The sequence below is a fragment of the Aulonocara sp. 'chitande type north' Nkhata Bay genome, linkage group LG4 (assembly GCF_057382095.1).
Source record: "Aulonocara sp. 'chitande type north' Nkhata Bay isolate Kocher_YH1m ecotype deep benthic linkage group LG4, A_spYH_male_GT1.1, whole genome shotgun sequence".
NCBI lineage: Eukaryota > Metazoa > Chordata > Actinopteri > Cichliformes > Cichlidae > Aulonocara > Aulonocara sp. 'chitande type north' Nkhata Bay.
Genome location: NC_141347.1, coordinates 37066184 through 37187375, shown reverse-complemented (window position 1 = coordinate 37187375; position 121192 = coordinate 37066184). Strand labels below are relative to the sequence as shown.

The 121192-nt window shown below is 45.5% G+C and overlaps 9 protein-coding genes across 21 annotated transcripts in view; 2 read left to right on the top strand and 7 right to left on the bottom strand.

Annotated features, from left to right (window-relative positions):
• Positions 1 to 3274: 3274 nt before the first annotated feature.
• Positions 3275 to 27723, bottom strand: LOC147333268 (zinc finger protein 646). Its single transcript, XM_086290349.1, has 5 exons — positions 27549 to 27723; positions 16556 to 19350; positions 14915 to 16024; positions 13061 to 13923; positions 3275 to 7341 (listed from the first exon to the last, which is right to left on the bottom strand). Exons 2-5 carry the CDS (start codon positions 19129 to 19131, stop codon positions 6917 to 6919), a joined length of 4974 nt encoding a protein of 1657 aa, XP_086146475.1. The 5' UTR covers positions 19132 to 19350; positions 27549 to 27723; the 3' UTR covers positions 3275 to 6916.
• A 4851-nt stretch (positions 27724 to 32574) lies between these two features.
• On the top strand, positions 32575 to 39758 carry thoc6 (THO complex 6). Of its 4 annotated transcripts, none has more exons than XM_086290347.1 (13): positions 32575 to 32649; positions 35976 to 36067; positions 36141 to 36205; positions 36760 to 36863; positions 36944 to 36981; positions 37172 to 37220; positions 37591 to 37662; positions 37928 to 38030; positions 38362 to 38411; positions 38499 to 38561; positions 38896 to 39006; positions 39089 to 39217; positions 39550 to 39758. In XM_086290347.1, the coding sequence occupies exons 2-13, from the start codon at positions 35985 to 35987 to the stop codon at positions 39628 to 39630; spliced, it is 948 nt and encodes a 315-aa protein (XP_086146473.1). In that variant the 5' UTR covers positions 32575 to 32649; positions 35976 to 35984; the 3' UTR covers positions 39631 to 39758. The 4 variants fall into 4 exon arrangements, with proteins under 4 accessions (XP_086146473.1, XP_086146472.1, XP_086146470.1 ...); XM_086290346.1 differs by lacking the exon at positions 32575 to 32649 and adding an exon at positions 35350 to 35507; XM_086290344.1 differs by lacking the exon at positions 32575 to 32649 and adding an exon at positions 35552 to 35842.
• A 366-nt stretch (positions 39759 to 40124) lies between these two features.
• On the bottom strand, positions 40125 to 49328 carry med15 (mediator complex subunit 15). 10 transcript variants are annotated; one of them, XM_086290334.1, is made up of 18 exons: positions 49160 to 49326; positions 47256 to 47349; positions 46770 to 46821; positions 46203 to 46226; positions 45871 to 46035; positions 45381 to 45664; positions 44228 to 44521; positions 43776 to 43889; positions 43337 to 43459; positions 43041 to 43141; positions 42721 to 42848; positions 42376 to 42510; positions 41808 to 41871; positions 41470 to 41536; positions 41228 to 41385; positions 40988 to 41154; positions 40798 to 40896; positions 40125 to 40451 (listed from the first exon to the last, which is right to left on the bottom strand). In XM_086290334.1, the coding sequence occupies exons 1-18, from the start codon at positions 49225 to 49227 to the stop codon at positions 40315 to 40317; spliced, it is 2274 nt and encodes a 757-aa protein (XP_086146460.1). In that variant the 5' UTR covers positions 49228 to 49326; the 3' UTR covers positions 40125 to 40314. The 10 variants fall into 10 exon arrangements, with proteins under 10 accessions (XP_086146460.1, XP_086146458.1, XP_086146462.1 ...); XM_086290332.1 differs by having other exon boundaries at positions 41228 to 41536; positions 49160 to 49327; XM_086290336.1 differs by lacking the exon at positions 43776 to 43889 and having other exon boundaries at positions 41228 to 41536; positions 49160 to 49328.
• A 1687-nt stretch (positions 49329 to 51015) lies between these two features.
• casc3 (casc3 exon junction complex subunit) lies at positions 51016 to 58378 on the bottom strand. The gene is made up of 12 exons (XM_086290343.1): positions 58166 to 58378; positions 56798 to 56822; positions 56656 to 56711; positions 56333 to 56563; positions 56067 to 56215; positions 55686 to 55859; positions 54659 to 55539; positions 54274 to 54447; positions 54022 to 54120; positions 53741 to 53907; positions 53386 to 53593; positions 51016 to 52841 (listed from the first exon to the last, which is right to left on the bottom strand). Exons 1-11 carry the CDS (start codon positions 58349 to 58351, stop codon positions 53447 to 53449), a joined length of 2289 nt encoding a protein of 762 aa, XP_086146469.1. The 5' UTR covers positions 58352 to 58378; the 3' UTR covers positions 51016 to 52841; positions 53386 to 53446.
• Positions 58379 to 70499: 12121 nt separating this feature from the next.
• LOC147333264 (uncharacterized) lies at positions 70500 to 75589 on the bottom strand. The gene is made up of 5 exons (XM_086290331.1): positions 75515 to 75589; positions 74239 to 74431; positions 73643 to 73999; positions 71913 to 72021; positions 70500 to 70803 (listed from the first exon to the last, which is right to left on the bottom strand). The coding sequence occupies exons 2-5, from the start codon at positions 74309 to 74311 to the stop codon at positions 70791 to 70793; spliced, it is 552 nt and encodes a 183-aa protein (XP_086146457.1). The 5' UTR covers positions 74312 to 74431; positions 75515 to 75589; the 3' UTR covers positions 70500 to 70790.
• Positions 75590 to 87996: 12407 nt separating this feature from the next.
• LOC147333263 (GTPase IMAP family member 4-like) lies at positions 87997 to 91759 on the top strand. The gene is made up of 2 exons (XM_086290764.1): positions 87997 to 88063; positions 90945 to 91759. Exons 1-2 carry the CDS (start codon positions 87997 to 87999, stop codon positions 91757 to 91759), a joined length of 882 nt encoding a protein of 293 aa, XP_086146890.1.
• Positions 91760 to 97432: 5673 nt separating this feature from the next.
• Positions 97433 to 100986, bottom strand: LOC147333262 (GTPase IMAP family member 5-like). The gene is made up of 2 exons (XM_086290330.1): positions 100854 to 100986; positions 97433 to 99900 (listed from the first exon to the last, which is right to left on the bottom strand). Exons 1-2 carry the CDS (start codon positions 100912 to 100914, stop codon positions 99035 to 99037), a joined length of 927 nt encoding a protein of 308 aa, XP_086146456.1. The 5' UTR covers positions 100915 to 100986; the 3' UTR covers positions 97433 to 99034.
• A 2366-nt stretch (positions 100987 to 103352) lies between these two features.
• On the bottom strand, positions 103353 to 106057 carry LOC147333261 (GTPase IMAP family member 4-like). The gene is made up of 3 exons (XM_086290763.1): positions 105939 to 106057; positions 105187 to 105210; positions 103353 to 104681 (listed from the first exon to the last, which is right to left on the bottom strand). Exons 1-3 carry the CDS (start codon positions 105943 to 105945, stop codon positions 103903 to 103905), a joined length of 810 nt encoding a protein of 269 aa, XP_086146889.1. The 5' UTR covers positions 105946 to 106057; the 3' UTR covers positions 103353 to 103902.
• A 14020-nt stretch (positions 106058 to 120077) lies between these two features.
• LOC147333260 (uncharacterized) overlaps positions 120078 to 121192 on the bottom strand; it is an 8044-nt gene continuing 6929 nt past the window's right edge. The window contains exon 3 of the mRNA XM_086290762.1: positions 120078 to 121028. Within this exon, the coding sequence (XP_086146888.1) occupies positions 120611 to 121028 (418 nt within the window). The 3' untranslated portion in view covers positions 120078 to 120610. The remainder of the gene's footprint in view (positions 121029 to 121192) is intronic.

Here is a 121192-nt window from a genome sequence, read left to right as displayed (position 1 = left end):
ACCCTCAATCAATGTGCAGAAGAGCATCTCTGAGCCTTCAAGCAGCAGAAGACCACACCAGTGTCACACTGTCATTAAGAACAGGACACTGAGGCTACATGGGTCAGTACTACAGGTAGAAACATGGGGGGCACCATCAAGAAGGCCCTGAGTAAATGTGGTTATTCCAGCTGGACATTTGTCAAGTGCAGGAGGATTACCAGGATTTATACATCAGGGAAACCAAACAACCTCTGGCTACAACACAGCAGAGCCACCTCGTCAGGCCAGGACTCTGCAGTCTGTTCACACCTACAGGCCAGTGGACTCTCTTTCAATGATGAGGATGTAACATCCTGGACAGGGAGGAACGCTGGTTTGAGGGCGGAGTCAAGGAGGCCATTTACGTGAAAAGGGAAAGACCATCTCTGAATCGAGGAGGGGCCTAAGGGTACATCTGTCACCATCTTACATGCTGTGATTGCAGCCATTCCCCAACTCTGTGAATGGGACTCATGGTTATTGATCAGTGGTCATGAGAATTTGCATATTAATGATCATAAACTGACCTCACAGCCCATTGTTCCTTCAGTGGGCTGGTTTCAGTCATTGTGCAAATGTCCTGTTTATAAGATTGAAACCTGCGGTCAGCTGAGACTGAAGACGTCACCTGATGATGACGATGTTTCTCCCTCTGAAAACGTCCAGATGAACAGAATCAGCTTTCTGGGATTCCCTGTTTCAAAGCTCAGATCATCTCAGAGTGATTTCATGAAAATGACGATGAGTTCATTGCACTCAGTCACAGATCAGTCCGACAGAGCAGGTATGGGATGTGGAGGATCAGGAGATTGTCACCATGGATGCAGCAGCTGTGTGATGATTTCACGATGATGTCACATCAACATGGAGCCAAATCTCAGCAGCTGAATCTGAGCATAAAGATTAATTCTTCATGTTGTTTAGACTCCACTGAAAGAACAGCGGAGTCCAATCTGGTACTAGCACAGTGCAGCTAATGAAATGACGCGTTTGATATGTGCGTTCTTGATCCGCAGTCATCAGCAGAGAACTGAATCTACAGATTTCCACTGCAGAGAAGCTGAAATGGAGGAAACATCTTTGGCTTGGTTGGTTTGGGGCATAGCTGGACTGGCCATCGGGCATACCGGGCATTTGCCCGGTGGGCCGCTGGCGATTTTTTGTTTTTATGGGCCGATCGATTTTTTTTTTTTTTTGATTTTTTTTTTGGAAGGGTATAAATAATGAAAGGTGTTGGATTGGCCAATTGGTCATGATCGACTCTGGGCTGGACCAATTACAGCCAAGGAGGTCGGATGCACCCTCCCCCTTGTTTAGCAATCTTATAGACGAACTAAAGAAAATGGAGAACAAAAAATGGAAAGGAGGTGCAGAAAAAATTAGGGCCAAAAGGAAACAAGCCCTTCAGGCAGACGCTGCCAAATGTGTAAAAATAACTGAATTGTTTGGCGGTAGCTATGGCATAGCTTCCACAGATTTAGCAACATCAGCAAGTGGTGGAGGCCAGCAGGTGGATAAGGGAAAGGGGAGGCAAGAGGAGGAGAGACCCGAGGCGGCCGCCGGTCATAGTGGCAGAGGAACTGAACTTCAGGTAAGAAGTTATGACCTGCTGTCTATCTGTGTCAGATATAAACCAGGTTTAGTTGGAGTTTGTTTTTGTTGTGCTGACTTTTTACAGGTGCTTAGAATAACTGGTACTGCTACTAGCTAGCATGACGGAGTTTATATACTGCTGGGCGGGTGCTATGAAGTTACTGATAGTAAATTTTATTTTATGCTTAAGGTTAGTTTCTCAAACTCCTCAAAATCTTAACAAATTGTGCCAATCCTTACATGTTGCACCAGGCTGATTTATCATCTAAAGTGGAGAAGTCTGTGACAGAGGAGACAGAAGAGTAGCAGAGAGAGATGGAGCAAGAGAGAGAAATAAAAGAGCTGGAGATGGAGATGGAGAGATGACTTTATGTCATCCATGAGGGATGCATTTGACATATGTTTCACATATTATAGCCCAGCAAGTTACTTATAGCAATTTAAATACGAGCAATCAGTTTTTGGCAAATACCGGAAATCAGTTTCTGGCAGACAATCGCTTTTTGGCACAACACCGGCTATTGCAGTTAATAATACAACAGCTTCTTGCCATTTTTTTGTGTTTCTTTTTATCACTGTGTAACTGAGTTCAATTGAAAGCCTGCATGCGCTAGTACCTCTTGCCACAAGTTCCCAGAATCCTTTGCGGTTTTACCCCTGAATGACGTCACATTTTTGGTGGGCCGGTCTCTAGTCAAAATGCCCGGGCCGATTTTTTGTCCCAGTCCAGCCCTGGTTTGGGGGACAGCTGATCTTGAGCTCTCGTGTATAGGTTTTATAACATCAGTTGTTCGTAAATAATTTAGTTTTATATAAAAGTCCGGCTTTAAACATGCAGCTCAATGTTTTACATTTTAGTTCACGTTTTTATGCGTCTGCCAGGGGCGGATCTACAGGGGTGGCATGTGCCACCCTAAAATAATCTCTTGCCACCCTTTGTGCTTTGCTTATCACAATTAAGTTTATTAACATAAGCTAGCATTAACACTTTGAGCTTAGCTACAGTTAGCACTGAATATAAATTCTAAAACTGAATATATTACAACACCACTAAAAAATGGTTCAGCCCATACCTTTATTTCTTGTTGTCAGTAGCAACCGATGCCTGTGATTGTCCCAGAGCACATTTTGAATCAACACTGTGGGCATTTGCAGATTTCTAGTTGTTACACTGTGGAAATGAAATGAAGGTGAGTGTTATTAACCCTCTGGGGTCAAACAACATGCCACACCTCCAAATCACGTACCACCTTTTCTTACTAGTGGAAAAGTGTAAACATGTCGACCAATAAAAATGATACGGAACAATGTGGGATTTAATTATTTGGTAGGAACAGAGAAACGTTTTGGGAATGATGGCGCTGAGAGCGAGTTTTGTGATGTGTAGCGTGTTTGGAGTGTGTAGTTAGTGTGTAGTTTTTGTTTTGTTGTGTGTGTCAGAACAACACTATCACAGTTGCTGCCAAAAAGCCACCAAAGACGGATTGCAGCATAAACGCTGAGTGATGCACCTCCTGCTGTCAGGCCTGTGGTGCTCTCCTCTGTGGACTAACTTGAATAATTTGAGTATCATCTTAACTGTGACACCTGATTGTTCTCTCGTTTTAGTTTAAAATGGTTATATAAATGATAGGGTGGCTGCAAATCAGGGTAAATAGTTTCGTATAACTTTATTGTTTACAACATGTGTGCATAAGTTAATAAAATTTACAGTTTATATTTGCATTTAAAGTTATGAAAGTGATTCACTAAACAGGTAAAAAATAGAACTTTTTCCCTACTTGGTTTTTATTTTTTTTACAATGTGTCAATGAAAGAATAACTGTAAATTCAGACATGTGAGGCAAAAATATTGTTAAAGGTAAAATCAAACTGTAGTAAATAATGAGCAGTTATACCCTGGAGCCCGGAGGGTTAACCTCATACATCATGAAAAAATAGGTTTACAGTTCTGGTGAAAAATGTTTCATGATGCTGTAGATTTCTGACATTTTGTGTAAATTTAAGCAACAATGTAGCTTTCTATATGTTCTGCATGCTTAATTTATGATACAGGCTATGTTTGTGAAGGTTCTCAGTCATCCATCCAGGTCATTGTAGCCTAAGGAGCATGGAAAGAAAAGTCTGGACGTCCCACCTCTCATTCGAGAAGCTTCTTCAGTCATGGACCCCCCCATTAGGTAGAGGACCAATAGGGGATCCATGACCCTCTTGCGGACACTCCCATAGGGCTTAAAATCTGGGACTCTCCACCAATTGCGCTTAAAACTGAAAAAGCTTCTTTAATGAAACGTCTTCAAGAAAACTTAAAAAAAGAAGCCCAGATGCTTTTTTTCTTTCAAGCTTTCTTTCCAAGCTGCTTAGACCATCCAGGCTAAACACAGAATCAAAATTCACATTTTATGTAACTGAAATGGTTAATTATGTGGGGTAAGAAAAAGTTAGAGTATATTTATACGAAACGTGTGTATACTTACTGCATTTGATGTTTTATAACAGTGTATAATTCATATTAAAGGATGTAACACCTGCAAGTGTGTAAAATAACGGCTTTGATTTTGCCACCCTAAGAAATGTCTCTAGATCCACCCCTGACGTCTGGGACAACAGGGCATCCCCAAAACATATACATATGACAGGGGTACAGCCCCTCGGCAGGCTTCCAGACGCTGACCAACCCGCTTTATCAAATGGGTGGAAGTGGCAACAACAGAAAAGTCTAAATCTAAACAAGTAATTAATCACACTAATACTTGGGTTGAACCAACCTGATCTCGCGTGTTCTCACGGCTCTCTGAGGTTACAGCAGCACGTTATTTCATGTCTCTCGAACATTAGAAAACGGGAGTTCCACAAGGTTCGGTTTTGGGTCCACTATGCTTTAATTAGACATGAACGAGTTACCAGACAGCTGTAAAGACGCAGAGGGTCAACTGTGAATGTAAAACTGTAAAAACCGTGAATAACACAGCGCTAACGGGAGGAAATAGACACAGAGATACAGAGATGAGCAGGAAGTCCCTAAAGAATCAGCTACAAACGCATCACATCAGTACCGTCAGTGTTCTCCATCTTAGTTTGTGTCTGACAGTCACAGGCTTGTGGTCCAAACTCCAGTTAGTCTGACTGAAGTCGAGGGTGCACTGTTGTCTCTGCTTGTCTGTTTTTTCACTGATTTTCCTCAGAGACAAAACTGCGTGGCTCCTGACACCAGCTTCGTCCACAGAGGAAACCCACAGTGGCGTCCAACCTCTGATGGACGCGTGCAGGGAAGCATTTCTGCGTTTCATCCGTTTCTCTCAGATTTATCACAGAAAAAAACCTCAAAATCCAGACGAGGAGATAAATGAACCGATATAATCTCACAAATTACTCTCCAGATTATCACACAGTATGACGTCATTTATTTCTCTAATAGTAATCACCTAAGTACCTATCAGAGCTTTAGTTTACACACCAGAGCTCGTCTACAAACATCTAAACCTAAACAGTTACTTGATGTTATAATTACAAAGAAAAAAATAGAAAACTTCACATCATTATAAGAAAAAAATTATTATTATTACGAGATCAATTTTCTCCTTTGAAGTGACAGCACTGGGCCTCCATATTTAACTGGATTTTATTTTGGGGACCAGGTGAGGAGGAAGGTGAACAGAGGCCTCCAGAAAGTTCACAAACCACACGTCAGATTTCAGCCTCCCCTCGGGGGTACAGCAACAGCTGAGGAAGATGATGAGTTTTCATCCTTAGCAATAATCAGAAACACTGAGAAAAATTTTTAAAAAGACCCACAATCCCCCTGGTGTCTGCTGCCGAGGAGCCAGAACATGCCAACCGTCAGAGAGGTCTGTCTGAGGCGGGGTCAAAGACCTGAGCACCGTTAGTATCGCCGGGGAGGAACTCGAGTTCCCACCAGGAGCAAAAGTCCGGAGAGGTCCTCGTCACACAGCAAACCTGAACACCAGCTGTGAGGGTTTCAGTTTCCTCTGACTTGCTTAAATCTGCTGCAGTTGGTGGACATGATGAAATATTCTATCAAAGAAACGCTGGAAATGCTAAACATTTAGTTTTACACTTCCTGGGCAACGCAGGCGACCTGCACTTTCTCTAACATCCACTAGAGACAACTAAACAGCTGCATGGCTCCAGTTTTATGTGGTCTGCTATGTATGGGGGCGTGGCCTCTTTGACTGACAGATGGATGGTGACACAGGCGGCTGTGGCTGCTAGCTGTCTGTGAGGCTTCAGACCAATAATACGTCTGCTGCTAAGAGACGGTCTGAGGAGGCGGGGCAAGAGTTTAGGCGCACAGTGAAATCTGAGATTGTTCATTGGATGTTACTGAGCACTGGTTAGCAGGTAACTCCGTCTGTGCGACACTCCCCAAACAGTCTGTGATAACAACCCAGCTGTTATTCAAATATGGCCACTTCAAACCCAACACGGCGCCAACAACGAGGTTTCAAACATTCAGAAACCAACGGACGACATCCATCAGTTATACACTGGCTAACAAAGATCATCAGGTTGCCTGATAACTACACAAACTACAGGCCGCTGCTTCAACTCAGCCACTTCAAATGTCAGCAGGTTGTTAAAAGATCATTATAAGTCATCGTGTGTGAATGTGTGTGAATGGGTGAATGACTGAATGTGTAAAGCGCTTTGAGGTCCTTAGGGACTAGTAAAGCGCTATACAAACACAGGCCATTTACCATCGTCACCACCATATTTACGGCTTGGCCGAGCCACGTCGTCCATCCACCACAGGACATCTGTGTCTAGCTAATCTAAGCTGAACCTCAGCCTCATCAGGTTTTGGTGCCCTAATCTCACCAGACAGGAACTGAAAAAATCGAAACCAGATGTAAACCAAAAGTCTGACACGGTTAGTCCAGCCAATCAATGAGCACCAAGCTCTCCGTTAGTTTAATGTAAGGATAACAGCCGAGGCAGCTAACAGGTACGTGAGGATCTCTGCTGATTCGCCCTCTGAACTGTGACATCACAAAATGATTTGGGGAAACTTTCCTGAATGTGGATCTTAGTTCAGATTTCAGCCGGAAGGATTAAATTGAGGTTGAATTATACGGTCATATTGTTTGTTACGCCCCTAGCAAGCCCCTAATCTCCTCAATGTGCTCAGATGGTGCTAATTGGCCACACCTAGTCCGGTGTGGTATTCGTCGCCTTTTTTATGTTGCGGCTTTTGAGCAGGGTCGTAACATGTTGGAGGAGACGATGCTGTCCGGGTCTGTCAGACTGGACGAGCTCAGAGGAGAACTGCGAGGCCGGATGGTCAGAAAGGTCTGGAGGAGACGGCAAGGAAGGCCGAAGACCGGCTTCTGGACAGCAGCGGGCTCTTCCAGTGCACCTTCATGTGGTGCCTCAGGTTGGACTTGGAGGAGAAGCGCTTGTCGCACTGCTGGCAGGAGAACGGCTTCTCCTTGGTGTGGATGCGGCGGTGACAGATGAGTGCTGTGGAAACCCTGAAGGACTTCCCGCAGTCAGGGCACTGGTAGCGTTTGGGCTCAGTGTGGATGCGCCGGTGGTTCTTCAGGGACATCAGGTTGGGGAACTCCTTCTGGCACGAGCTGCAGAAGTAGGTCCCGGTCTTGTGGCTGTTCTTGTGGTTGAGCAGGGAGCTGGCGTGGCGGTACGAGCGACCGCATTGGCCGCAGACGAAGCTCCTGGAGCTGCTGCTCGAAACCACCGGCCTCAGATCTGGGAGGAGAGAAACACGAAGGTTTCAGTTCAGGGTAACCCACAAAGGGTCTGTCGGCTCTGAAGCTCACTGTCAGATCAGCCAATCACAGAGTCGGAATATTATGTTGTCACTCCAATTTTCCAACCAGGAAAAGCTGGAAAACACCCCCAAAGCCTCCAAACTTCTCTTTGGAATTTTGAAACGAGCGGCTCGAGTGTGACATTTATCAAGTCAGTGACGAGAACGACCGGCCGAATACGAAGCAAAGCCGGAGGGTTTATTTTAGGGAGTGTGCTGTGCAACCATCTCGAGCTTCCTTCAGGTAACACTGATGGGAAATATCTGAACAGTAACACCTGTGTTACGCCTGTCACGCACTGCCTGCAGCTCCTGTGATTGGCTGCTTCCGTACCTCTTATCTTGTCTCCTCAGCTGTCAAAGCCCTGCACAGGTGTGAGCCACGTGAACACATACATGGGTTATATATGCAGGACCATAATGAACGGCATCACGTTTCTGACGCTCGTGAGATTTTTCTAAAAAAGGAATTAAAGTCACAGGATGTGAAGAGTTTCATTATAAACTGATAAACTACAAACGTGTCACACGACTACATGTCCGATAAACGCTAAAACACTTTAATTACGTGATTATGTTTTTTAGTGTGAATTAAAGATCAGATTGTCATCATCAACATTAGACTGCAGAAAATAAACACATGAATTAAATCCTCAGATAAACATCAGAAAATTACAAAATCATTTCATTTAACAAACATAATTACTGGTGCCTTAAATCAGGGGTGTCCAACTCCAGGCCTCGAGGGTCGATGTGCTCAGGTTTTAAACGTGTCCTCGATCCACACAGATGATTTACATGTGTTCTCCAGAGGCCTGTTAATGAACTCATTTAATTCAGGGTGATATCTGAAACCTGCAGGACACCGGCCCTGGAGTTCCCCACCCCTGCCTTAAAACAAAAAACCCATTTATACATCAGCGACTCGATCGTCTTTTAACCGACAAAGCTGTATGTTTGCTCTTATTATGAACTAATGATAACTTAATGATAACACCTTCGGCTGTTTCCTGGGGGAGAAGTGTCCAAAGATCCAAAATCATCAGTGATGACACAGAAAAACCTTAAAGTTTCTGTCACACATTTCATAACTCTGTGCTGTCAGCTTTTACATTAACAACATAGTGATGCTGAATTATCATTGTGACTCAGAGTAACTTATTAATAGTAATTAAACACATCTAATAATGAGCAAACATCATTTATGGGATAAAAACTGCAGTTTTTCCTTCAGTGAGTGAAACCTGGATTTTTATTACCGTACTATCTGCACTATAAGGCGCACTTAAAATCCTTTATTTTCTCAAAAATTGACAGTGTGCCTTATGTATGAATTCTGGTTGTGCTTACTGACCTTGAACCGATTTTATGTGCTACACGGCGCTCAAAAATCTGTCAAAAAAATGTTTTAGTACGACTTTGGTAGCTACGAAGCCGCACTGCTTGATGGATTGTTGGAGCCTCACGGAGGAATCTGGGTCCTGGGTCCTTGGGCTAGCTGGTATATAATGATGTGCTACATGATCGCTAGTGAAACAGCTATGTTAGCATAAACACAGTGAAGCTGGAGGATGAACGCTAACTTCTTTCCACTCGATAAAAGTTAATGTGAGGGTTCCTGATGGTTAGAGACAAATGCAATCACATGGCAGGATGCTGTAAACGGACCAAACTTCAGTCAGAACAACTGAGATTATTCATCCACAATACGAGGTTAGTCATTAATTTACTGCAACAACACGGGAACAGAGCTGCTGTGATAGAATACAGCATTAATGAATCAATGGTACAGAAGTGGAGGAAGCAAGAAGAATGAGTCGGTTTTGTTTCGCTTAATGCGCCATATAATCCGGTGCGCCTTAAGGTCCAAAAAATAAATAAATAAATAAAAAATACGGTAATAGCAGCTGTGTGTGTCACAAACATTAGACTCATAGTCGTGTGAAAACAACTTTACTTCACTGACGCTGTAAAAACCTTCAGACCGTCTGCACTCTGATACTAAAAGCTGGAGATGCATTCAGCAGGTTCTGCACCAACTTCCTGCCAACACCAGTGAAGGTGCCGGGAGAGACGTCGATGTGGACGGAGTGAAAACACCGAGTGTCACTGTGTTTTTCAGCTATTTATTTTCAGTACTCAGCAGTAGGGTTATAGTTTATGGACAAGATCTTCTGTTACGAAATGAATTATCAAAACATAGTTTATAAAAGTGTATAGTAAGCATTACATATATATGCATGGAAACCAAAAGTTAGAACTCAAACAAAAGAAAAAAAAGGGGGTGGGGGTTGGGGGGGCGGGGAGTAGTAGTTGTGCCAAACCAGTCCTCTTCTTCTTCTCTACAAACTAGTTGAAATGCAGGCGGAAAGTGTGACACAGAGAAGAGCAGGCATGGCGAGGACAACCAGACGGAGGATGGACATTTATTACTTCTGTGTTCTAGATCACACGGACTCCTACAGCACTTGACGGTCACTGCACGGCTTCACTTTTAACTTTTCTTTTTAAACTAGCACCAGTGCTGAAAACACGCACACACACACGCTTCCCAAACAATTAAATAAAAAGGAACAAAACACCAATAAATACAGGAGGTTACCATAAAGAGGAACAGAAAGGTCGGCGAGCACACCGAGGCGTCCCTTTCAGTCTGATTTGATGAAGAGGAGGAGGAGATAAATATGGAAGAAGAGAGGGATGAAGGAGCGTCACATCATCACTCGTGAAAGAAGGCAAGAAGAGCGTCTCCGGCGTGTTTCAGGTCCTCAGTGGAGTCCACAGAGAGGGGCATTGTGGGTAAAAGGAGGGCGGGGTGTTTACATCAACACAGCTCTAAACTCACATCCTAAACACTAGCGCTGTCCATTACAAGTGTTAATAATAATGATAATATAAATAAATGAATTACTACATGATCTGTCATCTTTTTTCCTTCTTGCAGAAACGTCGAGTTCGTACAGCCGCTCGCCTCCCGCCGCTCAGGCCTCGCCTTTTTGTTTTATCATACTTACTGGGGCTGGAGAGAGGAGGGGAGGGGTCACTTCCTGTTCATACGTGTGGACGTAAAGCGCGAGAACGGACAGTTCAAGGTGGAGCTGTTGGTTTCCGGAAAGCTTTTTACGCTGCAGTTACACCTACTGAACACCGGGGGCAGGGGAGGGTCGTTTTCACTGCAAACAGCAAAGAGGTCTGAGTGTTGTCATGGAGATCGATCACAGGGGATTGTTTTCCCTCGTGTTTTTTTAATGAAAGTTGAAGGATTTTTATTGGTTTTTGCTGAGATTTCCACTTCCTGTGACCCGCAGGAATAAAAGCTGCTCGTAGCTTCTGAGTTTAAAAAGATGCCTTAAAACTGCGCTCTACATGATGACCACCAGGAGGCGACACCTGCAGACACCAATAAAACGTTCTTCTTTCCTTATTAAACACCTTCGGTTCAGATGGAGGCGAGGCAGCAAGAAAATGGGTGACATCACACCGGCTACGTTTGCTTCTGGCTCGTGGCGCTGTGACATCACACTCACAAAAATGTGTCTTACTAAAAGAACTGTAAAAATGGAAGTGAATCTACCGTCTCGAGGATTTCTGCCTAAAACCAGACGAGTGCTTTTCAGCTCCACAGTCTCATTTATTCTGGAAGAGCTCGAGAGCGCCCCTGTGAGACAGGAAGTCCATGGGTTTGTTGCGTTAATGCCATCTGTTAAAAACAAATCCTTCTGGGGTTGAAAGAGTGGATCTCGTGAACACGATTATTTAACACTAACTCGACATGTCTGTTTCCAAACAGCTGGATTCAGTTTCACTCTCTGACACGTTTATTTTAGCGTCCGTCGTGAGGTCGAAGGTCGTTTGGAAGCTCCGAGTCTTTTACTCACTTTGAACCATTTGACGCATTCAACCACCAAAACGGTTTTTTTCCCCCTGCACTGAAAATGAAACGACGCCTAAAACGAGAAATAAGGGAAGCAGCCGTCATTCCTGCTGAGGTTCCTGAGTGTTTCCTCCAACCTCCTCCTTCAGGAAGTCTCTGATCTATAAATCTGTAGGAGCTCGAGCAAAGGAAGCAAACGTTTTAAAATACTGACAGTTAATTAACCTTTAATATTTAACAGTGAAAGGATAATTAACGATGTGTAGTGATCGGCTGTGTGTAGACCAACGTTCTTACACAATGACACGGCGGCACCGTTAACCTTTGTTATATGATTTTTGTTAAACTACGCTAACTTTTTAACGGTTCGTGAGGCTGACGTGGAGGCAGACGAGACCCAAACTATAACCGAAACATAACGTATTACTCTCGACTTGGTGCAAATGTCTGAATACATTCAGTTAGTTTGGTGGACTTGGACTTCCTCCGTGTTGTTTTATACTTTGATCGGGTTGTTTCCTGTTAGTGTCATGCTGTCTGCTGATTGGTGAGGAAACGTAATGAAAGGAGGAGATTCTCTCTTTTCTTTTTTGTTGCTTCAAAGAGGTGAAATTAAATCAGGACACTTCGCTGCATGTACAGTTTCCTAAATGAAAGCTCGGACCAACCCACGAACATCCCCGTTTAAATAAAGTTTAAATAATATAAAAAACTGGATATAAAATCAGACTGAGGTATGAACTCTGCTGGTGTGATAAGACGGAGGCCTGAGGAAAAATATTTAAACGCCAATCAGCTGATGATCAGATTAAAAGGAGTCGTCTTGTGATTCTTCATCTTACACAGACGCCCTGTCGCTGCCCATTAGTGGGCGGTGAAATGGTCCACGACCACTCCAACAGTCATTTTCACATGAGAACGTTTGGTTTGAACATATGACACGTGTTCCGTTCACAGCATTAGCGTGTTCACAAACAGGACGCGCTACAGGAAGTCTGAAAACCCTCTTTTTAAAAACTGATCACGTCTTTAATCAAACTTCAGGCGCTACGGGAGAAGGGCCATTTTAAACCGCACGCAAGCCGCAGCGGTCTCTCAGCTCCGGGTCCACACGTGTGAACAAGAAGTCAGGAAGTGGTCACCGCTGCAACACACAAGAAGACACGCACACATACACACACACGTTTAAAGCAGTCCCTCTGAGTCCAAAGTGTCCATGTTCAGTCCTAAAAGTTCCCACAAGTCCTTGCTGCCTCCAGGCCAAAAGGATAAAGGTACAAAACACGAATCTGGCCTGCACGCTGTTGATCAAAACAGTCTCTCCAGACCAGATTAGAAACACTGTGACGAAGGCCACGGGAAGAAAACGTCCTGTAAACACCATCAGAAACAGGACCAATCAGACTCCCGCGCTCCATCTGGGTGCAGCTTGATGGCTGCGGCCTCGTGGTGCACCAGTCCGTGGCAGGGAAACATAACAAGGCAACATGCAGCAGGGGGTCAGTCCAGTCTGCCTGTCAGTCAGCGTGCGGGGCAGCATAGTGCTCTGTGAGGGTGTGTGTGTGTCTGTGTGTGCGTGCGTGTGTGTGGGGCGTCACGTCAGTCTGTCCTCCACACACACCACAGCCACACATGGTCAATGAGGAAGGCTACGCTACATTTTTGGCACCTCCACAATCTTCGGCATGTGACCCCCCCCTCCCCCAGCCCCACTAAGACCATCATCACCACCACCTCCCCCCCCCCTCACCCTGCAGCTTATATGAAGGGGCCGCCAGGCATACCCAGGAAGTTGGGCGCTCTCATGGACATGGGTGGAGGCGCCGATGAGCCGCTCCAGTGCACCTTCATGTGGTGCCTCAGGTTGGACTTGGAGGAGAAGCGCTTGTCGCACTGCTGGCAGGAGAACGGCTTCTCCTTGGTGTGGATGCGGCGGTGACAGATGAGCTGAGTGGACACCCTGAAGGACTTCCCGCAGTCAGGGCACTGGTAGCGTTTGGGCTCAGTGTGGATGCGCCGGTGGTTCTTCAGGGACATCAGGTTGGGGAACTCCTTCTGGCATGAGCTGCAGAAGTAGGTCCCGGTCTTGTGGCTGTTCTTGTGGTTGAGCAGGGAGCTGGCGTGGCGGTACGAGCGACCGCACTGGTCACAGACATGGGACTTGACGACCTCGCTGTTGCTCCCTTGGCCGCGGACTTTGGCGACGTTGCTGGGATTGAGTCCTTGCTCTTGCATCAGGGTGAGGTCCAGGCCTGACCCCCAGCCCAGGTCCTGGGAGCCCCCTGGGCGGGGCTGCTGGGTTCTGGGCTGGCGGGGCTGCGGTGTCTGGCCATGAGTGATCTCCATGTGGAGCCTGAAGCTAGCCTGCGTGGGAAAGGCTCGCTGGCAGGACCGGCAGGTCAGCTCCCGCTGCTTCTGGTGTACACGCCGGTGGTTGTAGAGCTGGGAGGAAACTCGAAAGGCCTTTCCGCAGTCGTGGCATCGGTGGCGCCGCGTCTCAGAGTGGATACGGCGATGGTTCTTCAGGGCAAGCAGGTTGGAGTAGGTCTTGAGGCACACGGCGCAGTGGTAGATGCCGACAGTATGGGTGTTCTTGTGGTTGAGGAGGGAGCTGGCATGGCGGTAGGAACGGCCGCACTGATCACATCTGTGCAGGGACAAACAAAGAAGAGGGGTGGAGGAGAGAGGAAGGAGATTAGCAACGGAACATGGATGTCCGATTTCAATGCTGTAGCCAAATTCATCTGGTTACCACTTTTTCTGGAGAAGTATTTCAAGTATTTTTACTAGTCATCATCTAGGATGTTGCACATACAGGTATATGATCTGAAATCCGGCTCAAAGCTTTCAAAGAAGTCTACAAAGTGGTGTACCATTAATGATTTCTACACAGGTCATAGGGGAGAGGACTGCTGGGTGGGTGAGGGAGGGAGGGACATGGGAGACACTATGGAGAAACAAGTGTAGGGAACTGGAAGGTATCTGCTGCTCCCTGCACTGCACAAATAAAACAACCTTCTGTCTCAGCCTTCTTTGGATACTGAATGTAGTGATGAGAAACCATCAAACATGCCCAAAGAACCACTACCATGCATCAAGACTCCTGTAGGTGTTAAGACTGGTGACCTGTGGACATGTGCAGTGCAGCTAGCTCCAAATACTTCCTAATCTTCCCTTTCAGAACATCAAAATGCAACAGCCCCATCACATAACTGCAGTTCCTAATCTATTAGCTAACCAGTGTCAGAATAAACACAAAGACTGCAATCAAAATCAGAACAGAAGCAAGGAACACACAACATCAACACTTCAATATGCTGCACACAAAATACTACTTAAAGAGTTCGAAAAAAACAAAGCATGTAAACAGTACATCTGAACATGACATGTTTGACTGAGGCTAGCCTAAAAATGTCTGATATATGCTAACTGTAAGCAAACGGGGTTGACTTATCTGGTCTCTCCACTAATTCAATTTGTCCAAACTTCAGAAAAATCCGAATTCCGGCACGCGTATGGTCCCAAGGAAGCCGGATTGGAGATCATATACCTGTAATAGACATGTAGAGACCTAAATTTATCTTCACTATTTGTTTGTTTCAACTTCGAAGAATCACAAACAACTGACGAGAACTCACGTGTACCGACACTCTTCGCCCTCTCCCGTGGGTGCAGTGGCCTTCCTCCTGACTTCCATGCCTACCTGGTTGTCCCCGCAGCGGTGCCTGGCCAGACCGGACCTCCCCTGGAAACTCTTCCCACAGGTGGGGCAGCCAAACGGGGTGGCGCCTTCCTCGTGGACTTTCTGGTGGTTGCGGAGGAACCGGGCCAGTCGGAAGGCTTTCCCACATGTGTGGCAGATGTGCTTCTTCCGCTGCGTGTGGATGCGCATGTGGTTGCGTAGAGCCATGTAGTTGGTATAGGGCTTGTCGCAGAAGTTGCACCTGAAGTTTCCGGTCTTGTGGGTGTGCTTGTGGTTCAACAGGGAGCTGGCGTGTTTGTAGGCGCAGCTGCATAGGTCGCAGGCATAGGGCCTCTCGTCAGAGTCCATGTCTACAGAGTTCTTCTCGGTACTGATGGTTGTCGAGGTGTTGGTGGAGGACGATGAAGGCAGGTGCTGGGCTGGACAGTCATGAGCCGCGAGCTCGTCAGCTGTGGCAAAGCCTTCGCAGCAGCCGTCGCACTCGAAATCCATCTGAGCGCCAGGGCCTTGTGGGCCTTTGCACAGGCCGGCTGTAGTGTGGGTAGCGAGCTGCCTTTGGGTGCGGAAGCCCTTGCCACACTCTTGGCAGTTGTGCTTCTTTTGGGCAAAATGGAGACGAAGGTGGTTTTTCATTGCAAGCCTGTTCGGATATGTAGAGTTGCAAACATTGCAGTGGTACTCTCCAATTTTGTGAAGGTTCTTGTGATTGGCCAGGCTGCCCGCATGGCGGTAAGTCTTTCCACATTCTTCACAGGCAAACGGCCGCCGTGCACTTTCGGCAGGATCAAACTTCTGGGGTCTGGAAGTACCGGCTGACGAGTAGGGCTTTTTGAACCCTTGGTGGCTGTATTTGACCCCCATCACCTGGCCCTTCGATGGCTCCCCTCTCATAGTCTGCATTTGAGATGGGTCAGGCTGCTGGAAGCGGGAACCGTTTGGGCCGGTCCGAACAAGGCCTTTGGCTCGGTGTTCTTCATGGAGACGGAGATGGTTGATCAATTGCTTTTGGATCTTGAAGGCTTTGCCACATTCTTCACACTTGTGCCTGTAGCAAAAATAGGCAAAGGTAAAGAAAAAAAAAACAAAAAACAGCAATATCTCTTTCAGTACATTTCAAAAGCAAAATGACACTTTGTAGGTATTTCTAGGGTGGCCTAAGTCAGATTCTTAATAAGGTTAGCAGTTCTCAGCAGTTTTACTAGCCTCAGACCCCTACCTACTTTGGCAACAATTCTCCTGTACTTCAAAGTTTAGATGAAAACCAATGAAAATGTTATCCATAAATCTTGCCAACTAAAGTCAAAAAACTCACTTTGACAGAATGAGATCTTTATTAGCCAAACAGTTTTAATTTGTCACATGCCTCAATTGGTGCTCAGTACCTATAACTGTAAAATAGCTACAAAATTTATATAAAAATAAACAAAACTTTATTAACGTCTTTACTTTATTTACAAAACAAGAGTAACATGATAATTTTGGATTTGACCTCCAGTAGGCACTACCATTAACTGTTTCTAATGTTAACTTTTTAAAGAATTTGTTGAGAGACATTCGAAACTGGCAGAAGACCTACCTCTTTAAGTCAAAGTGGGTCCTTTGGTGATTCTTGAGAGCCAGCAGGTTGTAGTAACGTTTTTGGCAGACAAGGCAACGGAAAACACCGGTCTTGTGGGACTTCTTGTGGTTAAGGAGAGAGCATGGGTGTCTGTATCCTCGCCCACATTGGTCACACTTGTGGGGCTTGTCACTCTGATCGACCATTGGCCTACGTCCATCTGCGCCAACGTCACAACTTCTTCCAGCGACACCACCGCCAACGCCCTCTCCTCCAGACATCCCTTTGGCTCCATTTAGGCCGGGCTTGTTCATCGAGTTACCTCGATTCTTCCCAGGGCACAGGTGGGTGATCAGATGGTGGCGATCGGCGAAAAACATGCCACAGTCAACACAAATGTGGCTCCGGCCATCCATCTTTTCGTTGCCGTTGGCTGAACTCCCTGCAATACCCTGTTGCTGACCATCTGGCCTTTGGGGCCCATGGATTAACTGATGATTCAGGAGATCCTGCTTTCTGGCAAAAGTCTGGCCACAGGTACAGCAGATCATCCTCCAGTCCTGCTGCAGGTTGGAGGGTCCTGGCCCTGTGGGGTTGTTGGCATGACTACGCAGGTGACTTCTGAGAGCTCTCAAACTAGCATAGTGGTTGCCACAAACTGAGCACTGATACACCTCTCCATCATCATCGTCATCTTTGTCATTGCTTCCCATTCTCTTGCCTCCACTTTGAGGATACTGTCGTTGACTGCCGCCTTCTTTCAGGCTGCTGGAGCTTCCAGCAGGCAGCGAGGTTCCACTGGAGCTATGGTAGTTCATATTCCCCATAAAACCATTGGACATATTGGCCTGCTGCTGCTGCTGGCCACGGCGGGGACACATGTGCGACTTGATGCCAGACACATCGCCATACATCTCACCACAGTCGGCACATACGTGTCGGTCGGCTTGCCGGTGAGCAGAGCTGCTCTGGGAGAGTGAGCTGCCATCAAAGCGATCATGGAACTCAAGAGAGTCTAGCCCACTGCTGTGGCCTCCATCTGGTACAAAGTGGGCAGCTTCGCCGAGATTTCCTGGCAGGGAGATTGGAGTGGTGGCACCACTACCTTCCTGGACGTAGCTCTGCTGCGAGTCCAGAGTCAGGGGCTCTGGGGATAGCCAGTCGTTGCTGTCATTGTTAATAGGCTGATTGGAAGGACGACCCTTGTGGCTTCGTAGGTGGCTATGTAGTGCTGCCAGGTGAGGGTACTGCTTACAGCAGATGGTGCACTGGTAGTGGCCCGTTTGGTGGCAGCGTTTGTGGTTGACCAGGCTTCCTGCATGCCGGTAACTTTTGCCACACTCCCCACACTTAAAGCGCCGCTCTTCATCATCTGGAGAATTAGCCTGGGGCACACGACCTCCTGACGGGGAGGCCACCGAGCTCTGGGATCCAGAACTTAGAGTCTCCGAGTTGAGGATGGAGCTGTCCTGACTATGGGAGGGAGGGTGGGGATCATGAGTTAGATAATGGACTTTCAGTGTCTCCAGATCTGGGTGTCCTGCGCCACAGTATGCACATGTATAGATGGGGTTGTTGACTGGAGGGCCCATAATGGGGTCATAGGGGCCCCTCTTCTCAGTCGGCACTGGTGGCAGAGGCAGAGGCAGAGGGTCCCCCAGCGCCGGCGTGTATGCCGGGGATCGAACAGCACTCAGATTATGAGGCATGATGCCTGGAAAACTCCGTGGCAGGCTGAGGGTAGGTGAAGCAGTGTTGTGCAGCAGAATGTGTTCTTGGAAATCTGCCTTATTTGGCAGCGCTACCTGGCAGAGGTGGCAGAAACAGGTGGTAGTGTCTTCACTTTGAGAGGACTGAGTGCCAGTGCTGCGCTCCGAGTCGTGGAGGCTGCTGCTGCTACTGCTGCTGCTCACCATTGAGGCCCCAGGGGTCTTGAACTTCGAGTGAGTTCTCTCGTGGCTGTTTAAGGCAGCCAGGTTGCCAAATAGTTTGAAACACACAGAGCACTTAAACGTTCCTTGTTGGTGACACTTCTTGTGGTTCACCAGGCTACCGTGGTGCCGGTAAGTTCTGTCACACTGATCACACTTGAAAGGTCTGTCCCAAGCGTCGTCAGATTCAGGGGAGCCTTTTTTTCCGTGTTCGTCTGTCTCGTGGCTTTGCAGGACACTATGTCCCATACCACTATTGTTCAAATGGGAGCGCCCAAACCCGTCCGAGAGGTCCTGGGTGAGACCGTAGTCCCTCTCGTCGTGGCCGGCTTCTTCGGGCACTTCCTCGCTTTCTTCCTCTGTGTGTGCACTACTAGGGGATAAAGTATGGATCCGTAAGTGATTTTTCAAAGCTACTGCGTTGGGCAGCGTACGTGTACAAACAGGACACTGGAATGATCCAACTTCGTGAGATTTTTTATGATTGGCTAGACTAGCTGCGTGTTTATAAATTCGTCCACACTGTTCACACTCAAAACGACCGGTCTCTTCTTGCTGATAATGTGCTTTCATATGTTCTAGAAGACTTGGAGTACTCGGGCAAACCATATCACATTCTTTACAGGGGAAACCCTTGGCACGACTCATATCATGCATTGCCATAGTACTCTAAAGCAAATCGTTTGGAGGGAATCACGGTTCACAACAGAGCAATGAACAGTGATGTTGAGGAGGTGGGGGAGGAAACTGTAGGGCTTAGCTCTTTAGCTGAGGGCAGCAGTGGAGGCCATTTTCTCCCTGGGAGCCGTCAGCGCAGGTCAATCAGGACCCACCCCGGGAGGTGGCAGGCCTGCGGGGGTCACACCGGCCAATGAGGTATCACTGTGGAGAAACAAAAGAAGAAGAAAAAGAAAACAGGTTACTCAAATACCTACTTATCTTTTGTTAAAATCTCGAAGTTCAGTCCAGGTCCCTCAGTTTAAGTTTCAGCTATTTGCTATTGATTATAACAGAATCTCAAAATGACTGGGATATTCAGGAAAGCCCTACAAAGATTATTTAATATAAATAGTTTGGTCCTAGGTTCTGTTATCATTTTAATTTTCTTTATTATGCTTTTGCATCACAAATTTTATAGCTGGATATAGAAATTGTGGATGGTGATCTTAAGGATCAGCAATAGTCCGAGTGATCACTAGCAGCTTGCTAACCACAACAATTAAGTAGCACAGTTGCACAAGCATCAGCTGTAGCTTTAATAAAGTGTCAGACCAAACATTTCAAATTAGTTTAACTGGAAGACTCTAGAAACAAAATATCATTTTTTTTATTATACCAATAAATGACCATTAAATGGATGTAACTTCTTTGTCAGAAAAAAAACAAGGCAGTGGGTAAGTGCTTTAAATCTTCATGTTATCTGAAGGCCATCAGACAGCGATACCTGTGGTTGCAAAAACATTTCCCATCTTATAGAAACTAATTTCTTAGCTTATCTCTAAAAATGTCTTGTAGTTCATGGTCTCAGTTGTTTTGGGTCATACTGTTCAAAAGTGACTTCTATCTTGCGAATTTTGGACAGGACGATCCGACTTGTGAATGGATCGGCCCACGGTCAGGTAAACCTGATCCAGTCCTAGTCGCCACAGCAGGGTGAGAGCAGAAAACCACCTGATCTGCACGATGATAACGGAGCAGCAGGCCAAACTTTAGGAAACACGTCAGGTGTAATTCAACCTCCCGATTTATTTGAATGTGACAACTTGTTAAAACTTGTGTAACCCCTCCAATGTGTGAGGCAACTCCATTTATATTTTAAGAGAAATATTCTGAAACTATTTTGATATTTAAAACATCAATTTCCAGTTTGAAAAATGTGCTGCTTTTCCGTGTCAGTAACGGTTGGATCACTTTTATGTTCTGAGAAGGGAAAAAATGTAAAAGTTTATTTTTCACTCATTAGACAACAGTTTGATTAAAATCTGCCTCGATCAAATAGTTTGTGTTTTCTGTTAGGACCCCAGTGGGATGCAGTCTAACCGATCAGAGACCGAACCTCTAAAGTCCAGATTAGTTGGACTTTACATGTATGACTGAAAAACCAGAATATCAGTGATGCAGGACCTGATCCGCCTCACTGTGCATTGCACTGCCTATAAAACTACAAACGGGACCTCTGCATTGAGCACAATGCGAGTAAATACCCACAAATATTCACTGTTGTTTGGATTAAATTCAGACCCATCATGCAGGAGGAGGAGTGGATTTTGTGAAATATGGATGGATGGCAGCATGGCACAAACTCAATGCTTCTTTGGCCAAGTGTGAGAAGAAAATGAGACACTTAAAGAGGACAGGCTCAGTCGGTTAAAGACAAGAAAGCAGTCCAAGCGGACGTGCTGATGCTGCTGATGAATCGGTCCTGTTTGGGTTTGCTGGGACTGAAAATGCTCCGGTTTATTGTATGGTTCCAGGAGCAGTTGCTGTGTTTCTGCTGGTTGTGGAGGCGTGAGATTCAGGTTTGTCCAGACATCGCGTGACAGTGAGCGCTGCACCTGTCAGCGAGTTTCACTGGGAAATAGAGAATTCCCTTATTTTCCAGATTAAAGAAGCACAAGTGGAGGAAATGTCGGTCAGCTTGGCCTTCAGGTGTCGCGTTTTGTTCCACCGACAGCTCACCGACAGCTCAAACGTCCTCACTCTACAAAAGCCACAGCTCCACTTCAGAAACGACTGAAATTTAACTACAGCTCGTTAAAATGTGCTCTCCAAAACCACAACTCGCAGAAATATACAAAAGTATATCTTAAAAAATAGTTTAAAATGCTTGTGATTATTTTTCTGAGTGAGACATTTGGTGGAAGTCTGACACAAACTGATCAGGAATCAGTTCAACAGATCCTTCAGTGGGATTAAAGTGTCTGCGTCCTTTTTAACAGGCTCATGTGTAATCTGTAATCTGTGGCAGATTACAGCAGCCGTTCGTGTTCATCTCATTACACACAGCTGGGTTCAAACACTGGCTCGAGGCCCGCTCAAAGACTTTCCAGGTTTCTCCTGATAACACAGATCCCTATAAAACTCCAACACGAGCTCATCTCTGCAGGTTCAAGCCTCGGCCAGTGTTTGGCTTAAACACCGTTCATAACGTCGGTGACGTCAATAACCGAGCATATGAACAAATCTGAACATCATGAATCACAGCAGAGACGCACAGATTTAGATTTTCTACAACTGACGCCTCAAAGAATTATTCTTTTTTAAGAGTGAAAATGTAAAATATTGTTTCTTACGTTTTCTGGGGGAGTTAAAGAACTGTCACTTGGCTGTCACTTAAAATCTATGGGCTCAAATTGTGGTCAAAATTCGTACTTGTAACTTGAAACTTGAGTGCAGAGTTTCACACGTATTTTTTGGCTAAGTCCACACACAAATCTTTTTTACACATACAAATCCTGATTTACAAGTACAAAATATTTATGACCACAATTTGAGCCCATAAAAATCATTTAAAATAAAGTCCTCCAAAGCCACAGTCCAAACATCGTCTCCGTGTGCAGGACTTTATGAAAAGGAAATATATACATAAACCTACACAGTTTGTGTATCAGGCTGTTAACATGGGGGTCAATGGGTACGGGCTCTCTGCTGCCTCTGCTGGATGTCAGAGGAACTGAAGCGTTTAGAACACAAAGGGTCTCATGGGCAGATTTTCTGATGGCATTACAACTGAACCAGCCTTTGCTTACGATGGTTTTATAGAACAACGTCTATAACGACTGATCTGAGATTTCAGCTTAATTTAAATGTGAGCAAACCGAGAGGCTGAAACCTCCTGTTAGACATAGTAATGGACCGCCGAGCTGGGTCCTACGTAAACATCACCACCTCAGCTTCAAACTGCCGACTGTGATGCAGCAGCAGACAGTATAAATCTTAAAGCTTAACTTTATGGACCACAGCTCAGGCGTTTCGTGAAGAAGGAAACACCCAGATTTGTGTTAAATAACATATCACAGTTATGTGTGTAGTCTCCACTGGAGAATCTCTATGAGCAGGAAAAGGCCCGGAATACAGATGTTGGCTAACGGGAAAAGAGCGTTGACAGGAAGGAGGATCAAACGGTTTACAAGCCGTCACGGGCGATAGCGTCAGCACTACGAGGACACCACCTGGTCATCAGGTGGGATTTAAGGTCTCGGGTTTGTGTTTATGTTCTCTTTGGCTGAACAGAGAGGAATTATGGGAATTCAGCTAAACAAACTTGCTCTAAAACCCAACAGCACCCAGTCAGCAGCGAATATATCAGCGGTGAGGCTAAACTACAGGACTGATCAACACAAATATACCCAATCAACCACGGATGTTTGATCAGTGCATGTCTCATTAAAGGTGAGCTACCTGTGAGAGGACAGAGGTCACCCGGGTCTCAAATGTGGTGCTGCAGGTTGGAGCTTTAAGTGATTTAGTCAACAAACATCCAACAACTTGTCAAATATAAAACATGAGCATGAAAACCTGAGCTGAGCAGCACAAATCGGTCCAGGAACTCAAAACGATTCAAGAGGAAGCAGAGACGGATTGTCTGCGCAAGAAAAACACGCCAATCTCCACACAAAAATATTTACCGTCGTACCGTTATCACCACAGTCGTTTCATTAATGAGCAATTAACAGATTCACCGGTAATGAGCGAGAAACAGAAGAACAAAGAAAGAAAGGAAGGAAGCAGGAAACGAGGTGAGACACGAGGGGAGGCGTGGGGGAGGGGAAGGAATGAAGGAAGGGGAAAAACAGAAAGAGGGGGAAAAGGAGGGGTTGGGGTGGGGGGCTGCAGTGGAAAATAAAGGTGTGGAGGAGGGTTTGATTGGCAGGAGAGGTAACCTGAGGAGGAGGAGGGGAGGCGCTGACGAGCTGCAGTCTGACAGGCAGGAAGGCAGCAAGGAAAATAAACAGCAGCAGGAGCGAGTGAAGGATGTGAGGGGAAACTTCCTCTACATCTCCCTGCAGAGCTTTTACCTGCAGAGCCCCCCACCTCAGCCCACAGGCGGCACGATGCCTTCACCAGCGGGGACACAAGAACCAGATCGGTGCCTTTTCCTGCACATAACCCAGCATCATCGCCTCAGAGCAGGCGAGTGCTGTGTTTATCAGAGCTGCGGTGCATCAACGTGTTCAGCTGACTTTGTTATCTTTATCATCCTTCTTGATCATTATGAAGCTTTTCGTTTGTGAACTCGGGCACTTTTCTGTTTTTTGCTTCTTGTTTTTTCTCCTTGCAGTTCCTCTGGGGTCCAGCAGAGGCAGTAGTGCCTCAGTCCCCATAGACTCCCATAGAAGTTAAAACTGTACAGCAGAACATAACATGTTTACTGCAGGATAAAGACGACAGCAGTAGCTGCTAATAAAGTTTGGCACATCTGTAAGGACCATTTACTGATGAGTCGTTACTCAAGAAAAAAAACAGCTGAAAAAAAGACGACTTTTTCAACGTATTTGTCAGACTCTCAGTAGGAAACGGAGCATCTGACACTGCATCGCTGACGACTTACTGTCCACTCTGTGTGAGGAAGTAAAACACATGACCGACATGTAAAGGAGAGATGGACTTGTTACCAGCCACGTGTTTAAAACCAGCCTGCCCATTACTTCCTGTCATGTGTCTCCTGCTCTACTGATGGATGTCCATTTTAAACACAGCCAAGTTAATAATGAGCCTACTGTATGTACAGTAATCCCTGAGAGCCCCAAGTTCAGGCTGCAGACTGATTGACACTCAGTTTATCAGTGTTTTCATGCCATTGCATCTCTACGAGGTCACAGAGCTGTCCAGCTGGGACAGCCAAACAGAAGATGTGGACGCATTTCTATTATTTATTTATTTTTTTAAACCTAATGAGGCAAAAATTTGCTTTCTAGAAATCGCTGAAAATTCCCCAGCTCATTTACATTAAGACTTTTCTCTTACAAATTTAATAAAATCTTTTATTCTAATATGGCAGCGAGACATTTTCTCTGCCTAAATATGTGCTGGTTAGGATGAACGCAGACACCTGAGCGTGTTCTGTTACTTTCATGTAAAGGAAACGATCGAGGAGAAGATAAGACATGAAAGCGTGAAGCCTCCCAGTGTGTTAAACAGGGACTCTGTGAATCGCGCTGCTGTAGCAGAGTCCAGGAATAAACGGAAACGAGCAGGTCGCCCTTAAATGCCAAGGTTATGTTCAGACCGCCACTGCGACGAGTTTTAATGATGGAGAGGAGGAGCGGGGGGAGTAAACAGGGAGGAGGTGCTGCATTCGGCCAGATGTTTGATGTGAGGACAAAGAAAGCCCACGGCAGTAGCAGAGGCGACAGGAGACGCCACCGGCGAGGGAAACAGGCCAGTCGTGATTTCATTACAGAGTAACCTGGCGTTCATTTCCTCGCTGTTCAGTCACACAGACTGCAGATTAAAGCGCTGCAAATTTATTTCTCCTTTACAAACAAGAACAAATCACACACTCCATTTAAATATCAGTGATTCGACTCTCCAACGCTCACAGAGTGCTCATGCTTTATTGGCTGCGGCTGAGTGTCGAGGCGAATCTGAAACACGAAGAGGGACCTGAAATTTAAACCGTCTTGTTAGCGCTCTGCCATCAGCCACAGGTAGGCGCAGCTCTACCTGTCGCTCGCATGAATCAAACAGCTGAAGTGTGTGCGGTCCACGGTGGATCTCAGATCCTCACTGAGCTTCAGTTTCTCTGACTAACTTAAAGGAGACGCTGGAATATTTCTGTAATACACTCAGATTACTTCAAACTGCGCATGATCGAGAATAAATTATTTCAGAATATCTGCATTTTATTTTTTAATGCATTCTGCACGTTTACCTCCGAGTGCTTCACAGAATAATCAGAGGACAAATTTACAGAGACTACACTGAAAATAATCACATTTAATCAAATTCCTGTAGAAAAAGTCAAATTCCCTCTCTGCTGCTTTTCCGTCTCATACATGATCAATAAAGTGAATATTTGGAGGCAAAGAAATTGATTTGAACACTTTCAGCTTTGAGGTTTTTTTTAATGAAGTAACAATGAACAACCTACCTAATGAGAATAACGGCTAATACAGCCCTCATGTTTGACCATGTGGCTTATCTTACAGTATTCAGATTTGCATATTATTAAATAACAGTTAAACACTGATTAGAGCTCAATTACTCAAAAGAAAAATCAGCAATTATTTTTACAATGCATCACTTCCTTTTTCAGACAAAAAGACTGTTTTTCTCTCGTATATGATCAATAAAGTGAATTTATGCAGGACCAAGTCAAGCAATCTGCTTCAAACCCTTTCAGTTCAACAAAATCCAATTAAAAGGAAGAAACTGTATAACAAAGAGAGAGAGAGTTATTTGAGATTTTAGTGTCCACATTTAATTTTCCTGCTTTTGCTTTGCGTCTCTGAACTTATAGTTGAACCAAAGATTTCACCTCCGTCCCACGAGCATCACAGCTTTAGAAACTTGTGTTTTCATGTTACAGCAAATCAAAAATATCTGATATCTTCAGGAAAACGAAACCTTTTCCCCGCCCGAGTGACTCTCAACATTTCAGATCCTATTCAGTTTTTTTCCCCTGTGTGAAAAGAACAAACTCATTTTCTTCATGTTGAAACAGAAAATATCTGAATAATGACACAAATGAAAGTTTAAAAATATACCTGACACTCAGGCTCATACAGTTTTTCTACACATGGATTCATATGATGTCACACAGAGTGGACAGAAGCTCCACCCAACTTTGTATCATATCTAAACGTTTGTGTAGTTACACACCTCTCCACTAAAAGTAAAATAAACAACTGAATTTTTGTGGGCCACCCCCCTCTCACCCAGTTTGTACAAATAAATAAATAAATAGATAAACTCAGCGCCCATCTGGTGTTTCACTCTTTAAGGATTACTCTGAACTGCAACACATTGTTAACACTTAACAGAGCCGCTTTGTGGCTGGGAGCCCACGTACGGACCCGAGGCTGCTCACAGAGACGTCCACGGCGATAATGTGGGTCAGGTTTTCCACACGAAGGGTCTCATTCACACTGGGATGTGATCGGGCCCGGGAGCGGCAGCCAATCAGCAGCCTGTCACTTTTTCCTTCCATCATGTAAACAAACCGCCCTGCTTCGTTAAACTACCGCAGGATCAAAAGAGCCACTGCGCTCGCTCCCGCCGCGGTGTTCCCCGCTCCTCTCTGCCCGGCGAAGGCAGGTCTGCCTCCAATGTGCGCAGCGGGGCTCCCTGACCTTGGCTTGTCTCCTCTCGGTCGGGATTTGCTGGGACAAAGCGGGGCATCTTCTCCTCGACACCCGGCCGACATTTCCTCCTCCAGACCGCAGCTTTCCGCCGCTGGAGGAGGACGGGGTGAGCGATGGGGGAGACGCCTGTGGCTGTTTTCCTATGTGATGCTCCCAACAGAGCCGGTAGATCACCGGCAGCCATCAGCCCACTTTCACTGAGACCCCATCTCACTCGGAAAATGGCTTTCGAGCAGCGAGCCATTTTCCCCCAGCTAACGGGGGTTAGCTCGCGTTTTAGCCCCGCAAACGGAGCCCGCTGGTGGTCTCCAGCTGCGGGCCGAGCGGGGCTCACAGAGCGAAACACGACGCAGATTGACGGCGGAGTGAGTCCCGACCGTCTCCGTCTTTGTATAAGACGCATTTTGTAGAGAAGAGGCGCTGAAAGCACGCGCACGCACACACGCACACACGGCCGAGCTAACGCTAGCGTTAGCACGCGGCTAGCCCGTTAGCAACCCCCCGCTATGACAGAAAGGGGGTATAACGGAAGTTCAACACAAGAAAAGCACAAACAGACACACAAAAACACCGTGGCTGGGCCGCACACGCCACCGAGAGCCCGCACTTTACTCACAAGCGAGGAGAAGCTGCAGGAACTCGCAGGGGTTAGCGTCCCAGCTAGCCTTAGCAACCCCAGGCTAGTCCGGAGCGACACAAAGATCTCGACAAACACACCGCGGCCCCCTTTGATGGAAAACCGCGTTTTCGAGGCGTTTCGCAGCGCACACTTACCCCTCAAATGGCCTCTGCGCCCGCAGGGTGAACGATGCACGGCGCGGAGATGCAAAATGAGCCACTTTCACGGATTAGGCATGATTATTTTTCCTCCCCTGCTCATCACCGACTTTTGGTTGTTGGCTCGGTCCCCCTGCCGCCGCTTCAGCAGCGTACTTCCTGCCGCTGCTAGCCGAGCGCAGCGCCGCTCGGTCGCACGCGCGTCATCACACGCACAGTGAAGTCCTCGCGCCGCTGTAGCGGCACGGCGCGCTGGCGGCGCCGGGCTCTCAGGGCTCGGACTCTGCGGTGTCCATTTTGGCGCAGACACACCGACCGCAGCCCGGCCCGTCAGGGAAAAACAGAACCGAGCCGAGGGACTCGTTCAGGCGCTCACACCTTGGGCCCTGCAGCCGCCTCTGTGTCGGTCCCTGTGCCCACTAATCAGCCGCCAATTATTATCCCACTCAGTGCGGCACCGATCACACAGGTGAAGGTGAGGCCGGTCTGCATGACGCACAGACTCGTGCTCAGGACTGGGAAGTCTGCAGTGTGACCATTAAATACTCACCTGTGCTGTTCTGTCCCCGCAGCAGGTTCACACACACCTGAAACATGCTACACTCTGCATCATAACGGTAACTTTGGGACTTTTACACACTGTAGTAAACCTTGCTCAACAAACCCAGGTGATATGATGTTATATATGGTGTATAATATGTGATACAGGTGTCACAGGTGTAATGGTTTCTGGAGATGTTGCTGCAGCACGTTCCTGCATTGCTGATTGTCTCCCAAAACAGGGATGGACAAAGAAGTCTAAACCAGCCTTCTCGGTACAGCACATCATTTTCAATCATTCATACATTGTAGCTGAGATGTTGTGTCTCTGGGGTATACAGATGGTTCTGAATCTCTGAGCTGACTCCCTTCAGTAAGAGCATGCTCACATTTCCCACAAACTGTGTTCGTCCTGCAGATCCTTCATAAAAACACAACATCAGACAGCACCGATGCTTTGGTGTCAAAGTTCTAACAAACAAACCAGTGTCGAGTCGTCATTTTAAGATGGAGCATTAATGCGATCCCGAGCCTGCTGTGAATGAAGTGGGCCAGCAGCTCTCCCCTCACAGACTCTGAGGAGGTCCTTCATTAAAGTTATACAACAGCTCCATGAAGCACCAATAAAACGTCATGAAATCAATAAACATATTGATCTGCAGAGCACGAGGATCAGACGAGTCCCTGCAGGAACAATCAGTGTGAATGCAAACCTCAGCTGGTCCATTCATCAGTCAGCTGACTGTCAGAAAAAACAAACTTATACCAGAATAAAAGAATATAAAGTAATCCCAAAAGTCCCATCAAGTAATACTTCACAATAAAAGTCTAATCAGATCTAATCGACATGTTTCAGTGTGAGATGGTGGAAAAACCAAAAAGTTTTAAACTGAAACAACATTTTATCAGCACTTTTTCCCTTTTTTGTACAAACTTTCCCGCATTATGAAGACTGAATACTGTTTATCTCCCTTTTGTTGTCTTATATTTATTATTTTCATAATATCACAATGTCTCTTAACTCAGCCACATGGGGACCACGAGCCAGTGTAGTCCTGGTTCAGATAAACTGGGAGGGTTTTATCAGGAAGTCCATCTGATGTCAGAGCAAACATGCACATCATAAAGATGAGATGGTCAGGTTAACGAGCACCTGTGCTCTGTGTGGAGCTGATGGATGAAGAGCAGGATGGAGGAAGTGAGGTCAGCCGAGGTTATCACAGCTAACTGAAGCCAAGTTTGAAAAATCCTTTTAATCAACTCAAGTAAAAATGGAATTATTTTTGTAAACTTGCAAAACAAAATAAAACAAAATAAAATAATAATAGAAGGAAAGTTTGGTGAAGAGGAAATGTTACTATGTAAATATTGCAATGAATTCTGTCCTGACTGGTTTCTCTCTACATCCAAAATCCTGTTTTATTTTACCTGCACTGACTCATGCCAATAATAATACTTAGAAAGACTAAAAGTAAGAAAAACTTGAACTGAATTGAAAGTCTTTATTGTCATTATACATAGTATAATGAGATGCACTTAATATAAATATAAATACACAGTACAGTACTTGATGACAGAGACCGACAGGCAGAGAATTGATGATATTTCAGTGCAGATTACTTGTGTGCAAGCGAGGGCGTAGATTTGGTTTTGGCGTTGGTGGAGACGGATGATTCAACCACCGACCCCTGCCCCGTTTCTTCTTTTTTCCTTTTTGTTTTTGCTTCTTGATAAAATAAAGGAGAAATATACTTCCCTGCATATGCTATTCTACGTGCTTTTAGACCATTTAAAATTACAATTCATAGTTTTATATGTGAATTATAACTATGACTAAATGACTAAGTATTTTAGGCTACGTCCACACGTACCCGGGTATTTTTGAAAACGCAGATGTTTCTATGCGTTTGCATCTTTCGTCCACGCGTAAACGGCGTTTTCGGTCACTGAAAATGGAGATTTTTAAAAACGCCTGCCAGGGTGGATATTTTTGAAAACTCAGTTTTTGCATTTATGTGTGAGCGTCAAAGATGTGCGCCTTTTTTGACGTCACACTGTGCCCATGTTATTGTTGGGGTGAAATAATTTCTACAATACTGTTACTGTTACCCTCTGCAGTGTTTAAATGCTCACATATACACACAGTTACTGTCCCTCCACACATATGACTCGGTTCTGCTTCTATGCCCCAGCTTTGTTTACTTTTTCCCACCGAGGCTTCTAGACTTCTGATTGGCCAACATTTCTGCACGGTTAGGAATCTAGCGCCACCTGCTGCTTTGGCATGTTCATAGCAGCGTTTTCCTTCGTTTCTGCCTTTATGTGTGGACGGGATTATTTTTTAAAACGAAAACGGAAAATCTCAGTTTTCAAAAATACCCGTGTACGTGTGGACGTAGCCAAAGACTAGTTTACTTCAGTCATATTCAATATAAATCAGGTGTCATACAAACATAAAAATAGAGTCATGACAATAAAAGAATATGACTTTAAGGACTTAACAACATTACTTCAGTTACACCAACATCTCTGACACATCAGCACTAAGGAAACACTGAATGACCTGCTGGGTTTTGTCCATAAAACTACTCATCTAAGATTACCACAAAAGATCTCTCAGCAAAATGATGCAACATTTTAGGCACTGTTGCCCCGATCAACTCAGTGAGCTGGGATTTTTTAATTCTAAACATGAACTACTGTTACAGCAACAGACATGGACTACATGTCCCACACAACAACTCAATGTTCACTATGTGAAGCAGCCAAACACAGGCCTGCTCCTCTCACTAACTGAGATAAACTGCTGGCATATTGGTTTTACATCTATACTGTCCAGTCTCTCCTGGTGGACAGAACAACAGTAAGACATTCCACATACATGCAGTCACACATGTGCTTCAAATACAGTCATGAACCAACAATTCAATTCAATTCAATTTTATTTATATAGCGCCAAATCACAACATAAGTCGCCTCAAGGCGCTTCATAGATACAGAGAAAAACCCAACAATCATATGACCCCCTATGAGCAGCACTTTGGCAACAGTGGGAAGGAAAAACTCCCTTTTAACAGGAAGAAACCTCCGGCAGAACCAGGCTCAGGGAGGGGCGGGGCCATCTGCTGTGATTGGTTGGTGTGAGAGAAGGAAGACAGGATAAAGACATGCTGTGGAAGAGAGACAGAGGTTAATAACAGATATGATTCAGTGCAGAGAGGTCTGTTAATACATAGTGAGTGAAGACGAAACACCCAGTGCATCATGGGAATCCCCGGCAGCCTACGTCTATTGCAGCATAACTAAGGGAGGATTCAGGGTCACCTGGTCCAGCCCTAACTATATGCTTTAGCAAAAAGGAAAGTTTGAAGCCTAATCTTGAAAGTAGAGATAGTGTCTGTCTCCTGAATCCAAACTGGAAGCTGGTTCCACAGAAGAGGGGCCTGAAAACTGAAGGCTCTGCCTCCCATTCTACTTTTAAATACTCTAGGAACAACAAGTAGGCCTGCAGAGCGAGAGCCAAGTGCTCTAATAGGGTGATATGGTACTACAAGGTCATTAAGATAAGATGGGGCCTGATCAAGTCATCATCCAATTCCACCTGTGATCTTCTGTCACCATTACTCTCTGAGCTCTGTGTTGGTTCTGTCACCTGACAAATAGGACATACATGACAATAAGAATAAAATGTGTTTCTGTCACTTTGTGCAGATCTTGACTCATCAGTAATATTTGTAGCGTGAGTGCATTTTTAAAACAATTTGTGCACACTGCACTACAAGGTGGAATATTTGCAAAATCAGGACTACCTCATGACATTTTGTCTCAAAAATTAACCCTATGAATATGTCAGAGCCATTAGGATAAAATTATTGTGTCACCAACATTTTAACGTTAGACATATAATTTTAACAGCCTCTGTAAACTAATATCCTGGCTCGCTCGAGGCTGCTGTTTTCTCTGACAGTTTCAATCAAAATTAGAAATGCTGCTCTGAGACTGAGAGAACTAATAGTGCTGCATGTTTCCAAAACACGTTATTCATGGTTACATACAGTTTCAGACTGATGTGGGCCAAAGCCTAGCACTTGGCTTTAAGTGATTTACAGTAGAGCAGGGCGATATGATCAAAAATATTTATCACGATATACATTTGAAAATTTGCGATAACTGACGATATAATTGTCACAAGAAAAAATACTTTACAACTCCACAACTTTATTAGTGCAAAACCCATCAATGTATTTTCACTTAAACAAGCAGCTGTTACTTGTGCAAACTCCTCGCTGACAGTTTAACCAAAAGGCATTTCCAGTGGAAACTGGCCGACACATCCTCAGCATAACCATGTATAACATCCACAAAACTTAAAGAGGTTATACACACACAACACTGTAATATTATGCTGAAGCACAGTACGTATCACTCCACGAGGCTCCGCCTACGACAGCCGTAACGCTCCGACAATCCATCAAGCGGTGCGGCTTCGTAGCTTAGCAAAGTCGTACTGAAACATCTGACAGATGTTCGAGCGCCGTGCACATAAAATCGTTTCGAGGTCAGTAAACACAACCAGAGTTCAGACATAAGGCACACGGGATTATAAGGAGCTCTGTCGACTTTCAGAAAAATCAAAGTATTGATTTTAAGTGCGCCGTATTTTCCAAACAACACGGTAATAACGACGGCCCGCTAGCATGCGCTACCAAAAATAGTGCTTTGTTGTGTATCTGACGGACGAAAGCTAAACCAGTTCCACACCAGTGAAGCTGCAGCATTTTTACAAACCAGTTCTGGTTCATCTGTTTCATTCAACGATCGGCTTTTGCTCTTCTCGTTCTCCGTCATACTTTTTCCGCCATGTGCGTATGAAAACAAAGGCACAGCGCATGCGTGTTTTATGGATTGCATTTATATAGCACTTTTCAAGGCCCTCAAAGCGCTTTACAATGCCACTATTCATTCACTCTCACATTCACACACTGGTGGAGGCAGCTACAGTTGTAGCCACAGCTGCCCTGGGGCAGACTGACAGAAGCGAGGCTGCCATATCGCGCCATCGGCCCCTCTGGCCAAGTAGGGTAAAGAGTCTTGCCCAAGGACACAACGACCAGGACAGAGAGCCCAGGGATCGAACCGGCGACCTTCCGGTTACAGATGCGATTCCCAACCCCCTGAGCCACGGTCGCCATACTTCATTTTCTTATCGTTGCCCAACATCATACCGGTATTACCGTGAACGGTATGATGTGGCCCAGCACTAACTTACAGGTTTCTTTGAAAAATACTTTCTTATATCCAGGTTCTTCCTCTTTGCTGCCATCCTCCTCGCAGCGCAGGTTTGCCGCTGCTAAAACTAAACAGAGCTCCCTGAAAGGCTCAGCCAATCATACTGGCCATATTTGTCACATGAGGTAGGACTCCAGTAGAGAACTAATTTCACTCTTTCTGCACCGCTGGGTGAATGAGACGTTGACAGATCTTTTTTTCCCTTTCTATCAGGTTTGATTTCTCTATTGGTGGGGACAATTCAATAATCTCTAAATCTACGCCCTTGTGTGCAAGTTTGAGTTGAGTATGGTGATAGCTTTGGGGAAGAAGCCTTCCCCGAGTCTGTTTGTTCTGGCCTGAATGGATTTGAAGCGCCTGCCAGAGGGCAGTAGGTTGAAAAGATGGTAGGCGGGGTGGGTAGTGTCCTTTGAGATGTTTCTGGCCCTGCTGAGACAACGGGAGTTGTAGACAGCAGACAAAGAGGGCAGGGGGCAGCCGATGATTTTTTGTGCTGTGGACTGAACCAAACCGAAACAAGAAAATGTGCTCTGGAAACTAAAGCGAATTAAAAACTCAAAATGAAATAAAAATAAAAAATCATTTGAGAGTATAAAACTATGATAACTTTGAGAGCAGCTAAGACGAGGGTGGAGAGTGGAAAGGCGACTGGTCCAGATGAGATCCACCGTTCTGCCATGAACTCCAGTGAATATGATGTCGGCCCACCGTGTGCAGCTGGACGTCTCCTGGAAGGATTTCCTCAGGTTCAGGAGTGTTTATGGGGAGTGTTGATCATTCTTCCAGAAGCACATGTGTGAGGTCACGCTGGTGTTGGAGGAGAAGGCCTGGCTCACAGTCTCCGCTCTGATTGGTCCCAAAGGTGTTGGATCAGGATGAGGTCAGGACTCTGTGCAGGCCGGTCCTCGTGATCGTGATCGGTCAGTCCGGCGAACATGCCGCAATTGTTCTAGAGTCCAGTAGTGGCGTGGTTTACACCACTGCATTAAACACTTGATGATGTAATGCTTGTATGCAGCTGGTCGCCATGGAAACCCATTCCAAAAAGCTCTCTGCGCACTGTTGTTGAGCTCAGCTGAAGGCCACGTGAGGTTTGGTGTCTGTGGTAACGTACTCCGCAGAGTCGGCGACCTCTGTGCACTCTGCGCCTCGCACCACGGTCGACCACTTCATAGCTGAGCTGCTGGCGTTCCCAGTTGTTTCCACTTTGTTATAATTCCACTAACAGCTGACTGTGGAATGTTAAGTTGTGAAGAAATTCCACAGCTGGACCTGTTGCACAGGAGGCATCCTATGGTAGCGCCACGAGGGAGTTCCCTGAGCTCCTGAGAGCGAGCCCTGCTTCCACACATTATTTCTGCATGCCTAGCTGCTGACTTTAAACACCTGCGGTCATGGAGGTCATGGAGGTGACTGGGACACCTGAATTCAATGATTTGGATGGGCGAGTGAATACTTTTGGCAGTACAGTGTACCTCTGTGGGTGTGGAGAAGTCTAGGAGAGAGGATGACGCTGGTGAGCCACACCACCAACATGTGGCTTTATGCTGAGGAAGAGCTGTGACGTTAGACCTGATGGAGAAATGTAGATGAGAAGGAGCTTCTGTGTGTTTGTGGATCAGAGGAAGCAGATGACTGACGGTACTGCACGAGGAACCATGAAGGAGTATGTGAGGGTGGTGCAGCATACGTATGAGGACAGCGCTGAGGTGGCTGAAGGTGGAGGTGGGAGTACAGCAGGGATCTGCTCTGAGCCCCTGCTTTTTTGCAGTACTGATCGACGGGATGGCTGATGAGGCCAGGCAGGCGACTCTGTGATCTGCAGGAGGAAGGAGGGAGGATGATGATTAATCTGATGGCAGGAAGAGAAGAGGAAGAGCTCAGAGAAACTTCGTGGATGCAGTGAAGGAGGACGAGCCGCTGAGGAAAAGAAGCGTCTTGCCGCTTCTACACTACATCTCCCAGAATCCTCTGGGCTGGTGTTGGTGACGTCACATTCCCTCGCCCCGGTCCGCTCTTTCCCTCCTCTGTTTAAGTTTTGGTTCCTTTGCTTCTGTTTGGGTGTTTGTGCCTGTTCGTTTTAAAGGAGCTCGGTGTGTTTGTGGGAGCGGCATGGGTCCCGTGGAGGTGAGGCTTGCTCCGTTTATCTCACCGGAAACAGGAAATAGAGAAACCGGCTGATGTTTGAGAGTAAAGCGAGCTTCGTGCTGAACGATAGAAACAAAGAAGTGAACGAGCTCGGATTAGTTCCAGGTTTTACCGGAAAACAAACTCCGTTAAAAATTCCACTGAATTTAAATTCGAGTCTTTAAAAAGTTTCAGGCTGAGGTGAATGTGATGTGCGATAGATTTACTGACCGGAAGTGATCAGTATTAATAACAACCTTTGTTCCGAGTCATCTGTTTATAGAGACATGCACGTTCATTCACAAACTGTTTATTTAAAGCTGATTTACACTCAGGTGAATAAAGGTGACGTCACATGACTGAATGTCCTACAGCACGTGGTAACTAAGTGTCCAGATGTCCCTGCACAGGTGTGGCTGCTCACCTGTGTTGTGGCGCTTGGACTAACGCACCTGTCTGTGTCTGCAGCTGCTGCACATGTCCGTGTTCTCTCAGAGTTTCTCTCCCTGCGGCCGCTTCCTGGCAGCTGGAAACAACTACGGCGAGATCGCAGTGTTCAGGTGAGTCAAACGCACCTGGTTCGACTCGGCTGCGAGGGCCACACCTCTTATTTGTCACTGCTGTTTTTTTCAGTTTGTCTGCAGCTCTGAGTCCAGACGCCACCGCGCTCAACCAGAAACCTGTTCTGACCTTCACGGGTGAGTGTTCGGGCCAAAGGTCGCCCTAAACCATCCGAGCCTCTGCAGTATGGCGAGGGCGTCACAGGTGTACCTGCTGGTGTTTTACACCTGCAGACTCGAACAGTGGCATAAAAAAATAACAACGTGATGAGAACCCAGGAAGTCTGAGCTCACTCACATGAAAACACACTCACCTTTCCAGCCTTTTGTTTGATAGATCCAGACATTTGTCTGTTTCCCGTCACACTGGACGCTCTTGTGAGGCGCTAAAGCGTCAGTGTGTTTGGTGACAAACATCTGCGTCATGCTGAAAACACGCTGGAAATAAAGAATCAGTGAAAACGTGAAGGTTCCAGCTGATTTTAAACCAAAACTCTGGATTTAGCCTGCAGGTGGAGTTCCAGGTGTGTTTGTGAGTCAATATTTTTGAGGCTCATTTTATTGTGATTTTTTATTTGCTGCCCTGTGACGAGTTCTGGTTTCATTGGGACTTTAGTGGCCGTTTATTGTGTCCGTGTTGATGTTGGACACACTGTCCTCACAGATTCCTTTTTGGTCTTTTTGTCCTGCAGCTCATGAGGGACCGGTCTTTTCCCTTCTGTCCACTGACTGCCACCTGCTGAGCGCGGGAAATGGCGAGATCAGCGCCTGGAGCTGGAGCGAGCTCACCAAGAAGGTAACCTGGAACGTCTTCAGGGACACATAGATGGAGAGGGAAAACGAGTTTGCCTGATTTTTGTGTCTCTGCTTCCTCAGAACGTCAAACCTCTGTGGACCCGAAGACCGAACTACAAGTGAGAACCAGTCTTCCACCCCTGCCTCCTGTCTGCCTCCTGTCTGCTTCCTGTCTGCCTCCTGTCTGCTTCCTGTCTGCCTCCTGTCTGCCTCCTGTCTGCTTCCTGTCTGCCTCCTGTCTGCTTCCTGTCTGCCTCCTGTCTGCTTCCTGTCTGCTTCCTCACTCACGCATCTGCTGTCTCCTTACAGATCCAGCCTGGAGATCCCAGAGATCAACTCCATGACCATCAACCCCAGAGTGAGTACAGCTCCACCTGTCTGCTCTGCTTCTCTTCATCGCGTTAAAGCTGGCCCGCCTCTACGAGCAGAAAACACTCGAACCTGAAATAAAACACAAACCTGTGACAGTATGAAGAATATTCTCCTCCTCATCATCCTCGTCGTCAGAGCCACCCTTTTACTAAACCTTTATTTGTTTTTGGATGTTTTATTGAGGTCCTTTTATTATTCTGACTTCTTTTCATTCTTTTTGAATGTTATTTAATTTTTTGCTTGTAGAAGGGATGCAGCTGCAGTCGGGGCCTTTTCTCCGATGATAATGAGGATAGTTGTCTTTCTGTCGGACGTGTCGCTCCGACGTGTAATGAGGAGTTGTGTTTGTGTGTCAGGATAACAGCCTGGTGGTTGGAGGAGGCGATAACAACATCCATGTCATGGACCTGGAAAACGGTGTGTTCAAGGTGAGTGGGGAACGTTGACTCCATGTTTTCTCCTTACAGCACGTCGCTGTCGTGTGTGTGTGTGTAAATGCTGACTTCTGCTGTTAACGTGTGAGTCTGTGGGGAACGACTCACTGCTGGAGCCTCTGCTGGATGTCAGAGGAACTGCAGGTTTTATGCCTGGACGTCCGTGTGTGCACTGAACTGTTTCAATCTGATTTTCATGGCAGCGTCTGTTGGGGGAGTTCTGTGTTTCCATGGTGACAGGTTTGTGTTTTGTCTTCAGACGGTGCTTCAGGGTCACTCGGACTACGTCCATTGCGTGACTGTAAGAGAGAGGGAGGCGGAGATCCTGTCGGGGGGAGAGGACGGAGCAGTGAGGCTGTGGGGTGAGTTCACAGGAAACATGGGGCTGTCGGGAGGATGATGATGGTGAAGATGGTGGCGAGGAGTAGGGGTGGGCGGTATAAACAATATACAGTAGAAACGATATGAATTTGGCCAACGTGGGGTTTTGACTATACCGCTCTACCGTGATGGCGCATGTTGATGATCTCATCAAGCTGCGCCTATATATCGTTACCGCACATGCTTCAAATTATACTGCAATATGGATTTTAGGCCTTATCGCTCAGCCCTAGTGAGGATGATGGTGATATTAGTGACGATGAGGATTTTGGTGATGGAGGTGATGATGAAGGTGATGTGTTGCTGTTGCAGACAGCAGGACGGGTCAGTGTGTTCACTGCATCGAGGTCTACAAGTACGAGGTGAGTGCCAGAAAGCGTCGCAGACTTCCTGTGATGATGTCACTTCCTCTTTATCTGAGGATAAACACAGGTGTGTGTGTGTTTCAGGTGTGTGCGCGTCCTCAGTACGGTAAATGGATCAGCTGCGTGACCACCGACTCCGACTGGATGGTGAGAAAACGTTTCCTCGCATCGCTGTGACTCCTCCCCCTCCTTCCATCAAAGTTCACTTTGATGAAAATGATGTCATCTTTGATCTTTGATCACAGCTTTAACCGTGAAAACCTCTAAAGATGAAAGTCTTATTTCTGAGTCAGACTGACTCTGTGAGGACTCGTGTTGTGTTAGAAACAGGTGATGGACTCCAGGTGAGTTCAGGTGACGTTAAACTGCGAGATGAAACGTTCTCCTTCGTTCTTGTTCTGAGGTTTGTTGTTTTTACAGATGTTTCCTTAGATTCCAGATGTGTAAGATTCTGAACATGTCTGACTTCCTGTTCTCACAGCTGTGCGGCGGCGGACCGTCTCTGTCTCTGTGGCACCTCCGCTCGCTGTCACCGACCTCCATCTTTAACCTGAGCGGGTGCCAACGACAGTCCACCTTCCATCAGGACTTGGTGAGGAAGACGCTTCAGTCAGTGTTTGTCCATCTGTGCTGGTGCTCGCTCTGGTTCACTTCCTGTGATGCATTTCCTGTAGATCCTAACGGTGGGTGAAGGTGCGTTCGTGTCGCACTGCCTGCTGGGCGGCGAGGTCAAAGCTCAGATTCCCTGCACGCCACAGAGCCTGAACACGCTGCAGCTCAACAACAACAGCACCGAGCACCGGGTGAGACCCTGAATGCAGCACGCACATCCTCACGCAAACACGGAGGTCACATGACACGACAGGTTCACGAGTGAAGTTTAACGCGTTTCACACTTCGCTATTTCAAAAGTCCACATATCACACCTGAGCCGTGACAAACTGAGCGTGTGCAAACACGGCGGGACAGTACAATGTGGCTCAGTGCTGATTGGTTGAAGCTGGAGAAGACAACCGGAACATCCTACACATTAAAAGTCAGCAAGGGGTGTGGCCAGAAGAGAGAGGATGTGAATGAAGACAGAGCGACGTCAGGTTTTTCCCCCCAGTGTTAGTGAACGTGTCGTGTGTTTCAGGTGCTGACGGTCGGCGGCAGCAGCGACCGTATCGACGTGTTCACCAACCTGTCCTACAGAGCGTTCTCCCTCAGATTCTGAACTCCGAACTTCATGAGACCCCACGCACGATAAACTGTCTGTTCATTTTCCATGTTTTTATTTGTTTTTGGGCGTTTTGTATCAGCTGTCTGTGAGCTTCTTTAAAGAATAAACATATGAAAATAAAAGCACACCACGCTTCACTCTTCTTCACCAGCTGAGCTCTGATTGGTTAAACCAACCACCGAAGAGCCCACCCTGTGATGAACAATTGAACTTTGATGTTCTGATCACAGGTGTGCGCTCATGAAAGTGTTCCCAACTGAAATCAGCGCTGTGACGCTCCTACGAAAGCTTTTAGATAAACTTTATTAACACAGCACACACGCACACTCTGCTGTCAGTTCACCGGTTTGTTTCTGATTAGTCACATGCTGGAAACTCCGCCTCTTTCACTGACACAGATGAACCTGTGAGTGAACAGGAAGTAAACGGCTGATTGACAGGTGTGTGTTCACACCTGCAGCAGGTAAACAGAAAACAGCTGATTGGACTGAAGTGAACACATTTTATTTAATACAAAAAGACGTCATACAAAACAGGGACTAAAACTTTATTTAAACTAACAGAAACAGACTCATGACGCATTCAAGGAGCAGCAGAGAAATCGGTAATGGGTTTCGGCTCTGATGACGCCCATCTGCAGGTCTTACCCAGCATGCACGGGGAGCAGTGGGCGGGGTCTCAGGCTGCAGACAGGCAGGCCTGCTGGACGCTGCGAGCCCAGGTGTTGAGCAGCTCGGTCACCGAGTGTTTGTCGGGCAGCTGCAGCAGTTTGGACGTCATGTTCCTGTGAACTGTCTGCAGGAAGCTGTTCGCACCTGAAACGCACGCAGTCGATGATGTCATCACCACACGTTCCCAGATTTAAGTTTGAAGACAAAAACACTTTAAATGTCCGACGGCCATCTGATAGAAACGTTTCTACTCTGACTCTATCCTCCCTCTTCAAGGCCACGCCTCTGTGTGGCATCCTGATTGGCTGCCCCTCACAAACGCTCTTATTTCCTGCTCTAATTTAGACTTTTGTGAATTTATGCTTTTAAGAGTGTTTTCACCTATTTATCTGCATTTTGTTTATTAATACTTTTATTGAGCCTGTGGACGTCTCTGTGGATGTGCGGCTCTATTGGGTGATGAAAGATGGCGGTGGTGGGCGTGTCTTACCGTATTGCTCTCCGTCATCGGCCCAGTGCGGACTCTGGTCGGGATAATCGGCGGGAACACTGAGCTGCAGCGGAGGAACGCTGGGAAGGTTTTTATCGTCTGAAAGAAAAATCAAACACCAATAAGGTTTCACTGTGTGATCTGAAGTGGGCGGAGCAGTGGGCGGAGCAGTGGGGGGCGGCGTTCTCACCCAGCTTGCAGATGAGGTGCACGGTGCCGTTGTTGCTGCAGTACGCGGGGTCGAGGTTGACGAGGAACTTGACGTCGAGGCGCGCCACCTCGCCCTGCAGGATGTTGGGGATCGTCTGCCGCTCGTCGTCCTCGTGCTTCCTCTTGCGCCCGGAGATGTTCGGCCCCCTGAGGAGGACGCGACGCTGTGAATATGACCTCTGACCTGTAAAGTGTAGCGCGACGTGTGTGTGGTACCTACATGATGGGTGGTCCGTGGATGGCACTCATGGCGGGGGCGAAGGATCGGTAGAGGGAGTGGTTGAAGACGGGCGAGCGGATGTTGGCCATGACGGCGTCCAGCAGCGGCTGACACAGGTACTGTTTGTTGGTGGCCACGGGCGGGGGAGGGGGCGTCGGCTGAAAGGACAGGAAACACAAACAGAGGCTCAGACTGGCGTCGACCCTCTGAAGATTAGAAATGAGAGGAGGCGCTCGCCTTACCACCGCCATGTCGTTCTTCAGCTTCTCCAAAGCGATCTCACATTTCTGCAGCGTCTTCAGGGGACACCTATAGGTCAAAGGTCAGGAAAAGGAGGTCAGGAAGTGTAGCGAGGAGCAGCAGCTTCAGCTGTGAGCTTGGAGGCGTGGCTGACATCACTTCCCATATCTACAGTGTTTGTGTTTTCCAGCTGTGATCACGCGACCACAGCTGGAAAACGCCGGACTCCTAGTGTCTGATGCGAAGACGTGGAGCAGGCTCTGGGTGGAGGCGGCTAACCACGTCAGCCGAGTTTGGATTGTTTCACGCACAAATCGAACCTGAAAGGAATGAATCCCACCTGGTGCTGGGGTCGGTCAGGATGTTCAGCAAGCTCTTCATCTTACTCAGGTCCTTCTTCCTGTCTGAAAACACAGAAGAAAGCAGCTGAACTTTAACCACGCGTGGATGCGTTCAGGACGGGCACCGGATCAAACCTAAACGATACGCATCCCTGTTCAGGAGCAGAAGTTTCCCTTCTTTCGAGCGATCTGCTGATTCTGTGACTTTGCAGTGGACTCGTGTTTGAACATCATCAACATGAACGACTCGATCATGTGTTTCTTCTTCTCCTCACTTCGTGTCACATGACTGCCCTTCTAATCATGAGCTCCTCGCTTCCCCTCCACTTCCTACCTCGACATCGTCTTCCTGTTCATGTTTCCTATCAGAACATTTTTCCTTTCCGACTCTTCCAGTCATGATCATCGTGCTTTCGTTTCTTTAGTAAGAGGAGGATTTATCCTTTAAATCTCCAAGTGTACCATTACCAAAGATGAACTCCACGAACCTCAGTTTGGGAACCCGTGCATGTGTGTGCTGTGGCGCCTCGGAAGGAGGTTGTGATGTCAGCGAGGCGAGCGGCTCACCTTCGTTTTTGTCGATCTTGTTGATCATGCGGCGCAGCGGCTCGATGTACTTGGAGAGCTGTTTGAGCTTCTCCATGTACTGCTGGTCCTCCAGAGACGTGGGCCCCGCCGGACTCATCACCGAGCTCGGGTTCACTGAAAGTTTCACAATAAAAGCCGGTGAAACTCTGAGGAGGGAAAACAGACGTGTGTTTCACCTTCTCTGACCTCAGTGTGTGTGTAGCTGTGATCGAGGTGCACACGACTGCGCCGCTCAGCGGCGTGGTCAGCGAGCGTGACGGAGCTGCTGCGTTCACGTTATTCTGAGCTCTGTGAAAAGTTCCTTCCAGATGTTTGTGGGGTTACCTGGAGTACTGAGTGGCCCGGGGGAGGGCACGCCGTAGTTCTGGGGGGTTCTGGAGTTGGCGGGGCTCGGCGACGGCTGAGGAGACGGGCTGGGCTGGAAACCCCCCGGAGACGGAGTGGGACCGGAGCTGTGGGAGGAGCCAGAAGGAGTTAGACTCGCTGACAGACATGTAACCTGCGCCGATTCTGTCCTGTGACACCGAGCGGGTCAGAGACCAGACGCAGACGTGAATCTGAACTCGCCTCAGCCAGAGGCTGACGACTGGCTGACCCACTGCTGTCCTGAAAGGTCAGCGGTGTGGTCTATTTACTGGACGTACCTGGCCGAGTTGGGCTGTGAGGTCGGGGGTTGGGGTGACGGCTGCGGAGGAGGCGGCATCGACTGAGGAGTCGGGACCTGCACCGGTGAGGGCGATGACATCTGCTCGAGGTGATTGGACAGACAAGGAAAGACAAACTAGCCAATCAGAGCACAGAGGGGAAGGCACGATGTTTGTGTGCGTGAAGCAGCTCCATGAGGTCGTTAGAAACTGTCTCCACCTCATGAAGCTGCTTCAGACTGAAGAAACATGAGGACGAGCAGGTGAAGGTCAGAGGTCACACTGGGGATAAATACCTGCGGTGTCATGGCCTGCACTCCCACCACGCCAGCTGCAGCGGTGGTGGCGTTTTGAGGAGGGATGGGGTTCAGAGGTGCTCGAGGTAGCCGGGCTGGAATCTGCATCCCAGGACGAACCAGCTTCAGAAGAAACAAAGCACAGGTGAGCAGAGAGGACAGGTGAGACCTCCGTCTTTCTACACCTGTGAGGACCAGCTCAGATGTTCCTGCAGGTTCAGCTTTGTGACTTGAGCAGTGAGAATATCAGGTGTGGACAGTTTAACCTACAGTTAACAGGAAGCGGTCGCCCCGGAGCAGGCGAACCTGTCATTTTGAGTTTCCTGTTTCTGCTGCCGTGAAGCGTACTCCCGACACCTGCTCTACAATCTCCTGCCGTTTGTCTGATCGTCTAAATAACTCAGAGCTGATGAACCTGAGTTTGTGGCGGCGTCCTCACCTGTCCCGGCATGGCGGCTGCAGCGGCGGCTGCGTTGAGCTGTGCTTGCGCTGCGGCCTGCTGAGCTTGCTGCGCTGCCTGCTGCTGCTGCTGCTGCTGCAAGGCTGCACGGGCCTGTTCTCACACACACACACATAGCAAAGCATGCAAGCAGAGGAAGGGAGCACTGAGAAAATTCAGACCACTGGAGCAGGAACTGCAGACTGATCACAGCCTCTGGTCGGATTTTCATTGCAGACTTCCTGTTTTACTTTGAAAATCTGATTCGCTGCTTTTTCAGGCGTCCAGTTTTTTAAATGACAGCACTGAGTGAAACTGTGCTAACTTATGTTATGAATTACAATCTTAAAAACAATTTCTCTGACTCGATTTGGACTTTGAACGCTGAGACACCGACTGTCTGGCTGTGATTCAGTCGGAGTTACAGAACCAAACCTGCAGTTCTGTCTCACCTGGAAGGCCTGCAGCCTCTGCTGCTGCTGGTTCAGAGAGACGTGCTGGGATGGCATCTGTCCGGCCAGAGACTGAGACACCATGCCCGACTGCTGCTGCTGCTGCTGGGAGTGAGGAGGCATCTGAACCGGCTGAGTCTGAGCCTGGACCTGCTGCTGCTGCACCATCTGCTGGATGGACTGGGCCTGGGCCTGAGCCTGGGCCTGAGCCTGGGCTTGGGCTTGAGCTTGGGCTTGAGCCTGGGCCTGAGCGTGCTGCTGGAGCTGCATAAGCTGCAGCCTGGACTGGTGCATCTGTAATCAGACAAACACAGCTGATGAGTAATGAGAGGAAAGCCACTCGTCTCCCCTCACAGCCACTAGCGATCAGAGCGGTGGTTTCAGGGTGGCCAGATCGCAGCTGTGAGCTCGGGGCACTAAACTTATCCTCTGTAAGGCAACTTAAGGCACCGCTGGAAGGTTAGCTTTAAGTTGATTTTGCAGAAACTGTTGATCACTAAAAGTCAGATTATTTCTTTATGTCTTTAAGACATTCCTGCAGTTTAACTCATTGGTGTGTGTTATCTGGCTTCATGGACAGATAGAGCTGGGTGTCATCTGCATAGCAGTGTAAATGTATGCTATGTCTTCTAATGATGCTGCCTAAGGGAAGCATGTATAATGTAAACAGAATTGGTCCTAGCACTGAACCCTGTGGAACTCCATAATTAGCCTCAGTGTGTGAAGAGGACTCTCCATTTACATGCACAAACTGGAGTCTATTAGATAGATATGATACAAACCACTGCAGTGCAGTACCTGTAATACCTACAGCATGTTCTAATCGCTCTAATAGGATATTATGGTCGACAGTATCGAACGCTGCACTGAGGTCTAGCAGGACAAGCACAGAGATGAGTCCACTGTCAGAGGCCATAAGAAGATCATTTGTAACCTTCACTAAAGCTGTTTCTGTGCTGTGATGAGCTCTGAAACCTGACTGAAACTCTTCAAATAAACCTCTGCAGATGATCTGTTAGCTGTTTATTTGCTCTCACAGTTTACAACTCATCCCGTCTCTGGATAGAGCTGATTTATGCAGAGAGGATCGGACTTTAATCCCGGCACCTACGCAGCATTTACTCCGCCTGCAGGGAGTATGACCTGGTCTCACCTGGTTCTGCTGCTGCTGGTTCTGGGCCTGCTGTTGCTGCTGCTGCTGCTGCTGTTGGAGCTGCTGCTGCATCTGCTGCTGCTGTGCCCTCAGCTGTTGCTGCACCTGGAACTGCTGCTGCTGCTGCTGGATGGCGTTCTGCTGCTGCTGCTGCTGTTGGATGGCGTTCTGCTGCTGCTGCATGGCGTTCTGCTGCTGTTGTTGGAACTGCTGGAACTGCATGGCGTTCTGCTGCTGCTGCTGCTGCTGCTGCACCAACTGCTGCATAGATCCCGGTCCGCCGACTGCAGGGGGAGAGAGAGGGGGAGATGAAGCAGCGGGCCAGCGTGCGAGGCCAGCTCTGGACTCTCAGACACACACCGTGCTAAAGCAGAGACTGAAAATCAGGCCGGCTCTGACGCCGAAACGTGGCATGTAGACGCAGCCAGCCTCCACCGAACACTCGGAAGATGTGCATTTACAGCAAACACCACATGGAGGAAACACTCACTGGCTTGTGGGTTTCCAGCCACCCCTGCCATGGCATGCTGGCCTATCTGCATCGGCCCCATGGCCCCCATGCCACCCACTGGAGCACCGGCAGGGCGAGGCCCCATGCCAATGGCGCCAGGACCCCCTCCAACCCCTGTCAGGGTATTCAGGGCATTCATGGGATCTAGCAGAAGGGTAGACAACAGACCATATTAAGCAGCTCCAACATGCACAGCAGAAATCATGAACGCCATGAGTCCGGTACAGACCGGTCCAGCAGAGGACAGAACACAGCAAAGAAAACAAATGGGGCGGGGGAGGGGAGACCAGAGAGACACGAAGCCCACCTACCTGAACCTCCATGAGCCTTCTTATCTGCAGAGAGGACACAGCCGTCAATAACTCTGATCAAGGATTCAGGGCTGAGCAGCAGATCCACTCAGCTAAATACACAAACAACTCCTCTATATGAATGTGGAGACAAGCTCCGCCCCTCTCTGAACAGCACAGGTGTGAATAAACAGCAGACATTTACAGGTTGCTGTATGAGCGATGTGAGTCAAAGTCACGTTTGCTGATTTGAAAAAGCGTTTGTACCCACAGGAACGAGACTTCCTGCTCACTCTGCTTTTGTGGATGGAGTCTGTAAAGACTCACTTCCTGCCCGCCGGCAGGTAAATCAGTGAGGGTGCGTTCTGCTCTCAGACCGACTGCTGAGCACATTGTCTTTCTAACATGAAATATAAAATTGTGTTTCTTGTTTTTCCTGAATTTGATGCTCAAATGAATCAAAAGCAACAAACGACCAGATTAGTGCGTGACTGTGACCTGCAGTCCAACGCCAGCTTCACCCATAAGATCGGCGACAGGTCATTGATCTGCGATCACTAAGGCACGATGCGCTCCTCGGATACTCACGGATGTCTCTGAAGTGAATGATCAGCCGGGCCACCAGAGATAAATACTCCTCCTGAGGAAAAACCAGACACATGGTGCAGAATTTACATTCACTGAACGACGTTCGAGGACATTTCAGGAGAACGGCGACATTCACGGCTTCATTTAAATACTTCAGTGTGCATTAAACCTGCTTCTGTTATTCTGCATTTTATCGTGATATAAAAAATGCAGCTCTCTAGCTTCAAACAACCTCTAAAACCAGTGATCTGCTTCCACAAATAAGGCTGATCAAATAACTCATAAACGGTCCCAGTTTGTAGTTTAATAACCAGTCTGCTGGTGCGATCTGGCTCTCCTGTGTTTGTTTTGTCCCCTCAAACCTGCCCAGCAGGTGGCGTTAACACTGATCAGTAACAACTTTCACTTCTTTTGTAAGCCAATCATTTTCAGAAAGCAGCGTCAGCAGTAACTAATCCAGACGCGGCGGCGGTGGGCGGGACTCACCCTGGATTTGGCTTTGACGTAGACGTGGTTCTCCATGTCCGTGCCCGACTTGTGCGTGGTGTTCGAGGTTCCTGCCTTCCTTATGGCCTCTTCGCTGCAGGAATCACACTCATCGTCACAAACACACCTTGATATCTTCATTGGTCTCTGCATTCACCCCCACCTCCCCAGTTACACTCATTCATTCACCGTGAGCATCACATGCATAATTTAAAACCACGACACTGCACATGAACCGGACCTGTGAGAAGACACCACAGAAACGACTCTAAGCAGCGAACACGTTAAGTTAACACGGCTCAAATCGCAACGCTGAACCAATCCTGGAACACCACAGTCTGCATGTGGATAAGGATCCTGACGGATAAAGACTGTACGGGGACGTCAGGATCGCTGAGCCGGGGAAACGTAGCTGAACGGGAAAGGTGTTTTACAGGAAGTTATTAATGTATTAAAATGTGTTTATTTTGTTACAACTGCGAGGGCAGGTTTTATATCTTCTTTATTGAAATAAAAGCACTTGTTATCCAAATCTTCTTCTACAACAGTTAAACTAGTCACACGTGCCAGCTGTTTGCTGTAATCTTTGTATATTACAGGTTCTGATACCTAATAATGAAAAAAAGTCTAAATCATGATGAAAAATAACGACGTAGCTTCTATAAATGACCTGTTTGCTGCTGCTGCTGTGGGACAGAGTGGTATATTTTGGTCCGACGTTACATGTTCGGATGCTTTCAGACCTCGCTAACTTTTTGATTATTGGCAGAAAGGACATGTCACGTCTTTCCTAAATGCAACAAAAGCTTTTGGATCTTTCCCACCGTCAACAATAATGTTCCCTGTTCTGCATAAAGGAAAAACGGCACAGGTGGAAAACAGCAGTGGACCTAAAGCAGAGCCTTGTGGTACACCGCGAGGAGCTGTTGTTTACATCGACATACAGATTTCTTTCCACTAGAAATGACACGAACGACCTCACAGACTCCACAGCACTGAGTTTGGATGAAGACTATGATCTGCTGCTCTGCTGAGCTCTATTGCTTCTGTTTTTACTCGGACAGTACATCAATGCACTGTATCAGAAGCCTTTGGAGGACAGTTCAAACAGTGTGCCCACTTTAAACCTAATCTGAACCCAGGATCAACAGAGTATCCTGACTCAAACTTTCATAACACCTCTTTCAGATTATTTAGATTCAGGTCTGCCTTTTTTCAGCGTCCCTTATAGGAGTGAATGGAACATTGTGACAGTGGATTTGAACCCATTCAGCCTGATGAGCAGCATTTCTCTCTATAAAGATGGGGACACTCTAATCTTTATTAAAAGGACCTCACTGCTGTAATCCGCTGCTTTCAGGAATTAATCCACACATGTTCACGACCCACCTGAAGAAATCCTCCGGTTTCGAACCGGCGACCTTTCCCGTGTTAAACCAAAGCAGCCCTGAGCTGCTTGTTTTTTACTTTCCTGACTGTGTACGAGCAGAAGAGCGGGAGCGTCACGTGATCTCACGCTGACTGTAGCCGCTTATTCACACTACACAGCCTGACTTTCAGTCATGCTGGTGAACGTTCTCACAGCGCAGATAACTGTAACTCATTAGCTTCAGCAGCTAATGGTGCTAACAATGAAAGTTGACAGAAATGATCTGTTAGCGTCATTTTGTCCATTTTCTCTTCGCCGAATAGAAGCCACCATCCGGACCTTTCGTCCTCTGTGTCCCGTCGTGTCATCAGATCCGAGCTCGCTTTGCTTTTTTACCGGTTTTTCTTAATTTAACGTTTTCTAAACGCCTGCTCAGACATGACGCATTTTCTAACAGCGCCGCCTTTAGCTTAGCCTGAGCGGCTAACACAAACCAAAACAGTGACATTAAACAGAACAACAGAGACTTTCTCACATCTGAGCCACGACTTTCTGTCGGAACTGTGGGCTCCTCCAGTCGCTGTCCGCTCCCGACATTTCCATGGCGCCGAGGAGGTTTTTCAGGAGAACTGTGGCAGAATTCCTGGATGCTTCCTCTCTGTTCTTCCTCCTTCTACTACGGGATAATGGCGGCTTGAGTCAATACGCGCTGCCGCCGCCTGCTGGACGGAATAGTTACTGCACCGAGGAAAACTGGGGCGGCCACGAGGACACAAAGGGCCCAACGAGACCCCCCAAACTCCCACTGAGGAGCCTGAACCCCAGACTGCAGAGGGACAGCTGTGATGTCCATTTTGATCATTTTTCACATTCACTTGCTTCTGTCTGAGATGTTTACCTCTTTACAGGTGCTGATTGACACCTGACTCACTGCATTGCTCTCATCATCACTGTTATTCATGGAAAACAAAAATCTAAATAAATGAAACAAAATATGTGAATGCTGGCTGCAGCAAACAAAAGACAAACACTGAGGCTTCAGAATAATTAGTGCAGAGTCAAACACTGACAGCACGCTGGCTACTTTTTATATAAGTCTGTGATTTTATGATTCTGCCTCATTGTGGCTCTGCCCATCAGCCGCTCTGTCCTGAACACCTCAGCGACACCTGATGACACCAGAGTGGACCGACAGGATGTGAGCAGACTGTTCTGGATCCACCGGGCTCGCCCAGGAGGCGTCCTGCTCAGATGCTGGATGATTGATTTGAATACATCTGAAGAGCTGCTGGTGTGAACCCAAATCCCTCCTGAAGCTTCTGCTGGATTTAAAATTATTTAAAAAATAAATAAATCTAAACAGTGAGCAGAAACATGTTTTAGGTTCTTTATTGACCCTCTGCGTGGACGACGACGTTCTCCACATAGAAACAGAACCAAATCAATGCAGTCATCATCATCACTGTAAAACAACTGCGGTCACAAGGTATGTCCCGATTCATAGGCCGATTACATCACAGCCAGGTGACAAAGGCTGTCCCGATTCGAAGACTCCTCCAAACGAGTCCTCCTTTTCCCCAGATTTGAAGGATGGATCGGGTGTGTCCTTCGTGGCCCACCTATCCCAGAATTCAGTGTGGCCCAGCCAATTCCAGTTTCCAACAATGGCGGCAGCCTTTAGCGTTAATGTTACTCTTATTAATCTTTCTGGGTCACAAAATAAACGTTTAACATATTTCCTGGTGAGAACGTAGCTGTGTAAACTTCAAATGTCTGCTCTGTTTATCAAGACACCACATATTTGCAAAAGTGCTGCGACGTTTTCAGGGATGTCTGTTACCCACCAGCTCGATCGCTGACCGGGAGCTCGAGGGTCACTGGAGCCGCCCAGACTCCCGGCACATCGCTTTCAAACCCCCCGCGGTCTTTTTTCTGCTCAGGTTAAACGTGATGTATGAGTCACTTAAACAACCTAAAAATGTTGTTTGTTTTTTTCAGTGTTTCATTTGTTTGTGAGTAAATCGGTGTGGCTGAGATTAAAGTTCTAGTTTTCACACAGCTGAATAAACGTCAAACGGAAAACTGATAAACAGAAGTGTGAGACGGTCGAGTTTCCTCCGGTGTCCTGTTATATTTTAGACAGCAAGGAGCAGACGGCGAGTTTATTAAACTCCACCCAGACAGCGGTGACGCTGATCTGAAGGTTCGACCGTCCCGTTTCACAGCCGCTCACTTCAGGCTTTCTCTGAAGGATGCAGCCTATGAATTGGGACATAGCTACAGTGAGCAGTGTGGGCGGCTCGGGTCAAAGGTCACAGCAGTCAGCCCAACTCCAGCTCTGCAGGATTTATTTGAGAGAAGAAAACAAAGAGAAAGACCCAGAGAACAGGAGACGTCTCTAAACTTTATTGAAACATCTGTGGACATTAACGGTTGGAGCTGAAGCTACCGTCACAGCCGAAGGCCTCCTCTTCCTCCTCCGATGAAGGTGAACGAAGATCAGAGCGGTGTCGTTTCTGATGCAAGCACCAAAACCCCGACTTCCTCCCACTGAATCCGAGCCCCGCCATCAGAGGAATCCCCCCAATCAAACATCAGCACGGGGATCAGGAACGATTAATGTTCCTGTTAAATTCAACCTGTTTTCTCCTGACGACCCTGCTAACGGGCTGAACGGCAGGCGTTTCTAACGGCAACTCGCTTCTGTCCTCACCCATCAGTCAAACAACTCCCCGAGTTTAACGAGAGGAGGAACGCTAACGTCCGACCACGAGCTCCCAGAACACGGAGCGCAAACAAACAGAAACATGACAGCCTGGCGTTCATCATCAAGTTTTAGCTCGAGCTTCCTGTGTGCAGAAAACAAAGAGACGAGGCGGCACGCACCCCCAACAACAACGATAATAAACCCAAAAAAACAGACGTGAGAACAGAGGAAACCAAACCCACACGGCCGCTCTCCATCATCCATCGATTCGCTCGAGGTCCCTGCCGAAGCTCCTCTAAGCCTATTAGAATGTTTCTACTCTGCAGCTTCTATTTACACGTACGCCTGCACAGCAACACGAACCGCCTCCACCTGCCCCAACTCCCCATCGCAACAGGAAGTGACACGTGTACGCTCAGGAGGGCAGACAGCCGCACGTTAAAGGGACGCGGCGCCGTTACAGGACTCGAGGCCTTCATAAAGGATGAAGGAAAGTTCAGCTTAATTCAACTTAAACTATCTGATGTTTAATCTGCTAATTATTCTCTTCATTTATCACAAAGTACATAACTCTTCTTTTAATGCTGGACCCTAAACCCCGCCCCCATCACAGGTCTGCAGTTTGAATCTTTACGATAAGGAAAAACGAGAAGCTGGAATTATTTTCCTGAAGCTCAAAAACACTCAGAAATGTCAAAACCATCCGTTTAAACAGAAACAAGTCGCTAAACTCAGTTTATTCACGAGTCTCACGCGTCTGCGTCGCACGTGTGAGACTGTTCTGATGGAACACAGCAAAATATCCGGATTATAAACATTCAGGAATGTTTGAGTGCGTTTAGCTGCAGTGATGCTGTCAGAGAGAAGCTCTGGATTTGATTCAAGCTGTTTTTGTTTCCTCCAGGTTTGAAGTCTCGTTTAAAGTTTGAACTGCAGTTTCACCGAACGCTGAAACACACGCGACGTCTCGCTAAACTACGGCCGTCCGAACACGGAGGAAGCGATCTTTGCTCTACCTGCACCTCTGAGCGCCCACGTGAGTTACCGCACCTCTATAAAGTGTTATTAACCGTTTATTACATGTTTATCTGCTGATTACACGTTAAAGTTAGAGGAATGAGCACTGAGCAGAAGCCAAAACAAGCCGAGCTGTCTTCAAACTCTGTAACTGCGACGGATGGACCACGACGCGTCCTCCTGCAGGAGGAGCGCCTGACGCAGAAATCCGTTTCCAAGATTCAACAGAAAACAAATAAAAATACTCTGAGAGCACCGACAGCGCCGAGGTCGACTCCTCGTCAACTTGTCAGTCCCATTTTGCTCAAAGATACAGCATCGAACCGCCGACCCGCCCGACTGCTACACGGGCTAAACAAAACAAAAAAAAGGGGAGAAAGTCTGAATCCACCAGTGATGCTGTGGGCGGAGCCTGTCTCCATCCCGCCCTCCCTCCTTTACCATGGTGGATGTTTTTGGACCGCAGCTCCTCACCGACCCGCCCACCTCGCTCCTGCGGACAGAGGGACACACGAACATCAAAGAAACAAGAATCATGTTTGTTTTTGTTTAAACGACTTGATTAGTTTAAAGCATGAAACTTTGATAACGAGTCCTGGATCAGTTCTGTGCCTGCGCATCGTTTCGCTCGTTTCTCCTCCGTCACAGTTCTTACTGAGGCTACGTCCACACGTACAGTTGGGGAAAAAAAAAAAAGGATCTGCGTCCACATCTAAACACAAAAAACGAAGTCAAACGCTGTGAAGAACACGCCACAGCAGCCGGTGGCGATATAATGCAAACCGTGTCAACACGTTGGCCAATCAGAAGTCTGTAAATTTGACCTGAATCAGTGGTGCACATGTTTGACGATGTGCGGCTAACCCTACGTTTTCCTCGTCAACACGTGAACCCAAAACGCTGTTTACGTGTGGACGTAGCCTGAGCCTACAAAGAATGACCTGTGCACTTCCTGCGCCCACCTGTAGGGGGCGGCGTTCCTCGTTCGCATTAGCCTCCTAAAAACACCCACTGCTCCCCCCTCAGGTGTTACTCACCTACAGTTTTTGGACCAGAGCGAGGCTGAGATGGAGTGGCAGGGAGGGGTGAGGGGCAGAGTCACTCTGAGGCAAAGGGCACCTCTGGAGGGGGGGGCTTGACGGTGACGGGCTGGGATGTGCGGCGGGGGGGCGAAGGCTTGGGCTGGGCCTGCTGCTGCACCGTGTCGTAGTACGTCACGCCTCCGTAGGTCACCTGGGTCTGACCCTGCAACCAATCAGAGAGCTCCTGGATCAAACTTTCACTCTATTGTTCCTGCACAGAACACGACACTGGCCACAAACTGAGGCTCAAAGACAGGAAGACAGCCAATCAGAGTGAATTCCACGCCACCTTTTAAACTGACATCAGTACCTGTGGGTTTGGGTACATGGTGGGGTAGGGGAAGGTCATGACCCCCGGTGGAGGGTAGAAAGGCGGTGGCAGCAGTTGCTGTGGTTGCCCTGGTGAAAGAGACACTGGTGGGCCTCCGTATAGGGCGGGGTTAGCGATGGGGCCTCCTGATTGGTGGGGATGGAGACCTTAACAGAGACGAAGACATGAGGTCACTGCGTGACAACATCCATTGACCTCCTAAGACCCGAACTCTTTCATGCATGTTTCATTTCTCTTTGCTATTTGCAAACTCCACCTACCGGGATGCGGGATGTGCATCTCAGGCTGCACCAGCATGCCCTGTGGCGGCATGGGGGCGGGGCTATCCCCGTGGGCATAGATTGGTCCCTGGTACGACACTGAGACAGAAAATGACAGCAGGTTAATCACAGCGAGGCGACGTTTTCTTCTCCAGCAGCTCGTTTTCATAAAAGGACGCTGCGGTGTTTCACAACAGCTGGAAACTGATGTGACGTAGCCATGTGGTGCTGGTCACGTGATCTTAGGCTTACTGGGCTCATAGTAGTGTCCCTCCATCACTCCCAGGTGCATGGGCGGCGCCGGCTCGGGCACGGCTCTCTGTCGCTGGGAGGAGTAGCGTTTGGCCCGGTTGTTGCCGACACCCATCTCCTCGATGCTGGAGAACTGCGGCGGGCCGCTGGGCATGTGCAGGGGGTTAGGAAGGCCTGCGGTCAGAGAGACTGGTTTAACGACAGACAACCACACACGCTCAGGGGGCGCCAAATAACAGGGCCCAACATGGAGCCACATTCATCATCAGACTGCTGTAGATATTTGTTTTGGCGCCGCCTCAGGTGAAGCTGTTCAGTCAACATTTAGCATGAACCACCTGACTCGTGAGCGCCACCTGTGAGGTGACGGTGTAAAAGCGCTCACCTCTCATCTCAGACCGCACGTACGAGGTCGGGCTCCAGCTCTGCCTGGCCAGATTGAGTCGAGCCACGTCCTGGTCCAGCTCCGTCACACCTCCTCCCGCCTGGCTCGGCGCGTCGCCTCCACCCGACCAGCTCTTTCCCCCCACGTTGCTGGGAGAAGAGGTGTTGCCCCCGGCAACGGACTCCTCCACAGACGCCTGTTTACTGCCCAGGTCTGCGGGACGCGAGCGAGTCCTGCGAGCCAGCGAGTAAGACTTGCGCTCCACTGGCCGCTCGGCGGGAGGGGAAGCTTCCCGATTGGTCGCTGCTGCCGACTGAAGGGAGGGGTCGGAGCCGGAAGAGGAAGCGGCCAATCCTGATGCAGATCTGTCCGTGCCGCCTCGCTGCTCCTGCTGGCGTCTCGGCGATGTGGACTGGTAACCGCCCGGCTGTGGCGACGCTGCCGGCGTTACGGCGCCAACGCTCAAGTCCTGCTCCGTGGCCCCTCCCTGACTGACTGTAATGTCCTCAATGACCACAGAGGGCGCCCTTCCTCCTCGCCCTCCTCTGACACCTCCCCTTTCCCCTGTAGGCTCCGCCTCAGCCCGAGGACCCGGCCGCTCTCGGTGGTGCACCAGGGGTGCGTTTGATTCATTGTTCCTGTAGTGAGACGAAGGTGGGGGGTGCAGGTTACTCTGGGGTGGTCTGCTACGGGAGGGAGGCGGTCTGGAGGGGACGCCGCTTCGCTGTGCAGAGGATGGCGACGAAGAGGAGGGGTGGACAGATGAAGGTGGAGGAGCTCCTCCTCGGTTCAGACCTCCTCCCCTGTTCTGCCAGGACCGGACGGGCCGCTCGCCGCCTCCATCTCGCCACCGTTTGTCTCTGCTGGGAGACAAAGTCGGTCTGCAGGAGACAGAGACGGAGGTGAAACATCAAACCAACAGCGGCTACGCTCGTTACAGGAAGTGTGATGACCTCACTCAAACCCGCGGACGTCCCAAAGCTCGCAGCTCTGGAGACGTTCAACGTTCAGCCGACACGCCGCTCACCTGGGCCTCCGCTGTCTGTACCCTCGGTCTCCGGGGCCGCCGCCGTTTCGGATGTCGTAACCATAGATTGCGATCAGCTCCTCGCGGCTCTTGGGCGCCTGCTCCTCCTCCCTGAACTTGTCGTGCTCCCAGCGGCCCTCGTCTTTCCACAACTTCCTGTTTCTGCCTTTCGGCCTGAAGACAGACGGAGAGGACATAAATGACATCACATCGATGAGGTAACAGCAGAGAGGCTTTAAAAACGAGCCCTAACCTGCGCAGAGTTACGACTGACCCGTGCAAGCAGTGACGCAAATCTGTGGGCGGAGCGTTCCAGCCCGTCTAACTCCTCCCTAAACTCTCAGCGCTTCAGTTTGTCAGCGTGCAGCACGTAGCTATTACCTCTCCTCCTCCTGAGCGTGCCCTCTGACGTCGTGTTCGAAGAACAGACCCTTCCTCGGGATGTACGCCGGGTTCTTCCTGTCCTCGTCGTCGTCCAGCTGCTGCCCCGGTTTGTCCCCCGCCTTCGTCTCCGGGTCGTCCGTCGACTCCTGTATGAAAGTTCAGATCAGACCAATCAGATGGCAGCAGGTACTGTCTTTAATCCCTCCCCTCGCTCTTGTTACCCTTCTGCCTGAGCAGAGGCTCACTTCCTGTTCCTGTCTCACCTGTCCGTCTCCGCTCTGTCGCTCTCCTGCTAGGTTTCCCTTCTCCTCTGCTTTGCTCTCCTCTTTGCTCCGCCCTCCAGCCTCTTCTTCCTCCTCAGCTTCTCCGCCCTCCTCCTCCTCTCCCTGCGCTCCCTCCACAGGCCCGTCTGTAGTGGGGGCCTGGGGCTCGCTGGCTGCTGCTGGAGCTTCCTCGTCGCTGTACTGCTCTGCTTCCTCTTCCTCCTCCACTCCCTGAGGAGGACACAGTTTTAGGAGAAACACTCCCTAAAGAGGCTAAAACGTGACGTCACAGCCGAGAGGAAGCGGCGAGTCGGCGGTCGTACCTCTGAATGCGAGCCGTTGTCCTCGGGGTCGGCGCTGTCGTAATCTGAGAGGACGGCTGAAAAACAAAGAGGAGTGAAATCACCCGACAGCGGCCTGATTTCCCAGATTGTGACTTCAGAGTGGTGCAAAGAAGCAGCTTACCTTCTCCAACGCCGTCTTCACTCTCCTGCAACGACAAACAAGAAAACCAACGTTAAGCTCCAAAGCGCCGAGGATCAGACGCGGCTTTGTGTCAGAGCTCTGCTGCGAGTGCGTCACAGAGCGCCGGGCACGTTATTCAGCCGTACAGACCACCAACAGCACAGCTCGGATTACTTCAGCAGAGTCTGAACGCAGCTCAAAGATCAAACGTCTCACAGAGTCAGTCTCTTCAAACCGGCGCTCGGTCTGATCTCACGCCAACAGCCAGATTCACTTTGTGTCTGTGCATCCGGATAAAAAACAGGATTTACCAGAGTGAAGAGGAAGGTTTATGAGAAGGTGGTGAGACCTGCTGTGATGTTTGATTTGTAGAAGGCAACTGAGCGTCAGAAATGAGCGACAGCTCGGAGTCAGAGAGCGTCTGAGCATGTGCAGAGGAGGGAGGGCGGATGATGAAAATGGAGCTGCCAGGCAGGAGGAGACGAGGTTCATGGATGTAGTTAAGGAGGACATGCAGAGGGGTGGAGTGACAGAGGAGGATGCTGGGAAAGGAGGAGGTGGAGGCAGAGCTGCCGTGGCGACCCGAAGGAGAGCAGAGATCAGATGAAGCAGAAGCCCAGAAACTGGGAACCAAAGTAACAGCGCTTAAACACAGCAAAGGTCTGAAATCACAGGCAGGACTCACATTTCACTTCAGCACACTCATCAACAAGCCTGCTGCTGATTGGTTCTTACTAATCTGCTGTTTGTTGTCATGTAAACATCCTGGAGCCAGTAAACCCGCCTCAGGCTGCACTGCGCTCGGACTGAATCGGTCATGTTTCCCCTCGCTGCGGGGACCAAAAACGGCAGCCAAACACCACCACAGGGGCCCGGGATGATCTCAGACAGACCCACGGCCACAAAATGGAGGCTCAGCCCAGAGCCTCTCTCAGACCTCGGGTCACGCGGAGGTGCGTGATGCAGCCAGCCCGGGGGTCCCGGACATCACTCTCACACCTTGGTGTTGTGTCACGTTTGGTGTCCGTGTTAGTTTGAGCCTTTCCGGTTCGGACACAAGCGCTAAAGCGAGCTACTCGGTCTGTTCCAGCCCGAACCGCCAGGCTGCCCGAGGTCATGGACCAGAACCGTCAGACGGAGCCGTTACCCGTTTCCTTCGAGCTAACGCCGAACAAACACCGAGCTGTCTGTGGGACTCGAACACGTCACCTGCTGTTTTATCCAGGGTTCATTTCCCACAGTGACCCGGGCCCGGAGCGGGTCTCTGGCCCGGAATAAATGCTCTAACGCCGGAAAGCTCGGCTCTGATCTCCCGCCCGGGACCGGGCGAGCCCTGGGAGCTAACATTAGCCGCTAGCTGGTACTCACACACTCGGACTCCACGTCGCTCTTCGCCGGGACCCGGCTCGCGGCCGGCTCCGCCGGGTCGGGCTCCCGTCCCCGGGGCTTCGAGGACGGGGACCCGGACCTCCCGCTGTCCGAACCCGACCCGGACTCGTCGTCATCCTCGCTGTCCTGGGACGCGCGCCTCCTCCTTCGCCGCCGGTCCGCCATCTTAGGACTCGAATGGTTGGAAACGGAAGAAGAAGAGGATTATGGGTATCCGAGTTCTTCTTCAGTGAGACGATTAAGAGCTTCTTTTTCTCTCTACCGCCATCTACTGTTTGTAAACTTTTACTAACACGCTTGAAAATGCGACAAATAAATAAATAGAAAATAAAACGTAACTTGTACAACAGAAACGAAACAAAGTGGGTAATAAAAATCTAAAGAAAAACAACAGAGTTCTGCGGGTCTGACTTTAGTAAAGTAAATGTATTCAGGTAAAAGCACTCAAAGTATTTAAAGTATCTGGATGTGCAGCTGATGGATGATGCAAAGCTTTAGCAGGATTTTTCTGCAGGCAGGCGGTGGTTCTGAAACGTGAGCGTCTCCCCTTTATTTTATTTTATTTTATTTTATTTTATTTTATTTTATTTTATTTTATTTTATTTTAACGTTTAGGTCACGCTTATATCATGTTTGGATTAAAGCTGAGCTGTGAGTTTCAGTGTTGTTGTACTGTAGTAAGATCTACATGTTTGTAGTTTGACACAGCAACAGGTGACAAGCAAAAGGTGATATTTTACAGGTATGTACCGGAACCTGAGGAACAGGTAAGACGTCAGAGTAGCGCGTTTCCGTCGGTCACCACTGGACGGCGCTGCTGGCTCAGAGCAGAATAACCTCTCCACAGTAAGTCCGAGGCCTCAGGGAGCCCAGCACTGCATCTGTGCTTTTTAAGGGCGTGCCTGTTCCAGACAGCAGGTTTAACCTTTAGTTTGACTTCCTGTGTGTCCGACCGTCTTCACCTGCGTGCTGTTCCCTGTCTATTTCCTATCCCCAGTTAGTTCCCACTGTTTACACAGACCTGAGTTCCCTTCGTCCCTGTCAGTGTGTCCTGTTGTACTCTCTGTTAACCCTGTGATGCACATTTCTCCACACGTAGGACACTTCTGCTGTTGTTTCTACAGTTGAGTTTATTAGGAGAGTAAATCATCGTGCTAATAAGCTGAAGGGAGACAACAGTTTCACAGCTTTAGCTCATCGATAACGTCCAACAGATAATCGAAGGCTGTTGTTTTGCAAAAGTGTAATGTTGAAGGATCCTGACCATTTCCTTTAGTTACCTTTCCCCCCTGTAACAGAACCTTTACTGTGAAAATTAGGAATTTCCTGACACTCTGTTCCTCGATTAAGAAAATAATTGGCCTTTCAGTGACCCCAGAATACATGCTGGTGTTTGTCAGCTGGAGTGACAGAAACACAGACACTGACAGACTCGTGGATGACTGGCTTTAAATGCGAGCGGGTTAACTTCAGTCTTATAATCATAATTAACCACACACGTATATTTTAACACAAAAGGAGTGAAATCACGAATCAGGTGAACTCCTGCACACTAGGTCGACCGGTAAATTGAGAGCTTCGCTTTTACACTCAGCTCCCTCTTCACCACGACGGACCGGTGCAGCGTCCGCATTACTGCAGCTGCAGCCCCAATCCGTCTGTCGATCTCCGGCTCCCTTCTCCCATCACTCGCGAACAAGACCCCGAGATACTTGAACTCCTCCACTTGGGGCAGGAACTCATCCCCGACCCGGAGTGGGCACTCCACCCTTATCCGGCTAATATTTTATACTCTCCTAAATATATATTCATTTAAACATTCTCGTGCTTATGTAAAGCACTACATGGATTACAGTGTAAAAAAGCCCAGCAGAATATTTCACTCTGCAATCAAATACATCAGCTTTCACGTGGCTCTGAACAAGAAAGCTGGAGGTTGTGATTCAGCTTAACAGTGAGGTCAAAGCTGTGAGTGACTGATGTGGTCACAGAGCGTGGAGCTGATGCGCTGTCCGTGGTGCTGAAATGATAACGCTTTATTCTGAATGCAATGAAACTTTCTGTTTTATGAGAATGTATTAAGACGAATGCACGATGAGAACAAAAGCAGCAGCACAGTTAGAGCAGAACATAAAATGTGCCTGACGTCCACGCCTGCGCTTCCACGGCCTGTGGCGTTCAGAGTGTTTCAGGCACCAAAGCTGTGGACTTGAAAATGTTTCTGTTTAACGAGACTTCCTGTTGAAATTCTTACTGATTATAACTTTCTTTCTTTTTACCTTCTGTTCTTTCATTCTTGTCTTGTGTGTTTAAGCTCAGTTTGTATTGCGATCAATTGCATTTTCATATATGATCGTTTGCTGTGATTATTCTGAGCTTTTATTTCTTTGCACGGTGCTTTGTTATGTCAAAGTGTAAAAATACTTTATAAAAACTTTACTTAGTAAATGTGCTGAAATTGTTCTAAATATAATATCAACAAACTTCTGTCGCGGACTCTCTGAAGCTCATCTTTGGAAACGTTGTGATGTAGTGCAGCAAAAACTATGATAACTATTAACCATAAAGATGAAAAACAAACCAGGTGATCGTGAAACAGGACTTTTACAGGTTTGATCCCCTGAACCCGAAGAACAGCAAAGACGTGACACTTAATTTTGGTGAAACCACCACTAGATGGCGCTGTGGCGGCGCTGCTGCTGTTTTAGACGAGAGCAGCAGAGTGTTAGGATGCCTGGGTCGTCGACCCAGGGTTTTTGAGTTTACGATATTATTTATACTGTCTAGTTTTTGGTTTCTTTAAGTTCTGTCTTATGGCTTAGGTCTGTCTTCTTTAGTTGCTCTGTCTCCCCTATCACCTGCATCCCCTTGTCTAGTTCGCGTCTATGTGTATCCTAAGTTCCTATATCCCCGTGTTCAGTCAGTGTTTGTGTCTGCCCTGTTCCCACGTCTCTGTTCCCTTTGTTGTAGTGCCTGCATGTGAGTCTGTGTCTTTGTTCAGTCTGTGTTATGTGTTTCCTGTTTTACTTTGAAAGTCCATGTCTGATGTTAAGGTGTCTGGTTTTGCTTCCTCTTGTCTCGTTTGGCCTGATTTCCCCCAGCTGTGTTTCCCTCCTGTTACCCATTCCCTGATTGCTCCCTCTGTGTATTTAAGCCCAGTGTTTCTCTGTGTTTGTGTCGCGATCTACCGTTTACCAAGCTGTGTGTTCTGTCTGTCCTCTGGTATTAGTTTATTTTTTTGATCGTTTCCAGTTATGTTATATTTGAGTTTAACATTAAAACGGTTTTTGAGTTTACATCTGTCTCTGGAGTCTGCACCTTGGGTCCTTTTCCTGTCTGCACACAGCCGCACCTAACACAGAGAAGCTGCAGACTCCAGACAAACAGCTCAGAGTTTTGCACTTTAGTGTAAAAGTCAGTTCGACATTTAACAGATTTTTTCTTGTAACTACGGATCAATTATTCTTTGTTCATTGCCCATTAAATCACCTGCTGAATAGAAAAGTGCAGTTCAACCACCGATATTAAACAAAAACTGTTTAACACTGAAATTATCCAATAATCTTTGCAACATCTATAAAAACGAACATTATGGTGCAACAGAGTCTCCTAACAAAATCCTCAACATTCAGGAAAATGAAGAAGTGCAGAAAAAAGGTTTGACAAACTCATCACAGTGTAACTTAAAGCACAGTGCTGCCTCTCACTGAGGTCAGTCAAGTCTGGGTGAAACGGGGTCCATGCAGCTCGTAAGCATGTATGCAAATGTTCATTACTCAGTTGTTTTTAATCATGCTAACAGTTGAGAAGACTGATTCACGACTGCATGTGGATCAAAACATGGTTAAGGCAACAGCAACTTTGGTAAGTCCTGGAAACGTAGTCTTTGGCACAGTCTGCATCCAGAAGGCAGCAGGATCAGACGCTGCACATTGCTCCTGTATATCAGCTTGGAAATACACAAGTCCCATTTGCAGAGAACCTACATCCACCCATTTACAGGCATTCCTGTAAGAATGCAGGGATATTCTTCAACAGAAAGGGATTCTTCATGAAAAGGTGGAGCTGAGCTTCCAAAGCGAAGCCATCAAAGTGATCCTTAAAGTTTTCCCTCAGTTTTTGTGCAAATGCAGCATGTGAGGTGATGTTAGCACCCTGGATTTCTTTCCCTGAGGGGAAACGTGCACCGTCCTGCTGAAGATGCTGTTTTAAAATGTCAAGTTTTCTCTGGACAGCTGTTATCACACACAGAGCTGTTCTTTCATGATAATCACAAATGGAAATCACTGAGGTGTGATGTCAGCAACAATGTTCGTCTGATCCTCCAGAAACTGCAGGAGCAGATGGCCTCGTGACTTTGTGGGCTTTACATGTTTTACCTCTTTAGTAAACTTCTGCAACCTTACGGGTTGTGTGAACACTGCGCCGTGTTTGATAAGCAGCAGTCGTTGAACCGGACCTTGTATGGTTGATGAGCGAAGGTGCAGTAAAGGATACGCTGTGGAGTTCCCGACAGCAGTGTGATCGTGCTTTCTTCCTGCTTGATTCAGTTTTATATGATGGATTATGCATAAAATAGATTTGGGCTGAAAGGTTTATTGCTTTATTACATATTCAGGTTGTGTACCATGGTTTTAAAAAGTAACTAAGTAACTAATTACTTTTGAAAAATAAGCAATCAGTAAATTAATGGGATTACTTTTTTTGGAGAAGTAATCAGTAATTACCAACTAATTACTTTTTTCATGTAACTTGACCACCACTGGACGTAGCCCCAGCACTTAGTTACCTGACATTGCTGTGTAGGAGTAAGTCGCTCACCTGTGCTAAAATACGAAGCAGGTGATGCTGATGAGATGAAGAAGCAGAGAAAGTTAAGTTGAGCGACGGTATTCATGGCCTCTCTGTATCCCTCAGAGTGAGGAGCATAGAACAGATAACACAGTGATGTGATAGCAGGTCCGGGTTGTCCTCTTTTAGTCGAGTAACTGCTCCTTTGACCCATCAGTGGAGACAACGTTTGTCAGATTGATCTCAGTTAACATTTCTTTTGTTGCTGAGTAAATGTCCTCTCCTCTGTGACGCATAAAACATCCTCCACAAAAGCAGTTGGTGTTGCATTACCGCCAACAGCTGGCTGGGAGAGTGGACCAGCATGATGCTAACCTGCACAGCTGCATGTGGCGCCAGTTCAAAGGTCACGGCACCTTTTTCTACGTGATTTAACCAAGTACAATAAACCATTTTAACCATGTCAAACCAACACATTTGGCATTTGGTGGTTTGATGTAATCAGATTACCTTGGATCAATGTAGTATACTTACATTGACTTGAAGTGATTTATTTAAGTATGTAGAGTGAAAGTTTTAATTCATTCAACACAAGTTAAAAGCTTCAGCAGAACTCAATGAAATCCTGTTGTTTGAACAACTACTTTGTTAATCAAGGCGATTAGTGCTAGTCTTGCTTAATGAACCAATGTGGGGGTTGATGATTTCATAGAGACAAACAACCATTTGCACTTACATTCATGGGTAACTTAGAATCACCAATAACTCTAATTACACACTGCAAACCAGCCAGACTGTGGATTTGAACCCAGGCCCATCTTGCTGTGAGGCACCAGCACCAACCATCACACCACCAAGCTGTCACGCCAGGCTTAACACAACCAGGAAAGCTGTGACTGATGCAGCATTTTCTGTATGTTTTTGTCCTTGACAGGTTAAACCACAATAAACAGCAAACACATGGTGTGGGTGTGAACTTGTCTGCGTCTTAAAACTCCAGCGATTTTCCTGCAGTTTGACATCTTATGGCGCCGGTGAGGTCGGCTGCCGTGCTGGATGCTCTGCCCTAACTTCTCCACTTTTTGCAGTTTTTCGTCACTTTTTGCTATATCTGCGATAATCTTGCATGGGCATCATGCAAAACACACAAATCCGCTACAGTAGAGACATTTTGGTTTCTATTGGTCTGCAGTACACGAACATTTCACCATGTTTAACTCCGGACCCAACCTGGCCAAAGGAGATCCTGAGAGAGAACAAAGGACGCGACCCTAAGCGACGGCCTCGAGGTAAAAGAGCCGGCATCAGGAACAGGCTACGGGCTCGCGCACACCGCGCACCCATGCCCAGTATCCTGCTAGCCAATGTTCAATCCATCGAGAACAAGCTTGATGACCTCAGAGCCAGAATCAAGTTCCAGAGAGACATTCGGGACTGCAACCTCCTCTGCTTCACCGAGACTTGGCTGAACCCAGCGATACCAGACCACGCCGTGCAGCCGACGGGGTTCTTTTCGGTTTACCGCATGGACAGGACAATGGAGTCGGGGAAGAAAAGAGGTGGTGGAGTGTGTTTGATGGTGAACAACAGATGGTGCGACAGCACAAACATCTCCCCACTCACACGCTCTTGCTCGCCCAATCTGGAGCTTTTGATCGTTAAGTGTCGCCCTTTCTATCTCCCTCGGGAATTCACTGCGGTCATTGCCTGAACTGTTTACATTCCGCCTCACGCGGACTCGGACACTGCCTTATGTGAGCTACATGAGGCTCTCACACATCAACAAACACTTCACCGAGATGCCGCACTCATTGTTATGGGAGATTTTAACAGAGTGAATCTCAAACGGACATTTCACAACCTTCACCAGCACATCAACTGCCCCACCCGGGGCACGAGGACATTAGACCACTGCTACACCCCGTTCAAGAACTGTTACAAGGCTCAACCCCTGCCGGCATTTGGAAAATCGGACCATTCCGCCATCTTCCTCATACCTGCTTACAAACAAAGGCTAAAGCAGCAACCACCAATCAGGAGGGAGGTCGCTCGCTGGACGGACCAATCGGTGGCCACGCTGCAGGACGCACTGGATGACGCAGACTGGGACATGTTTCGGCGCAGCTCTGATGACATCAACATGTTTACGGAAGCGGTTGTGGGATTTATCGGAAACTAGCGGACGACACAGCAGAAAGAACTATCATCCGAACGTTTCCCAACCAGAAGCCGTGGGTGGATAAAAACATCCGCGACGCTCTGAGATCACGCACCGCTGCCTACGATGAAGGGCTTGTCTCCGGTAATATGGACCTATACAAGGCTGCGTCCTACAACGTGCGCAGCGCGGTCCGAAAGGCAAAGCGGAGCTACGGGGAAAAACTAGAGTCACAGCTACGACAGTGCGACTCTAGGAGCCTGTGGAAAGGACTGCGGACTATAACGGACTATAAACGACCAGCTTCTTCAATGATGAATGCCGATGCTTCACTGGCTGATGAGCTGAACACGTTTTATGCTCGCTTCGACGCCGCAGCAATTAAAACAACAAACGGCTGCGCGCGCTCGGAGTGCACCAGTGAAGAAAATGCATTCGTCATCACAGAGCATGCCGTGAGGAACACCTTCAGGAGGGTGAACACCAGGAAGGCAGCAGGACCAGATGCAATCCCTGGCCGGGTCCTTAGAGCCTGCGCTGATCAACTAGCACCGGTGTTCACGGAGATCTTCAACCTCTCCCTGGCCCAAGCTGTGGTTCCCACGTGCTTCAAACGGTCCATTATTGTCCCTGTTCCAAAGAAACAACAGCCCGCTTGCCACAATGACTACCGTCCAGTAGCACTGACTTCAATTGTGATGAAGTGTTTTGAAAGACTGATGAGAGATCACATCACTTCTTCACTTCCTCCCACCATCGACTCACTTCAGTTTGCTTACCGGACTAATCGTTCCACAGACGATGCCATATCTCACCTGCTCCACACATCCCTGAGTCACCTGGACACTGGCAGAGGGAATTATGTTAGGATGCTGTTCGTGGACTACAGTTCAGCATTCAACACAATAATTCCCTCTAAGCTTTTCACCAAGTTGACGGATCTAGGACTCAGCTCATCACTGTGTCAGTGGATCCTCAACTTCCTCACAGACAGACCCCAATCAGTGAGGGTGGGAAACAAGTCTCCCCCTCCATCTCACTCAGCACTGGAGTGCCTCAGGGCTGTGTTTTAAGCCCCCTGCTGTACTCACTGTACACTTATGACTGTGTAGCCACATCCGACACCACCTCCATTGTCAAGTTTGCTGACGACACTGCTGTTGTGGGCCTGATCTCCGACAACATCGAGACGGCCTACCTGGAGGAGATTAGGAACCTGGAGACCTGGTGCCAGGAGAATAACCTCCTCCTAAACATCAGCAAGACTAAGGAGCTGATCGTGGACTTCACTACAAAGCAGGCGAGGAATTACAAACCCCTCATCATCAGTGGCACGCCAGTGGAGAGAGTGGACAGTTTCCGATACCTGGGTGTCCACATCACTCAGGACCTGTCATGGTCCTGTCACATCAACACCCTGGTTAAGAAAGCCCGTCAGCGTCTCTTCTTCCTCAGAAGACTTAGAGACTTCCATCTGCCACTGAAGGTGCTCAAGAACTTCTACTCCTGCACCATCGAGAGCGTCCTGACGGCAAACATCTGCACCTGGTTTGGGAACAGCACCAAGCAGGACAGACGAGATCTGCAAAGGGTGGTGCGCTCGGCAGAACGCATCATTCAATCAGAGCTCCCTGACCTGCTGCCCATCTACACCAAGCGGTGCAAGTCCAAAGCTAGGAAGATTATGATGGACCTCTCCCATCCCAACAATGGACTCTTCTCACTGTTGAGGTCTGGGAAGCGCTTCCGCTCCCTTAAGGCCAAAACAGAGAGAATGAAGAGGAGCTTCTTCCCCCAGGCTATTCGGGCCCTGAACCAGGTGTAGGACTGGACTCTCCCAAACACGTCACTATAAGACTGGACTCTCACACACGTCACCACACGCACCACCACACATTTCCTATAATCCTATAATTCCTATAATTTATAATCCTTATCTTTATAATCTCTTCTGCTATTTGCACATTCTTTACTGTAAATTTCTAAGTTAATTTGTAAATTTTTGTAGTAAATTGTAAATATTGTAAAACTTTTCTTCTGTCATTTAATGGTCGGGCATTGTACAGCTACAAGCATTTCACCCCCATGTCATACTGTGTATGGTTGTGTGTGTGTGACAAATAAAATTTGAATTTGAATTTGAATTCTTATGTGATCTTGTGAACTTTGTGAGTCCAGCAACGAACCACTCTGACTAGATTGTATCCTGTCATCTCAACAAGAACAAATGAAGTTGCTGAGTTTCATGCAGATGCTACATGATTTAATTATGTTCACCATAGAAACATGAAATTATTTAGTTCAAATTACAAGTTTGAATCTTGTACATGTAACAACCACCCAGTAGGCTGCTGGGGGACTCCCATGATGCACTGGGTGTTTCTTCTTCACTCACTATGTGTTAATACACGTGTTTAATCATTAGTTATTATTCATGTCCAGTGTTGGGACTAACGTGTTATTAAGTAACGCGTTACAGTAACTACGTTATCATTGTGGTAACGAGCACGGTAACTAGTTATTATGCCAAAATCAGGAACGCGTTAGTCGTTACTGGGATTTAGATAGGCTCGTTACTCGTTACTTCCTGTGGTGGCATCGCGGAGCTTCCACAGATTCAGTAACATTAGCAAGTGGTGGAGGCCAGCAGGAGGAGAGACCCGAGGCGGCCGCCGGTCCAAGTGTGAACTGAACTTCAGGTAAGAAGTTATGACCTGCAGTCTCTCTGGGTCAGATATGAACCAAGTGTAGGTGGAGTTTATTTTCGTTATGCTGACTTTTTTCGTACTGCTACTAGCTAGCATGACGGAGTTTCTATACAGCTGGGTGGTGCTATGTTACTGATGTTGAACTTTATTTTGTTCATAAGTTATTAGAGTTGCCAACCGTCCCGTCTGGTATTCAGAGAAAATATTACGCGTTTCTTATTGAGGTGAAAAGGAACAGTTTGTCCCGTAATTCAGTTACTGTCACGGTCTGGCTGGCAGACCGTCGGGATGTGGGGAAGGAGGACCCAGGCGCGGAGCTCAAAGTTCAAGCAGTGCGTTTATTTACAGAGGGTGATATCAAACAACAATAAATCCCCGTGTTTTTCCCCAGACTCCCGTGTCGTGTCCTCCAAGTGCTCTCTGCTCCCGTGTCTGCACTCCCGGTGCTCGCTGCTCCTTAAGCCTTCCACGCTCCTCCTGCGGGAAACAATAGCGGCAGCAGTCAGGACACTGAACAATGGCAGGCATACACTACACGACCAAAACCTAAACTGGGTAACTAACGTGGAGTCCCAAGCAATGATCCCGCGTCGGTGGGAGCTCCAAGACTCTCTTAAGTAGCTCCCCCGACGAGGCCTGATCAGCAGCAGGTGTGTGGCTTCGGGTGTGGCCAGTCCCCTTGCAGGGCCACACCCTCCAGGCCTGACGCCGCCTATAAACAAGTGCTCAGCCACCCACACACACACACACACATATACACAAGCACAGAGAAGGGGAAGCAACACCAAAATACACAACAATAACACAGGTCCATGACTGCCCAGGGGTCCTGGGTCGCCCAGTCCCAGGACCCTGACAGTTACAATGAAAAAGACACAAAGCTGGATTTATTCTGTCTTTGCTGCACAGCTGCCTCTTCTTCTCTCATTCTCCCCCCTCTCTCTCCTGTTTCTACTTCAATCATGAAACTGATCAGTGATCAGCTGATCGTCTCTCTCGTTTGTTTATCGCCCACTTTGCGCCAGAAAGAGGAAACCAGCGGATGTCGCGCTAAACAACAGCAGCACGTTAAAGCTTGATCAGCTGTTGTTAGAATTGATTTAATATTAATTTCAAGTATCAGCTGATGTTTGCTGGAGCCACAGCTGTAAAGCTGCTGGTCATGATATGGTTTGTATATCTGGTGAGAGGGAAACATGAAGATGAAACCAGGAGATGTCCTTACTGAATCATCAGAGCTGTGATGGAGAAACAGGTTTACCTTTTAGGTGACATGAATGAGTTGAAGTTTTGAACTGTTTCTGAGAGACAAATAACACCAGGATCCTTTTTAGGTAGCTGACAGCTGGTAACTGTGCAGGGGCGGGTCTAGCAAAGTGTTGCCAGGGGGGCAGGTAGGGCATTAACAGGGAGAGGGGGGCACAAAGAAATACTTTTCTTTCTTATTCTCATTTAAAATGTCTAGCTTTTAAAAAATAATTATCTGAGTCTTACAACAAACGATTGATAGATTGATGCATATATACCATCAGAACTGTGTACATCACTGTCACAACAGCGTTTGTTTTCATTCAAAGGCTTTATGAGTTTTCCTATAATGGTGGGCCGCTCTCTAGTCAAAGTGCCCGGGCCGATTTATTTGTCCCAGTCCAGCCCTGTATGCAGCTCATCTGCAGTCTGGTGTTTCCTACATCTTCCTATTCAGAAGGCAGAATTTCAGAGTTCTGAGTACAATCGAAAGCACCACGACTGCAGTTTTTGTGTTGGATGTAAAAGGCGCACATGACGCTGTGACGTAGGCTAGAATCATGGCAGCAGTCAATGACGGTCCAGGCGTGGGGTTTCTCTCGTGGAAATATGCACATTATCTTTTTCTTTCTATTGGTAGGTGGCACAGTGCACTGTGGCAAGTAAGCAAGCTAGAAGACTGGCAAAGTTATGGAAGCAACACATTAACAAGAGAATTCTGAGTAAAACCAAAGTTACTTTCCCTAAATAAATGGTAAATGGCTTGTATTTGTACAGTGCTTTACTCGTCCCTAAGGACCCCAAAGCGCTTTACACAACCAGTCATCCACCCATCCACACACTGGTGATGGCAGCTACATTGTAGCCACAGCCACCCTGGGGCGCACTGACAGAGGCGAGGCTGCCGTAACTAGTTACTTTGAAAGTAACGAGTAACTTGATGTAACTAAGTTACTATTTTAAAGTAACTTACCCAACACTGTTCATATCTGGCTCTTCCACAGCACGTCTTTGATGTCTTCTTTCTCTCAGCTGGTCACGTGGCTGCCCCTCCTTGAGCCTCGGCACATCCTGTGGCTGCAGAATTAGCAGCAGCTCAGGAAACAACACCTACAAAGTGTTTTCAGACCCACAGAGCTGCAGAGCATGATGGGACCTGGTGATGAACTGGAGCAAAGGTCATGCTAACATGTTTAACAGGGAGGACGGTAACAGAGGGAACGATCGGGACAGTGAGCTGCAGTCATCACAGAAACACTGTTTACACAGACCCACAACATTGTGTCAGTGTTGTGTAATCTGTTCAACACAGAACAGAGACGTGATAAGAAAACCTGATGAAACATGATGAATCCTCAAGTGTCAGTGAGAATAACAGAAAGGGAAAAGTGAGTCGTTGGTCATGAGAAGTGGGGCTCAGGAGGGAGCAGGTCACCTGACAACCGAAAGGTCGCTGGTCTGATCCCTGCTGCTCCAGCATCTGTGCTGGTCATGTTACTATGGTAACCCAGAGGAGTATTAATTTATTCATTAAATGAGACAATCAGTCAAAAGTCAATCAGTCATTTTTAATCAGCAGAGTTTTTGGGATCATCACATAAATTTAAAACCAAAAACGCTGAACAAGTTTCTACAGTGTTTCCACTTTTCCTCTCTCACTTCTTCTTCTTCTTGGTCTCCTCTCTGGGCAGACATGCTTTCACTTCCAGCAGCTGAAACATGAAACACGAGTTACACTTTGCATGTTCACAGCGATGCACGCGTTTGTAATTTTACAAGATTATAACTGATGATGCTGTGACAACATGTTCTGTTGAAATAACTTCACCACAGCTGACACAGAACAATACAAACACATATTTTAAAGCCCCCGTGCGTCACTTCCTTCTATAGACTCTTCATATTAGTTCATCCATCCTCTGCTGTGTTTCCTCCTTTCCACAGTCCAGTCGTGACTGTTTACTCCTGCTCTTTGTGTCCTGCTGCTTCCTGTTTTACTTTGGTGAGCTCGTGCTCCTTGTGCAGTGTCTTAAATTTGACTTCCTTTGTCTCTTAATCGGTTCAGCTGTGTTCCCGTGTGTCTCCACTTCCCTGATCACCCTTCAGTATACTGGCTGTGTTTCTCTCTGTCCCTCATCAGAGCATTGGTGCAGCTGTCCTTGTGTCTCAGTGTTTTTTCTTCGGTATTTTGTGTTTTTGCACTTTTGCATCCATCTAAATAAATCACTCGTTTTCTGTTAAGGTCTTTTCCTGCTGCTGTCTGCATCACTCTGCACATCCCTGAGTCTGCACATCACTCCTGACACAGTGCAGCTTTTTTCTGTTTTTTTTACATTAGCGTTAATCATTTTAAACCAAATAAATTTTTCACCACAGAGCGTATAAAAGATGGACACGGTGCTTTCTGTATTGTAAGGTAAAGACCCTGCAGTGATACAACATATGACTGTTAGCCACCTTAAGCTAGCCTGTTACCTTGGTAACATCTGTCTTGTCTTTAGTAATTAGCTTTAAACATGATAAAGTTTGATGGTACCTTCAAGACATTTAGTCAAACATTTCTCTATGAAGAAACGTTTCAGACGATCTCATTGGGAACATAATCCGTAGCTATCAGTAGTAAAAGTTGTAGTCGTCACTAAACCCCCAAACCTCAGGGACGGGGTTATCCTCTGAGGAGCATGAATATAAAATCCCATCGTTGGTACTTCAGTCTGGACCAAAGCGACGCGCCAACAAACACCAACTCACACCGACAAACTACAAGAAGCACAAAACACATGAAGTGTAACAGAGTCTGGTTCAGATGTGTTGTAGTGACCTGTGACGCTGTGACGTGGTCCACTTGTTTCTAAAGCAGCAGAAGATCAGAACAAGGAGAATGAAGGGCAGACTCCTCAGGACGAAGATGACAGGCGATGATGAAGGAGCTGAAATTCACACAAAACAAAGTTCAGCTCTTCATTCGTTGCCCTGCAGCAACCAGAATTATTGTCTGAAGGCCAAGAAAACGCCTAAAAGATTCCAGTTCCTAAGTGGATCATTTGCTATACTGGACTTCTTGACTGTCATTTTTTATTCGATCTTTATTGTTATTATTGTGATTTATTTTTATTTTGGTTTTTTCTAGTTGAGTTATTACAATGAGAATGGACAGCACCGGGCACAGGAACGAAAGAGAGGTTGGGCGTTACCAGCAGTTTGTTTGATCACCTGCACAGAAAGACAACAAGCAAAAAAGAAAACAGCACAGCGACGACCAACACAGACCAACTGACGTAACAGTAAATAATAAATACTGAATGTTACTGAGCAGCACGCAGGACTGATAGAGCACAGGTGTCAATCTCTGGCCCGCAGGCCAAATTTGGCCCGCAGCCTAATTACATTTGGCCTGCGAAGCCATACCAAATTACTATCAGAGCTGGCCTACTGGTATCATACAGCTAATGTATATATTGTTTAGTATTAAGCTTTGCTTGTTCCATATTCAGTTTTTCAGCAAAACCTGTTTGAGTCCATAAGAAAAGATTCATTCTTATATCTGGAGGAAGATTTTTTTTCATATAAATGTTAGCCCGCGACTTTGTTCCAGTTTTGAATTTTGGCCCACTGTGTATTTGAGTTTGACACCACTGGTTTAGAGGCTCAGCCAACCAAGACAGAGTGTCTGTGACCTGTGTGTGTGAGCGCGCTTATGTTCGTAAGATTCCTCCATGTAGGTGTCTAATAGTCCCCGCCCCCCAGGTCATGAAGCAGGCACGGAGGAGACCTGGCCCCCAGAGAACGACAGCCCAAGAAGAACCACCTAGAAAGGAGCTGAGGAGAGCTCTGGATGGGAGTCACCGAGCAACCATGATGCAGAAGCTGCATCGATGAGCCTGCGGTCTCTGCTGGCAGCCAGTTATGCTAGAGTGACCTGAGCCCTCGGGCCCAGAGACCTGAGGTCCGAGGTCCCTCCACGCCCCAGAAGGTGCCCTACCGAGCCATGTAGCCAGCAAACCTCTGCCAGATAACAGCTGGAGTCAGCACGGCCCGTTCACAACCCTCGATGTCGACATGTATTTAAAATTGAGATGTGGGCACCGGCGCCAGAGATGACAGATGTCTGCCCACCCCCAAGGCACAGTCGCAACTGAAGTTAATGTGATGTCACAAGTGTGCACCACTGCCCTCTGTGGAGTGTGGGAGACGCTCCACAGAAGGCAGTGTCCATGCTCACACTGAGACGGACCTCATGTCTTTACCTCCCTAACTCAGAGTAATGTTATGGCTCGACTCATGTATGATAAGACAGCAGCCGAGCTTTGTAACGTTGGTGAAGAGTGTGTTCATTAAAGGATGAGCACTGTGGAGTTTCCAGTACCAGTGTGGTCGTGAGTGCGTCGCCTCCTCTCAACCACTGAGTCTAACCCACGTTACAGTGTGTCAGCTCTTCCTTCGTTCTTTATCATCACCGTAGTTTCACTACAACAAATGTGTGACAGCGTTTAACCTGTAAAAGACGACATTCACATATTTTGGAGGCGCGCTGGTCACCTGTTCACTTACTGGAGTCTGTGTGGTTGTTGTTGTTCATCGTCTTCTCTCCGACTGTGATGATGGTCCCATTTCCTGTAGCCTCAGTTAAAGATGGAATCTCCACAGTCACTTTACAGATGTACGTTCCTGAATCCTCTGTTCTGATGTTTGAAATGTTCAAAGGTGAGCAGGTCTTTGCCTCCTTTTTCAGAGACCCATGAGATTGATTTAATTTGGCCTCTCTCTTAATGACTGTTTGATTTTTCAGCCAGTTCACTCTGAATCTTTCAAACGTTCCTGCCCAGCAGCAGGTGATGTTTACTGTCTCTCCCTCCATGACAGAAACATCTGGACTCTGGGTCACAACAAACATGCCAGATGAAACAGCTGCAAGAGACACAAACCTGTGAGTTATTATCATAAATAAAGGCGCCATGGTCAGGTTCTCTTTTACACAGATCATTTCACCACATGAAAAACATCACACCCAGACTTACAGACATTAAGTCATCACTCACGACCAAAGAAATCGATGAGAAAGAAATTTCAGAAACAACTTAGCTTTGGAGTTTTCAGTGTAATGAGATAAATACGATATTAAATCAATAAGCTGTGTTTCTACTCACGCCAACATGAGGTGCAGACAGAGGTGAAAAGCAGGCTTCTTAGTAAGAGCTTGATGTTCTCACACCTTTTCATCACCGTTGCTTCATCTCTCACAGCTCCTCTGTGGAGACCCACAGCTTCTGTTCCTCCCTCAGACAGCACTCAGCTGTAGAGAAGTTGTGGTTTAGACCACACACCTCTGTCTTCTCACGGCTGATGAAGGCGATTCAAAAACACACTTTTATATATATATAAGTATAACATCAGAAAAGAATGAGTGCAAATATATTTATGCTAAAAAAGCCTGATAAAAGCTGACTTTGAGTTGGCCTCTGTATCATACAGATGTGGTTTCCACTCTGACACAGCGAGCTCCACAGCGGCACCTGCTGGCCACTTTTAGCGACACAGACAATGCAGCGTTCTGAACAAGACTACTTGTTATACCAGATTATCAATCATTGTGATCAACACGTGTTGGATCCCAAAGAAAGAAAGCGCTGAGATGGGGAACAGCGATGTCCAGATGAAGCCTTGAAGCTTTCAACTGCTTCCAAATAAAAAAGGTGTTTGTTCTGGAGATGTGCACACATCGCCCCCTGCTGGCCAAAACATTTACTGTCATTTGAACCATTTGTGATGGACTCCTGGTTCTACTGTACCAGTGTGAGCACAGGAATGGTCGCTGCCTTAAAACCACCTTAAAACCAGTATAGGAAGAAGGAAAGCCAGTGGAGGCTTTGGGGAATGTCCTCGAGTGGTTCAGATTTTATTTGTGAAGAAGTTCATGAAGTCATGCTTAACGCCACAGAGCTCTGGCTCTTTGTCGGCCTGGCTACAGAGCTGAAGAGAAACCTGGGATTAGTTTTATCTAGTTTTATGGAGAGCTTTTTTATAGAGCATCAAACTCTTCCTATTACCTGCTGCTCTATAAAAGCAACAGAAAACAGATTTTATTGATAAATTAAAGTCAACAGAAAGAACTTTGTGTGAAAATGGAACATTGTTTGAATTTACATCAGTTGTCACCACAACCCAGCAGAGTTTGTTTAGTTCTCTTTTGGTACTTCTGCATATTTGATGAAGCTGAAATCTGTGGTTAGTTTTCATAAAGGGACATTTGTGTAAATGTAACGCAATCTGTACTTACGCCAAACCTTTAATGCGTGGAAATCAGGACTGTTGACCTTGGGCAGTTCACTAGGTGTCAGTGTCATCAATTTCACCCCGATGTTTAACCCAGAATCACAGTTTCTCTAAAAATAGGTTACAAGAAATCAAATGTATCCCAAATACCTGTATCCTGTCAGAAGCTAGTTTCGTAAAGGAGATTGGTAGTAGCTGCTCCACCACAGGAACAATAAGGCTTCCTGCACACAATGGACACCACACTTACTTAACATAAACACATTTATTAGACACAATTTTAAATAATAAACCCCTTTTTTTTGTAGTGTCTTTCCACTCAGTGTCATAAGAAAAATAAAATAAATAAATAAAAACAAATATGTATCCTTTAAGGTCCTTTGGCCAAAAGAAAATCACCTGAGCTCAGGGAAAAATAAAGCGCATCGTTGGGGCCCTTTGAATTGTTCCTACCGCTCTGTTGGAACGGTGTAGCATCCAATAATAGCATCCAGCAAGCAGCAACGACCATCTATTTGCCAGGACGGTTCGGCAGAGTCATCAGATGAGGACTTCCACAAGGCAGTTCATCCAGTAGGATCCAGGGCACCAAAAGGGCAAACAAACCAGCCTACACACAAGTGTGCAGAAGAATTAACTGAAATGTTCATAAGTCTCAGTACCACTGACTCAGTGTCCATGTCACTAATGGCTTATTTAACAGACTTACCATTATAATAATACAGGTTTGTCAAAATAAAAATATAACAGAACATAAATGCTGTTAACAATGCTTATTAATGCTGTTCTCTTAGGCATAACATAATAACACTGTAACTGACCTCGTGTCGGCCGCCATTTCAGGACATTAGCTAGGCTCACTTAACGGCTAGCTTGCTAACAGTCAGCCAATAACACACGTTATACAATATTTAGCCTCTTTCTTAACAACATGACAGCGGTAGATTTGATACCTCGCTGCAGTATAATAAGGCACAAAACATTTCATACGAACATGAGCTGCACGCTAACTCACCAGAGGAGTTCGTGTAATGGCGAATGCTGTCGGACTCAGCTCCGCTTCACGTTTGTAACTGCTACAAGACTTTTTCCTAACAACATATTAAATCATTAGCTTCACATATAAAGGTTTTTAAAACTATTTACAGCAACTCAAATGTCTACTGTACCCGAATTTCCAGCTCGTAGAGGGCACGAGAGCAGCATGCGCCTCATCGGACGAACGGAAGGAAAAACTCTGTAGCTGGACTAGAGAGTGGCTATGCACACGGCACAGTGGTGCGTTCAGTGACCACAAATAATCAGAAATCCCATACTCAAACAATGATCTGGGTTACACTCTCCCCCTCTAAAGTGCATGAGTCTCTGCATGCACACTTGACTTAACAGGTGTGTGAAGGAAAGTGCTCTGAGAGAATACAATTGCGAAACTCTGACAAAAAGGAACTGAGAGCCAAAATTAAAGGCTCACCTAACTCATCATAAGTTAGTTTACGAGGTTGGCGTCTCTCTCTCCCAGAACGCCGCAACTCTACTGTCTCTGGCTCTGAACTCTGCTCAGCAGTGTCGCTGCTTTCTTGATTCATTTCAACAGGTTCTGTTTGTTCAGGAATGTCAATAACAACCCAACCTGGACCTTCATCAGATGGAATGGGAGATGTGGTCACCTCATTGCTTTCTGAGTGTAACAAAGGCTCAGGTTCAGAAACATGACTGGGTGTTTCTCGTGCGTGTGACTCGTCTTGTGGCTCTGCACGGGGCAAACTAGAATGCACATCCCCAGTGGACAGCTGAGGTGTGATAACCTGCCTTTCAGTCTGGATAAAAGGACCTCTGGTTATTATTTCTGGAACCACAAAAGCTGGATACACTTCGTCCTCATCACTGTATACCTCATCTTCCTGACCATCAGGGTTATCAGAAGATTGTACTTCTCTTTCGGCTTTGTTCCTTGGTTTCTTCCCTTTAGAGGGCCCATGAGATCTGCTCCCTGCCATTTCTTCCACAGGTAAGAACCCACACGGTAGAAGGAGATCCCTGTGTAAGGTGCGTTTTGGTCCGTCTCCCAACTCGGGTTCCACAACATAGACAGGGCCATCATTGATTCGTTTAACCACAACATGTACTTTCTGTTCCCACCTGTCTGAGATTTTGTGTTTACCTCTGATACTCATGTTCCTAACCAAAACCCTGTCACCTGCACAGAGCTCGGCCACTCTAATCCTCTTGTCAAACCTAACTTTATTCCTTTCTCCGATCTTCTGGGAGTTTTTTGCAGCTAGGGTGTAGCTCTCCTCCAGACGTTGACGAAGGTTGTTCACATACTCTGAATGAGACTTATGGTTGGCATTTTCAGGTTGGATACCTAAGACTAAATCAATGGGTAGTCGGGGTTGTCTGCCAAACATCAGTTCATAAGGAGAGAAACCAGTTGTGTCGTTCCTCGTGCAGTTATACGCATGAACTAAGGGTTTAACAAAGTCCCTCCAGTGAGATTTGTCTTCCTCTTCCAACGTACCCAACATATCAAGAAGTGTCCGGTTAAACCTTTCCACCGGGTTTCCGCGAGGATGATAAGGTGTAGTGCGGATTTTGTCTGCTCCTATCAAAGCACATAGCTCTTTGATTGTGTGAGATTCAAAGTCTCTACCCTGATCACTGAGTAGACGACTGGGAAACCCATAATGAACTATGAAGTTCTCCCACAGAGCTTTTGCAATGGTCCTGGACTTCTGATCTTTAGTTGGCACTGCCACAGCAAACTTCGTAAAATGGTCAGTGATAACTAATATGTTCCGGGTGTCTCTGTTGTCTGGCTCAACTGACAAATAGTCCATACAGACGAGTTCAAGCGGGTAAGTTGCTATAATATTTTCAAGAGGCGCTGCCTTCTGAGGCACTGCTTTCCTCCTGACACAGCGTGGACACTGTCTGCACTTCTCTTCTACAGACTTTGTCATCATTGGCCAATAGAATCTGGAACGGGCAAGATGCAGTGCTCGTTCAAAACCAAGATGACCAACTTCATCATGCACTCCACGCAACGCTTTCCCTCTGAACTGTTCAGGTAGGACTAACTGCCATACAGTGTTGTCTCTATTTGTCCATTTCCTGTACAATACTCCATCTCTCATTTCGAGTCTTCTCCACTCCTTGAGAAGGAGCCTAACATCAGGAACTTCAAGGTTTGTTTCTCTGAAGCTGGGCTTTTGAGCTCTTTCAACGAAGGTAATGACACGTGAGACAACCGGGTCATCCCTCTGAGCTTTATACCAGTCAGAGCTTGTCATAGATGGTAATGTGTCTTCTCCAAATACATCCGCAACTGTTGAGGGATCAACAGCAAGAGACTCTACAGCCAAAGGTTGTTCTAGATTTGAACAGTGCTCGATCTTTGACACCACAAGATGGCGTTGACATAAGGCAGATACCACCTCGTGACTCATCTCGTTGCTCACCTCTAGAAGACGGTTTTTCATGTCATCAACTCTCTCCCTTTCTTTGATGAAATCCTCATCTTCAAAAGGAGGAGCTTGTGGTCGTCGGGACAGCCCGTCTGCATCGCGATTGGCATGACCGGCCCTGTACTTAACGGTGAACTGATAAGTAGACAGCGCAGCTAACCAGCGATGACCAGCAGCATCTAACTTTGCAGATGTCAGTACATACGTGAGAGGATTGTTATCCGTCACAATGGTGAAGTTAGCGCCATAAAGGTAGCTGTTAAACTTCTCACAAACTGCCCACTTCAAAGCTAGAAATTCAAGCTTGTGAGTGGGATAGTTTCTCTCACTTTTGGAAAGTCCTCTGCTTGCATAAGCCACAGCTCTCAGCTTCCCGTCCTGCTCTTGGTAGAGCGCTGCACCCAAGCCTTCACGACTGGCATCAGTGTGCAGGACATATGGTAGCTGTGGGTTGGCAAAAGCAAGGACAGGTGCCGATGTCAGTCTCTCAATCAAAGTCTTAAACGCATTTTCACATTCAGGTGTCCACTCCTCTCCAAAAGGTAAGTTAATGTTTGATGGTTGTTTGAAATGTTCTCCAAGATACACTTTACCCCTCTTTTTGGGTGAGTAGTAACCAGCCGTGAGACTATTTAAAGGCTTTGCGATCTTTGAGTATCCATCAATGAATCTCCGGTAATAACCGGCAAAGCCTAGGAAACATTTTAACTCTCTCTTGTTTGTAGGACGAGGCCATGTTTTCAAAGCTGAGATCTTATCAGGATCTGTGTGAACTCCTTGGGCATCAACCACATGGCCAAGGTACTTCACCGAGGGCCTAAAGAAATGACATTTTTCTGGGGACAGCTTCAACCCAAAGTCCCTCAACCGGTTCAGCACCCTCATGAGTCTCACCTCATGTTCCTCCAGGGTGTCTGAAAACACAATCAGATCATCCAAAAACACAAGTACCTCACTCAAGTTCAAATCCCCAACACACTTCTCCATCAGTCGTTGAAACGTACTTGGGGCATTTGTAACGCCCTGAGGCAGGCGATTAAACTCATAAAACCCAAGAGGACAGACAAAAGCAGTTTTAGCTTTATCTTCCTCGGCCATCTCAACCTGATAATAGCCTGATTTGAGGTCCATGACCGAGAACCACTTGGCACCACTAAGGGCCGTGAAGGTCTCCTCAATGTTTGGGAGGGCATAAGCATCCCTAATGGTCCGTGCGTTCAACTTGCGATAATCAACGCACAACCTGATTGAACCATCCTTTTTACGCACAACTACTATTGGAGATGCGTAGGGGCTCTCTGACTCCCTAATAACCCCTGCATTAAGCAGTTCTTTGAGGTGTTGCTTGACAGCTTCTCTGTCACTTGGGTGGATGGGCCTCGACCGTTCCTTAAACGGCGTGTCATCGTTCAGCCGAATGTGGTGTTTTACCACAGTGGTGTGACCATAAGACAGATCATCAATCGCAAACACTTCTGAAATAGACTTGAGCTTGGTGGTGATGCGCTCTTTCCATTCTTCAGAGATGGGTGACTCATCAAGATTAAACTTAAGCTTCTCTCCATCAAACTTGTCATGAGAAGAAGCATTTGAAACAGGCACCAGGGGTGAAATGTGCTGGGCTACACATACCTGGGCAACTGTACTTCCTGGTTGCAATACAATACTATGCCCACTCAAGTTCTGCAAGACGACTGGAACCTTACTCTTAGCTTTGTAAGGGATGTCTATCAAAGCAGTTTCAAGAAATAAACCACCAGGTAACTTGTCGTGTTCATTTGGTTCAAGGACGAAACTTACGTTAGGAGTGTTCTTTCTCAGCCTAACATCGCCCATTAAACAGCACTTGTGGTTGGCAGGGATGGTGACTGGTACTTTCCCGTGCAACCTCACTGGGTGTATGTGGCAATCATCCATTTGTTTAGCCAAGTGCTGGAGAACCAGTGCTACATCTCTGGAACACAGTCTGTGAAGGAAATCTGGACCGTCACGTTCAGATAACTTATCATGGAGTCTTAACAGTGCATTGGTACCAATCAAAACTGGTATTCTGCTGTTAAAATGGCACTCAGGCACAACAAGAGCCAAAACAACCAACTCTTCCTCTTTGCCTGTAATGTTGTGAGGAAAAGTGATGTGGGTCTCAACATAACCAAGGTAGGGAACGTGCTGTCCACCTGCACCCTCAATCTCAAGCAATGCTTGAATGGGCTGAATGGGGAGATGTGCCAGCTTATCCTTGTGAAATGATTCGGAGATTGTAGTGACTTGTGAACCACTATCCATGATAGAGTTGCATTGCACACCCTCAACCAAAACAGAAGCTGAACAACGAGGACCTATCAGACCGGGTGGCAAGCGGGATTGGGAACTGAAATCTTGAACCGTTGTCTGGGTCTTTATTTTGCTCTGAACACCAATTCTTTGGTCACTTGAGGCGGGACTAATGCTGGTCTCAGCTCCTGGACGTCCCACAGCAGGAGCCGCTACAAGTTTAAAGCAAAAGGCTCAGTAACCTGTTGGGCTTGGAACCTTCCTTGCTTTTCCTTTAACTCAGCATTCTTCTGGCGGACTAGTGCCTGGTTGGGTTCATTTGGGCATCGAGCGGCAATGTGGTTATCTTCACCACATCTAAAGCAGAACCATGCCTTTGGCATAGAGGGAACCTTAACTGGTCTCCTGGCACTGCTATTTCTTGCCGCAAGGAAGTCTTTGCCACTATTATTCTCTTTAGGACATTTTTGGTTCTGAGTGAGCTCTCTGAGTTGTTTAGACAACTCATCTATTTTGCTTTCAAGTTTAACAGTTTCTTCTTGCCTCTGTTTTAACGCTGCACTAAGCTCACTGTCAAAAGGAGAATTCTTGGACCTTTGACTCAGTTTCTCTACCTGCTTTGAAAGCTCATCCATTCTCCTCTCAAGCTTAGATGCTTCGCTCTGCTTTGCAGTCTGTGTCGGAACGGGCTCATCATCATAGGAGGGTACATCAAAAATGGAGTGGGCATGTACAGCTGCTTTTGTAGCACCCAGATGTTTTTTCATCCTGTCTAGCTTTGCAGATCTACGACCTTCCTCGGTCCTCAACATAAGGAGTAGATCTGGGAATGTTGGTGGACTGTTCTTTTTGTTTTCTAGTTGGAGAGCTATAATGAGACTCTGGTCCCAGCAGCCTCTAATAAACTGTCTGAGTAGGTGTTCGCTCAAACTTTCGACAGAGACTCCCCCTCTAGAAATAGCTCGAGTAAGGAGGCTATGGAGTCTGTTCAAATATGCTGAGGGCTTTTCTCCGCTATTCTGGTTGGAGCTGAGAAAGGTTGCAAATAACTCTTCTCCGTCCTCTACAACACTGAAAGCGGAATCGAGCTGCCTAACATAAGCCCTGGGTGGTGAACTCACACCAAGCAACTTAACAACATCGGCTGCTGGACTTAGCAAACTTTCAAGTATTTTCCTAACCTTTTGCACATCACTAAGAGAGCAATCACTGACAAGAAGGTCCACTTGTGTGCGCCATGTTTCATAGTCTACCTCACCATTGGGCCTAGGAGCACGGCCAGAAAAGGTGCGCAGTCTGGTTTGTGTAGACCACGGGGCTGTTGAGTCATTTCTGATAACGTGCTCAACGACAACTTTTTGAATCTGAGGTGGGTTAAGGAGACTGCGGTCGATATTAACAGGGTTCACCACAACACTATCAGGTGCATTGTGGGTCTGTGTGTAGTGATTAGGTTCATCATGATCACTAGCTACAATGTCATGGAGGGATGTGTCACCATCCTGAGCTGTGTGTGGCTGTGTGTCAGGAATCTCAGAGTTATGTCGAACTTCTTTGACCTCACTCTGAATAACACTCAAGAAACCTGCTTTACCACTATCTCCAACAGCCTTCAGTTCTTCTAAATATCTACGAGCTAACTCCTTGCCTACCTCTTCCTGAGCAACATCTCGAATGGTTTTGACAGACCAACCGATAGCAGGATCCTTGGGGCTCGGCAAGTCGCCTAAGATCTGGGGGTTGATCTTGGAAATGGCTTGATCGGACAAATATTGTATCAGGACTCTACCCTCTGGCTGGTTTGATTCATCTGGAATTCGAACTATCCGAGAAACTTTACCATTTACTGAAAAAACACTAGCAATGTCATCATCTGTGTAAATCCCTTCAACGCCAGTCACAAAAAGTGAGCACTGGCCATCTACATCAAAACGTCTGCAAAGATCCATGTCCAACACAATAGGGTCAAGGAAAAGAGGTAGGTGTTGTGAGCTGGAAAGTCAAGGTGCTACTTTTCACCAATCTCCTGGCTGGCTCGCCACTTGTAACGCAATCTGTACTTACGCCAAACCTTTAATGCGTGGAAATCAGGACTGTTGACCTTGGGCAGTTCACTAGGTGTCAGTGTCATCAATTTCACCCCGATGTTTAACCCAGAATCACAGTTTCTCTAAAAATAGGTTACAAGAAATCAAATGTATCCCAAATACCTGTATCCTGTCAGAAGCTAGTTTCGTAAAGGAGATTGGTAGTAGCTGCTCCACCACAGGAACAATAAGGCTTCCTGCACACAATGGACACCACACTTACTTAACATAAACACATTTATTAGACACAATTTTAAATAATAAACCCCTTTTTTTTGTAGTGTCTTTCCACTCAGTGTCATAAGAAAAATAAAATAAATAAATAAAAACAAATATGTATCCTTTAAGGTCCTTTGGCCAAAAGAAAATCACCTGAGCTCAGGGAAAAATAAAGCGCATCGTTGGGGCCCTTTGAATTGTTCCTACCGCTCTGTTGGAACGGTGTAGCATCCAATAATAGCATCCAGCAAGCAGCAACGACCATCTATTTGCCAGGACGGTTCGGCAGAGTCATCAGATGAGGACTTCCACAAGGCAGTTCATCCAGTAGGATCCAGGGCACCAAAAGGGCAAACAAACCAGCCTACACACAAGTGTGCAGAAGAATTAACTGAAATGTTCATAAGTCTCAGTACCACTGACTCAGTGTCCATGTCACTAACGGCTTATTTAACAGACTTACCATTATAATAATACAGGTTTGTCAAAATAAAAATATAACAGAACATAAATGCTGTTAACAATGCTTATTAATGCTGTTCTCTTAGGCATAACATAATAACACTGTAACTGACCTCGTGTCGGCCGCCATTTCAGGACATTAGCTAGGCTCACTTAACGGCTAGCTTGCTAACAGTCAGCCAATAACACACGTTATACAATATTTAGCCTCTTTCTTAACAACATGACAGCAGTAGATTTGATACCTCGCTGCAGTATAATAAGGCACAAAACATTTCATACGAACATGAGCTGCACGCTAACTCACCAGAGGAGTTCGTGTAATGGCGAATGCTGTCGGACTCAGCTCCGCTTCACGTTTGTAACTGCTACAAGACTTTTTCCTAACAACATATTAAATCATTAGCTTCACATATAAAGGTTTTTAAAACTATTTACAGCAACTCAAATGTCTACTGTACCCGAATTTCCAGCTCGTAGAGGGCACGAGAGCAGCATGCGCCTCATCGGATGAACGGAAGGAAAAACTCTGTAGCTGGACTAGAGAGTGGCTATGCGCACGGCACAGTGGTGCGTTCAGTGACCACAAATAATCAGAAATCCCATACTCAAACAATGATCTGGGTTACATAAACCTCTCCCACACAGGCCTTTTTCAAACACATGTTTTAAAACAGATAACTTGTAAGGTGGACAGAAATGGCATCTCACTAATTTAGATTTTGTTCATTCAGCCTAGAAAAGAAAAGAAAAGTTGCGAATCCAAATCCAAATTACCTCCTCAGTTCTGCAGAGGCCTGCTAATGAACTAATCATTTGATCCATGTGTGTTGACCCAGGGTGAGATCTAAAACCTGCCCTAGAGGCCTTGGGGTTACCACCCCTGCCTTAGGCAGTATCATTAGAAGACATAGCATACATTTTCACTGCTATGCAGATGACACCCAGCTCTATCTGTCCATGAAGATAGCACATATCAATTACTTAAGGTGTGTGAAAGTCTTAAAGATATAAAGACCTGGATGACCTGTAATTTCCTAGTTCTGAATTCAGACAGAACTGAGGTCATTGCACGTGACCCTAAATGTCTTAGAAACTTGGTTTCTAATCAGATATTTCTTGGTTCATGGATGAATTGATTCTATGCTTGAGTATTTTGAGGTTGTTGTTTTATCATTTTACCATATTAGAGAAGCTACTGTGTGAACATTGGATTGTCACACTAAAACCTCATGGTTGCAAAACTAGCAGTGGAAACAGAAACAGCAGCTACACGGTTCTTTCAATTGTAATTTGATTAAATTCACTTCAGTTCATTAAACTTGATTTGAATTTAACTGAACTGAATCGACAATGTTGCGTAGAGATCAGGGGCAGAACTCCTGGACCAGACAGGGTGTGTTCCAACTACAGGGAACTCACACTCCTCCTTCCTAGTGGGTGATGGGATCCCCCATGCTGCCCTTTGTCACCGATTCTGTTTGTAATTTTTATGGACAGAATTTGTAGGCATAGCCAAGTGGCGGAGGGCTTTCACCTGGGTGGTCTCAGGATCTCATCTCTGCTTTCTGCGGATGATGTGGTCCTGTTGGCTTCATCAGGTGAAGGCCTCCAGCGCGCCTTGGAACGGTTCGCAGCAGAGTATGAAGCAGTGGGAATAAAGATCAGCACCTCCAAATCTGAGGCCATGGTTCTCAGCCGGAAAAGGGTGGAGTGCCCACTCCGGGTCAGGGATGAGTTCCTGCCCCAAGTGACAGAGTTCAAGTATCTCGGGGTCTTGTTCACGAATGATGGGAGAAGGCAGCAGGAGATCGACAGACGGATTGGTGCAGCGGCTGCAGTGATTACCGGTCTGTTGTAGTGAAGAGAGAGCTGAGTGTAAAAGCGAAGCTCTCAATTTACTGGTCGACCTACCCTCACCTATGGCCACGAGCTGTGGGTAGTGACCGAAAGAACGAGATCTCGGATACAAGCGGCAGAAATGAGCTTCCTCCGAAGGGTGGCTGGCCTCTCCCTTAGAGATAGGGTGAGAAGTTCGGCCATCCGGGAGGGGCTCAGAGTAGAGCAGCTGCTGCTCCACAATCGAACATTAAACCCAGACTGGAACATTTCCAGAATTGCATGTTCATCCAGGAAGGACTTTAGTTGGGTAGTTTAGATAAAGAAGGCATCATAGAGAAGTTTGACAAAACAGAACAGTTTACATGTTTTCATCAAGAAATGGACAACCCACCCATCCATCCATCGCACGGCAGCGCCTTGCAGGAACGCACAGTTTAGTAACAAAGTCAGTTAAAACAGGTCAGAAAACACTGCATCACCAATTTCCAAGTTGATGACGGATACAACAAGATCCAAAGTGTGCACATGTTCCTCAGAAGAACTATCTACTGATTGAAATAGATTAAAAGAGTCCACTAAATCTAAAGAGTCCTTCACCAGAGGCTTCTTAGGACAACAAATGTGGATATTAAAGTTCCCGACAATTAAAACTTTGTCACATCTTAGCACAATTTCCCCCTAGAGATCACTCAAGAAGTCACTTGAACACAGTCGCTAATCCCATGGGGATTTTAAAAACAAAGAGTCACATGGTCACAGTTCTCAGAAGGTTCTGGACTCACCAGGAGACATCCAGGATTCAGTAATGATTGATATGATTGATCTGGCATTCACCAGACCCATCCAGAGGGCAAATACATCCAAAACAGCAGAGGTGAGGGGAATGCACACCCGATGCCACAAGTTCTGGAGATGTGCTCCTCACCAGCGCAGGTGTAGTGGGTAGGAGCGTGGAGGTAGAATCGCTGGATACCAGTCAAAGACAGGTATCCAGCCAGGAGTTCACCGGATCCAACTAGCAAGGATTTCTTTTGGGCCAGGATAGCTATGACTTCACAGTCAGAGCTGCTGTCTGTCACACTTCATCCAGGGAGGTGATCCTGGAGGTTGGTAGATGAAAACCAGTATCCCTGTCATAGTCTGTGTGCAGGCAGGCAGGAAAAGGACCCAAGTGCAGGACTCTTGGAGGCAAAAGTGAACCTAAAAAACCCTCAGCTTTATTGCTGGCCAAAATACAAAACTGAAATAACAAAGGAACGGAGCACACCGGCAGAAATGGTGGTACGACATGACAACGACCACTGAAGGACACACAGTATAAATACAGACAGGAACACAGGGGAACGAGGAGCAGGTCAGGAAACACAAGGCACAGACCTTCAAAGTAAAACAGGAAATCCATAGACAAAACTCAGAGGCACTGAACTAAACTTATTTTACACACTAGAGATAACAAATTAAAATAATAATACAGAAAACATTGAGTCACCGACCCAGGGCTGTGACAATCCAAGAATGGGATGGAACAATCTGGCCCCTCATGGTGGAACTGTACTAGTTTGACAGCAGACAGATGAAGCTCCAGAACTGTTTGCCAATCGTACACCAGCAGAGACTTCACATCTTGCAGGCCACACAGAAACAACAACAAAATGCAAAGTGGAGAGGGGACGCCATGGTAGAAAGCACGTGTTACACGTGGTGTCATCTTTACTGCAGTTGTTCAGGTCTGAGAATTTATGTGATCAAATTCTGTGATGATACAGCCCGAAGAGCTTAGAACACGGGTGTCAAACTCCAGGCCTCGAGGGCCGGTGTCCTGCAGGGTTTAGATCTCACCCCAGGCCAACACACCTGAATCACATGATCAGTTCATTACCAGGCTTCTGGAGAACTTCAAGATATGCTGAAGAGGTCATTTAGCCATGTGAATCAGCTGCGTTGGAGCAGGACACATCTAAAGCCTGCAGGACGCCGGCCCTCGAGGCCTGGAGTTGGACACTGTGGCTTAGAAAGAGAGCAAAACATGTTCCAGAATGTAAAAACTGTGTTTAGCCGACTTTCTGCACTCACAGGACACTTTAGCTGATGAAACTATTAACACATGGTGTGTTACCACGATGTCTTCATGCAGGGATGTAACTGTGAGGTTAGGGGTGAGGAACCAGACGTGTGGAAATACACTTTACTTGACGCACTTTTTTTCACCCCTCTGACTGGTGAAGTGTTGTGAGGAGGAAACAAATAACTGATTGTGATGTAGAGGTGAGACAGAAACGCCAACATGAGCTATACTAAGCTATCGACGTGCTCCAGGATTCCTATTTATGATGAAAATCCAGAAAACATGGGTAAGTGAAGTTATCCTACTCAGGGTGGAGGATCACTGGGTGGAGTTTAGTTTGATATTTGGGATAGTAATTAATTCCTGAAACAAACCAGCAGCAGCTCATCTGGACAGATGTTTGGTTCAGAGATGTTAGATTGTTCCTTTATGTTCGGTTTGAAGCCTGATTAGTACCGAGCAGCATTTAGAGACGTTTTCACTGGAGACGAATGCAGTGACTGAGTGAGCTGCTGTAGACGAGGGAAGTTTATTTAGAATCAGAATCGCTTTATTAATCCTGAAGGAAATTATGGGTTACAGCAGGCAGCACGCTAATGGTGCATGCACACTTACAAAGGAACCCTCTGAACAAACTTTACACAAACATCAGACTGGGAGACGTCAGAGAGGTAGGCTGACAGGAAAAAACAACGAAAATACATAACATGAGGTGAGAGGAGGAGAAAAACACTCCACTCAGACTGAGCTCCTAGTGGGAGAACAGAAAAAACACCCCAGCTCAAAAAGCACGTGACTGTCAATGCACCCCAGAGACACAAGACAGCAACAGGGGCGGGTAAAGGTGAGAGCCGGTGTAGACGGCGCGTCCGGTCCTGCAGCATGTCTGCGCTGGTCCAGTCGACCGCCATCTGCCCGGGAGGAGACAAGCATCGAAGGCGTTTGGAACGGGAGGATGAGTGTGTATCAGTATGTGTGTCCTGAGTTTAGCTGAGACCGTGTCCTTCGCCCTGCCGGGCTAAGTAAACAGTCCTCCAGCCGACCCAGGTGGCCTTGCGTCGGGGAGGAACAGACTAAACACCGTCGTTATCAGGGTGAATTTGTTTTGTTCAGCCTTGAGGCCGATATGGCTGCATGGACAGCACGGTGACTGAATGCCTCATCAGCCTGTTTAGTTTCAGATCTGTGTGTTACCATTAATGATCTCATATATATTTGGACAGAAGCCATTTAATGATTCATGAACAATTCCTTTAAATTCAACATGTATTCTGATGATAACATTACATTTAACACAAGTTCACATCGATCCATATGAGGACTCGACCGGCTCTCTTCAAACTCTGTCAGCATGCTTAACTAACCATAACTCTGATAGTGTTTGGGACCAATACAAACAGCACTGCAGAATTATTTCTACAAGAAACGAAATCAGCTTCTCAGTATCTTGCTGAGGTACAAAATCTGTCAGTTAATTTATATTTCTGTGATGTCAAAACGATGCTTCAGTGCCCTAAATTCAAAATGTCAAACTATATATAGCAACAAAATTTGTGACTGATAAGAGTGATAAAAAGAGTTCATCTCTCCAAGTGAGACCTTTAAACAGAGCTGCACCAACCTTTACAAGCAGATGTAGACAAGAAGTTAAGAAGGTAGAATTTTGTGGAATCGACTCTGGAGTTTCTATTCTCAGTTACAAATAAACCAGCCAGTTAAGAGAAGTAAACTGAACCGTGTATTGTGTGTTCAGCCCTGTGATTTGTAGCAGCTCTCATTTCTAGAAATCTGTTGAAATGTATTAAGCTGCCCAAAACCATGAATCTCCAGAGTTGGGACCAGGAAGCAGAGTTGCAGTCGCCTCTCTGCAGCTTCTCTCCTCCTGTTACCCCCAAACCCCATCCCCTCAGGGCAGGGGTGTCCAACTCGAGTCCTGCAGAGGTACCGTCCTGCAGCTTTTAGACACATTCTTGTTCTGACACACCTGAATCAAATGAATAGCTTGTTGCCAGGTCTTTGCCAAACAAGAGGTAATCCAACCATTTGATTCAGCTGTGTTATAGAGATGCATTAAAAAGCAGCAGGACCGCAGCTCTGCAGGACTGTGTCAGCTCGCACACCTAAAAAAAAACGAAACCAAAAAACTGCAAAAACATTAAAAAATACCAAAAAAATCACAAAGAAAGAAAAATATAATGTCCTGCACCAAGTGATAAAACAGTGAAATATGGATTATTGCATCAGGCCTCTCTCTTCTAAATGGCGTTGGCTCTTTCTGTGGTAGTGGGACACTTCCTGTTACAGCACACAGTGGTGTTTTTGTAGCCATTTCAATGAAAAACGTACTGATAACTTCTTATTTCATAGTGTAATCATCACATACTTTTTTCCAAAGCACAGTCTCTGTTGATTCGCTCTGTTTTAGGGATTCACTATGGTAGTTTATCTTGTAGCCGACTTGCTAGCAGCTTGGCCTCTTCATCAGTCCCTCCTGCACTTTTGACACCCCTGAGTCAACTATCAGACTCTTCCAATCACAGGATGAGGAGGAGGAATGGCAACAATCCTAAGACCGGTGTTTACCAATCTATATTTCACTTCAGAGAAATCACACCACCAAAAAAACTCTGGATCATCTGGATCAGAGTTTTCTCAGACTGACTTTTTCTTTTCAAATATTTATCTATTGCCATTACGTGCTGCGCTCTCTCACAGCATGACTATTATTTCATTTCTCTTTCATCTTCTTCTGTTTTACTGGCAGTTTGCAACCCATTTAATTAGAGCAGGTGGTTGTACTGCCCTCTAGTGGAGGGATTAAGTTCAGATGAGGATTTATTGGCATGGCTCAATGGCCCGAGAATAGGGATTGGGCTCAAGCGCAGAACCAAAACCGGAGGCTGAATGACTTTTAACAGTTTTTTTTACGTGTTTAGTTTTTAGAAAAATTACTTAAAAGCAACATTTTTAATGTCAAACAATATCCATGTCTGACCAAATGCAGCATATCTGCTTTAAAGGGTTTAACAGCTTTTCGATTAAACATTTTGGGTTCAAAAGATGAGAAGTGACCCACATCAGGGTTGAGACTGATAGGTCGATGAATTTGAAGTAATAACTGTATTTGAAGTGAGTGATCATAATTCTCACTGACGTTCTTCCAACAGGTGAGCTGAGGATCGTCCTGTATGGACAGAGTGGACAGGGTAAAAGTACTCTAGGAGGCATCATCCTGGGCAACAGAGAAATATTCACTTCTAATAAGGACTCAAAGAAGTGCCGTAAGGAAAGAAAGACCATCACGGGTCGAGACGTGGTTGTTGTTGACACTCCAGGTCTGTTTAAAGTAGATGATGATGGAGAGGAAGTGGTGGAAGAGATCAAGCGGTCCATCAAACATGCTGAACCTGGTCCTCATGTGTTCCTGTTCGTGGAGAGGTTTAAAGAGATCTCACAAGAGAAATTAGACGCACTGAAGACTTTTCAGGACACGTTTGGTAAACAGGCAGTGGACTACACTATAGTGGTGTTCACCACTAAAAGGAAGGAAATCGACGCCGCTTTCATGCAGGAAACACTGAAATCCCTCAGAAGATTAACCGATCAGTTCCAGCAAAGATGCTTTGTTTTTAACATTAGAGACGAACAACAAGGGTCTCAACTCGACGAGCTGCTGGGGATTATAAACAAGATGACGGGAGAAAAATGTCAACCTTTCTACACGTCTAAGATGCTCCAGGAGGCTGAGGAAGCTCTGAAAACACGAAAGGAAACAAAACCAAAGCCAGAAGAAGAGTGGCGCTCTTTTTATGACCGGTGTGGTTTGATTGGAATGGCTGTCGGCTGTGCAGCAGGGTATTTTATTTGTGGTGGCGAGCTGACGCCTACAACAGGAGCTGGGGTTGGAGCTGTAGTTGGTATGATGCTGTTCGTGGGAATAGCGTTTTTAGGCGTACTTGCTAAAATTAAACTTCAGGCATGATGCAGATAGATTTCAGACAGCGTCAGTGATTTTGTTGCTTACGCTGATCTGACCAAATCTAGTCTAGAAACCATAAAGATGTATGTTTAGGTATTTTACTTTATTTTTGAGTAAAGTTCTTTATTCTAAAAGTTATTTGTTCAGTCGGCTGCTGACTGGTTGAGCTTTTCAAAACGAGTTAAACGCAGTTAAATGTTCTATTCCAGGAACAGTTCATAAGACAGAACCAGCGATTTGCAGCATAAACAACTAAATATTTTCTAGTTACTGCTGTTGCTTCAGTGTACGTGCAGGGAGAGGGTTCAGGGTTCAGCCTGGGTTTGCTTGAGACACACGTCAATAAATAAGCAACAAGATGCTTCAAATAATATTTCTCAAATTTTGGCTTTCACAGTCTTTCCTTTTGGGAGTCTGAAGCAGTTAAAATAGGATAAAAAGAGGTGGACGTGAATCAAAGCCCTTTTACAGGACTGTTTCCTGATCCCAACTCTGGCAGAACTTTGACGGCATACTGAGGGAGGCTGGGAGTCCGAGTGGATGGTTGGTGCCTATTCAGAATCAGAATCAGAATCAGAATCAGAATGGGTTTATTGCCAGATGTTGAGGTTTACAACATTAGGAAATTGCTACGGTGCTTCAGTGCAGACAATAAGAATTAAAGTGCTATGTAGAAAGAAAGATATGTGCATGAGATATATACATGAGAATAAGAATTATGAGTGCTACGTAGAAAGATATATACATGAGTGCAGGTGGTGATCAGTGCCAGACATGAAATGATGCAGTGACACAGCGTAGGGTCATGTGTTCGTGGCGGGGACAGTCATGTGGTTATTGTTCATGTGTCCAACAGCAGAGGGGAAGAAACTGTTCTTGTGGCGAGAGGTTCTGGTGCGAATGGACCGGAGCCTCCTGCCTGAGGGGAGCAGGTCAAACAGACTGTGTCCAGGGTGAGAAGGGTCAGCTGAGATCCGAGCTGCACGCCCCAGTGTCCTGGAGGTGTACAGGTCCTGCAGAGATGGGAGTCTGCAGCCAATCACCTTCTCAGCAGAGCGCACAACACGCTGCAGTCTCTGTTTGTCCCTGATAGTGGCTCCAGCGTACCACACGGTGATGGAGGAGGTGAGGATGGACTCGATGATTGCAGTGTAGAATTGCATCATCGTCCGTGTTGGCAGGTTGAATTTCTTCAGCTGCCTCAGGAAGTACATCCTCTGCTGGGCTTTCTTGATGACGGAGGTGATGGTGGGCTCCGACTTCAGGTCCTGGGTGATGGTGGTACCCAGGAAGCGGAATGAGTCCACAGAGGTGATGGGGGTGTCAGTCAGGATGATGGGGGGGAGTGGGGCTGTGTGCTTCCTGAAGTCCACAATAATCTCCACTGTCTTCTGGGCATTCAGCACCAGGTTGTTGTGGCTGCACCAAGACACCAGACGTTCAACCTCTCTCCTGTAGGCAGACTCGTCCCCGTCCGAGATGAGCCCAATGACGGTGGTGTCGTCTGCGAACTTGATTAGCTTGACAGACTGGTGGGTGGAGGTGCAGCAGTTGGTGTACAGGGAGAAGAGCAGAGGAGAAAGAACACAGCCCTGAGGGGAGCCGGTGCTGATGGTCCGGGAGTCCGAGACATTCTTTCCCAGCCTCACGTGCTGCTTCCTGTCCGTCAGGAAGTCAGTGATCCACCGGCAGATGGGATCAGGCACATTCATATTGTAGTGTTAATCCCCAAACCAGATGGTGTGCACCGAAGGTGAAGGGAGCCATCAAGCTGAAGGATCCTGTTGGGCTTGGGGACTTGGAGGCAGCTGACATACTGGCAGAACAAGCAGAACAAGGCTTGGTCAGTGGCTGAACCAAAAACTGGATGCTGGAAGATTTCAGTTGGGCCACAGAACAAGACTTTCGACTTTCTTTGCGTGTCTTGAAGCATTTATAGCAAACCGTCAGCCAACTAAAAAGGGGAAAGCAGTGCTCTGCTCGCACAGTGTATAGCAGGATAGGATGGTGTTAACCGCAACTGAGGGTAAAGTCGGGCAGGTGAAGGAATGCTTTGAGGACCTCCGTAGTATCCCCAGTCTGGGGATAAGGGGGATAACTCGCCCCTCGCTGGTCACTGAGATAGTCAAACATCTCCACTGAGGTGACCAAGACTCAGCTCCTAATGGCTCTGGATGTTATAGGACTCTTGGTTGATACGCCTTCGCCCATGGAGATCTGAGGGGGTGTCTCTGGGCTGGCAGGCTGGGGTGCTGCAACCACAGGGAGATCGCACACCTCAACCTCCCTGGGATCTAAGACTCAAAGCTACATACAGAATACAGGAAGACTGGACGCCCCCTGGGTGAGGTGAGCAGACCCAGAACACGCTGAAGAGTTTTCATCTCTGGATGAGATCGATTAGGTGGCTGGAGAAAGGTGCTTCAACTTTCACATGCTGTAAAAAAGTTTGGTGTTGTAAACATATATATAAACATAATCCATTACCTATATTCTAATGCATGTAAGACAGCATTTCTACTCACATACACATGTAATCCAGTATTTGTACTCTTGTATCAGTATATGTTAGAGCATGTTCTGTAGTCCAGAGCATGAGCACATATAACACAGTCACATCTGTCCTGATGTGAACCCACAGGCTCGTGCTGAGGAGTTTGGTAAACAGTCTAAATGATGTCTGACTGTTATTGTTATTGTGTGTTGTATTAAGTACCAGCTCTGCTTTGGATTTTGTGCCTGAACTTGTTGTGCAGGAAGTCCTGACCTTGTGCCTTTGAGCAGCAAACACATGTGAACATGCAGACAGACAGTGGGACGTGTCTGCAGACGTCTCCCTGTGTTAGCAGAGGAACATGTCCGTCTCATAGATGGACCGAGATCAGAGGTCAAAGGTCATTCTCCTGTACATGTCGGACTTGTTTCACTTGTTGCCTTTGTATAACCTCGTGCATGTAATAAAACAGAAGTAGGTTCTTGATAACCTGCTGAAAGACAGACGTCTTCTTCTCTTTGTGTCCTGATAGTCTCTGAGCTCCAGGAGCTCTCCACAGGAGAACGCTCTCAGATGTCCTCCTCTGGGAGATTGGACGGGCTGACCTGTATCGTTCACAGCTCAGAGTGCTGCTATGGAAGCACCTCAACCTGGTTCTAGGATCTGGTTTGGAGGTGTGGGTGGGGGGGATAGGGGCTCTCTACAGTCTAGAACTTTCCATGTTTCTCTTGAATGTGCTGCTGCTACCACTCAGTAAAAGAACCCCACTGATAATTGATAATTATGGACCTTTTTTCTTTCATCCCTCATCAACATATTTGAAAAAATGTTTATAAACAACTGAATGAATATTTTTAACTTGTAGACTTTACGATAAGAACCAATCACAGCACAGAGAGAGCTCTGAGGATCAGCAGTGACTCACCGACAGTTTCAGTTTCAGTTCTTGTTGATCTCACTGCTGCGTTCGAAACTGTTGACGTGATGATCAAAATGATTGTTTATTTTAGTATTTTCATGCATTATAAGCCATAAAATCCTCTCTGCACTGTTACAAACCCTTCGTACACTCTTAAACACACTTTAGAGACAAATCTTAGATATTCAGTGAAGAGTCATCACCTGAGTAATATGGCATCTGTGAAGCCTCTTAAATGTGTGAATAAATGAGAATACCTTGGTGCATAGACTGGATCAGTGCTGTGCTGTTCAGCTATAACATGGTATTTATATTGTTATTAATGTTTTAGACTAGAAGATGCTTATTGCACCACAAAAATGATTAAATTCTAACAACATTCAAATAGCCATAGGCAGCATAATAATACATTTCACACAATATAAATTTACTGATAAATCTGTGGTGACCTCCAAAGGCGAACCGCGATGTTGCGTGGGAGTACTGCACGTCATGCTGCTGAGCTGCATCGATGAGATGAACTACTTGGCGTCTGTTTTCAGAGCTGAGCAGAGACAACATGGGAACATTTTTGTTGTTCCAAAATGTCAGAAACAGATTTGTTCATAGTTGTCATCCTTTTCTCTGAAACTCAGGGAGCGAGTCGGAACTTCGGTATCATTTTGACAGTGATCTCAGTTTTGATTTTTACATCAATAAGGCCACCAGACTGGCTTTACATTACTTAAACTATAAAAGGATATATATATATATATATATATACGGTTAGAAAACTCCACCCATCCATTTTTCCCTGCTTATCCGGGGCCAGACCCCCCTCTCCCCAGCCAGCTCCTCAGGCTTATCCAGGACAACACTACAGTGTTCCCAGGCTGGCTGGGAGATGTAATCTGTCCAGAGTGTCCTGGGTCTGCCCAGTCCTTCCACTGGGACATGCTTGGAACACTCAGGAGGTGCCGAGGAGGCATCTCCGTCAGAGGCCCAAACCACCTCAGCAGAGTGTGAGAGCTGGAAAAGTTTGGTTTACAAAAGCTGTGCTGGCAAATGGCACGGGGACTGCACTGATTTTAGATCACTTTAATAGTTGATTGCATACTGAGCACTCAAAATAATAGAAAAGGTGTTTGTGCAGACTTAGAGGAAGGCGTGCAGGAACGAGTGTAACAGCAGCTCTCACAGAGAGCTTCAGGCGAGGGACACCAGACAACAGATTCAGATGTTGCTGATTTGTAGCAACATCTGAATCTTACGTTAAAAAACTGCTTTATCATCAGAGAATTTAATCACATAGTTGTTCATATGATGATTTCTGCAATTGTTTGCATATATTTGAAAGAAACGAAGGCTTCTTTGTAACCTGTGTGTGTGAAAGACTTTCACCTGCTGTTGTCTTTTATTTGCACACGTTGTTGTTACTGGTGAAGCTGGTCTGGACTGGTGCTGAGTGAAATGCATATAATGGTTCCTGGGTCAGTTTGTCATCTTTTGTCTTTGAGTTCAGGTCGTCCGTCTGTTTGGCGCTGTTAGTGCTGCTGCGTCACTGTAAATGCACACGTCATTGCATGTGTTTGCTTCTGCAGGCCATGTGATGTCAGAGTGCTCCGTAGCTACGAAGCACGATTTCGCCATAATCTCCTCCTCGGCTCTCCTCCCAGGTTTCAAACAGGCTAAACTTTATTAACACAGCCGCTCTTCTCCAGTCTTTATGACCAAACTGTGTGACGACATCATGTTTTTCTAATGTTTTGTTTATTCTTTCTGTGAACAATCAGCTGCTCTGCTGACGGCACAGTCATCAGCGTCATTGGTCTCTCGTGTGAAACTTTACCATCTGATAACTGGTTGTCCTGATCTCCGGTTAGGATAAGTGAATCCAGACAACAGAAAGCGATACCCTGCACACGCTGAGCTCACTCTGAGTGCACGTACCTGTACTTTGATTTGTGCTTTTGGTTCTGAGGTCGAATCTTTCTGCACACATCCAGGCAGCTCCTCCTGGGTTTTGGAGCCTGCACTTTGAGTTTTTGGTCTTTCTAGTTCTATTTGTTAGTCGTTATTGTGCTGTTTGTTTTTCCCGTCTTTGATTTTATTACTTTTTATAGTGTTTTGTGTTGTGAGTTCATTAGTTTTGCTGTCCCAGTTTCTGTCTGTTCATATTCCTGGTGTAGAGGCTCAGCCGACGCTTGAATCCACGGAGGTGTTCGATGGTTGGGGTGACGCGGTGCCACTGTTATCAGTGAAACTCTACTCATCCTGTCTGTATAACATCTTTAATACATTCCTGTATTTGTTGTTCAACAGTATCCAACATCACGTAACATAAATCACAAACCGTTTGCTCCGTCCGACCAACAACACCTGACATTAACTACGTGTGTCTACCTTAAATACAGTCACATAAACACACCATACTGTAAAAACACAAAAAGTTTCACACATAAGGTAACATCACAAAATGGTTCCTACACCTGGCTTCATAGTCCTGGTTTGTATGCATCGTGCTGTCAGTTCTTCCTGTCTTCATTGGGTAACTTGGATCTTTGGGCTTTGCTGTTCCAACACGTGAGGTATAAGAACAGGAACAGATGAAGTATTTAGGTCCCAGTGACACAAAACAACAGAAGTTAAAAATATTATGTATATGTAGAAAAACAATGGAAGCTAGCAGGGGTATAAATAAGACAAGGATACAACATTTAAGAGGAAGATATAATTAAGGTGAGGATTGTTGGATAAGCAGAAGAGAATGAATGGATGAATGGACAGACTTGGCCAGAGGCACGTTTGTAATGACATGTAATGAAAATTGTTACCACAAGGAGGCAGCGTGTGACCAGTTTGTGTGCCGATCATTGTTTTAATCCATCAAGTATCTCGGTGTCCACATCTCCTCAGACCTGACATGGTCTGCCCACATCCAGGTGCAGTCCAGAAAGGCCAGGCAGCGCCTGTACCACCTACGACAACTGAAGAAGCTCAGGGTCTCTCCAGAGATCCTCAGGACTTTCTTTACAGGCGCTGTGGAGAGCATCCTCACACAGACCAGCTGTGTCAAGGATAAAAAAGCTCTTCATAGACTGCTCCATACGGCAGAACGCTTTCCCTCTACACGACATTTAAATCAGAAGATGCTGAAGCAGAGCCGCTCAGATATGGAAGGACCCATAAACTGTCCCAGCTTCTGTAATCAGGCACCATGCAGGCTAGAACAGAGAGGCTCAAGAGGAGCTTCTATCTTTGCCCCCCCAAGCTCCATCAACCATAAGTGACTGAGACAGGACTCATTGTTATCACATCCTGATCTGGCTTCACTTTCACACCCCACTCTCACAATGTACATTCTCGAATTTCGAACTGCAAATTTCCAGATTGTTTTATTCTATTGAATTTACTTGATGTATATAATTCACTCGCTTACTGCACATAATGTCCTCTTTGCATGTATTTACTATAATGTTCTCTGTTTCTGCACAGGAGCGCATCAGGTCACATTTCACTGCATGTTGTGCTTGTATAACTATGCAGGTTGTTTCTTTGAGCAGCTTTGTCCTGATCCGCTGTTCAGAGGTCTGACTGGTTCTGTAGATTAACAGACTAACATGTGTCGACTTGTTTGCGTTCTTCTGTGAGATGCTGCTTTTGGCCATGCAGCATGTTGTGGCTTGTTTTACCAACAGGGGGCAGTGTCTTGTCAGTGGATGGTTTTTATATTCCCTTTGGCCTGCGCCCATGTCTTTACAGGACTTTAGATAGAGCAGCATCAGCCCTCTCTCACAGATGCTGTGTCAGTGTGTCACACTGTGTTGATGCTATAAGTAACTTTAGAAAGTTTCCAGCTCAGGATTCCCTGCAGATGAGTGAAAAGTCACTTTTTATGGTATTTCTCGAATACACAGATCCCTGAAAATGTCATTCCCATTATCAGTATCATACCCAGTAAAGCTCCCAGTAGAGCTCCTGATGTAGGTGTCAGCTCACCACCACAGCTAAAATACCCAACAACACTCCCGAGAAATATTCCCAACAATCCGCTCTTCTCAAGAATAGCCAGTCTGTTTTCTGATGCTTTCCTCCTGCGGTCGTCTTTGCTTCGCTCCTCGTTCGCAGCTTTTTCAGCCGCCTGGAGCATCTGAGGCGTGTAGAAGAAGTCCGAGTAATCTTGTCTCTCCTGAGTTATCTTCTCCAGCAGCTCGGTGACTTGAACAGGGCTCCTGTCAGCAATGTTAAAAATAAAATATCTCCACTGGCACCGTTCAATCAGTTCCCTGAGGTGCTCATTGTCTTTCATGCCCTCTTTTATGTCAGCTTCGTTCCCTTGCGGATCGTTTTTGTGGGTGAACACCACCGTAACGTAGGCCACTGCACGTTTGCCAAAAGTGCGTTCAAAAACCTGCAGTGCTTTTAACTCTTCAGATGTGATGATTTTGAGCCTTTCCACCAACAGGAACACATGAGGACCAGGTTCAACGTTTTCAGTGGCCCACTTGATCTCTTTCACCACGTCCTCTTCACTTGATCCCATTTTAAACAGACCCGGAGTGTCCACAACAACCACGCTGTGACTGTCAGAGTCTGTCTTTCTTTCCACGTGGCAGGTCTTTGTGCGCTCTCCATGAGGATCGCTCAACGTGAATGCAGCACTGTCCCCCAGGATGATGCCTCCTAGCGTACTTTTCCCAACCGTCGTCCTCCCGAACAGGACGATCCTCAGCTCTGGAAGCTCCTGCTCATCTGTTACAAAAAGGTTTGCATGTGAGAAAAGTCCCACTCTTGTGTCTAACTGTGGAATCACTTTACCCCAAAATGCATCCGCTGACCACAAATTCATGAGCAGTTTTCTCAAAGAGACATTTCGAATGACCTTCATAGGCCATGTGCTGCACTGACATCGATATGCATGTAATAGTGCACACATGGAAACTTAATAATTCGATATACACACAAAAATAAAAATGCATCTAAATTCATTCATTCACGATGAAGTGAAAACAATCGGAAATATTTTAGTTTCAAAGACTTTTCTCGGCAGATCAATCAAATATGTGCAAACAGTCTGGATTCAGTGCTGAACCTTCTCCATGCAGCTTCTGGGTCAGATCCGGATTGGTCGAGAGCTGTTTGTACCTCAGAGCTCCAACATGAGCACAGTTTGTGGGCTTTTTAAGGACTCATCACAGATTCTCAGTCAGATTAAGCTTTGAGGAGTCTTCCGGCTATTTGGGCCCAGGCGCTGATACTCAGCATGAAGAAGGGTCAACACTGTGAATGCGGCCTCTGCATACATTTGATTTATTTTCTAATAAAGGTTTTGGAAACTTAACATAACAAACACCATCACTAATAGGGCCTGTAATCTTTTTTCCTTCATGGAAAACCCAACTATGCTAACAAGTTAGCATTTACAGATTAAAATGAAAAAACAAACTGAAGTTTCAGACACGACTGAAGTTGTTTAAAGGATTTGACTCAAAGGACTGAACATCTGTCATGCAGCATGCTTGGATTGTCCATTATTTACTGTGAAATAAAAGGTGATTACAATAATTTTATTAGCTGGTTACTCGGCAGTAATTCTTCAAACTAAACTCTCACTGACTGCACTCGGATATGAATGCAGACTGGAGCTAATCTGACACTAAACTGAGCCAAACAGCAGCCTGAGTATCCCTGCAGGACAACCTCACCTTCATTCTCTGGATCTTCATTGATCATCACCGAGCTCTCTGAAGGCTCAGTGCTGCCCATGTCTTCATCTGGCTGCTTAAATTTCCATCTCACCTCTATTTCACCGTCCGCTGCTCGTTTCCTCACATACAGCACTTCAGCTGTTCTAGGGCAGGAAGTGTGGCACAAAGCAACCAATCAGAAGGCTGAAAAAGAGTGCATCATGCAGAGTGCATTTCCACAGGTCTGCCTTTTCACCCATAACAGTTACATGACTCCATGAAGACATCACAGTAACACATCTGTTCACAGTTTCATTTAAACCCTAACAGTTGCGAATTCAAAACAAAAGTTTCACATTATGAAAAATGATTTTGTCTTTTTTGACAGTTATGTTTGTATCTTCATATCTATAAGACAGATTTACAGCTGGAAACAGAAACAGCTAACCTGCTGTCAAAAGCAACACATCTATAGAAAGCACAGACAACACCTTATTAAACCTGGACAAATGTGAATGTAGAAGAACTATTTGTTCATTGATATAAAATAAAACAACCCTAAAAACATGCCGGGTTCTGGGGCGAGTTTGATGGTCCTTCCTTTCTCTTTGGCAGAGTCACTCTCCCAGGCTCGCTCACTTCTTCCTCATTGCTTCACTTTGTAAATAAATATGTTTTTTCTTGTATCTTGATGTCTGAGTCTGCTCCTAGTTTCCAGTTAGAGTAAAATCATGAAAAAGTTACCAGCAGTTACAGTGTGTAGAATCTCACAGCCTGATGTCAGTAGACTGCAGATTGCAGTGAAACGTTTTCTTACTCCAGCCAGTTTAGGTGCATAATCCTAGCTGGGTGGAGGCTATAGGACAAACATGTTTTAGACAGCCAAGATAGATCAGAAACAATAAATCTGGTTTGTACCCCATGAAGGTCAAGGCCAGCTGGCTTGTTTCTACTACTGTTTGGACCAAACCCTGAGTTTTTCCCTGTTTGTGGAATGCTGTCACTCTGCTGTTGGTGCTGGTTGTGCAGCATCTGCCTTCATTTACTCAGGAAAGGACATGAGACAAGCTCACTATTGCGGTGAGTTTTTGAGGATATAGTTAACCTTTCTTCTTAAAAGCTGCTGTTTTCGCCACTAGTAGCTGCTGTTACACTCTTTTGGCTGCTGTTAGCCTCTGTTAGCTGCTGTTACACTCTGTTGGCTGCTGTTAGCCTCTGTTACGAGTGTTGGTGAAAAATTCTTTGAAGTGGATCTAATGTTGTTGGACTCTGACGCAAATAATTGCTAATACAATTTGAGAATAATTAAACTGTTTCTTAGAAGTTTAGTATTTAGCATACTGGAGCCTAACATTAGCTGGTATAATGTTAGCTTATACTCAGCTAAAGTTGTTGTTTGGCTAGCTAAACTTTTTTTGTAGTTAATATAATCAAAAATGAACAGTAGATTGCTATAAGTATATATTCAGTTACTTCTGTTTGAAACTGTATTTTGAATGTTTTTAATGGGTGGTATATCATTTTAATGGAAAACAAATAATAATAATAAAAAATAAGTACAATATTTTTCAAATAAAATAAAACCAGACTAAAGACAGTGCATTTCTGCATTACAGCAGTACTTCATACTCTATTTAAGAAAATCGAAGCATTAATTAATGGCAGGACTTCTTTGAGCAGTTTTGTAGGAATGGGGTCTAAAAGACACGTTGATGGAGGAAGTAATTATTGAAGTTAACTCAGAAAGACCAATTGGAGAAAAAGAGTCTAACTTAACATCAATGGTACTAAGAGTAACTGTAGATAATATTACATCTGTGGGATGATTATTGGTAATTTTTTCTCTAATGATACAAATTTTATTTGTGAAGAAGTTCATGAAGTCATTACTAGTTAACGTTAAAGGGATGGTTGGCTCAAAAGAGCTCTGACTTTTTGTCAGCCTGGCTACAGAGCTGAAGAGAAACCTGGGGTTGTTCTTATTTTCTTCAATCAGTGATGAATAGTAAGATGTTCTGGCTTTGTGGAGGGCTTTCTTATAAAGCAGCAAACTATTTCTCCAGGCTAAATGATGATCCTCTAAATTTGTGACACGCCATTTCCTCTCCAGATTACGAGTCATCTGCTTTAGGGTACGTGTTTGAGAATTATACCACGGAGTCAGGTACTTCTGATTTGAGGCCTTAGATTTCACAGGATCAAATAGCATTATAGCATTAAAAGATAATAATAATAATGATAATAATAAAATAATAATACTTTGTAAAATTATAAAATAGTAAAACCAATCACCCTTATAATCGTTAACAATGATGTCATCAGTAACAATACTAATAATGACAGCAGCAACTTGTTGTGTATTGTCATGATCATTTTTTGTTGTTGTAGTTTTTCTTTGTTTTCATTCTTTCTTTTTTGAGTCTCTGTACTCTTGTTAGCTCTTACAAAAGGTCTATAAAGAAATCAGAATAATCTTTTGTTGTACAGTTTTATTTTTATTATTTTTATTGCTGCATTTGATATTTTCTTCTTTCCAAGTTTTGTAAATTTGTATTTTGTTTTGTTAAAATCTTCCCGTCACATCACAGCTGAGTCATGTCAGAAAATCAACCGTTTTGTTTGAATCATCTTTTATTTGCTGATTTTGCTGTTAATGTCTGATTAATTTCACACACTGATTGATACATTAGCATTTTAACTTTACTGAATCAGAAAGATAAAAGAACACACGAGGAGAAGTATGTGGCAACACCAAACACAACGATCACTTTAAAAAAAATTACATAAGTGTTTACAGAAAAATGATAATCCATCTGTGCACCATGCTTGCACAGATGGAGCAAGCATGGAAATGTCCTTCCTCTAAAGCATGGTGATGCATTGGTTGCTGCAGAGAAGCTGAAAGTATCAGATTAATAAAGTGCAGTAAAAATAGCTGAATATTTTACTCTTTTATAGAACTCAGCTGCAGTTTTATTACAGCACAATAAATGTGGATCGTTTTTAATGGGTTTGTTGCTACAGTCTGAAGGCTTAAGGTCTCGACTTACTTCCCTGCTTTTTGTTATTAAGTGAGACAGTTTTCAAACTTTGTTGCCAGCCAGACATTTGCTTGTAGGACTAAGGTAACAAAGTCCACTGGCAGCACAGGAGACAACAGGGCTTTAGCGACAGTGGCCACATGTTGGTCTCCAGCCCCCATCTGCCTCTGAGTTTTTGACTTTTGGATTTGCTTCCTTAAGACTTCCTGTGCATGTTCGAACAGTTCCTTGGTGTAGTTCCTTAGCTTGTTATTTTCTACCATTTCATTGATTTCCTTCACCAGCTCCTCCTTTTGTTTTTCTTTTTCATCACCTCTGTTGTTAATAACACAGTATTTCTGTGTTTTAAATCCCACTTTCTTAATAAACTTCCTTATCTGGTTTCTCTGCTCACTAGACAAGTCTCCATCGATACGCGTGATCAGGAGGAAGAAATAACGCATGACCTCTTTACCAAAGATCCTCCTCAGGACTTTCACTCGTTCCACATCATGTGTCGTAAAACCGTGCTCCCAGCTGTGCACGTACAGGAACACGTGAGGCCCCTGCTTAGAATCGAACTGAAAGGTGGATGCAATGAGCTTACTCAGCACCTCCTCCTTAGATTTGCTGGTGTGGCACAGGCCGAGAGTATCAGCTAAAACCAGTCTTTGGTTTCCAAACGGCGCCGTCTCGGTTGTGCACGGTGCTTCATCTGAGGCAAACAAGCGCTTCGTCACAGCAGCTCTTCCCAGGAATGTGTTCATGATTGAAGTTTTCCCAGCTCCAGTCTTTCCAATGAGCACGATCCTGAGCTCCTCTGGCACTGTTGGAGAATCATATCACATATCAGCACTGCAGCACTTACTCTGAACAACAGCTGATGTTTGAATGACGCTTCAATTGTTCCCAGCTTGCATTTGTTTTACTGACTTTGCATTACAAAGAAATTAACTTTCAGAAGTTTTTATTATCTTAATTATCAGCATTATAGACTCATTAGTTTTCATGTAAACCACAGTCAGTCTCGTTTTACTCCCACACTTTCCCATCTTAATTTTATGGTGTCTCGCTGATAAATTCAAAGTTCAGAAACACTTCAGATAAATATGATAGCAGCATATTGACCATTTGTACAGTTGAATGTTTTCATTTTCAGAAAATGTACTTCATAAAGTAACAGTTTCATTGTGTACTGCAGTAATTGTTGGTCTGGTGCAGGGCAGGCGTTTAATTAAAAGCAGGTATATTAATGCATAGAAGATTTAGCCTAGAAAGCTGCTTTTTATGTTAATGTCACTTATAGGAGCTGCATAAGATGTTTGTCCTACCTTCTGGTTTACTCCCCTGGGACCCTATAAAGAGAATTGTTAAAGATGTTAAAACCCCAAATGTGTACAAGTATTAATTTTATTATGGTACACACTGCATATTTCAACAGATCCAGCAGTTCTACATGAGGATTTTCTGACTAAAATGGCTAAAAATACATAAATCTGGAGCAGTTTGCACCTGAAGCCTTTCTGTCATGCTGCTCAGCAGAACTTTGCCACAATTATTTAAAAACTGAATTTAGTCAAAATGATATTAAATGTAATAACATTACTATTTTATAGATGATAAAGTTTTAGGGTGCTCGGAGTGATCATGTAAGCTGCACTCAGCACTGACTGCACATAACAACTTTTCTATTATTTCATGTCGTCAGATTAACTGAGAACTGTTCAGGATTCAATTTAGAAAAAAGAGAAATCTCTACATGTTACACACTTACACAAGTAATCAAGAAATTATTACAAATATTAAATTATATGAAAGAAGCAACAAATGAAGGCGATTAAAAAGCCGAGTGACCTTTGATGTAATCAATGAGGCGTCTGATGACTAGAAACTATTTTAAAAACCAGCGAGCTCGTAGACTAAACAGGGAGTGTTGGACTGTGTAAGTGTAGCTTTCTCTGTTACAGATGAGACATTTGTGTTGTTAGTACTGCTGTTAATAACACATGAAAACGTAATAAGAAAGAAAAGAAATGCTCTGCTGGTTTATTTACAACCTGTATGAAATGTAAAATGTACGTACCGCCCATCTTTGTCCTTTGTAAAAGCAGTGTGTCGTTGATGTCGTTGAACAGTTTGCCATCTTTATATTCAGCAGTGTGCCGCGTCCTCCCCTTAATGACGTTCGACTATCGTCTGCTTGCCAATGAGCCGACTTCTCAGAAACCAGAAACCAAAATATCCGTGCGCAGCAAACGATAGAACCAAACAAAAGTTTGACGACTGGAGGAATCGGGGAAGCTCCCTCTCTTACAGTAAAATCATGTTTGAGTATCGAAAAGGCAATCTGGAATGAGAACTTTCCAGGATGCTGAACCTGGCATTTTGACCGTTTAGCCACAGCGGGATAGAGGAAGTATTTTTTTTGTGCAGCAGGATTACCCACACTGTAAAAACGTCAACTTGATTAATGTTGAATTAGCACATTTTCTATTGTTCGCCTAACATTTTATAACTGAATTAGTTATAAAATTAGTAGTTATAGAGTAAGTAATACCATGTTCTTAAAATTTCTGATGCTAGATAATTGACATTGAATTAACAGATAAATTTAAGTTGAGCCAGCTATTTACCTACAACCAGACCTTTAGCTTGTCCATTTCAGAGCGCATAGAGGAATGGCGCTAATGTCTTTGACAAGAGAAAGAAGAGCAAACCATTACGCTACCTTTGGTAACTAAATGCTACATTTTTCTGTTTTAATATAAGCATCTTATAAACTTTAGTTAGTTCTAATTTCTTTGTTGTTAATGGGCACCAAAGAAAAAAAATATATAAAAAGTTCCATAATCAATTTATTTCATTTTTATTTATAAAGTACCAAATCACAACAACAGCTTCCACAAGACAAAGGAAAAAGAGACAAACCCAACAATCATATGACCCCCTATGAGCAAGCACTTTGGCGACAGTGGGAAGGAAAAACTCCCTTTTAACAGGAAGAATCCTCCAGCAGACTCAGGGAGGGGCGGGGCCATCTGCTGTGATTGGTTGGGGTGAGAGAAGGAAGACAGGATAAAGACATGCTGTGGAAGAGAGACAGAGATTAATAACAGATATGATTCAATGCAGAGAGGTCTGTTAACACATAGTGAGTGAAAACAGGTGAGAGAAGAAGTGTTCAGTCCATCAGGGGAATCCTTGAATCCTCAGATCTTTTGCAGCATTATTGAAGCAGGGTCACCTGGTCCAGCCCTAACTATATGCTTTATCAAAAGTTTGAAGCCTAATCTTAAAAGTAGAGACGTCTGTCTTCCTAATCCAAACTGGAAGCTGGTTCCAAAGAGGGGCCTGAAAACTGAGATCAGTTGGAGAGTGAAGTGCTCTAATGGGGTGATCATGTCTTATGAGTAGGGTTGTCAATTTTAATGCATTAATGCAGATTAATCTGTCATCACGATTAACCCATCCAGAGCACAGAATGACTCAAAATCCCTGAAATGTCAACACATTTCAGGCAGTTTGTCCAAAGCTGCTTGTCTGTGCTCCAGATGGGTTAAATGCGTTAAAATTTTTTAATCGCGTTAATCATGATTACACATTAATGCGTTGACATTGACAGCCCTACTTATGAGGTCTTTAAGATAAGATGGGGCCTGGTTATTCAAGATATAATATATATATATAATATATATGATGTGGATGATTTTAAATTTGATTCTGGATTTAACAGGGAGACAATGAAGAGAGGCAAATGCAGGCAAAATCTGCTCTTTCTTCCTAGCCCCTGTGAGTAGTCTTGCTGCAGTATTTTGGATTAACTGAGTCATTTTTGACCAGGACATGTCCTTCAATGCACATATTAAACAAATATGTAAGACTGCTTTCTTCCATTTGTGCAACATCTCTAAAGTTAGAAATATCCTGTCTCAGAGTGACGCTGAAAAACTAGTTCATGCATTTATTACTTCCAGGCTGGACGACTGTAATTCATTATTATCAGGATGTCCAAAAAACTCCCTGAAAAGCCTTCAGCTAATCCAAAATGCTGCAGCAAGAGTCCTGACAGGGACTAGAAAGAGAGAGCAGATTTCTCCTGTTTTGGCTTCCCTTCATTGGCTGGGGAATCAGGGGATTCCCATGATGCACTGGGTGTTTCTTCTTCACTCACTATGTGTTAATAGACCTCTCTGCATTGACTCATATCTGTTATTAACCTCTGTCTCTCTTCCACAGCATGTCTTTATCCTGTCTTCCTTCTCTCACCCCAACCAATCACATCAGATGGCCCCGCCCCTCCCTGAGCCTGGTTCTGCAGGAGGTTTCTTCCTGTTAAAAGGGAGTTTTTCCTTTCCACTGTTGCCAAAGTGCTTGTTCATAGGGGGTCATATGATTGTTGGGGTCTTCTCTTTTTTCTTTGTATTGTGGCAGCTGTTGTTGTGATTTGGAGCTGTATAAATAAAATTGAAATAAAAATTGAAGTTATTTTTGGACTGGACGGACTGAGACATACCAGTCTGTCGTGGTGAAGAGAGAGCTAAATGCTGAAGCGGAGGTCAAAATTTACCGGTCGATCTACATCCTCATCCTCACGTATGGGTAGTTACCAAAAGTATAAGAATTACATCGTGGATACAAAGGGTGGAAATGAGCTTTCTCCAGTGAGTGGCTGGTCTCTCCCTTAGAGAAACCGGGTGAGATACTCTTCGCTATTGAAAGGAGCCAGTTGATGTGGTTCGGGCATCTGATAAGGATGCCTCCTGGTGTCTCCTGTGTGAGATGTTCTAGGCATGTCCCACTGGAAGGAGGCCCCAGGGCAGACCCGGGACACACTTGAGAGATTATGTCTCTTGGCTGGCCTGGAAATGTCCTTGTGTTCCCAAGGATAAGCTGAAGGAGGTGCCTAAGGAGAGGGATGTCTGGATGCCTCTTCTTGGGCTTATGCTCCTGTGACATGGCCCTGGACAAGTAGAAGAAAATAGATGGAGAAAAAGAGTCTAAAAAATATCAGTAGTATTGAAAGTATCTGTATATATGTTACGTGTTACGAGATGGTTACAGAGGGCTTTCCTATCGATACACAAACTTTTTATCCAGGCTACATAAAGATCTTTTGAATTACTGAGACATCATTTCTGCTCCAGCTTGTAGTTTTTCTGATTCAAGGTGTGTCCTTGAGGGTTATACCAGGGAGTCAAATACTTCTGATTTGAGACTTTTATTCTTCAGAGGAGCTAAAGTGTCCAGAGCCATGTGCAGTGTAGATGTTGAACTATTAACAAGATAATCGACCTCTGTGGAGGCAGAGTTCAGGTAGCTTCCCTGCACTGTGCTGGCGCATGGCATTGAATATCAACGAAGGAATTATATCCTATAGGAATTATAAACTTAGTTACAGCACTTTTAGAACGACGTCTACTGTGATGAAATCTATTACTCACAGCCGTGTAAACCTTTATTGTAAATTTAAATGTGATTTGGAATGGAATTTTTTTTCCCTCAGTTTTCAGGAAATACTGAAAATGTTCATTTACTGTGCCATATGTAGGAAAGTGATCCAGTGTGATTTTACATACAACAACAACAACAACACAACAACAAAACAAAAAAAACGTTTTTTGAGTTTTACAGCTAGCCTGGACACGGACGAGTAAGAGGCTTTCAAATGAATTAAAAGTCTGTCTGGGTCTTTGGTTGATTAATAGGCTGGTGTGAAAAATTGCTGCCACACCTCCCCCACGGCCTGTGCTTCGAGGTTTCTGGTAGTTAGAATGACTCGGGGGTGTTGATTCATTTAAACTAACATAATCATCCTGCTGCAACCAGGTTTCTGTAAGGCAGAGTAAATCAATTTGTTGATCAATTATTAAGTCATGTACTAACAGAGACTTGGAAGTCATTGTTTGGTGACCTGCTTTACCTGTTGAGCTACCGCCCCCCACCCCAAACTCATCACGCTACACTTGATGAACCCTAACTGTGACTGTGAACACGATAACCACTGTGCACCAATCACACACTGCTCTTTATTTTAAATCCATCACAGTACTGCAAACCTAAACTGCTGAGTATTTTAATGCAGCCTTTAGATAACAGCCTAGTTTGTTTTGCAGCACGTTTCACAATATGAAAAACATTTCACATGCAAAGACCGATATCTGATTTAAAAACAGGAATTACACTGGTGTGAAAAAGTATTTGCATCCTTGCTGATTTCCTGTTTTTTTGTATGTTTGTCACACCTACATGTTTCAGATCATCAAACAAATTTAAATATTAGACGAAGATAACACAAGTAAACACAAAATGCAGCTTCTAAATGAAGATGTTTTTTATTGAGGGGAAAATAAACCAAACCTACATGACCCTGTGTGAAAAAGTGATTGCCTCCTAAACACAATAACTGATTGGGCCTCTCTTAGCAGCAACAACTGCATTCAAGCATTTGCATTAACTGGCTACCTGGAGTCTTTTACAGGACTGTGGAGGATTTCTGGCCCACTCATCTTTGCCAAATTGTTGTAATTCAGCCACGTTGGAGGATTTTCCAGCATGAACCGCCTTTTTAATCATGCCACAACATCTCAGACAGATTCAGGTCTGGACTAGGCCGCTCATTTTGCTTTTCAGAGGTGCGTCAAGAAGCAAAACAGATGCCTGAAGCCTTTGTTTGGATGTTTGTGAATCAGTGATTGTGTTACCTACTTCCTTCTCTTTCTCTGTTATGTGTTAAGCACAGATTACTCCATACTCACAAAATGTTGGGAAGTCATTTGAAACAGTGTCTCGGTACTAACCCTGGCTAACTGTGCAGATTGTGATCTCTTCCTGCTGACATGTGGTCTTTGCTGTGTGCCAGATCAGCATGTTCAGGACGGTTTAACACGCCCTGTTTGTGACCCAGCCAGTTTTTTCTTCTTCACAAATGTGCTCTACAGGTCTGTGTGTAAAACTGAAAGAACTGTGTAGCTGTCACTTCCTGAGGTGCCACTTGCTTTGTAACCACAGGGTGAGGTTTTATGGGTATGAGTCCAATTTTCACACAGCATGTTCTTAAAGCAATGAAACACCATGGTTTGCAGCCACGTGTTTGTGATATGTGTAACTATGTTTCCACACTTGGAGAAGGACTCGGCATTCAGTGTGTTTGCAGGCCTCAGGGTGTGGAATATTATTTATTTTCCATGCAGTGTGGATGTTCCTGTACAGCAGGGTGTGGGTCTTCATTGTATCCATCACCACTCAGTTCTGGTCATCTTTAAAATGTCTGTCCTGTCCTTAGACGGCATTAAACGGGCAGTTGGATTGCACCAGCACCTTTGTTTTTATGCCAGTATACCTCATGTGTTTTCAACACGTCAGTTTCTTCACTTTTTTCCTCACTTCTCTTCATTCTTTTTATGCTCTGCTTCACAAGCGTGCAGTACTTCCTCTTTCATGAGTACTGCACTGCACTCCTACAGATGCAAAACATCACAGCTGTATTTCACCGCCTGTAACCTTTGTAAAGTGTGCCTTACATTTCCTGTCTAAACATCTCTGCGCCCCCTCAGCGCACACATGAGGACTGAGTCAAGCAGCTTATCAAGACAACATGATGACAGGAAAAGTTCATAAATAACCATAAAGAATAATGGAGAGAATAATCTTCCTCTGATTTTGGTCCTGTTTTTCATTCTAGTTTTTACAGCTGAACCTGAACTAGCCTGCCTTCCTCTCTGGGACGAGCCCTGTATGTGCACCGTGGTTAAACAGTTGAAGCTGCTGCCCTGAGGGCTGTACCATGAAGCTGAGTTAATGGGTTAACACAGATTAAAGTCAGAGTTGTCAGTCTCACAAGATGGATGTCTTTTAATTTATCAGATCACCATGGTAACCTATACTGAACACTTGACCTAGTTCAGAGCAGGCTCTGCTCACAGTTTCGGTTAAATTAATCTGGAAGCCATGTTTTCATTGAGTCTTTTATGACTCACAAATGAAACTCCCCTAGTGACCACTTGAGTTTGACTCCAAAAGGGAGCAGGAGTCTTTCTGAGTTTTAATCATATCTTCAAACGGAGATCGGAGTCTGCACAGCAAGAAGGCAAACTGCAAACAGGCGGTGAATCCAAAAAGGCTGAGGAGGAGGGGCTTTACACAACTGTTCCTGTACAAGAGGCTGATATTTATCACCTTGGTGAACTGCAAGAGCTCGTCTCAGGCATCTTAACCGCGAGTTTCTGTTTCATGCAACATGCAGCATGCAGAGGTACAAGTACAGAACTTAACCCCCTCTGTTAAAACACTGATGAATGCACATGAACTTAAAATGCCACGTTTTATTTTCACTGCAGTCCCCCCCTTTGAAAATTCAAATTCTCACTTGTAGCAAATAAAAATAACAAGCTTATCGTTAAATTAATTACATTGCAGAGGGGAATTAAAAGATAATAATCATAAAAATATAAGTTAGCTTTAGTCTGATTTAATTGTGTAAGTAGTAACTAAATTCACGTGTGTGCAGGATGCTGTTTTTAATCAGTTAGCTCCAGTTTAGCCTCCCAGTTCAGGCCCACTGTGGGTCTGAAGCTGCATTAGTCCAGAGTCACACAGAAAGATGATTTTATTCTGAGCTTAGAATAAATCCACACTGCCTCTGTCTTTAACTGACGACAGTTTTACTTTCAAAAGTAAGTACTGAACATTATGTCACTTATTTATGTGTGAATATTTAATAATGAAGAACATTAAAACATGACTGTTAGCTATGTTATATTGCTGCCTCTGTTCGGTGGTGTCGAGCCAAACGGACTTTAACGTGTGTTTGAACGAGCTGACGGTTCACTCGTTAAGCTGAAAGAAAGATGCTTTAATCACAGCAGTCACACATGTGTCCACTGCACCATCTGGAACTCTTCTTGTTTACACTCGTAATAACACAAACACTAAATCCTCCTGTTTGTAGCAGTGTGTACACCTGAGACTGTCACCTGTCTGTCTGTCCTGAATCAGTCTTATTAGGTAATGTTCAAATAATTTTATCATTCCAGTGTTTTCAGTGTGGTAGAAAGTACTCAGGGCCTTCAAGTTACACACTGTGAAAGGCAGCAACAAGTTTAATGTTCAGAAACATAAAGTAATAATGGATTGGATTTATATAGCGCTTTTCAAGGCACCCAAAGCGCTTTACAATTATACTATTCATTCACTCTCACACACTGGTGGAGGCAGCTACAGTTGTAACCACAGCTGCCCTGGGGCAGACTGACAGAAGCGAGGCTGCTATATCGCACCATCGGCCCCTCTGGCCAACACCAGTAGGCAAGTAGGGTAAAGTGTCTTGCCCAAGGACACAACGACCAGGACAGAGAGCCCAGGGATGGAACCGGCGACCTTCCGGTTACAGATGCGATTCCCAACCCCCTGAGCCACGGTCACCCCATCAAGTATGTATCAGCAGCAGAATGGAGCTAAAATAAATGTTTGTTCCAGTTCTATGAAGCTTTGAGTATTTTGGATCAGTAGCTGCTGTGTTTGTTGCATCATATTGCTGTAACTGTTTATATGCTTTATATATTCTGAGCTAAGTTGATCTATAGTGTTACATCATATTCTATAAGGATGTTATGTGTTTGTAGACTTTCTGCCCAGTTTGACCCATTTAGCAGACGTCAGCCTGTTTAAGGCTCTGATGTCTATTCTGTGTGACTTACAGCAGTTATGACATGGTCTGATTTTCTCACCCAATAAAGGAATATTTCATATATCAGTCTACTCTTCATTCTATCAGACACAGTTATCACAGCTCGTACATTTGCTTTTTCCACACATATATAAGCATTGAGCCAAATGTAATAATGCCAACATATTAAAAGAACAATATTTGTCTCTTATATATAATACACCTACATATACACTGTCACAGATACTTGTCTTTGAGTGATGATTTAAGGTGATGGGAAATATAAATAACTGCAACTTGAATCTTTGACACAGAGTTCAAACTCACTGCTGTAATATATCCTGTAATATATATATATCATAATAATCTGACAATACATATAATACCGCCGCACGTAGTACGCGAACTGCGCGTCCTCCGAAGCCTGCGGTTGCTGGATGGGGACACAGCCACCGAATCAGACAGCTGCTGTAGGCTGAGCAGGAAGAGGAGGAGTCAGAAAGAGAACCCGCCAGGGAGCAGGTTCACTTCACACAGTCTGCTCTCTTGATGCAAAAACAAAAAAAATCAGAATCAGAAAGGGTTTTATTGCCAAATGTTGAGCGGGTTTACAACATTAGGAAATTGCTGCGGTGCTTCAGTGCAAACATACTGTTATAAATACTGTTATAAATTAAGCTTAAATAGATATGAAAATAAAAATGAGAATAAGAATTAAAAGTGCTAAGTAGATAGATATATACATGATATATACATGAGTGCAGGTGGTGATCAGTGCCAAACATAGAATGATGCAGTGAACACAGCGTAGGGTCATGTGTTAGTGGTGGGAACAGTCATACGGTTATTGTTCATGTGTCCAACAGCAGAGGGGAAGAAACTGTTCTTATGGCGAGAGGTTCTGGTGCGAATGGACCGGAGCCTCCTGCCTGAGGGGAGCAGGTCAAACAGACTGTGTCCAGGGTGAGAAGGGTCAGCCCGGATGGGCTGCACGCCCCAGTGTCCTGGAGGTGTACAGGTCCTGCAAAGATGGGAGTCTGCAGCCAATCACCTTCTCAGCAGAGCGCACAACACGCTGCAGTCTCTGTTTGTCCCTGATAGTGGCTCCAGCGTACCACACGGTGATGGAGGAGGTGAGGATGGACTCGATGATTGCAGTGTAGAATTGCATCATCGTCCGTGTTGGCAGGTTGAATTTCTTCAGCTGCCTCAGGAAGTACATCCTCTGCTGGGCTTTCTTAATGACGGAGGTGATGGTGGGCTCCCACTTCAGGTCCTGGGTGATGGTGGTACCCAGGAAGCGGAATGAGTCCACAGAGGTGATGGGGGTGTCAGTCAGGATGATGGGGGGGAGTGGAGCTGTGTGCTTCCTGAAGTCCACAATAATCTCCACTGTCTTCTGGGCATTCAGCACCAGGTTGTTGTGGCTGCACCAGGTCACCAGACGTTCAACCTCCCTCCTGTAGGCAGACTCATCCCCGTCCGAGATGAGTCCAATAACGGTGGTGTCATCTGCAAACTTGATTATCTTGACAGACTGGTGGGTGGAGGTGCAGCAGTTGGTGTACAGGGAGAAGAGCAGAGGAGAAAGAACACAGCCCTGAGGGGAGCCGGTGCTGATGGTCTGGGAGTCCGAGACATTCTTTCCTAGCCTCACATGCTGCTTCCTGTCCGTCAGGAAGTCAGTGATCCACCGGCAGATGGGATCAGGCACATTCATCTGGGAAAGCTTGCCTTGGAGATGGTCTGGAAGGATGGTATTGAAGGCAGAGCTGAAGTCCACAAACAGGATCCTGGCGTAGGTTCCTGGGGAGTCCAGATGCTGCAGGATGAAGTGTAGGGCCATGTTGATGGCGTCGTCTACAGACCTGTTGGCTCTATATGCAAACTGCAGGGGGTCCAGGAGGGGGGCCGTGAGGGTCTTGAGATAGGAGAGAACCAGGCGCTCAAAAGACTTCATGACTACAGATGTCAGAGCCACGGGTCTGTAGTCATTTAGTCCAGTGATCCTAGGTTTCTTGGGGGGGGAAAAAAAAGAAAAAGATCCTCAAAATAATCAGAGAAAATGACGTCATTTTAGTTTAAAGAAGCTTTTATGTTTGATAAAGAAAAAAAAGCTATTATTGTGGGTGAGTTTAACATCCATGTAGATGCTAAAAATGACAGCCTCAACACTGCATTTAATCGGTTATTAGACTCAACTGGCTTGTCTCAAAATTTAAAAGAACCAAGATATTTAGACTGTTAATAAAGTGGTAGAAACTCTGTATAAGGCCCAGGTGGATGTTAGATGATAACAAATAAAAGTTTTTTCCAGCTAGGGTGAATATGGATAAGCATCAGGCTTTCAAATGAAATAAAAGTCTGTCTGGGTCTTTGGTTGATTAATAGGCTGGTGTGAAAAATTGCTGCCACACCGCCCCCTCGGCCTGTGCTTCGAGATTTCTGGTAGTTAGAATGACTCGGGGGTGTTGATTCATTTAAACTAACATAATCATCCTGCTGCAACCAGGTTTCTGTAAGACAGAGTAAATCAATTTGTTGATCAATTATTAAGTCATGTACTAACAGAGACTTGGAGGAGAGGGACCTAATATTTAATAATCCACATTTCACTGTTTTACTCTTTGGTTCAGATGTGGATACTTTATTGTTCTTTCTTTGTGATTGTTTATGTTTAAGTTGTTTGTTGCTGGTTTTTAGTTTGTTTTTTGTCTGTTTGGAAGCTGACACAGTCTCTATGGAGATGGGTTTTTGGGGGGGTAGCAGGAGGAGAGAAGCTGCAGAGAGGCGTGTAAGACTGCAGCTCTGCTTCCTGGTCCCAACTCTGGATAGTCATATTTTGGGGGGTTTAATAAACTTGTCCATATTTCTAGAAATGAGAGCTGCTCCATCCAAAGTGGGATGGATGCCGTCTCTCCTAACAAGACCAGGTTTCCTCCAGAAGGTTTGCCAATTATCTATGAAGCCCACATTGTTTCTGGGACACCACTCAGACAGCCAGCAATTTAAGGAGAACATGTGGCTAAACATGTCACTCCTGGTCTGATTGGGGAGGGGACCAGAGAAAACTACAGAGTCCCACATTGTTTTGGCAAAGTTGCACACCGATTCAATATTGATTTTAGTGACCTCTGAGTCACATAAGTGGGTGTCTTTATCATTTTCTTTTAAATGTATGTTTGTCTTTATAATTCAAGTAACAATTTGTCAGTTGAACTGAATTTCTTAGCCTTTTCCCCCCCATCTCTGAAACACTTTAGTCTGGTTTCAAAGCACTACATAGCACTGAAACTGTGCTTTTAAAAGTTTTTAATCATCTTGTATTAATTGCTGACTCTGGAACTCTGTTATTTTAGTTCTTTTAGACCTGAATGCTGAATTTGATACAGCAGAGCATGGTATTCTAGTGTCTAGACCGGAGAACCCTGTGGGTATTAAAGGAACTGCGCTTGAATGGTTTAAATCTTATTTAACCAGCACCAATCTTGACAGTTTTTCTGTCAGGTTTGGTGGCTCTTCATCCACATCCAACCCCCTTTAATGCAGGGTGCCTAAAGGATATATCCTTGGTCCAGTATTTTTTCCCTTTACATGCTCCCATATAGGTTCTATTTTCAGAATCAGAATCTCATTTCACTGTTACGCCAATGATTCTCAAATCTACTTAAAAAATTCAGTTACAAGATGTTACAGTCCCTGATAATGCATTGCTTTAAATGGAGAGACTCTTGAGGGATGGCTGTTATGAGGAAAGGCAGCCCAGAAACACACATCTATGTGTGCCTCAACTTTCTGTCTTTTACCCAGGCTAATCTGCCATTTTCCTTCCTTGGCTAGGTTTAAGGGTTTCGATCTAGATTATCATTTTAAATTTGGGACACATCATCAGTAGTGGACCTTGGATTCATCGGGTGTTTCGGCCATTATCACTAGACACACTAGCCCCGGAGTGTGTCACTGGTTTATCTTAAATTGTTATTTCTCTTCTTCTTTCTTCTGTTTTGGTTTCCTACAGCTTGTTTTCTATTTCTATCTACTGCAACTGATAAATACTTACCTCTTTAGCATTTATGGAGCCTGTGTTTTTTTGGTCTTGTCTTTGCTGTCTTGACAATATAAAATCATGGTTGGCATTACATTTTTGAATATAAATGATCAAAAAAATAAAAACAAAACAGAGATTGTACACAGCAAATCCAGCATGTCCAAATTAACACTGTCGGATTTGATTTCAACACTATTAAAGTGTCTATATGGGTCCACACCAGAGAGTGTTAATTTAACTCTTTTTGGAGAGTTGGTACGTTAACTCTGATTTAGTGTTAAACACCAAATCTGTCTGGAGTTGATAATTTAACACTTGGTGTTAAGAGTTTATATATTAACTCTCAAAGAGTATTTTAGTTTAACTACGTAAGAGTTATCTTCTAATTCATTCTAAAAAGCGGGAATTTTACTGTTCTGACCTTCTAGAAATTTCTTTTGGAAATAAACATTTCCAAACACATTATTCTGAACTGTGCACCACAATTTCAAAACATTTTCTGAAAGATGTAACAGTATACATGTTCTCACTTTCATTAGAATTTTGTTTATCAAAAGGTCTGACATGGTAAATGCAAATAACAGCATTCTCATCACTTATTTCTTCAATACAATATGCATGTCCTTCATTCATCCCTTTGTGGAACTTCAACGCACTTCTGCTCTCCCCCATATTCCATCTTCACAAGCATATCCTGTGTGGAGATTGAATAAAAATTAGTTGACACTAATTAATGGCACAAATAATCCAGTAAACAATTGCAGCCCAGTAAAAGAAAAAAAAAAAAAAAAAAAAAGGAATCCTCTTTGAGCCACTACTTGTGTAAAGTATTTTCCCAAAAGACAAGGACACAGACAACAGGTAATACTGAACTAAATGTAAAACCTCAACCTTTTTCATTTTTACCTAAACCGTGTGCACAAAACTCTGGAGGGATCTATGCTAACGTAGAACCCAGTCAGGACGTCAGCTACTGCTGTTTGCTCGTTTTTTTTTTTTTTTTTATGGGCGATCGTTTTCAGGCTTCAAGTAGCACCATTATACCAACATTTCACATTCTACACATTGTTTTAGGTGTATTTGACCAAAAGTGTGACTGAAAATTCACATGCAAGGTTTTTTTCAAGGCTGTGGTATATGCCCGCAAACAATACCTTTCAGCTAGCTAAAACAGAATATTATGCTATCAGCGAGCAACATGGCTAATGCCTTTCACACAGCTTTGTCTCAACTCCAAAGAGCCACAGAAGTAAAAGTTAATAGAAATAATTGAAACAATCTTTGAAAAAATGACTTACCAAGCATGGCAAACAACTCAAATATGTAGAGCAAAATGTTCTGAAACGGCTTCACTTCAGCTTCGATTGGAGCCGTGCTGGGGGCGGAGTCTGTGAATTTACTCTGTTGGTGTCATAGCCCCTGTAGGAGTTCAGAGTTAAGAGGTCAAGAGTTAATGTTTCCATTGTAACACCTCCAGATTTGACAGAGAAACACTCATTTTTAACACTCGATTTTAACTACTATCATTTTACACCTCAGAGTTACATTAAAAGAATGTGACTCTGCTTAGAGTAAAATTAACTCTACTTTTGCAAGGAGACTATTAACACCAAAACATTTAACACTTTTGAATTTGCTGTATCTGGACCTTTAGACCTTCGTCCTTCTCTTAAGGATGACCTTGGCCCTCTGGAAAAGTCCAGAACTCCTGTTGCAAATAATCTGCCAGTGTTCTTTGAAGGCAGTTTTTTTATTTGAGAAGCAAATAAATTCTGTTGTAAAAGTCAGCTTTTTCCACCTCAGAGTGTTGTTTAAGTGTGTTTATTAAGAAATCGATTGATTGATTGAGGTGAGGTTGAATGAATTATCTGGTGATTATATTATGTATACACTTCAAATGAATTACATTATGACATTAAGTCTTTGGGGAGTAGTTCTTATCTTCACTTTCTAATTTGTACGACTAGTTAAATATAAGAGAAGTATAATATGTTAATCCTGTGGGACTAAAATCTCTTTTGAGCATTCACAGAACTCTTGCTTAAGATAAATGAAACATGTTGCCTGTTTGATTTATTTATTGTCTTACTGATTGAGAAACCAAAGTCCAGATTTTGGTTTTTAGGTGTAACTTTATCCTTGCTGATGATGAATGCTTAAGTGAATCTCAGGGGCTGTGTTTAGCTGACAAGTTGGAGCTGTCACAGAAAAGTACTGATGCCCTCTGGTGGTTCAACAAAGCTGCTACACTGAACACATACACTGCTTTGAATTGTGAGACATCGAGCATTTTGTGTATCTACCTGAAGACACAGTTTTTTCTTTTATCTACAGACATTTAAACAAATATATTATTTGGTCGAATATTCAACCCAGTAATAATGAAATGCCATCATGATCACTTAATGAAGCACAGGAGTGGCTGAGGGATAGTAACGTCAGATATCTTTATTGTTCATATTCAGTGATCTGCAGACAAACCATCACATAGTTTTTGTTGTATTGGGGACATTTTTTCTAATAGAACAAAAGTGTGAGTTTATTTCTGCATGAAACAATTGAATCATAGGAATAATTTAAAATACTCTTTCCCAAATTCCTGTTTGAACTCCTCTTCACTGTTTAGCAGTTAATGTCAGGCCCAAACTGTGGAACAGACTTCCACATTACAGAAGATCCAAATTTCCTTCATTGTTGATGATTGTTTTCTGTTTCACGTTTACCCCAGACCTGCTTCTTCTCCCACACTATTGGTTTGAATAGAATCAAACTTACATACAATGCTCATCTAATAGGTCTTCACTCAAACTGTGCTCAGAGTTATATTTGTCACTTTTTGGACAATAAGTTGTGAATTCTGACGTATTGTGCTGAGTGAGCTTCTATATCACTGACCTCCTTGTTTTAATGTCGATGCATTTTAATTTCCACTTTGATGTTCTTTGTCTTGATAAACCACTAAAAACAAAAGATCGTCTGAAGGTTATACCAAAGAACAAAATAAAAACCCGTCACTCTGTTTTCTCCATTATTAGACTGTCTACTATCGGTTGCGCACTTCCACTGTCATAGTCGCTCGACTACAGTTTGAGATGGCGGAAGTAAGGGTAACATCATTATCTCTGTAAGTAAGAGTGGGACCCTCAGCTCTTCCTCTGACAAACCCTCGCTGTTCATTGTTTTTCATAATGTCAAACAGACAAGAATTACATTGTGTGTTGATGGGAAAGACTCCGATTCCATGCCAGATGTAGTACAGGTTATAATCGAAAGGAACAGAGAACATGCCAGCAATTTTCTTATCAGCTCGCTTTGTAGATTCATTGTAAAGATCGTAGGTGACGACTCCAACACATCCGCGCGCTGCGCCAGCAGTCTTAGAAAACACAGCGCTGCCATATTCAGAAGTGCGCAGTGTTGAAGGCATGGCAGTGTCATATTGTCCACTCTCCAAATGCACTCTGGACAGAGAAACAAAAGACATCTCAATGAATATGTCAATTTTGAAATGAAGGGCAGCGGTCATGAGACAGGCGTGTACCAGGGTTACTTTGGATTAACAGAAAATGTTTGGCTACGGTTGCCACAAAGACTGCACAGAGCAAACATTTAACAGTCACGCAGT

Coding starts and splice junctions, on each gene's coding strand:
- casc3 (XM_086290343.1), bottom strand. CDS start 58,351: ATGGCGGACCGGCGGCGAAGGAGGAGGCGCGCGTCCCAGGACAGCGAG. Junction 56,712..56,797: donor TGAAGACGGCGTTGGAGAAG/GTAAGCTGCTTC, acceptor TTTGTTTTTCAG/CCGTCCTCTCAGATTACGAC. Junction 54,121..54,273: donor GGGACACTACTATGAGCCCA/GTAAGCCTAAGA, acceptor TTTCTGTCTCAG/TGTCGTACCAGGGACCAATC.
- LOC147333263 (XM_086290764.1), top strand. CDS start 87,997: ATGAGCTATACTAAGCTATCGACGTGCTCCAGGATTCCTATTTATGAT. Junction 88,064..90,944: donor TGAAAATCCAGAAAACATGG/GTAAGTGAAGTT, acceptor TTCTTCCAACAG/GTGAGCTGAGGATCGTCCTG.
- LOC147333262 (XM_086290330.1), bottom strand. CDS start 100,914: ATGGGCAGCACTGAGCCTTCAGAGAGCTCGGTGATGATCAATGAAGAT. Junction 99,901..100,853: donor TGAAGATCCAGAGAATGAAG/GTGAGGTTGTCC, acceptor TTTTTGTAACAG/ATGAGCAGGAGCTTCCAGAG.
- LOC147333268 (XM_086290349.1), bottom strand. CDS start 19,131: ATGGCAATGCATGATATGAGTCGTGCCAAGGGTTTCCCCTGTAAAGAA. Junction 13,924..14,914: donor GGCGAAGAGTGTCGGTACAC/GTGAGTTCTCGT, acceptor GTCCCTGCACAG/ATGTGATCAGTGCGGCCGTT. Junction 7,342..13,060: donor GAGAGCGCCCAACTTCCTGG/GTATGCCTGGCG, acceptor CTCTCCTCCCAG/ATCTGAGGCCGGTGGTTTCG.
- LOC147333264 (XM_086290331.1), bottom strand. CDS start 74,311: ATGAAAAGGTGTGAGAACATCAAGCTCTTACTAAGAAGCCTGCTTTTC. Junction 74,000..74,238: donor TGTCTGCACCTCATGTTGGC/GTGAGTAGAAAC, acceptor TGTCTCTTGCAG/CTGTTTCATCTGGCATGTTT. Junction 72,022..73,642: donor CAACAACCACACAGACTCCA/GTAAGTGAACAG, acceptor TGTGAATTTCAG/CTCCTTCATCATCGCCTGTC.
- LOC147333261 (XM_086290763.1), bottom strand. Junction 104,682..105,186: donor CCAGGGGAGTAAACCAGAAG/GTAGGACAAACA, acceptor ATTCTCCAACAG/TGCCAGAGGAGCTCAGGATC.
- med15 (XM_086290332.1), bottom strand. CDS start 49,227: ATGGAAATGTCGGGAGCGGACAGCGACTGGAGGAGCCCACAGTTCCGA. Junction 43,890..44,227: donor AGAGGCTGCAGGCCTTCCAG/GTGAGACAGAAC, acceptor GTGTGAGAACAG/GCCCGTGCAGCCTTGCAGCA. Junction 42,849..43,040: donor TCACAGCCCAACTCGGCCAG/GTACGTCCAGTA, acceptor CTCCTCCCACAG/CTCCGGTCCCACTCCGTCTC.
- thoc6 (XM_086290344.1), top strand. CDS start 35,795: ATGCACGTTCATTCACAAACTGTTTATTTAAAGCTGATTTACACTCAG. Junction 37,663..37,927: donor TGGAAAACGGTGTGTTCAAG/GTGAGTGGGGAA, acceptor TTTTGTCTTCAG/ACGGTGCTTCAGGGTCACTC. Junction 39,218..39,549: donor ACAACAGCACCGAGCACCGG/GTGAGACCCTGA, acceptor CGTGTGTTTCAG/GTGCTGACGGTCGGCGGCAG.